The 141816-nt window shown below is 33.6% G+C and overlaps 15 protein-coding genes, 1 long non-coding RNA gene and 1 other non-coding gene across 30 annotated transcripts; 9 read left to right on the top strand and 8 right to left on the bottom strand.

Moving 5' to 3' along the window:
- The first annotated feature begins 4006 nt into the window (after nt 1-4006).
- LOC112533942 (MDIS1-interacting receptor like kinase 2-like) lies at nt 4007-7867 on the top strand. The gene is made up of 2 exons (XM_025156415.2): nt 4007-7375; nt 7493-7867. The coding sequence occupies exons 1-2, from the start codon at nt 4633-4635 to the stop codon at nt 7777-7779; spliced, it is 3030 nt and encodes a 1009-aa protein (XP_025012183.2). The 5' UTR covers nt 4007-4632; the 3' UTR covers nt 7780-7867.
- A 1368-nt stretch (nt 7868-9235) lies between these two features.
- LOC8263061 (annexin Gh1) lies at nt 9236-11329 on the top strand. Its single transcript, XM_002513864.4, has 5 exons — nt 9236-9394; nt 9847-9992; nt 10137-10355; nt 10448-10660; nt 10861-11329. The coding sequence occupies exons 1-5, from the start codon at nt 9319-9321 to the stop codon at nt 11152-11154; spliced, it is 948 nt and encodes a 315-aa protein (XP_002513910.1). The 5' UTR covers nt 9236-9318; the 3' UTR covers nt 11155-11329.
- A 193-nt stretch (nt 11330-11522) lies between these two features.
- Nucleotides 11523-16932, bottom strand: LOC8268440 (putative pumilio homolog 7, chloroplastic). Of its 2 annotated transcripts, XM_015716124.2 has the most exons (6): nt 14734-16932; nt 14480-14642; nt 13220-13383; nt 12132-12387; nt 11905-12026; nt 11523-11833 (listed from the first exon to the last, which is right to left on the bottom strand). In XM_015716124.2, the coding sequence occupies exons 1-5, from the start codon at nt 16425-16427 to the stop codon at nt 11922-11924; spliced, it is 2382 nt and encodes a 793-aa protein (XP_015571610.2). In that variant the 5' UTR covers nt 16428-16932; the 3' UTR covers nt 11523-11833; nt 11905-11921. The 2 variants fall into 2 exon arrangements, with proteins under 2 accessions (XP_015571610.2, XP_015571609.2); XM_015716123.2 differs by having other exon boundaries at nt 11523-12026.
- Nucleotides 16933-18216: 1284 nt separating this feature from the next.
- Nucleotides 18217-22430, bottom strand: LOC107260861. Of its 6 annotated transcripts, none has more exons than XM_048370728.1 (6): nt 22189-22429; nt 21869-22030; nt 21710-21783; nt 19905-20040; nt 19297-19614; nt 18217-18691 (listed from the first exon to the last, which is right to left on the bottom strand). In XM_048370728.1, the coding sequence occupies exons 2-6, from the start codon at nt 21995-21997 to the stop codon at nt 18443-18445; spliced, it is 906 nt and encodes a 301-aa protein (XP_048226685.1). In that variant the 5' UTR covers nt 21998-22030; nt 22189-22429; the 3' UTR covers nt 18217-18442. The 6 variants fall into 6 exon arrangements, with proteins under 6 accessions (XP_048226685.1, XP_015571554.1, XP_015571556.1 ...); XM_015716068.3 differs by having other exon boundaries at nt 18217-18706; XM_015716070.3 differs by having other exon boundaries at nt 18217-18706; nt 19324-19614; nt 22189-22419.
- Nucleotides 22431-28186: 5756 nt separating this feature from the next.
- On the bottom strand, nt 28187-28259 carry TRNAK-CUU. Its single transcript has one exon. It is a non-coding gene; the product is annotated as a tRNA-Lys (tRNA).
- Nucleotides 28260-28623: 364 nt separating this feature from the next.
- On the top strand, nt 28624-34863 carry LOC8263059 (uncharacterized methyltransferase At1g78140, chloroplastic). Of its 8 annotated transcripts, XR_007214782.1 has the most exons (11): nt 28625-28899; nt 29013-29122; nt 29235-29372; nt 29947-30028; nt 30513-30706; nt 30852-30963; nt 31776-31883; nt 32213-32349; nt 32885-33204; nt 33289-33541; nt 33803-34863. XR_007214782.1 is itself a non-coding variant. In XM_015716099.3 (9 exons), exons 1-9 carry the CDS (start codon nt 28729-28731, stop codon nt 32566-32568), a joined length of 1062 nt encoding a protein of 353 aa, XP_015571585.1. In that variant the 5' UTR covers nt 28625-28728; the 3' UTR covers nt 32569-32609. The 8 variants fall into 8 exon arrangements, 1 of the variants encoding a protein (XP_015571585.1); XR_007214784.1 differs by having other exon boundaries at nt 28624-28842; nt 32885-33541; XR_007214783.1 differs by having other exon boundaries at nt 32885-33541; nt 33785-34863.
- LOC8263058 (putative glycerol-3-phosphate transporter 3) lies at nt 32673-36847 on the bottom strand. Its single transcript, XM_002513861.4, has 3 exons — nt 35797-36847; nt 33855-34606; nt 32673-33564 (listed from the first exon to the last, which is right to left on the bottom strand). The coding sequence occupies exons 1-3, from the start codon at nt 36082-36084 to the stop codon at nt 33024-33026; spliced, it is 1581 nt and encodes a 526-aa protein (XP_002513907.2). The 5' UTR covers nt 36085-36847; the 3' UTR covers nt 32673-33023.
- A 1444-nt stretch (nt 36848-38291) lies between these two features.
- Nucleotides 38292-40883, top strand: LOC125369219. Its single transcript, XR_007214859.1, has 2 exons — nt 38292-40395; nt 40489-40883. It is a non-coding gene; the product is annotated as an uncharacterized LOC125369219 (long non-coding RNA).
- Nucleotides 40884-43545: 2662 nt separating this feature from the next.
- LOC8263057 (rho GTPase-activating protein gacF) lies at nt 43546-46249 on the bottom strand. The gene is made up of 2 exons (XM_002513860.4): nt 45721-46249; nt 43546-45609 (listed from the first exon to the last, which is right to left on the bottom strand). The coding sequence occupies exon 2, from the start codon at nt 45303-45305 to the stop codon at nt 43965-43967; it is 1341 nt and encodes a 446-aa protein (XP_002513906.1). The 5' UTR covers nt 45306-45609; nt 45721-46249; the 3' UTR covers nt 43546-43964.
- A 21651-nt stretch (nt 46250-67900) lies between these two features.
- LOC8263054 (TPR repeat-containing thioredoxin TTL1) lies at nt 67901-71954 on the top strand. The gene is made up of 7 exons (XM_002513857.4): nt 67901-69277; nt 69371-69566; nt 69650-69822; nt 70087-70420; nt 70514-70718; nt 70831-70931; nt 71285-71954. Exons 1-7 carry the CDS (start codon nt 68277-68279, stop codon nt 71435-71437), a joined length of 2163 nt encoding a protein of 720 aa, XP_002513903.1. The 5' UTR covers nt 67901-68276; the 3' UTR covers nt 71438-71954.
- Nucleotides 71955-75666: 3712 nt separating this feature from the next.
- Nucleotides 75667-77278, bottom strand: LOC8263053. The gene has a single exon (XM_015715941.3). The coding sequence runs from the start codon at nt 77058-77060 to the stop codon at nt 75999-76001; it is 1062 nt and encodes a 353-aa protein (XP_015571427.2). The 5' UTR covers nt 77061-77278; the 3' UTR covers nt 75667-75998.
- Nucleotides 77279-88240: 10962 nt separating this feature from the next.
- On the top strand, nt 88241-90141 carry LOC8263052. The gene has a single exon (XM_002513855.3). The coding sequence runs from the start codon at nt 88520-88522 to the stop codon at nt 89660-89662; it is 1143 nt and encodes a 380-aa protein (XP_002513901.1). The 5' UTR covers nt 88241-88519; the 3' UTR covers nt 89663-90141.
- A 6263-nt stretch (nt 90142-96404) lies between these two features.
- Nucleotides 96405-97579, bottom strand: LOC8263051 (F-box protein AUF1). Its single transcript, XM_002513854.4, has one exon. It carries the CDS (start codon nt 97463-97465, stop codon nt 96554-96556), a length of 912 nt encoding a protein of 303 aa, XP_002513900.1. The 5' UTR covers nt 97466-97579; the 3' UTR covers nt 96405-96553.
- Nucleotides 97580-103759: 6180 nt separating this feature from the next.
- LOC125369182 (uncharacterized mitochondrial protein AtMg00810-like) lies at nt 103760-104617 on the top strand. The gene is made up of 2 exons (XM_048370921.1): nt 103760-103859; nt 104043-104617. Exons 1-2 carry the CDS (start codon nt 103760-103762, stop codon nt 104615-104617), a joined length of 675 nt encoding a protein of 224 aa, XP_048226878.1.
- Nucleotides 104618-105677: 1060 nt separating this feature from the next.
- LOC8263049 (NDR1/HIN1-like protein 13) lies at nt 105678-107328 on the top strand. The gene has a single exon (XM_002513852.3). It carries the CDS (start codon nt 105704-105706, stop codon nt 106514-106516), a length of 813 nt encoding a protein of 270 aa, XP_002513898.2. The 5' UTR covers nt 105678-105703; the 3' UTR covers nt 106517-107328.
- A 5468-nt stretch (nt 107329-112796) lies between these two features.
- Nucleotides 112797-115585, bottom strand: LOC8263048 (probable trehalose-phosphate phosphatase D). Its single transcript, XM_015715963.3, has 12 exons — nt 115325-115585; nt 114891-115191; nt 114667-114807; nt 114502-114573; nt 114291-114383; nt 114140-114196; nt 113910-114011; nt 113704-113781; nt 113536-113605; nt 113366-113436; nt 113125-113217; nt 112797-113036 (listed from the first exon to the last, which is right to left on the bottom strand). The coding sequence occupies exons 2-12, from the start codon at nt 115152-115154 to the stop codon at nt 112968-112970; spliced, it is 1110 nt and encodes a 369-aa protein (XP_015571449.1). The 5' UTR covers nt 115155-115191; nt 115325-115585; the 3' UTR covers nt 112797-112967.
- Nucleotides 115586-130590: 15005 nt separating this feature from the next.
- LOC8263047 (endoplasmic reticulum-Golgi intermediate compartment protein 3) lies at nt 130591-136961 on the top strand. Its single transcript, XM_002513850.4, has 13 exons — nt 130591-131074; nt 131428-131501; nt 131780-131863; nt 131996-132076; nt 133039-133119; nt 133392-133484; nt 135441-135620; nt 135751-135818; nt 135936-135987; nt 136116-136169; nt 136254-136346; nt 136471-136537; nt 136632-136961. The coding sequence occupies exons 1-13, from the start codon at nt 130933-130935 to the stop codon at nt 136721-136723; spliced, it is 1161 nt and encodes a 386-aa protein (XP_002513896.1). The 5' UTR covers nt 130591-130932; the 3' UTR covers nt 136724-136961.
- Nucleotides 136962-141816: the final 4855 nt, after the last annotated feature.

Genomic DNA, 141816 nt, shown 5'->3' on the forward strand with positions numbered 1-141816 from the left:
AATAATGCTAACACTATTATTGGTTTCTCCGATGCAGATTGGGCAAGGAGTTGTGACAAGAAGTCGACTTCAGGATTCTGCACATTTGTAGGGGGAAACCTAGTAACTTGGAAAAGCAAAAAACAATCAGTAACCGCAAGGTCTAGTGCTGAAGCCGAGTATCGTGCCATGGCATCAACGGCTAGCGAGCTCATTTGGATCAAGCAAGTACTAACCGATATGGGGGTAAAATACGAAGGTCCGATGGAGATGTACTGTGATAACCAAGCAGCCAGACACATCGCATCGAACCCAGTCTTTTACGAAAGGACTAATGATAGGTCATAAATAGTTATATTTGTTGTGTTTAATTCCCTTGCGATTTGGTTGAATAATGTACTTAATTATGGAAATTCTGTTTATTCTGACTTAGATGATGAAATATCAAGGATGGAGCAAAATCCAGCCTGAAGACATGTTTTAAGTCATCATTTGTCAAAAACCAAGTCTTTTGGAGGAGGTGCAGAAATCTGCACAGAAGATCACTGTCGATAAGGCGTGACCACGCTTTACAGCCCATAAGCTTCGCAATCCACGCCTGGCCCCATGTGCTAAAAGATGTGAAAGAGAGCTTCGAAATTTTCAGAGATTAATTTATGGTGGACCTATCCCTAGTTAATTTCCTTTATTTTAGGAAGTGTTAGATTAATAGAACTTTCTTCCATGTATTTAGGGTTTTAATTTATTTAGATCACTCTTAATCTTATCCTTCCTTATAGGGATAAGATTAAATAGGAAGCATATTTCTTTTTTATAAGGATTCAACTATTAGGGTTTAGGGTTTTACTTCCTATATAAAGACGACTAGATACTTTGAGCTGAGAATTCATATTCTTATTCTTCTTCTACTATCTACAATTCTTGTGAATTCTTACTCCACCATGAGTGGCTAAGTTTTTAGTTTCTAATTCAAGAGTGAATAAATTCCAATTGTGATTTTGTGAGGCTTTGTGCTTAACAGAATTCTTCTTTTAATTCAAGTATTCTTTATTTCTTGTTCTTATTATTTATGAATTATTGATATTGATTGAACTAACGACTCAACTTTGATATTGATTTTTCTATTGCTAAACTTTGAGTTTGTGATCCGTAATTGTCATGAACGATTGACACAAGTAGCAAGGAGTTGGCTCATGTGTGTGTGATTACGGCTTATTTGAATTACATAGCTTGCATGATAGGCTCTAGGGAAATAAAGGAACAAGGTTATTTCAATTGCAGTTATCTCAATTAAATTAATGTTGGTTTAGTCATTCTCATTATTATTAATGCTATCATTAAGTTGATATGGAACGCTATCGTGCCCAATTGACTAATGATAAGTCTTGATTTGGATGTTGGGTTTGAGTCAAATGTATTAGGAGAATTACACTTATTACGGCTTTTTCGAATAAGTAGACTAAGTACTTGAATAGAAGAATTGATATTTTAGCCTATGATCATGATTACAATTAGATGGAATTAGCACTCTTGAATTGGAAAGTTGTTAAGATTGATTTTTATTTACTTTAATATTCAGCCTTCATTATTTTCTGCTTATTTATAATTTTGATTCAAACATTCAAAATCCCTCCTTTTATTTTACTTTGAGAAGCTATCCACATTGGTTCCCTTGGGATTCGACCTGGTTTCACTATTTCTACAAGTTAGTTTAGGAAAATCAGTAATTTATTTTGAAAGGCTTCGACAACCCGTTCAACTAAACATATTGAAGTTGACTGTCACTTCATAAGGGAAAAAGTCCAATCAGGAGAAATTGTAACTTCATTCGTCAGAAGCCATGAACAGCTAGCAGACATCTTCACAAAGGCCCTAGACAAAGCAGGTCACCAAAGGCTCCTTAGCAAGATGGGTTCTATCAATTTATTCAAACCCACATTGAGGGGAAGTGTTGAAGATGCACCAAAACCAGATCATGTCAGCAAGATTCAATAGTCAAAGACTGCTAGTAAGGACCAACAGTCAAAGATTGTTGGACATGGCCTCAGTCATTCTGATCATCACAAGCCAAAAGTTAGGAAAAAGGAGCAACACCTCTCCCCTAGGGGAAAAGGCTGATTCTACCTCTCCCTAAGCTAGAATTGAACGTTGGAATGTAACAAGAAATAGCAATAGGGCCGTTGCATCAAAACTTGTATATAACAAGATTCTAAATTCTCATGTAATCTCATAATATCAACAAATATTGTATATTCATCATTGATAATAAAACTCAAATTTTCACAATATTATCATTAATTAATATGTACATGAACAAAAGACAATGTTTATTTACAAAATTCTTATAGCTAGAAATCTACAATGTTTTAGCTTGTTCTTAAATAAATAAAGTTGAAATCATAAATTAAAAGAATTTAATTGAAGTTTGTAGATTTATAGCTATAAGAATTTTGTGGAACGACAAACACCATAACCATGGCTGCAAACATTGTGGCCTTTCTTCTTTAAAATGTCTAATATATATACATAGAGAGAGTTTTTGGCATTCCAGGAAAGTAATTTTCCAAGAAGCAAATAGAACTTAAAATAGACGTGGAAAGAGATGGGTCAGATATTGCCTCAGAAATCAGACAAGAAAGAGAAACTCAATTTTGGTGTCATGTATGCAGGTGGCTCGTGGCTCTTGACATCAACTGTGTTCCCATTTCCTTTTTGACATTTTCATTAAATTGAAGTACTAGAATCAAAGAGACCCTAACTTATGGAAGAAAAGATACATGATTATGCACAACGATGATAAAAAATATCACACAATAGAAGCTAAAACTCAAAGAAGACGAGAGAGAACAATATAAAATTAGAGGAAAAGGATGTAAAACGGTGCTTATTATGCATATTGATGAATCAATAAATATTACTATTTTTTTTTATTTAAAAAATTATTCAATCACCAAAAATCACAAATGATGTAGTCCGATTATATTCTATAATAAAGGATTTCTTTTTATGTTATACTAGATATTTCTAATATCAAAAATTATATTTTTTCATCATTCTATCTTGTAATTTTATACTAAAAGCTCATTTCGTCAAGATTTTCGTTAAATAATCGTTAATTAGATTTAAGTTTATATTAATTATCCTCTGATCTTTTGTGTAATATACAAATTGCACCTTATAGTTTATTTATTATACTAGAATTCTCTTGTCTAATTTTTATGTAAAAATTAATTTTAGTAACTGCACAAAAATAATTAATTAGTGTTCTTTAATTACTATACTTTCTAGCATAATTAAATTCTAACAAAATTTAAATATTTTAAAAGTACTTATATTTATAAAATATCAAAAATTCATATAATTTAAATTTTAAAATTATTAAAATAAAATATATATTATTCTTATTATTAATTTTGTTACATTAAAATTATAACTTTGATAAAAAGTTTGGAGCTCAAATTATATTCTTTTATCAATTTAATTTTTTTAATTACATTGACTTTCAAAATGTATGAATATTTTAGTGCAATAAATAAGATATAGAAGGAAATATTCACAAAAGATCATAGGATAAATAGTATAAAAGCAAACCTATTCAACATTATTTAACAAAAATTCTGAAAAAAAATAAATTTTTACTATAAAATTACGAAATAGAAGAATAAAAATATATATTTTAAATGTTAAAGGGTAATTAGTGTAAAAAAAAAACATAGGGATATAAAGTAATTACCCCTAAATAAAATTTATAGAATTTATTTGCAAATCTAAAGTTTATATATTTTAATTGAAATGAAAAGTTAATTCAGAATTTTACATAATTAAATTTATAGAATTAATTATAACTAAACTAAACTGTAGCAAAATAGATAAAATATTTAAAAAAATCATACATTAATAAATCATTATGTTTCATAATATCAAAATTATTTTTTAATTTTATCATATTTCTATTTTATTTTTTCTATTATGTCTTTTTTTTCAAATGAAATTAATTTTTTAATAGATTTGAACGAACAATGTAATTTCCAAATAATTTGAAATTTTTTTATTTTAACTATACTAGTGACTATTGATAGTAACAGATGGAACCAATAGATGGGGCATTCTTTTTTTTCTAACCCAAAAGACGAGCAATATTGAGTCTTTGTACAGGAAAGACATGCCAACTTTTTCAATGTTCATTCTTGTCCATCATTTTCTCTTACAAAAACAAATAATGAGAAGGTTCAATAATTTAAGAAGAGAGTTGCGGTTTGTTTGTGTTATAAATGTCCAAAACATAAAATGATAATTTATTGAATGCGCAGTTAAATCAAACTAAATCTTTAAAACTAGTACCTTTTTTCAGGGAAAATAAAAATTAGAGTATTTGGTTTGAGGTGTTCTAATTTAGGATTTTTTTTTTTTGTTTATTTGTTTATTATTCATTATAACATTTTTTTTTATATTTAATATTTAGCTTATTGAATTTTAGACTTGGAAAGTTTAGGACTGCACAGATATTCCATAAAGACTTGGAAATCTGGCAGTCATCTAGCAACTGCATGGAAATGTATTTGTCTTCCGGCAGGATAATATATCATATATAGCTAACATGTGTTTACATGGCGTTGTAAAATTTGCAGTGAAGCAAAGGAAAAAATAACCATTATGGCCACATCTATCTTGAAAAATAAAGCCCTGTTCCTTATTTCTCTTGTCCTGTTTATTCTGTTACATTCAGCGTTTAACATTGCTTCTGATTCTGCCGAACAAGCAAATTCTCTTCTGAAATGGGCCGCAACTCTTCATAACCAAAAATACTCCAACCGATCTCCATGGCCTCTCCTTCCTGAAAATTCCACCAATCCCAATGCAAAAACAAGCCCATGCACTTGGCTTGGACTTTCTTGCAACCGTGGAGGAAGTGTTGTTAGAATAAACCTTACTACTTCTGGTTTAAATGGTACGCTCCATGAACTGTCTTTCTCAGCTTTTCCTGATCTTGAATTTCTTGACCTCAGCTGTAACTCCCTCTCTAGCACAATCCCACTTGAAATCACTCAGCTGCCCAAACTCATTTTTCTTGATTTGTCCTCTAATCAGCTGTCTGGCGTTATTCCACCAGACATTGGCCTCTTAACAAATCTTAACACCTTACGCCTTAGTGCTAATCGTTTGGATGGCTCAATCCCTTCTTCTGTGGGTAATTTGACTGAGTTGGCATGGTTGCATCTCTATGACAATCGATTTTCTGGTTCCATTCCTTCAGAAATGGGAAACTTGAAAAACTTAGTTGAACTTTTCATGGATACGAACCTTCTTACAGGTTCCATCCCTTCTACATTTGGGAGCTTGACAAAGCTAGTTCAGTTGTTTCTTTACAACAATCAACTTTCTGGTCATATTCCTCAAGAACTCGGAGACTTAAAGTCTCTAACCAGCCTAAGCCTTTTCGGAAACAATCTTTCTGGCCCGATTCCAGCATCACTAAGCGGTCTAACAAGTCTTACCATTCTTCATCTCTATCAAAATCAACTCTCTGGCACCATTCCTGAGTTAGGAAACTTGAACTCTCTTTCTAATTTAGAGCTGAGTGAGAATAAACTTACTGGCTCTATTCCTGCTTCATTAGGTAATCTGAGCCGGTTAGAATTATTATTTCTCAAAAACAACCAACTCTCAGGTCCAATTCCTGAACAAATAGCAAACCTATCAAAGCTGTCTCTACTTCAACTACAAAGCAACCAGTTGACAGGTTATTTGCCCCAAAACATCTGTCAAAGCAAAGTGCTTCAGAATTTTAGTGTCAATGACAACCGTCTCGAAGGTCCGATTCCCAAAAGCATGAGAGATTGCAAAAGCCTTGTCAGACTCCACCTAGAAGGAAACCAATTCATTGGAAATATATCTGAAGATTTCGGTGTCTATCCATACCTTCAATTTGTTGATATAAGATACAATAAATTCCACGGGGAAATATCATCTAAATGGGGAATGTGTCCTCATTTGAGCACTCTATTGATTTCAGGAAACAATATTAGTGGTATCATACCACCAGAGATTGGAAATGCAGCTCGGCTACAAGGGCTTGATTTCTCCTCCAATCAACTAGTTGGTAGGATTCCTAAGGAGTTGGGAAAGTTGACTTCTTTGTTGCGAGTGAATTTAGAAGACAATCAGCTGTCTGATGGTGTACCTTTAGAATTCGGATCATTGACTGATCTTGAGTCTCTGGACCTGTCCGCCAATAGATTCAATCAATCAATTCCAGGAAACATTGAAAACTTAGTTAAACTAAACTATCTAAATTTGAGCAATAATCAGTTTAGCCAAGAAATTCCAATCCAGTTGGGGAAGTTAGTTCACTTGTCTAAGCTGGACTTGAGTCAGAACTTTCTCATAGGAGAGATACCATCAGAATTGAGCGGCATGCAAAGCCTGGAGGTGTTAAATCTCTCTCGCAATAATCTCTCTGGTTTTATACCAGGCGATTTAAAGGAAATGCACGGCTTGTCGTCAATCGACATATCGTACAACAAATTGGAAGGTCCCGTTCCTGACAATAAAGCATTTCAGAATTCTTCAATAGAAGCATTTCAAGGGAACAAAGGATTGTGTGGACATGTTCAAGGACTGCAACCTTGCAAACCTTCTTCGACAGAGCAAGGCAGCTCAATAAAATTCCATAAAAGGTTGTTTCTTGTCATTTCCCTTCCTCTTTTTGGAGCTTTCTTGATTCTCTCCTTCCTCGGAGTTCTTTTCTTTCAATCAAAGAGGTCAAAGGAAGCTCTTGAAGCAGAAAAAAGCAGCCAAGAGAGCGAGGAAATACTTTTAATAACAAGTTTTGATGGTAAAAGTATGCATGATGAGATCATAGAAGCTACCGATAGTTTAAATGATATATACTGCATTGGAAAGGGAGGATGCGGCAGCGTGTACAAAGCCAAATTGTCATCAGGAAGCACAGTGGCCGTAAAGAAACTTCACCAGTCTCATGATGCTTGGAAGCCATACCAAAAGGAGTTCTGGAGCGAGATAAGGGCATTAACTGAAATAAAGCATAGAAACATTGTAAAATTTTATGGTTTCTGTTCATATTCAGCGTACTCATTTTTGGTCTATGAGTGCATCGAAAAAGGGAGCTTGGCCACAATTTTGCGCGACAATGAAGCAGCTAAAGAATTGGAATGGTTTAAGAGGGCAAGCATAATCAAAGGTGTTGCTAATGCCCTATCATATATGCATCATGATTGCTCACCACCGATTGTTCATCGAGATATATCAAGCAAAAACATATTGCTAGATTCTGAGAACGAAGCCCGTGTATCTGATTTCGGAATTGCTAGAATTCTGAATCTTGATTCATCCCATCGTACTGCCCTGGCAGGCACATTCGGATATATGGCTCCAGGTAATTAATGCTAATTAGACTAGCAGCTCAATAGCCGAATATCAATTCAACAAAGAGTTGAAGTACTTGCCTAAGAATAATATTTAATTTGTTCATTCTTGTTTTTGTATGTGGCAGAGCTAGCTTACAGCATAGTCGTGACAGAGAAATGCGATGTATACAGCTTTGGGGTGCTAGCATTAGAAGTGATCAATGGAAAGCATCCAGGAGAAATCATATCTTCTATCTCCTCTTCCTCCTCAACCAGGAAGATGCTACTGGAAAATATTGTAGACCTGAGGCTTCCATTTCCTTCACCAGAAGTTCAAGTTGAATTGGTAAACATATTGAACCTTGCATTTACATGCCTGAACTCCAATCCACAAGTTCGACCGACCATGGAAATGATTTGTCATATGTTATAAGCTAAATAATAAGTGTTAGTTGTAGTTGAGTTTGCTCTGCTTGTATACATTGGAGTTTCATGTTAGGTTCAACTAAGCTCCATCTTTTCAGTAATCATTTTTGGATGTGTCATTGCTTTAGGATTGTTAACACATTTAATATTTCTGGTATTCTAAACACAAAAGATTATAATTGAAAAAATAAATTATATATGTTAAGCCCTAAGAAAAGTACAGACTTGTAATAAAAGAATTATATTTTAAATTACTGCTAGCTGGAATTTACATGTAATGCATATAATGTGCAGTCCATAATTGAATGAACCATACCTACAAGCTATCAATCACAAAGGCCAATCCACCCGTATTTTGTCACTTTAAATGATTAAAGTGATCATTTACTTTAGCTTTTCCAATTCACTTCACTAATGGTACAACTTAATTTAGTTTTATATAATAATTCTCTAAGCATATAAGAGCCTATACCGGTATCAAATAAAATCTAATTTAGCCCTTAAACTTATTGTTTCAGCTCAATTTTGCCCTTATTTGACCTTTTTACTCTCATTATACTAAAACTTAGCATTTCTAACTCATTTAAACCCATTTTTAGAGAAAGAAAAAAGGCGTCCATAAAAATCTTTAAGAGCCATTACGTGAATTAACAAAAGAAATAAATAAAGCAATAAAGTAATATGATTATTTCAGTTAAATAATTTCTTATTCATAACCATAATTTTTTTTTCTTTTTATGTATTTACTTATCTAACTAATATTTCTTATTCAAACCACTCACAACAAAATTAATTAACTAACTAATCTAATATATAACTATAAAAGCTTACGAATGGACATGTTTAATAAAATTATGAATACAATGAATATTTCAGAGTTTTTTTTAATCAATTACTATGGTTAGAGTGTTTGCACGTTTTTATATTAAAAAAGAATTATTTACACATTTAATTGTTGACTCTCCACTCCATTCCCTGTGTTACCCATCTTTCCTCTTTAATAATAACAACAAAGCAACCAACCGATTATAACTCTTTTTTAGTATACTTCAGATCTTCTATTTATCTGTTTTTTAGAAATTTAATAGTTATTTAACGACATCGAGTGATTTATTTACCCATCACCAAGCAAATTCAAGTATGCTTGTCTAATACCAAAAGCCAGGCCATAAAAGTTGAAGCCAATTGCAACCCTCCACATCAGTAAATGGGCCGACCTTCCCTAACGTGGCAGCTTATTATTGGTCTGAGACAAAAACAATAACTCTGTCAGCAATTATTGTTTTCGCCGTCCGATGTGCAATTGCCACGAATAGAAAATCGTACGCAATGGGTAGGAAGACGAAAGTGGGGCCCACTGGTCAATATACAATAATAATATGAGGTGGCCCCCACCTTGCATTTTGTAAATTAATAATAATAATCACGTTTTCGAGTCTGCATCTGTATTCTACGGACAGAAGGATCGCGTTACATTACATATATAGTCATCTTAGTAGATCGCTTGAGACACACAAAGAAAGAAAGAAAGAAAGAAAGAAAAACAATGTCGACTCTTACAATTCCTCAGCCACTTCCTCCTGTGTCCGACGACTGCGAGCAGCTTCGAAAGGCCTTCTCAGGTTCTCTCTCTATTCTTACATTACTCTTTTTCTTGCTTCTCTTTTTTATTTAAAGAAAAAAAAATTGGTCCTGTCATATGCTGCTAATCAGATCTTTGTTTTTATTCTTTTGATTTGATGTGGATGATCGGCTATTTATGTTGATCTTCGAGTTCGTTGATGATGCTAATATCTTTTGATCTGTATTCCTTGAAGAATGATGATTGTATAAGTTTAACTCTGAAATGTGTGTTTATGGATTTAATCGAACTCTAGATCTTTACCAACCAAGCTTATAGTTAATTGTTAAGATTGCTGCGATTAATTTTTTAGAAGCCCTTTTGAAAATTAAAGTCAAAGAACATGAAATCATTTAATTTCATCGGCAAACTCTGTGTGATGATATAAATGCGTCATTTAAATTTCATATTGCGTTCTGTCTGAGTAATTTAATTGAGCGATAAATCATGCAGGTTGGGGTACAAATGAGGGGCTGATCATATCCATACTGGGTCACAGGAATGCTGCTCAAAGAAAGCTGATCCGACAGACATATGCTGAGACCTATGGAGAAGATCTCCTCAAGGCATTGGACAAGGAGCTTTCTAATGATTTTGAGGTCTTACTTTTGATGCGCTTTTCTGTTTTAGCTTTAATGTTTCTGCAAGAGCATTTTTAGTCAACGGAAAGAGTGTTTCTTTTTTGGTATTCTGATTGTAATCTAGCTGACTGTTTATTCTGTTCCTGAATTTTTTTACGATAGAGAGTTGTGATGCTTTGGATACTTGATCCTCACGAACGTGATGCATTCTTAGCTAATGAGGCAACAAAGAGATGGACTTCAAACAATCAAGTCCTAATGGAGATTGCATGCACAAGGTCTTCAAATGAGCTGCTTCATATTAGGCAAGCTTATCATGCTCGTTATAAGAAGTCCCTTGAAGAGGATGTTGCCCATCACACAACTGGAGATTTCCGCAAGGTAAAGCTTTGAGGCTTGATATTGAATTTCAATGTAACCGTTTTTATCTGTTGCTATGGTTGTTAATGTGGGGTCGCACTTTTGCTTTCTAGCTTTTGTTTCCTCTCGTGTGTTCATACCGATACGAGGGAGATGAGGTTAACTTGACCCTAGCAAAGACCGAGGCTAAATTACTCCATGAGAAGATCTCAAACAAGGCTTACAGTGATGAAGATCTTATCAGGATTTTAGCCACTAGGAGCAAAGCACAGATCAATGCTACTCTTAATCACTACAAAAATGAATTTGGCAATGATATCAACAAGGTATGCGAGAACTTAATTTCATTACTTTGTCAGCTTAGTGAAATACTTTAGAGATTTAAATCATAATTATCCCCACCCAGTGCATACTCTCACCATTCGGTAACGGGGAATTTCGGCTTCTGGGGAACTAATTCTTCTATTTTATTATCTTTTAATTGATTTAACTATTGATATGCTTGAATTAATATTCGTGTTTGAAGGACTTGAAAACAGACCCCAAGGATGAATTCCTCGCATTGCTGAGGGCCACAGTGAAGTGCTTGACACGTTCAGAGAAATACTTTGAGAAGCTCCTTCGTCTGGCTATCAACAGAAGAGGAACAGATGAAGGAGCTTTGACTCGAATTATCGCGACAAGAGCAGAGGTAGATATGAAGATTATAAAGGATGTATTCCAGCAAAGAAACACTGTCCCTCTGGACCGCGCCATTGCCAAGGATACCCATGGAGACTATGAGAAGATGCTCCTGGCACTAGTGGGACACGAGGAGTGAGCTGCTGTTCTGTTTGAATTGTCATATATTTATGAAGATGCTTCCTGCCTCATGTTGTTATCCTCTCGTTAATTTGTGTGTTTTATGTTCAGACCTTGTGGCTTTGTTATCTGGCCATTAAAACGTCACTTATCATGGCTTAATAAAATATACAACTATGTTTGCTATGTTTAAAGAATCTCTTCATCACTGGTAATCGAAACTGAAGTGATAAGTAACCTAAAACGAAGCCATGGAATGTAGAAGAAAAATGACTTATATTTCTCTTCTAAAATTTACTCCACCTCTACTTTCTTTTCATCAATTGGCTAGAAAGAAATTGAGGGATATACTTTTCTTCTAAATGCTGCTACTAAGCAATCATCAAATGGACCAGAAAGGTATCTGTGCATTTCAACTCCAAAAAAAACAAGGAGATACGAATAAAGATATCCTGGGATCCCATATTACAAAACTTGGAGCAGATACTTAAGGTTCTGAGCAATGCAAAATATAATACATCTCAAGTCTAGATTGAACAAGACAACAACAAGACAACAGAATAATACAAGTTCATAAACAAGTGGAAGGAAATGCTTCATTTCTACACTTCAGACTCACGGAGACCATCCACATTTGCAAAAATTTTAACCAGGATATCAGCTGCGAATTCCAATGACAATCTACATCTACTGCCCCCCTGCTTGATAGACTATTTGTTAGTAGCAGCGAACAAGGTTGTAAATCTGATAGAACAACAACACTTCTTACCACAGAAAAGTATTACATCATTTCTTCAAGAGATTCCTAGAGAAAATCCTCTTACTGTATGGGTTGGTGCGTAAAATCACATGGGGTCGGACTGCAGCAACCAGTGAAGCACGAAGAGGACCCTGCTTTCAGGAAGAGATTCAGGAGGGAAAAGAAAGATTATATGTAACAAAAATATCAGAGTACCATTTATATTATTAAGAACTAAGCAATAGTAGTTTCCAGACCTTAGTGACTGCTAGGGCAGACTGAATAACATAGTTGGCAAATGGATCTTGCAGTAACTGTTCAAAGCGTGATACTGAGATCAATTCATGAACTATTTGTTCTCGGCTCTCTTCCAAATGCTTAAGGCACTTTTCAACCACATGGCTGCTAAATTTCTGCATGGATAGGTGTACATAGTGCCTCCTGAATTGAGAAAGCAAATTGACTGCAGCAGATGGGTTCTTTAGCTCTACAATATATTGAACAACGTAATTTCTGTGACATGAAAAGAAACAAGGTTCAGATAGCTAAACAAAGTTGTGTTGATGATAAAAAATGAAAGAGAATATTAAAAACAAAAGCACATTCAAAAGAAAATATTTCTAAAACTAAATTGTTGCTCAGCTAGAGGAATTAAGAAGTATAAAAAGAAAAGTGAATTACAAATTATAAGCCAATGACATCAAAAAAACCAAGTTATAGTCATCAGTAGAGTATGTATGTTCAAAGCTTCCATCATTGTCTTATAATTACAGTTTAGAAAAGTTTGGCTGGCTAAAATTGTAGATAACTGATAAGAGAAGAGAAATAAATGGTTACAGAAACAACTGAGAAGCACCAACACAAATGGGACAAATCAATAGAAAAAGGAAATAATCAACCAAAGGATAGAAACAAAAATTATCAACCGAAGAATAGGAAGCAACCACCAAGAAAATCATATGTTTCAAAATACTTTTGAGCCTCGACCCTGTTTAAGAAAATGAAAAAATTAGTTGAGACATCGAAAACGTGCTAGTCCTAGAGTAAGAATAAGAAGGGCAAATGAAAGAGCAAAAGAAGAGTTCCTAAAATAGATATTCGTTTAACCACAGGAGAACAATAGTTGAAGTTGTTTGAAACTCTAAAAAAACTAAAAAAGCTTCAGAACTTGGCCAACATATCAAACTAATCTTGTTCCAAGACAGAAAGAAAAGTAACAATTTCATGTGTAACAAAGAGGGGAAAACAACCATCTTGAAATACACTACTTTGAACTACATATTCTAGTTGATGTGCATATAAAAATAAATAAATAATACAACTAAAAACATTTATCATGATTTACCCAAAAGGATCTTGAGCAAGGAGAAGAGCGTTTTTGGAAATTTCTGTTATTAATTTCTCTCTATGTTTCCCAGTGGAATGTGTAATACATCGTTGCATTACACAGCATCCATGTCGATGAGTTGCAATCTGAACAGAGAACTTCGCAGCAGCATCAAATATAAACTGCAGACCATAGACAATAATAACAAAGACAAAGTCAAATCAACAAATATCTGCTAGAGAACTTTGTAAAGCACAGTCAATATAGGAGTCAACACCTCATTTATGGATCATGGAAGGATGTTTTAAATTTGGAAGGTATTTTGTAATTTCTGCCCCGTTTACATGTAAAACAGGTTACCTGTTGTCACATGTTGCTCGCCATAGTGATGCCTGCTGCTGCTGTTATCATTTGTTAGTTTATAGATTTGCTAACTGAATTGTTATTACGCCTCCAGTGACGGTAGTAAATTTAAGACAGTACTTTATTAAACCTCACTAACACTAAAGTTATTTCATCCTTTGCATTTCCTTCAGGATATTCATATATGTTTAGTACATTAACAAATTGATATATCAGGTTAATATGCAATTCTTTTTGTTGGCCTGAAGTTGTGAGAAACATTAGATGACTGTAGACCTTTATAGAAACGCCTGAGAATTTTCAAGTGTGGTAAAATTTTCAGCCAGCCAACATTGAGCACAGTCAACAATATATCTACTCATGTATACTTGTAGCTGAAACAGCAACCCAGATTAAAGCTAAGACTTCATTTCTTCTGTTGCATGAGTGTCTATCTGGTAGAGTTTTATCTTCCAATTTTGAAAGATTCATTTGGCTATTGCATCTTAAATCCACAAACACCAAAAGAGATACAAGAAGCGAAGGCAAAATAGATATTCTACAGATACCATATAAGAATTCAAGCACTTGTTAGGAGGTTAGCTCATAAAAGCATAATTTTTGTTGCTTGCCACTTAGGACTAATCACAGATTTTTCAGCTTCGCTGATTGTTCCAGAGCATGCCAATTGTAAGAACATGAGGTCAAAAGAAATGTCTTAAATTCTTAAGAAAAAATATTGATCTTAGTTCATGTGTAACATTAAAAGCTTTCAGCCTTAGAAATATGTATATTCTCAAATTCAACTAGCATCCGGGGGAAGCTGAAGACTTCAGAAACATAATTAGAAGTTAACAAGACACCCTTCATAACAACATAAATTCAAATATAATTCAAGAGCCTCATTTAACAAAAGAAAAGGTAGGAAAGTTGTACCTTATTGTCGTCATTGTGCAGGCATTGCAAGCAACGCTGAATCACATGATTTCCATTTTGGTCCTTGACAAGATCAAGAAAACCAGGTCTCAGTGCCATAACTACAAATGAAATCTGCTGCCTGGTTTTGAGAGTCTCGATCAACTTCTGTACCGCGCGTGTGCTGGTATCAAAGTACGAGAAATTTATTCAAGAACAATAAAAGTTTATTGCCAAAACAATTACAAGGGCAACAATAAGCATAAAGAAACTACCCATATGTGTTCAAGCAAATCCTAAGAAGCTGTCCTGGTTCTTCAGTCACCATGAAAACAATCTGCAATCTTTGTTCTTCATTGCACACGTCCAAGAACTTCTGAATGACATAATTTCCAAATGGCTTCAACATAAGTTCAACAACATGATCAATAATCTCATTAAATATTATTTGAATATCTTGGCTTGTTCCCTCGTCAAAAATCCTTTGCAACCACCTGCAACCATTCTGATCCTGTGCCATTAAGTATATTTTACCCTGGACCTCACTCAAGGAATTGATACTTGGAACCTCTGGCAATGGACTATAACTGCTTATCCTCGGATCATTTTCCCAACTTTCTCCATTGAGGATACAGTTATCTAGTCTAATGCTTTTTCCACGAAAGTTTTGAAATGGAATCTCATTTAAGGAATTCATATTGTCCCTACTAAGTGGTTCACATTCTTTGTTGCTAACATGATTCAAAACTTTTCCTTGTATGATATAACTATCCTCGCAGCTAAAGGCTTCCATAGCCTCTGTACCTTTCATAGACATAAGAGAATGCTCATTGTTTTTTATAGCTCTCATCATTTCTTTTAGCATCAAACTTCTATACACTGGATCACTGACATTCATATCCAATTTGTGGTGCAGAGACTGAAAAGCACCCATTGAATCAATAACACCCCTGCCTCCATTAGAATCCAATTTATAATGCTGTGGAAAAACAGAAGAATCATTTAAGCAAGTCCCAGTAAAATATGAGTTCTGTGATTGAATGCCTCTATCACTCCAATTTCCTCTTTGCTCCAATAGATAATCACTTTGGTTATTATACCAACAAGAACCAGAATATAAATCATTAGTCCTAGTCTGATTATGAGCAACAAGAGGAGACCCCATCGGAACAAAAGCATCCTTTTCAAATCCACCACTAAATGTATGGTTTCCATCATCATAAACTCCATGAGGAGAGGACTGAAAACCTTCAATATCAAAAGCCCCCTTGTTGTTAGAACCCCCATATGAGCCACCGTGTTTCTTAACATTGTATCCTAAGTGCCCGTCCAAAGAGAGATCATTAAAGCCACCAAACCCAAACTCCTTCATTTCAGTACTACCACTATTATGCTCTTCTTTAATACTCAATCCACAGAAACTCTGGGACAAGCCCATTTCATCAACTAATCTAGCATTCATCTTATAAGAGGCATCAGGTGATTTAGAATCAAAACAGAATCCATTCATATAATAGGAACCATTATCAGGTGAAGCCAGCCCATTTGGGAATATTAAGCTTGAAGAGGAAGAAGAAGAACACTCTGATGGAGATTGAAGAGAAACTCTGCTCACAGGAGAAGAACCACTACTCAAAAGAAACTTTTGTTGTTGTTGTCGTTGTTGTTGTTGTTGTTGAAGATTAAAATAAGGCACATTTGAGACATCATGAAAAAAGTCTCCGTCATCATGCTTCTTCATAAGAATATTAATCCTGTCATCTCTCTCAGTAGTAGCAAATAGTGAACCATCCTCTGGCAAACAACAAAACCCATTTGAAAATGAACCGCTCAAAGAAGAAGGCTTTTGTCGTTGTTGATGAGAAGGACCAAAATATTGCACATTTGGGACCTCATTAAACACTTCACCTTCTCCTCTTTTCATCTTCTCTACAATCCATTTATCTCTCTCAGCTAGTTTCCCCATCATCAAACTAAAATACTTTAGATAATACAGTGTTATATATAAAAATATATATACCAATCAGTGTACACAGATTTTGAAGAAAATAACCAGAACCCTTTTCGAAAACCCCAAAACCCACGTCAGAAATCAATATTGAGAAACGAAAAACGACATAAAAAATTTTTTCACTTTAACACAGCGATGATGGTGGTATAAAACAGAAATGAAGGTACCATTTGTTTAATCGTTCTGGAATTTGGGGTGTTATTGTTGTTGTTGTTGTTGTTGTTGTTGAGAGCGAGAGTGAGGGATTGGAATATTGTTTGTAGGTGAAGAGAGGATTTGATTTGTTTTTATTTTTGGAGTGAGGCGGTGGAGTGAGGCCGTACGGTCTGTTACTGAGACTGTTCACGCTCGAGCCATTGCAATGAAGAAGTTGAGTCGGCACTTTATACACACTCTCTATAAAAAAGACAAAGCCAAATCAGAGAGAGAGAGAGAGAGAGAGAGAGAGAGAGCCCCAGTCTCTTTAAAATATGTATATATATAATTGGTTATTAAATATATTTTTTATTTAAATTAATTAGTGATGATTTTGATGATTATTTTTACTTAAAACTTTGTTAGTCTATTCAGTTATTAGAATCTTTAAGTTGAACAGAATTGCTTGATTTTCTCTCATTGATTTTGACTTGTTCACAATTTGCCTTACCTTAGAAGTTGTCTTTCTATATATGTAATATCTTATTCGTGAAAAATTTAAACGAAAAAGAATAGGAAAATAAAAAAGAAATAATTTTGTAATTGTAGACTGTGCCTATCTGATTCTGATGTACACAGAACCAATGGAATGTCTTGCAATTGCTATGATTTTGATCAGATTCGAATTTAAGGTTTCAATTATAAAATATTTATGAATACAAATGAACAAAATAGCGACAACAGAGCATATGTTTCTTGTAGCCCAAGCTAGAGCCAGGATAACTTTCTGTTTTGTCATATTATAGCCGAGTCAGATGAGAGATATTTGAGCCCTTTTTCACTCGACGGATTTCTTTTTTTAATATCTTATCGCCCTTTCCGTTATATATATATATATATATATATATATATATATATATATATATATATATATATATATATATATATATTTTTTTTTTTTCTCTTTTTCAATTTGTGATGCCTTTTTTAATTGGCGAACTTGGAATCCTTCCTGCCTTGCTATGTAACCAAAAGTCGCATAGGAGAGATGGAATTGGCTACGAATTTGACAAGTCGTGCGCAGCTATTTGGCCCAGATTGAAAGAGCTGCAGTTGCTAATATCAATTTTTTGTTTTTGGAGTTTCTGAAGGAACAACCGCCACTCGGAGTCCATAGCTCAATTGCTCTCAGAACCAGAGACTAGACGCTGCCCCACACCACACACCAACCCCCTTGCCACGTTACCTTCACAACATTCTCTCATTACAACATTTCCAAATAAATCACCATGGCACCGGACCAAAACCGCAATTCTGTTACGATAACTCGTAACTATAAACTCAAATCTATAGTATGTTTTCGACTACATTCTGCCGTAATGCATTAATATAATTGTACAAGCAATGCGAAAATCAGGGAACTTGCTTCTTAAATGCAACAACAGCTGAGAAACACCAAAAGCATATTAATATCACAAGCAAAGCAGCCGATGCGTCTCTTCTAACTGAGTGCAAATATGCTAAAACTGAATCTTGAGCAAAACACAGGGCTAGCTTATGCAAGCAGCACAGCCAACAAACAGCATTCAAAAAAGCAATGTACTGACACCAATGACACAAAAATGCCCAATGTATTTTGCTAAAACAAACACTGAAAAGCACAAGAATATAGACATACAATCCAATTAGAATAGTCCAAAGTGCTGGATGACATGTTAAGGCCTAAACATAATTCCCGAAACCCATAATACCAGGTCAAATAATATAATAACAAATCCCCACTAGGAATAAAATAAAACCAGACACAGTGATAAGATAACAGAGTTAGACCTAGTAAGTTAAACCAAGGCAATGCTGCTCTCGCCACCTGGGGGCTTGCGTACACCACCTAGGTAGTCTCGATGCTCAGCCTTCCCATCAGCAAATATGTCATTGCCACTTATCTCTCGTAATTTTGCTACACTAAGAGATTTCTCGGCCGACGATGGAGGAACATCGCCCTTGAATATGTCATTTCCTGAAAGCTCGTTGAATTTTTTATCATAAATTTTCTTTGCTGTCTTCATCACCGGTTCACCAGTAGACAACTGACCTCCAGCAGGCTGATAATTTTTTAAGCAAATTAAAATTTTCAAGGCCATTTTAGAATTAAAAATACAACAATAGCCAACACATGATTCAGAAGAAAAAGCAGGCAGTTCTATTTAAGAAAATTATAAGCTTCTGCAGGTAGTCAGCAATAAGAGGGTAATTGATACTTGAGTAAAAGAAAGCCCAATGAATGCCTTCCTAAAATAAACCTGTAAACTAATTATATTCTATGAAACAAATTCCATAAAAAAATGCGCACTTGTTTATTGCATCATCCTTTAAACTAGCTTTTTTTATTCTTAGATTATAGCATCTTCTATCTGCTAACTATATTATATTTTAAGGGAAAAGGAAGCCCAGTTGTTCACAGAATCACCCTGTCTAGAAGTTGTAAGCTTAGGGTCTCATTACGTGCTAACCAATGGATAACCCATGAAGCATCAGCAAGCAAATGAATTTTTGCTATGAGAATGAGAACCACCACAACCTGTCCCAACTAGTGGATAAGAAGAATTAACCTCTTTTTGCAGGATTCTTATTTTGGATGAAGGTTGAGGGAGATGATGCAAAATGGTATGTTTATACACACACATAAACTCACACTAGAAAAATTGACAGATGTGCATACATCATGTGGAGCAGGTTCTCCCAATTCAATGCTTTCTTTCAATGCCAAAGCACGCACAGTTGTCGGCCGCGGCAAAATTTCTGGAGGGGGTGCAAAGATGTCATGTCCGCTGAGCTCCTTGCACTTGGCATCAGAAAGCTGCTTCTTCAACTTGGCTTCTCGTTCTGCCTCACTTTCTAATGTCCCACTTAGTTCTCGTTGCTTTGCCACCTCAGGCAAAGTAGTAGGTTTTTTGGGAGAAACACTCTCTTCTTCTGCAAATGAAATATGACTGATTCCTGCAAGTGCTTGCTGGAAAATTCCAAGAATATAATTTTAGAAAAATCATTTTACTTGATATAAACAATTATTCAACAAGCTTAATCATGTTAATATCACACTTAGTTCTCGTTGCTTTGCTGGAAAATTCCAAACATGTGATTTCAGAATAATCAGTTACTTCATATACACAGTTATTCTAATGTCCCACTTAGTTCTCGTTGCTTTGCCACCTCAGGCAAAGTAGTAGGTCTTTTGGGAGAAACACTCTCTTCACCTATAGCTATATAAGAAATTCAAATCTGAAACAACTCATCAGTTACCTGGTACATGCGTAATCCTGTTCTGCTATTTGGTGTGGCATTGGCACCACCGGATTCGGATGGGTCGTTCTCTCCATTGGCTACAAAAATACCACTACCAGTCATCTCCTTCATTTTGTACCCTGAACAAGGTTTCCTGATAATGCAAAGTTAACATTGATATGAACAAGAGGCCTCGAGAAAACTAGTATTTTCTGAATCATATGAAGCCAATAAGCTAACAGCATATCCGTGGGTATTCGGTAAAAGTAGAATATTTGAATTCAGAAACCTGGTGCTTGAAAAGCAAGATATATCAAACCTTGATCATCAAGAAGGTGCAAAATGGTATAACTAAGTTACCATAATAAATTTAATCAATCCATTTGAACAATATGAGTTTTCTGGTAGACTTGCTTTTTTAACCAGTTTCTTGCCTTTTTCTGTACTGAAAAGACAACAGCGAAAGGCAAAATTGATATAGGTTACCAACAAAGCCTTAGTTTCACCTTATTTGAGATTTTGCATCTTACTTTTCTTTTTTTTCTTTTGAACAAAGAGGCAAACGTATTAATACACACAAAAAATGCATTTTAACAATCCAACAGAATTAAATGGATCCATCCTGTTTTACATACTCTTTAGAAAGGGAGGGGTGAATAAGGACAATGCTGAAATCATTTAGCTCATAGTTCTCAAGGATGAATAAAAATATGAACCAGAATTATGTTCTACAAACTTATCAGATGGTGAAAAATGCTTTATGTAGTGTCAAACAAACTAGTAGGATCACATTCATATATGGTTGAAAGGCACCCTAAAAAGTTTTGCGCCTTAAAAAGGCTATAGGCACAAGTAATATAAAAAGTAGAAGTTTAGGAAAAAGGAAATATAGTTTTGCAATCATAAGCCAAATTTTGAACGGTTAAGTCACCTGCTCCAAAACTGATGATACAAAACCAAGAGTTTTCAAACTTAGTGCAAAAAAACTTAAGTATTATGTCAAGGAAATTCGTTTTAAATGAAAATTAATCAATTATCCCTTGTTTGGAAAGTCCAAAAATGCACGAATTCAATTTAATTGGATTCTATATAGTCAATTCTCATGTATGAAAACCTCATAGTTGCTAGAATCCAATTTTTCAAACTTCAAAAATAAAAAATTTGAAGAAAAAAAAATGCCTAGACATTTTAAAGAAATGAAGTTCATGCAAATTTGACAGGACTTGGATTAAATTCTTGGAAAGGATTTATTCCAAACAATGCCTTGCAAAATAAAGCAGCTATAAACCTCAAATTTTTAACATGAACTAAACTTCATTTTTCCTTAATCACTATGTTCTGTAATTGAATTTTTAAATTTCTCAAGGATTTCGCCAAATGTATAAGAGCCAACGTGAGATCCAAACAGATTTTTCAATTTTAAAACAAAAGAGTCAGGAGAAAAGACTAAATAAGTGAAATCAAAACAAAAGAAAAGAAAAATGAATTAACAATAAATGTCCGTGTGTAAGAAGATCCATTGAATGAAAAAGAATGAAGCTAAAAAGTATCTGCAGAACTGAAGATTTTTGTTTCTGAACTCAAAGTAAGTAAAGTAAAAGAGAAAAAGATCTGAAAACTGTAATAAATGAAAAAAGAAAAAACGTGAAGAAACGATAGAGACAAAAATTGTAATAATAAGAGTGAAAAGAAAAACCGCCATAAGAAAACAAAATCAGTTACCTTGTCAGCTTGTAATCGCATTTATTACCACAAACAAACGCACACCAAAAGAAGAAAAAAAATAAAAATAAAAATAAAAATAGCAGAAGCACAGATCTTACCTTTTATTTAAGTTCTCAGCTTCCTCATCTGTAACTTGACCTCCAAACACTACCTTACTGATCCCATCCGAAGGCTAAAGATTAAAAATTAACCAAACTAATCAGCTACTAATTAAGAAAGCTAAGATTGAGCAATTCAAAAGGAAGGCGAAACCAAACCTGGTGAGAACGAGCGGCGGAGCGAGGAGCGGACCCGACAGCGGGGGAATCAGCCGGCGGAATCTCAGACCACGTGAGTAGATCTGCTGTTGAAGTGTGTGGTTTCCTCACCGGAGTGGTCCTCTCCATAATTATACTTAATATTATAACTAATATATCCCTCTAATCAAGGAAAATGCAATTTAGTTCGAAAGTAAATTATTATAAACAGAAGAATTAAGAAGCTAAGAACACATAGAAAGAGAGATTAACAAGTGTAGTAGAAGTGAGTTAGCTTTCTTTGTGTTTCTCAGCTCAGGGACAGAGAGATAGGAAATGACCAGGATATCCTTGCAACAAGGCAGAGTCCTGATCTAGAAGTTTCTGTTTTTATAGCTGAGAAGGGGATGATTTCGGGAGAGAGAAAGTGTATGTTTGTATATGAGTAGTGGCTACTTCTTCACTTTCTCTTTGGTTGCTCTGTTTTAAAAGCAAAGAAAAGAAATGGAAAATGAGATGTTTATATATTAATAATAAATAGAAGAATATATTTTTACCCGCTTATACAGGGGTTTGTTTGGTTTTTCATTTTTTCCTCTCTCTTCCAGCTCTACTGTTATTTCTGAATTTGAATCTCGTACCGCCCAGCCCACTCTTCTTTTCGTTGCCTGGCATGTGCATGCGCTTGAGTTTAATTACTGGCAGGTGTCGGTTTTCTTTCGGAAGTATTGACCTGCTTAGCCGGTATTAAATTATACATGTTTATGAAAATATCCCTGGGGATTTTAAGTTGATAAAATCCAAATGCAGTAAAGAGATTTTATTATTAGTATTGCTCACTTTTAAAAAGAAGTTAAAAATAGATAATCTATTTTTGGTTTAAGGCATTCATTCTGATGAGAGAAAAATGCCATCACCCAATTGAAGTCTTTTCTTTTTTCTCTGATAAGTTTGGGTTTTTAATTTTCAAACTTTAAACCCATGAGATTTGAATTGAGGAAAAATTTTGAGATTCTATTTGCACAAGCAAATCATATCTTTCTTGATTTATTTATAAAGCAATAATATTACTTTATATATCAAAATCTAAATTCTTTAAATAAAGTGAAAAACAATCAGTTTAATTTGTATCGCAAAGTCGTATGCATTTTGGGAATTGTTTGTTTGATGTATCCAACGTTTTGGTGAAATGTGTGACATTTATGTTACTAGGCACATACGTTTACTAATCTGGGCAAATTATAATATAACTACCAGAAGAAGGGAGGTGGATATTGAGAAGATAAGGCATCTTAAGATCCTGAATAAATATTGTCTGATTTCATTATAGAGAGGGCAAGCATTTGTCATTTATGTGAACATGGAAATTGGTTGCTGGTGGTGGTGACCATGTTAGGAATCGGCAGCTTTTATATTCTTTCCCAATGCACCTCTTTTTTGTTGGTTTTTTTTTAAAAGAAAAAAAAAATAATTTTAAAATCAGGCTAAAACAAAAAGATTGAGCCCAACTGCCAATTCATGATCATATTTGAAGAAGAAGAGTGTAGCATTTTTATACCAAGAAATGCATCATTTTTTCACTTTCTTCCACACCACACTCCCATGTGACCAAATCAACCTTTGATGCTATCCCTATCCACCGCTAGAAAACTCAAATCATTTTTGTGGGGGCAAATGCCAAGCTTTCACGTGCGGCGAACTAGGCAAAGGCAATATTCCAATCCAATTGCGTGAGTAAATGGCCACTTACTACTTTATTCATTTATTTATTTTGCTCTTATGGTATGCTATGGTCATTGATCACATTAATCTCAAATTAACTTCTACTTTTCTCTTTTTCTTCTTCTTATCTCTTCCCTTACCTTTCCTCTTTAGGAAAAATTTATTGTAAGCAATAAAAAGTGCTCTAATAGAAAGGGAAGTTTCTCTTTCAGCAAGAAATGTGCACTAAAAGAAAGGGGCTCTTAGGCTGTTACTTTCACAATTGAGATGAACAACTATCATCAAACGTCTAAATATATTATATTAAATTACTTTTATAATTTAATCAAATTTTTATAATATAAATAAATATACTTATCAACTGATTTAGTTTTGAGGTTACAGAATTATTTATTTTATAAAATAATAATAATAATGCGGTGTGCATAATATTATAATCAGATAAATTCATTAAGATTACAAGCTCATGTGCAGCTTTTGCCAATTATGTTTTTATAGAGATTGGAAGTTTGTAATATTACGATGGGCAGTTTCGTCATTTGAAGTGTGAATTTGCTCGTTATTATTGTGTATCTTCTACTGTAGTTGACGTAATGATAAAGGTTTCCGTTGGGTTAGATAATAATAATAATAATAAATAAATAAATAAAATCAAAGATCCCTCCAATGGAGCCAAAGTTGCATCCAGCAACCCAATACGGGAATTTCAAAATTTAAATAATTGTAATTTCGTTTAATTGCAAAAAGGTCCTTTGAAATTAGAGGAACTACAAACAGGTGACAATTATTTCTTAAAAGATTTATTAATATCCAAATGGGAAAGAATGAAAGTGTTCAGCCTCTGGACCATGTGCCCAACTGAACTTCTTTTTCTTTTTCTTCGTGGAACCTTTCATTTCAGTCCAGTCAGTCTTTATTTTGTTAATAAAAGAAAATTGTTCCATGCTTGCTTTGCTGAGTTCTATTATGGCTAGGTTGGAATCTGCAAACTACAAAATCAAGAAGCCAGACAAAATCTGATTCTTATGCTCTTAGGTATAAGTGTGACGGGCTTTATGCTTATAAAAGATAACGGAGGTAGAAATTCAGTGCGGTTATTACATGTTCGGATTTTCATTTAAAATTTTCCTATCTTATAATTTTATTGAACAATTAAAATTTACAGTAACAATTCAATAATATATAGATAAAATAGTAAGATTTTCTTATAGTTTAACAAATGTCTCTAGTTCGAGCATTAGATATGTAACTGTATGAAAATTCTTATATTTTATCACTCATATGAGGATTATGTTTGACAAATTGTAGATTAACTTTAGATATATATATAAATTCACAATATAATCAAAATGCACTCTTATTTTTGTAATGAATAAAAGTTTTATAATTTTCTATAGAAAAGAGAAAAAAAAAGCTCTAATTATGCATCACCTAAACAGTTATACTCCTTAAGAAATATATTCAAATAAAGAAAAAACTCCAAGTCTTCTGCTTTTATTATTTATGACTTTCATCCTTGCACTTTTTAATGATAATATGGAATTCTACGAGTTAATTATTCTGTTAATATTAAAATTTTGCCACTTATATGCAAACCGTGTTAATTATATATATATATATATATTTATACCACACACATTATTTATATTTTCATCGATAATATCTATTTGAGATTCTAGTGAATTTTTTATTAATGTGGTACCTGACAATTTACCTAAGCATGATATTATTTAATACATCACCCAATAGGCATAGCCAAAAAAATAAGTCCTACCAATAAATGGTAGATTTTAGACTTATTTACTAGTGGTAGGATCCACTTTACTGATATGCTTAAAAAAAATTACTGAAATTTAATAGGCATTATTGACTGAGATAGAAATAATAAACACAGTGCTAAGAAAATAAGTTGAAAAATTAATATCATTCGAATATTAAGTATTATGACAATAATACTTATGAGCAATGGAGCATTACTCGAGTTCTACTTTTATTTTTTTTTTTAGTTAACATTTAACCATTTTCTAATAGAAGTTAAATGTATACACCAATCCCACTATTAATGAAAATAAACATTACTCTTCGAGGTTTTCTTGTACTTTTATGAAGACTTAACAGTTAAAATAAAAAAAAATAAAAAAAAAATCTAGGATTGAGTCATGTACGTACGTTTCAGATGGACTCTGAAAGATTTTAATGTTAACAAAAATATATAAAAGAAAAAGTGCAAAGAATGTGAGGGGCCAAATATGTAATTTTCCTTCAAATAATAAACTAAACCATAAGCATAGATGGCTGGGCAGCAATCTACCGTTTGCAATGAAATGGAATGAGTAGGGTGGAATTCGGTTAGTGAGAGAGAAGTATGGTTTCATCATTACCAATCTAGACGAGGCTGTAGATTGCAGAAACCAACACTTAAATTTACAAAAAGGAAGAATAGTAGAACGGAGTGTTGGAAAATCATAATTATGTTATGTCCCCCACATTGCTATGCAAACCTAACTTGGAGCACACCCAACAGCACACAATTGGATTGGAGATTCCTCAAACCATGTCTTTGAGTCTCTTTAAGGTTTTACTGCTCTTTGGATCTATGCTATGCTATGCTGCCCCATTTTATTTATTCATTGGACACACACTTTTATACATGTATTTGCTATAACTATACCATTGCCTTTTAAACCCGACGCCAATAAATTTAATCATTTGAGACATTATAATAAAGAGAGCTCAAAATTATAACGTTTTCCAGTTCCAGAGTGGTGTTAGTTTAATAAGTATTTGCATACATCGAGATAAATACGTATGATGGAAATTCTAATTGTAAATAAAATTAAAAGACAAATCTTCAAAGATTAGAGTTTACATATCATATTATACGCTTATAAAATAAAAATCACTCAATTCTGCAGTTAGAATTTCACTAAATAGCTCAATATATGATAATGAAAGCTTTATAAATCAAATTCCATGAATTCAAAATCAATTTCTAGTAGCTAAAAATATTAGTATATAGCATTGCCAGGGTTTCATAATCTATATATATATATCGTGAGTCTTGGGATTATTTTAAATAAATTAAATAATTGGATTATTAATATTAATAATTATAAATTATAAAATTAAAACCAACGATGTTAGAAATAAATTTTTTTAAGAGTATCTTTTGATTATATCAAATATGCCTATTAATATTTAACACATCAACACCTATAATTCTCTTAAAAAATATACAAACCATTAAAATTACAATAAGTGGCGAAATACATAGTAATTAATGTAAAAATATTTTATTTAATTAATTCAAATTACTTTTCTAATTATATCTAAATATATAAATTAAATTTATTATGTAATCATATTAAGGTCTTTTTAAAAAAACAAAACAAAAACACATAATTATTACTAGTTAAATGGCAGTATAAGTTGAAGAGATAGTGTCATTTGACTAAACATCAATGTCATCAACTAACATCAATGTGTTGGGCTTATAAAAAAATTTTCAAATTGGGTGTATGCGAAGCCTAAAAGCTGTGTGTCGGCAGGGAAACTAAAGATGACATTAAAAATGATTTAATAGCTTTATTTCATACGGGTAAACTTGCCAATCAATCCAGTTTTCCTCTGAATAAAGCAACACCATCCACAAAAAGAAAACATTATTTTTTCCCCCTGTGTTGTGTTATTGGCTTCCTCCACCCAATCATAGTAACACTGTATTTAAGGATTTCAGTCTCAACAATTGAATTGAGTATATAATTAATTTTACGTGATGAATTATTAAGCTGGATTTTGCTTAGGAAGTTCAAATTGGACCCTTTTCCGTCATACAATAAGCAACTGCTCAGATTCATTGGTGGTGATAGTCCATTGCCAAAAAGCTACTTGGTAGTAATAATTTAATATTTTCTTAACCACCCATCAATACCGTTGATTGAAGATTTATTATTAGTTAATTTAAAATATACACGCTGTCAATTTTATAAAATAAATATTTTAAATTTGAAATTTAAATAAAATTATACGATAAAAAAATAAATCAATAAAGAAATGACTATAATTATATTTTTGCATCGCTACTCAAACGGCCGGTTTGACGGTACATTTTCTTTTAAGTGTTTGTTTTTTAGAACCAGCAAATGTTGGGTTTATAGAAAGTGAAAAAGATGAACGTATTAATATATAGAGGGAAGTTAAAAGGTTGTTCTTGTTAAGGATATATTGTTAGGAGAATGATAGTGACGGGAAGAGGCCGAGATTACTAATTCTGCTGCAGAGGTTTTGCATTGCAGCAATAGTGCCCACCTAACATAATGCATCAATAAAGAGATGAAGACTGCAGACTGCTTTAAAAGAAACGAAAGCCAACAAAAATATATATGTATTTGATTGTGTAAAGAAAGGAATTATGTTGACACGAATTGGGGTTGGAATTGGACCGGAGTCTGTCATTGAAGCAATCGAATTTAATTAATGGAGTGGATGGATAATGTTAAATTTCCAAAAGTGAGGGAAACAAACAAACTACCCTGTTTGGCCGAATCCTTCCTAACCTGAAAAATACTTAGAATAGGAGCAGACCGTTTAAAAGGAAAAATAAAATAAAAAAAGCAACGCCCACCGTGGGGCTCGAACCCACGACCACAAGGTTAAGAGCCTTGCGCTCTACCAACTGAGCTAGACGGGCTATTTGTAGTGTTTAGGACTTATAATACTAATATATTTACTATTTTTGTTTAAGCAAAGCAATTTCGTGGATGATGGGAAAAGTCTTGTAAGTACCCCTAGTTGAGTGGCCATTCAAGAAGAAATATACTGCTAATTATGTTTCTCCTACAATGGTTTTTTCCTTTTAATCTATGGATAGAATTTTTAAAGAAATAAATGACCTGCCAAATTTGGGAAAAAACACATCGTTTGTGTATCTAGAATACTCAAGTCCAGCCCTAACTCCAATATCCGTTACCCGACAAACTAATACAGGGCCCAACTCATTTGCAACATCACAGTCACAAGAAACAAAACATAAGGCAAAATAAAAACCACGTTGAGCCTTTGTTTTTATTTTCTTTTCCTCTGAAGACTTGCTCGCAAAAAATAAACAAAAACATTCTTTACTCAGTCGCCCATAGGGAGAGGCAGCAGCAGCAGCAGCTATGGCCGCAGCAACCATTAGCTATTATCTACCGAATCAATTCGGAAACTCAAGGCAATTCTTATTCAATCCTTACACTAGACCCATCTTCAAACGCAGCAATTTCGCGGCAAAAGTTCGCGCTTCTTCTTCCACTTCTACTTCTACTGCCCTGCTCGAATCAAAACCAGCGGTTTTATTCCGCTCAATCATAATTTCTCTTTCTAGTTTCTACCAAAAAAAGCTTAAAGAAACCAATCCCTGAAAATGAATTTTTCTTTTGTTTTTGTTTTTGGTATTGTATAGGATGCTGTCGTGGTCGAAAAAGAGGAGGTCAGTAGAAGCAGTACGAACATAATCGCTTGTCCTATATGTTACGAGCCATTGTCTTTGATAGGTGATCGTCTCTTGTCTGTGTAAGTTACATATTATATTATACAGTTAGTTATGGATTTAAATGAATAATTCTTTTATATATATATATATATATATATATATATTAAAATAAATGTTTGGATTTGTTTGCAGGGATATTGGTGAGTGTAGTTTGCGATGTGGCAGTTGTAAAAAGATTTACTATGGTAAAGAAACACATATTGAATTAACTGTGGCTAGTGGAGCCAGTAAATATGACGATGCTATGCCCTTGGCTACTGAATTTTTCAGGTGCGTTTGGATAATACTATCCATTCTGATTCTATTTTCTTGTGGACTAAGATTGAAATTATTACTTTCTTCTTGTTCCTATACTATAATTTTGACACCAATGGCTGCTGCAGAGTCTATTTCAATTGTATTATCAGTCAAGTTTCAAGTAGAAGAGAAGGGTGAACCGGTTGTTTAGTAATTTAATCCCTGAGCTCGATATAGCAGCCAAATGGGGTTTCTGCAACTTTGATTTTCAGAGATTGGATATGCAGTTAGTTAATTGAATTACTACAAGGTCATTTTTATTGCAGCTTGATTAGTTTTCTTGGGTTCAAGTAGTGCACACAATTGTAGTTAGCTTACATGTGGATGTGAGTAAATGGCTTTTAAATCTAATTGGTCTCCTGTGTCATAAGCTTTGCTTTTGCAGCATTTATACAGCATGGTGAAACTTGGACTCTAAAATATTCTTGGATCTATATTGTATTAACTTATTATGACTGTGATGTGATCTTTGATGGTATCATGTCCAATTAATGTGAAACTATCTACTTCCAGTTCGAAGTTCAAATTTTTTTTTTTTTGGAATCAGGCTTTCACTGATATCATTTCTCTATGAGAGGGGTTGGCGTCAAAATTTCATTTGGGGTGGTTTCCCTGGCCCAGAAAAAGAGGTGATAGGACATTTTATTGATCACAAGTTTATAGAGCAATTCATTTTCGTCAAGTTTACAGTTGTTTCAATGGCTACAACTTTTGTGTGTCTAAGCAAAAACATAACCTGCATACTGATTCTGCAGCATATTATCATATCCTCATAATGTACATAACCATGTGTAAATTTACATGATGTTCTCTATCAACAAAGTAGTCCTCATTTTGTATTCATATCAAGGAAATTTCATCTTTACAATAGCATCATGATGCTACCTTTAGTGTATAGAAAAGTAAACAAACTCCTTTTGTGTGGAAAAATAAACAAACTTGACTAATACAGAATGAGCCTGTCTGAAAAGCTAACATATAAAAGATTTACAGATATATTTTTGCTTAATAAGTTGATTTGATATTTACTAGTTTTTCTAATCTGTGCCCTTACCTTTTGCTATTATTCCCTTTATATGGTAAAGCTGATAAAGACCTGGCCATTCACTGCAGTTTGAATTGATAAAGGATTACCTCAAGCCAGTTTTAGGTGGAAATATTATTGATGCTAGTTGCGGTAGTGGGTTATTTTCAAGACTTTTTGCCAAGAGTGGGTTGTTTTCTCTTGTTGTTGCATTGGACTACTCAGAAAACATGCTGCAGCAGTGTTATGATTTCATCAAGCAGGAGGAAAACTTTCCCACAGAGTACAGATCAGATATTTTAGTTTGAACTCATCTCAATAAGTGGCAAGACTTTTAAATGATATTACTTACAATTTCTGCAGGAATATCTCTTGAGTTTTTCTAATCTATAATTTAAAACTATTTCTAATTGATTTAATTTCTTCAGGAACTTAATATCGGTCAGAGCCGATATCTCAAGACTTCCATTTCTTTTTGGTTCTGTTGATGCTGTCCATGCTGGTGCTGCCATACACTGTTGGCCTTCACCATCAGCAGCTGTAAGTTTTTCTCTTAACTTTTGGTGTTTTACATTAATTGTCTAGTTGCTTGTGATTCCTTCAATTCTGGAATATGGCATGCGAAAACATATTGGTGGACATTTCTTTGAAAAGCGTGTAAGGTTCACCCCTTAAGGAGAGATAGCTTGAGTTAGGGAAACTGGAAAGCAAAAGGCTTACACTGCAAATTTTACTTCTTGGTCTTATTTCAGGACAATATTCCACTTTGCTGTGCTCCAGGGGCCTTGATAGATAGATCTCTTTTGAATTTTCTTACACTCTACTGTCCGTATTACTTGTGTTCTATGAGTTTGTAGGGGGTGAACATTTTAGAGAACTGGATTTAGAGAATCTTGGTTATAGTGTTGTGATCTAAAATCCATACCATCTTCATTATGTTTGTTATCTAAAAATCGCATCATCTTTCTTTCACAAATACAAGGTATTTTGATTGGTAAGCACCTTACAGAAATGAAATCCTAACTCACATGGCAAGTTGCGATTTATAAGCTAGGGAATATCAAAAGGTAAAGCACTTAGGGGAATAAGAAAAGATTTGACTTGCCAAAATGGTAAAGTTTAAGGTTTGGTTTCAGTATTCATGTGAAGATAAACCTTTTAACTCATGTATTATATTTTTAATTTGATTTAGCCTTGATAAGAGCTCAACTTTTAGTTTGTAGTCTCTGGTTGATGCATGTCTAACAGTAAGGTTTCATGTTCTGCTTTATCTGTCACTAGCTTTTTCCAAGATCCCAATTCCTTGCTTTGCCAGCATTTTGTCTCTTGACTAATAGGTAATATTTCTATAGGTAGCTGAAATAAGTCGGGTTCTGAGACCTGGGGGTGTTTTTGTTGCTTCCACTTTCATACTCGATGGGCCCTTCAGTTTTGTCCCACTGATGGGGCCTCTGCGCCAGGTATGTAGCTATTCTATTGGAACTTGATTGCCTGTACTTCAATAATTCCATTTAGTTTTTCTGTTTGGAACTTGAATGCCTGTACTTCAACACTTCCACTTAGCACCTACGCCCTTAGCTTGCACCCAAGTTCAAGTCCTCATTACTAAGCGTCTGTTTTTAAGGACCTATACTCAATTTTCCTTACAACTTGGAAGATTGCATTTCAACAGATTTATTCTCAGGCTTTCAAGTTTATTCAACAAGCCTTTCAATTGAAACAATTTCACTAATCATCACTCATTTACTCATGTATGATCGACGATGACCGATTTCTTTTGTCTCTGTAGAATATTGCGCAAATATCAGGCAGTCAAATATTTCTGCGTGAATATGAACTAGAAGATATCTGCAGGGCCTGTGGGCTAGTTGGATTTACAGCTATAAGAGATAGGCAATTCGTGATGTTTTCTGCTAGAAAACCCAGGTAGGAATTCGGTTCCCAGATGTTCTGGTTCATCCAATCTTCTCAAATTGCATCAGTGTACAGAGGCACATTTTCATTTCATACCTATTTGGGTGTTCTTTTTTCTTTTTGTATAATGTCATTACTTAATTTGTTGAGGGGATGATGTCATCTGTAACCATGAAGAAACCATTTAATGAGCTCTGCTATTGCATCTTACGCTATTGTAGGTTTCTATGATCAATGGGAATGTAGAAAGAGCCGATCAAATTGGAGTTTAACTTTGAATTTGTTATATGTATAGTAATACCATATGCCCATTCTGACCCCAAGAAAATAGTGAATAATGATGAAATGTGTTTGCTCTTTACTGATATCGTCCTCACAAAGGATCTTTCAACAAATCTAAACACAATTTTGTTTAGTCCCCCCAAAGAAAAAAAGAAGAGAGAAAGAGAGAGACCTGTACAATTAGCCTAATACCTTCACTTGTTTATACTCCTATGAATATGAATAATTTTTGGATGGCTGCACTGATGTGCTTCATTTATCATAGTCCTCAAAAGAAAAATTTCCACGAGCTGTCTCGGAATGCTTTAAAGGGAGCAGTCATTGTAGATAAAGCCAGCCGCAGCTTCTTTTAACGTTCACCAAGAGAAGTGAATGCTAACTAGTTTCTCATCATTGTATCATTATCAAAATTCAAAATCCATGTTCTTCTGCGATTCACTGAGGTTGGAAAATGTCAACTGGCGATAGGGCATCATCTTCTCTTCATCGTCATCAAGATCAGGACAATCCTCCCCTTCATAAACCATTTCAATAACAGATGCCTCTTCAGCTTCAACCAACTCAACTTGACAATTTCCTCTGCTTGTAGGTGAATCATCTAAAATCAACTGTTCCATCTCTAATTCTATCAGCGCTTCCATATGAGCTCGCTCTCTATCTCTTGGGTAGGTACGATAGAGGAATGAGTAGATGAAACAGCACAGGGCCATTGGAATTCCTATTGCTGTATACAGAGCTTTGGCCAATGATGCAGCATTTCTTCTATCTGTAGCAATCTCTTCAGATTCACTGGATCCTTTAGGAAGGGGTTTATAACCATAAACATATTGAGCAAGCAGTCCAACTATTGGGGGAGCAAATGATGAGAGTATGGACTCGAAAGATCTATCCAAAGCGTAGACGCTTGTCCGGGATTTTTCAGGTACTATTTCCGCAAAAATTGGACTGCATGGACCATAATAATTGCCATAAGAATTCATAATCCTGATAATAGGCTATAGCTATGCAAGTATAAATTCAGACTTGGCTCTTCCACACACATAACCTGTTCTCATCTTTTATGCTCCATTTACACTATGAACTTCTTTACCTGTTCAACTGCTTTGGCTATTCGTTTTAAGTGCTTTCATATTTACGAAGTGCCTAGTATCTTATCACCTTATAGTTCTCTTCTCAATGGAAGGCTTATGAAATTATTGGAAGGAATAAAGAGAAAGCAAGGTTGAGAGACTTACTTATTTGTAGCTGGAGCGTTCCAAGTAATGAACAGACCCATGACGACCAAGACTAATCCGTGCATAAATGCTGTGGATGGATCATCAGGTAAACCCAGCAGAAGAATTGCTGCTAGAGGGATAGCTGATGCAGAGCTTATCTGTGCCAGAATTATTCTTCCAGCATTTGGGAAACGTGTGGAAAGTATATCCCCCATTTTGCCTCCAAACAAGCCCCCAAATGAACCAGCAATTACAAATAATGCTACGAGGAGTGCTGTCTTTTCATGGGAAAACCCAATAAGCTCTAACCACATTGCTGAAAATGTCAAAGCTGACCAAGGGAATGAACCAGTGATGCCCTGAGCCACTATTATCTGGAAAGATGGAATTTTTATGACTGACTTGGCTTCTCGGACTAGATCCTTCACTTCTGAAAAAAAGGATTTACTTACATCTTGATTCCTATTTTTCATACTAGCATCTGAAAAGTGTGGATCATTGGCAAAAAGGTAGACTAGCACACCCACCATGACACTTATTATTCCAACAAGATGGAATGAAAGCCTCCATCCAGGAATTCCCATGAATGTTATGGGAGCTATCAGTACTGAACATAGTCCCCCAACAATTGAACCAATGTTGGCTGTTAGTTGTAGCCAACCAAAAGCTGTACCACGGTTACTATCATCAGTTGAATCAGCAACCAGGGACTGGATTGCAGGTGCAACTATAGCAAGCCCAATGCCATTCAGAGCTCTGGATACAGCCACCTGTTTAAGAAAAGCTGAAGGACTTGAAATAAATAAAATCAGTCGACAAACCTACTGTGGTACTTAGCTCTCTATCGCGTGCATGATGATTGCCTATCATATGTAACTAAATCTCATATTAATATACATATCTTTAGGTACTACATTTTAATTTTTTCCTTTCATGTAGGATTTGAGCCACTTCAAAGTTTAAAAAAAAACAACTCAGGTTGATATAAAACACTTGGAAAATAGATAACAGTGAATTATTCGAGCTAGTTGTGCACCACATTGAGGTGAGCCTGATAATCTAGAACGTAATGGATTGATCCCCTCCGCAAGAAATGGCTTGCTCTAACATATGCAAATATGCAATGGCATCTAAGTTGACCCGTATCATTTTAGCCTGTTCAAACCCCTTGAAGAACTTTGCAATTCACAGAAACGAGGGCTATGATTACATTATGCAGGTCTCCTGGTTTCTCTAAGTCCAGGCATTTTAGCCATAAACTTAATAAGTTGAGGTTTCCTCAAGTTCCTCTTTAGGTTATATATTAGTGGAAAAAGAAAGTTGTTCAATCAATTAGATACAGCTTGAGATTGAACAGACAAGAATTTTGAATGCTATGTATTACAGCAACTCATTCACAAGGAAGTAATTAAATTAGTGGGATTAATGTTACCCTTCTTTCATTATTTTCACAAGCAACCAAAAGTTATCAAATATTTTACCCTCATTTAGATTTCCATGTGAGCAATTCATACCACACTTGTCCTAAAAGCCTTTCTTTTGAGCCCAAGCATTAGAGCCTGAACGCTGCCAAGTTATTGTCAAATGGAGCTCAGTCCCCAGTAAAGAATAAACCAAACTTAGAAGGAATATCCTCGTATTCTTCTACTATTCTATGTGCGATTTGTGACAGCTGACCAGTTAAATTTTAATAATTTAATGTAAAATTACCAAAATAGTGAACCGTACTCGCAGACAGTCCAATCAGTAAATCATCATCCAATTCAAATTTTACGAGTAAGATAAATTAAATTGTTGTGATCATATGACTCAGTTGATTTTCCTCTTTCATTGATGTCAAGTTGTTTAACCAAACAATTCATCGACAATCCTTTTCCTCATTTTTCTTAGCAATCAAACACAAAACAAAACAATCAAGAAGCTCAAAAGAAGCAAAAGAAAATATTTTATAATTTATTACCTCAAAATAAGTAGAGGAGAAGGCAACAAGAAAAGTAGCAGCAGCCCAAAGAAGTGCACCGAAAGCAATAACATGAGCTCGGTTGTGCTTAACAGCTAAATATGCAGCTAGGGGATAACAAGAAGACTGAACTATAGACCTAAACAAAGTCAAGGAGCCAAGTCCAGTCGGGTCTGTATGCAAGGCAGCACCCACTTCTTTATATACTCCAGGGAGTAAAGATTCGTCTGCTCTCTCCATGATCCCAGCAAGATTCACCAGTAGCAAAGTGAGTGTCTCTTGCTTCATTTCTTGAACTTCTTTTCTTTCTCTAACACACTTGGAAATTGATGCTGTTATGTTTCCTTTTTGGATCTGGTTGACTAGTGGGCTTGAATTTAGGGATAAGACTAGGAAGAAGAAGAGAGAAACTTGTCTATGGGTAGTTGTGGAATGGGCTTGACTAGCTCTTAGGTAATTGGTAGATCAGATATGCCTTTACTTTATTGTCAAGCTTCCTTATCATGTACCCTTAATTCTTTATAGTGATGCATACACGAAGTTAAAAATTATTGATTAAATTAGCGTTTGATTTTAGTGATAATAGTGAATGGAACATGTATTTAGAATGACCAACTAACTGAAATCTATTGTTCCTTTAAAAACAAACAAACAAGCTCAATGGGTATTGGATGCCAGCATCATTTATAGTTCTGGAAGTGTGTGAACCCAAAAGAGAAAAAGTTCTATGGGAGAAGTAATTGGACCTCTGGGTATGGCATGAGGTTTAGATCTTTCTTGCTGGAAGAATGGTCTTTCTACTGCAGGCCCAGCTAGTGGAACCACTGAACTAGCAGAGCATGTAAGCATAGTCTTGCAAACCCATAGACTGGAGGAACACTACTCTGTGAAATTGAAATTTGCCGTCTCCTCCTCCATCTTATCAGCTCTGACCATTTCAAGCTAAAAACTTAATTAAAAATTTAAAAAGAATTAAAGAAGAAAAATAGAAAGTGTGTTTCTGTAGTCCATGATGTTAAAAATATGAGTGCACCCCTACTTCCTGTATTCCACCCGGCATTTGGCAATGTTAAACACCTTCTTATTTAATGCCAACCAAACTTATTTTCTACTCCAAGATAGAAAATTAGTTAAAAATGAAGTTTCTTTAACTGAAATGTCTTTAAATTTTTATTTTCATCTTTGTCATCAGAGACCTATCTATTAATACACCAGAGGCGCCATGGTCAAAGAAAAACTTTTTATTTAATAGCTCCTTTTTTATGTATATATTCATATTTATATGAATTATGATCGACACTTTTAAAAATTCTGACAACCCCCCAATACATACATCTATAATATATAATCCTTAGTTTTAAAACCTAGCTACACTCTAGTTGCAGTATAGATGCGTGTAGAATAAAATTGCTCCGATGACTTTATCATATGATATCTCCGCCTTTCTGGTGGCTTTCCCATCTCATCCTACACGTGTCTTCTTCCTCCTCCGCCCTCTTTTCTTTCCCCGACTCGTGTCCTTTCCCATTTGGAAGCATGACGTCTTTTCTTGCGTCATTTCGCCGTGAGGAATCTTGCTGTTGCTCTATCCTTTGCACCCACCCTTGCGACTGTATCTTTATTTATATTTGCTGATTATCCGTCTCCAATTATTACTAAGCAAGTACTTTAATATAAAATATAAAACCCTTGTTATAAATTATATTTGATTTTTCTTTTTGGTCTGTTTTATATTACAATCTACTTTTCTAATTATTAATTTAGTAAGTGATTATTAAAAATACATTTCATTATTTAATATTAGATATTGAGAAATATAGTCAATTTTAAATTTTTTATAGAAATTTTAACAAAAAAAACAGTAAAAATGATATTTTTTAATCTTCCTGAGATGACTAGAGTAATTAGTTTTAATAATATAGTCCCTTCCCTGTTTATTTTAATAAAAAAAAAAATTTAGATTCAAAGCTTTTAGGAAGCACTTGCATCAATATGATATCCAGAAAAAGCAAAGTTCAAAAAGTAGGAGAAGTGCCGTTGATTTAACTAAACAACTAACAAACAGCACCTTGCACAAGACTAATACTAGACAAATCATCTAATAATCAATTACCCCATCTCATAATGTAAGCAATTAACGTTTCAAAAAACTTTCCAAATCTTTTTCCTTTTTGCCTTTCTCAAAAATTTCATTATAAATGATAAGTTATACAATAGAATAGTCATCTTTTTCCTTTCACGAGAAGCTCTTACCAATACCATTAATTAATAGATGGATAAATTTGAGTTTATTTTTTTTTTTTTAAATTTTAATAAACAAAAATACCTACTAAATTTTTATTTTATGTTACTCCCACATAAAGAAATGTTATCTTGAAATTTGCTAAAGTTGCAAGTGTTCTTATTATTTATTACTTATTAAGAAAATAGATATTTTTATTATAAAAAATTAGAATTTAAAATTTCGCTTAATTTAAAATATGGGCAAATGTCGATTTAAATGCATGTATTAACAAATTTGGAATAAATAAGTATAAAGTAGATCCAAATAGACCGTTATGATACTAGTTAAAATTGGTTAAATCCATGTACATTAGATATATGATCACTTTGTCTTAGTAATTCTAAAGCGTACCCTTAAAAGCTCTGAGTAAATGCAATCAATTTCTGAATCATATAATGTCATGTTATATAATGATTTTATTCCATGTGACACAAATCCTTGTGATACATGCAATGTATAATTGACAAGAAATGTGATTTTGCAAAGGAACATGATTCTATTCCTGTCGTATAATTTCTGTCCTGAGTAGTGTGAGAAGAGAAGAAAAAGAAAAAAAAAAGAAATCTTTGACACAGGAAAATAATTAAAGAACCCCACAGGCCACAGGCCACAGCTAGCTACCACAATTTGCACAGCCAAAATTGTATTCCCTTCATCAATTAGTACAAATATTCGTGCAATATTCTTAATTTATTCGTATACTAGATTTATAGCTAAAATAGGTAGACTTAATCATTTATACGTATCTGTTTATCATGAAAGAAGCATAATATATATTAATTTTTTAACATTACTATAGTTTTTCAGTGGCATGTATACATACATATAATATCTTAACATCATCATAAATTATAAAGAAAAGAAAAACAGTATGAGTGGGGGACATGTGGGGATCATGAAAATAACATAAGACCCGATGAGGCAGACAATTGTAATGTTTCCATGTCTCCATTAATTTCTGTGAAATTTTAAGCATCCATAGGGAATTCAATATCAGACATATATGAAAGACAAAATCTTTCAAGTGCAATTTGTAAAATTCCATCATAATCTCCCTGTCGAAAACATCACACTTCAGGCTGAGAATAGAGAGTATAATAATTTATAAAATGGGAGAATAATATCCATTAATAACTTGATTCAATTAGCAGTAACCTGAGTTTCGAGCCTTATTTTATTTTAACTTAAATATTAGCTGCCATATATTTACACCTCGTGATTGTGTGATCCTATCCATTCAAATCCCAACATGAAGACAGTAGAAATGTGAGTCACTGTTTGACAATTGACATAGCCTATCCACCTTTCTTTTTATGTGTTTTTTCTTCTTCTTTAAATTTATGTATGATAACAGCAAAAAATAATTAGGAAAGACTTGCTTATTAAGAAATTAAAATTGAACTTGGGAAATTTACAGAACCTTTTTATCTTTTTTTTTTTCTTTTTTTCTGGATAACTCAAGATTGAAATTTGAATTTTGTGATATATAATTCTAATAAATAGTTCTGGATAACATCTTCTTTTTTTTTATAGAAAGGATAATATATTGAAATTCTTAAGGACAAGGTTGAAAACTTATATGGTCTCAAAACTTGAGAATCTTAAAAACTCAAAGCCCTAACAAATTAAAGAATATATTTTTTTTTTTCTTTTTGACATTAGTGAGGTTTGAATCCTAAAAATTTATTTTCTGAGTGGTCTAACCTTACCATTAGACAAATTAAAACAACAAAATCATGAGTTTATATACATAGAATGAATTTGATACATTGTAATTATAATAATAATTGTAATCCTGAAAAACGTTATGTTATATCTGGCTGTCTACAGTCTACAGGAATGGAGAATTATAATCATGAGTTTCCATGAATTGGCAGTGGGGTCAAGTACCTATATGCATGGAACTTGGAAGGGATGAAAATAGGGGAAAATTTGGCGAAGAATTTCTGGAATCGGAAAATGGAAACAAGAATAGTACAAAGATTAGGCACAAGACTGACCATATCAACCCTTTTAGAGATCAACAAGGGAAGTTTTATATATATATATATATATATATATATATATATATATAGAGAGAGAGAGAGAGAGAAGAAAATTGGGGATTCAACTTGACATGATTTAACAAACTTGCAATATTACATTTTATTTTTTCTTTTCCTTGCAATTTATATATGTATGTATGTATGCAGTATAGTTTGTGCGGGGCGTTCCCTTCCAAGGAAGGACTTTTCTCTCTAGTGGGCTACCTAACTAGCACTTGAGGAACAGACATGACTAGCACGCCATACTTCTTCTCTTCTTCACTATATATGGTATGTAAATTAACGCAACCCATTCGTTTTGAGCTCGTGAATACACATACACATTTATATATATATTTACTGCATAGTTATTGGTGGCAACAGTACGTTCGTAATTTCACATGCTGGATCAAGTCCCATGTATGTGGTCTATCTCATAATTGATATCCACACCAGATTACAAGCTAAAGCTGATTAAAAGAAATTGTCAAAGGAACCAAAGGCTCCGTGATTTTGGAAGCCAAAGGCAAATGGTCTAGAATGGCAGCACAGGTCTAAGGCAAGACTTGAAGGGGTTAATTAGAGTTTTGAAAAATGAAAGACCCTCTTGCGTCACATTGCTGTCCACATTCATCATTGCTTACGTGTATAAATAAGATTTTTCAAGAATAAAATAAAGAAGTGGCACCAACAGCATGATCAGTTGAAAAGGGGATTTGCTATATATTAATAATAATAATAATAATAATAATAATGATAATTATATGTTTATGGGGATATTTGATGTCTCTCTCTCTCTTATTATGTATGCTTTCAATCTTGGGTTGGAGTACTAATAAAATAAGGACATTATAAGTTTTCCAACTTCCTAATTCAGAATGTTGCAATCAAAGATTGGTTAGAGGTCAGAATCTATAATATTGTTAATATTATATGAAAAATGCCTAACATTGATATATCCCATATAAAATAGACATGCTTTTCTTGAAGGGAGTGAATTAATAGAGAATGAAAAGGTATAGAACTTTTGGAATTAGATAATGAGAGAGAGAGAGAGAGAGAGAGAGAGAGAGAGAGGGGGAGGGGGTGAACTTGCACTATCTTTTTCAGTTCAAAACATAGGGTGCAGTCAGTCTCACATGACCGAAGATGGAGGTGGGAGGACAAGAAGTGAAGTGAATGAGAAAGAAAGAGAGGTAGATGGATAGAAAGATATAAAACAATCATCATTGCTAAAAACCAGATTATTCTCTGGCATGGGCCACCATGATTCCAAAAGAGAAAGTGTCACATGTCACCACATACTCTTCTTCTTCTTCTTCTTCTTCTTCTTCTTCTTCTTTTTTTCTCTCTCTCTCTCTCTCTCCCTCCCTCCCAATATATATATATTCCTATTTGCTATATGCTTAATTATCTCTCTAACAAAGTTCCCCAAAAATTATATCATTATACATTATGTTTTCTGCATTGAGTTTTATATTTATTTTTCCCTTTTGATGATGATACCAATTTCTCTAATTCTTATGCTTAATCATGCCCTTTAGATATAGCTATATCAAAATCATTCATAAAGATCATGATATCGAAATATCTTTTCTTTTCCTATCAACTGCTACTGCTATTATATTCATCTTCATAATTATATGATCATACCTTTTATATATTATTTCAACTGTATATTCCTTTTTATCACCTCTTCTTTAGCCTCAGAGATCTACCATGTGAAGGAAATCTAGGACTACCAATCAAAAATTCCATATAATAATCATCATTGACTTTCCTTTTTCTTTTTCTTTTTTTTTTCTTTTTTTCCTTTTTGTGAATATCATACCTATTATTTTGTCATCAATTAGTGTCAATAGTCCCATTTAAATATATTTGTGCAAATCCCCCAAAAATAGTTAACAATTAATCACATGTATTATTCGGTACACTTTGAAAAAGAGATATATAATTCTTCCCACTCAGTACTCCATTATTAATTTGGATTTGTTTGACAGTATTAGATTATCCAAATTCAGCCATCTAATATACCAATTCACGAGCTTTAAATAAAAATTCAATTCTTGAACCGTAAGAAAATCAAAATTGATGTCTGATTATCCTTCCTGCCATGATTAGAGTAATATCCTATTTCTTCTTCTTTTAACAGGATATTGGTGGGGTAGCATTTCCTTATACTTTCTACATTATAAATGTGTGTCGTTAACACATGATAATATTGATATCATCGTAGTTTAACAAACCATGTCTTGTGTGGATCACGAGCTCATCATAATTTAATACACTCCATTAAACGAACCCCATCTATTGCACATTGTTTTTCTTTCTTTTTAAAAAGAAAGGATTTTTTGTGTTCTTGGGATTGCCTAGTTATAGCTGTTGTTATTTTATGTTAAGCTAAAGACACATTTTGGATTATTAAATTGCAGAAAAATTATACAATTGAGAGTAGCGTGGAACATAATTTAGTTTGGATTGTGAAATCACCTTAGGAAAATGAGGTTTTGTCTTAGAGTGATATAATAATAATGAGACGGTCTCAAGCTAGGTGAGCAAGAAAAGACCCTTCTACACATATGTGTAGTGGGTTGGATTCCTAAATTTCTAATTATTTATCTATTCTTTTTCAAGATAATCCTAGTTTAAAATTCTCTTTAAAGAGAACACCTTTGTCTCTCGTCCTCCAATTCAACGAATTTGATACATACATATATATAATCACACCTTGCACTCTTAGTGGGCATCTCTTAGATATATATGTATATATATATAAAAGAGTAAAAGAAATCATAATCAAAGATAAGGAAATAATGGGCTCGCTTCTAACTCCTAGTTTATGATTGCGGCAGGTAAGGATTCCCTTAATCTTTGCCACTAATCACTCTAATTATATCGTCTTATACAAAATCAAGATGAAAGAGTTCCTATGCGACATGCAATTGCCATAAGGATCAAGAACCGCGACATTGAGATTGATATATAGAACCAGAATAATATTCCCATAATTCTAAAAAAAAAAGAAAAAATTCAGATATAAATCAAGTAAAGAAAAATAAAATTTAAATTAATGAATGGCCTATAATTAACATATAAAAAGTTAAGAATAATGAATAAGCTTGTGGTCACACACAAGAAATATTGTTTCATTTGTATTATAACTCCTATACATCGATCTATTATGATAAGAGAAAAAAAAAGAACAGGATTTGGACCACCCTTTTAATAAGCAGAAAATCTTTCATAGTAGACAAGATCTTTTGTTACAATGTCAACAGCACCGACTTCTTTCTGGTTTCTTTTTTTCTTTTCTTTTTCTCTCCCGCTAGATAAGGTACGAGAAAGAAAACTTTGCATAGTGAGGTTTGCATTAATGACCTATATAAGCTATGTGGAGCAATACTTAGGCAGTAACTAGAAGAATTGAAAACCCACAAACAGTTGCAAGTACAAGAGAGAAATGGAAAACTGAATAATACAGTAATGATGTCTAACGAGAATTATGACAAAAAGCTGGAAAAGAGATGTATATCTACAAATAATTGTAAACAGTGTGATACTAGAAATATTCTTGTTTATTTCCTTAAAAAAAAAAAAGAAAGAAAGAAAGAAAGAGAGAGATGATTTGATGCTGTAATATTCTAGCCAAAGGAAGTGGTGAGACTGAGCTTAAAAACACAATCTTAGCCTCATCATCATTAATATATATCAAGATCATCATGACCATAATCTCCACCAAACAATACTACCTTTGATCATGGGTTAATTAGTTATAGCAGCAGGCAAATACCCTCCTCTTGTTAGCTACTTCCTTGTCTCCAGTACACCATGAACTACTATATAACCATTTAAATCTGTTCCTATTCTGAAGGACAAATCCATGAATCAACAGCACCTTCACCTCTTGGAGGAACAATCTCTAAACCCTTATCATGATGATGAAAATCTGATGACGAAGCTGAGTAGTTAAACTTACAGCTATTATTGTGATCATTATTCCTCAATCGCATCCCTTCTGCAGTTGTTACATTATGACTTGGTATTCCACTCAGGTTTGCATTATGACTCATACCCAAGTCATCCAGAGAAGGTAATGGCATGCTTGCTTGAGACTTCGCACCTAACCCATGAACATTAAGTGAAGAGTGATGGAGAGGAGGAGGTTGTAAAAGGGACTGAAATGAGAGCATTTGGTTTTGCATGTTTAACATATTCTGAGGTTGTTTGGACAGTTGGCCTAGATCAGAAGGCAGTTGGTAGTTGTTAATAGAACTAGGATTAAAAGTACTAGTTGTCCCAGCGGGAATAGAAGATGAGGTAATAGTATTATTGTCATTAGTAGTTGTTGTAGTACTAGCAATATTAGTAGCATCTACCATAGTATTAGTGTTCAACAAAGAAGAAGAAGAAGAGAATGAAAATGGGGATTGTTGATGTTGAACCTTTTGAGCCGACGGATGTAAAGGGTAAAGTGAACCCATTTGTTCCAAATGGCTAGACCTCATACCTGACCCAACTGAACCAAAAAGATCAAGCCTGCAGCGTGAATATGGTGACCCTGAAAATGGTGGTGCTGGGATCCCAGTAAACTCTTGCACCATTGCTCGAAAATTTGACGTGTCCGTAGTGAGAACCGTAGTGGGTGCTCTTCTTGATGCTCTTGTTCGCTTCTTGGGATTTCTTGTTACTACATGTGTTTGATCAGAAGGAGAAGAACATCGCCCTCCATTATCTTGTACAGATCGCAATTGCATAGATGGAAGTGGAGCACCTTGACCTGATCCTTGAGCACCTAGGACTGATGATTGACCAGATGGCGCTGCAGCTGGTGCTGTTGCCGACGATGATGATGATCCTGGAAGGTTGCTTCTGAGGTCAGTGCAATCCGGGTCAGATCGTAGACCTCGTGGCCGAACCACGTCAAGATTTAGCAGGGAAGAGTTGAGATTTGGGTTTGGTGAAGATTGAGAAAAAGCATGGAAAAGATTTGGTGAAGGATCAAATGGAGTGGGATGTTGATGTTGTTGTTGTTGTTGGTGGTGGTGGTGGTGGTGTGAAAGAAAAGATTGTGGGTTTAATGATAAAGGAAGGCCAAAGTGGCTAGAATGATTCAAGAAAGCAGGAAGTGATGACTCTGGTCTTGAATCATACTCTTCATCACCACTTGAAGATTGCATACTACCACTATTACCAGAATCCATAGCTAATAAAGAAAAAGAGAAAACAAACAAAGATTTTGATGAGTGAAACCTGAAAAAGGAGATGGCGGTGATAGTTGCCAAGTTGCAGAGTTTGATCAAAAGAGCAATTATGGAAGTGCTGATGCAGCAAAAGAACCACCCATCAAACCAAATGAATACTATTGATGATCAAGAAACTAGCTAGCGGCATATATCTTCTAAATCAGCTTTAAAGAAAAGTCCTCATATCTTTTAAAGCCTGATCTGAAATGGAAGGCAATAATAATATATGTATCTCCTTTTTGCACTAAATCAACAAAAGTTTCTGCGAAAAGAAAAGAATTGCCCTCAGATCTTGATTATGATGGCTACAAAGAAAAGCAGCAAAGAGAAACAAAACAAAAGAGAGGTTGAAGTGTAAAGGCTAAGAGGATACGTGAGCTTTCCATCTCTTTCTTGCTGCTGCTTCTTCTTCTTTCTCCTTTTTCAGTGTAAAGATTAGGGTTTTCGGAGAAGAAACAAAAAAAAGAAAAGAAAAAAAGAGAGAAAGAGAAAGAAGAAAGAGAAGGGGCAGGTTATTTAAGGCTGCTTTTTGGCTCTAAGAGAAAAAAGAGGACCTAAAACTCAACAAACAAATGTTTCCCACTAAGAAGATCCTCTCTAGAGAGAGAGTATGCAGAGTGGGGTCTCCATTGGAGTAGAGAAAGTTGCCGGTGGCTGGCAACGGGTCAAACTCAAAGTGAATGAGATGGAGCGACAGGGAAAGAAAAGGGTTGGCTAATAGGTTCTTGAATGTGAAATGGAGAAAATGATGTTAAAATTAAAAAGCTTGGAAATACCAAAAGAAAAAACAATTTATAAATTTCCTCAAAGAAGAAAACAATTTGTAAAAGAGCATAAAAAAAAAAAATGAACAGTTCATTAATTTCCACCGCTATATTTCACTGTTACAAATTCTTTCTCTGTTTTTTCCTTTTTCCGGATGCTTTCACACTATGTGCATATTAGGCACTGCCATCCCACCTATCCTAAACCTTCTCATTTTCGCTAATATATTCTATGCCTTACAATTTAGTATATCAACTTTATGAATTTCATCAATTTTATCCACATCTCCATCTCACTTTGTATGTTTAATTAGCAAAACATTATTCTCCATGAATTTAACTCGCATTGGCAATAATATTTTCCAGTTTTATTTTATTAAATTTTTAGTTTTTTTTTTTTACTCTTTATAATTTTTTAATTATATTATTATTTTTATTTAAACTTCCGGAAATTCTTATTTAGTCTATTGAATTATAGTATTTTTTTCTTTTTACTTTGATTGAGTTAATAAGAGTAAAATAAAATTACAAAAAACTGAATAAAATAATATAAAGATTAAAAGATTTTAATAAAATAAAACTAAAAAAATATCAGAAAATAGGCATTAAGAGGTAAGAATTGTAGGAAAGAAAACCCAAATCGAAATGACAATGGGCCATAATTCTCATAGTGCCTTTTCTTCCTCCTCCTTTATAATAATTTACTCAACTATACATTACTAATTTCTCATCCCAACCTTCAAATTCATCATCAATGACCATCGTCATCGCAGCTCTCAAATGGTCCTCCTGTACTAATTCATTGTCAAAATATCCGTACATTAAGCCAAAAGAAAGATATCACAAAGCTCATCCAATCCAATAATTATGCATATCTCGTAAACTATAAAAAGTTGCAATTATTAAATAAAAACTAAGAGCAAAAGAACAACTCAAAAACAGATTGGGCTCTGTAATCATCTAGCACAACTTAGTGGCCGTGGTGGAGCTTCAGAGTATCAAGCAGCGTTTGCTGCTATAAATTGGAGGAAATTGAATTGGATCCCAATATACTACTAGTAATAATGGGATTGCTGTGGTGAAAGCAATATGTTTGGATGATGAGAAAAAAGCGACGAGAAATGATGGAAAACTTGGAAAGTGCTTGATGATTTTGTGTTTAGTTTTGGAAATCGTCGTAAGAAATTCCTCAAACAGAATTGAATTGAGCAAATGATTGATGCAATTTTTTATCTTTTATTTTTAGAGAAAAAAAAAGGTTGAAATTAGGAAAGAGTGATAATTAAAACTCATCATTTTATCTCTTAGAAAACAATGGATTCTGAAATTTTTCAATCCCTTCTTAATCTGAATATAAAGCCGAAGATTGAATAAAATTGTAATCGCTAATCAAATTTATGTACTAAATTGGTATAAATCTTAGAATAGAATATTATTTTGCAAAACTGAATAAATATTTAGTATTGAAATAATAAGCAACTCTGCATACAGCGAATACCAAGAAAGAACCACCGGTCAATTACATGAAACCACCATTTTACACACACATATGGATTCTTGCAGGAGGAGAATACAATTTTGTCATCTAACAATATTTTGCTTCTCAAAAGAAAATAAATAAATAAATCCAGAACATATTATGATTGGTGATAATGTTTCTGTTTTCTTCAAGAAATTTAAGTAGGCGTGGCATGATGATGATACATATCAGCAACCCTAAACCCCCCAAAAAAACTCTCAGCCTTTGACCAAGTCAGAACTGAGAAACAAGGAAGCAAAATCCAAGTTATAATTGAGCAAATATCAGAGAATCTTTTACCATCTTCATCATTCCAACTGATATTCAAAGAACACCGTCCTCCATCTATATAATATTATTATTATTATTTCTTTTTGCCTATTAATGTCATATATTGATTCTCTTGTATTTAAACCTATAAAAGAAAGAAAAAATAATAATAATAATTATTTGCCTGGTTCATGTTTGATTCTTGAAAATAAAAGAAAGTACCCATTAATGTTGTTGTAATCTTTACACGATCTTTGATACCCTAGTACATTTATTGGCTTTTGGTTGTTGATTGATGCAATTTGTTTATTCTTTCTCTTTCAAGCCCCCAGAAAAAAGAAAACAAAAAAACAAAAACTTGGTTTGGCATTGTACAATTGTGATAAATGGGTCGGTTCACCCACATCTACTGCTGGGTACAACCATCCAAAATTGAAAAGAAAAAGAAGATAATTAACATTTTCTATGTGCGACATTATACAAATCCCAATTTACACACATGATATGTATGTATATTGTTACACTAAGTATGCAATTATATATGTAAGAGCAGTGATGAGAGGCCAAAATGTCAGTGTCAAAGTAGGTGTTATTTATATTCTCTAAAAATGGGAAACTGGGACTGCCCTATATATGTAATATAATCCTCAACATCCCAATTCAATTCTCTTCATGTCTTTTATCCCTACACGGAACTTATTTATAGACTAATTTTAACAAATTTTATATATGAGGTCTCAATTTTATCAATCTTACTGCTCCCATTCACATCTCTTCTTCTTCTTCTTCTTCTTTATGTGCAGCTTGTTGGGAGACGAGGGTTTCAAGTCACTCGGTTGTTGAGCTGATTGTTATTGTACCGCCAATTCTTTTCTTTTCTTTTTTTCTTTTGCCTTTTAGAAGACGAGATTTTTTTCTTAATAAAATAATAAGAAGAAGAATTTTTCTCTTTCCAATTAGTGAATGAGTATGCACTTTTCTCAATATACTCAGAACAATAACTTGAATTTTTATAGCTATTCTAATTAATTTTTTTAGACTATATAAATCTCATATTTGATATTATTAGAAATGCACTAAAATGAAATAGACTTGGACAACTGCTAAAAGAATATTAGAAAATAAGCTAGAAAAGTAAAATGATGTGACTTGGAACTCTAAGGGTGTGTCTAATTAAGGAGAACTATGTCAATTTAAAAAAAAAACATTAAATAGAAAAATAAAATTTTATGTTTATTTATACTATTTTCTAAAATGAAAGTATAAAATATTTTTCATGCCTTTATCAGTAAATTTACAAATTTATTTTCATCTTTAATAAACCAATATTAAATCCCCAAATATATATCAATACACTGCGTACTAAATACCCAAACCTTTTGCACATAAAAGCGGGTTAAATTAATCCAGTCTTTATAATTGATTGCCATACATTGAGTCTGAGTTTGTTAAAGCAACTGGAAGTGGGAAGAGAATAAGTATAATATCTTATAAAATGTTGTTTCCATTTTTAATATAACCCAATAATCATAGACATTCAAAGTTATGATATTTCTTTTGAGAAATCTTATTAAATAGAATTCATCTATCACATAATCATCCATATTTTAATTATATATCAATCAAAGTTGATGACGCAAAGAGATCTGATTCAAACTCAATATCAAATGCTTGTTGAAGAAATTGTTTACCCGACTGAAGATCCAACAGTACATGCTTTATTGCATAAAGGAAAGTAGAGCTGCTTGGTTTGGCATGAGCTTTCACGTGGAAGAGAAAGCTTGAAGAGACTTGATTGAGTCGGCACTGTGAGTCAAGTCGGTAATGAAAGAGTTATAAGAGAAGAAATTGGTGTTCCAAAGTATTCGTTGAACCAGGTTCTAAAGGTTAGAGGTAATGGTTGCTCTAGATATTGTTATTGCAGATGTTTAGTGGTGATTATGGATTATAAGATAGAGAGTCCACAAGCGAGGAACTCTACATTGACTCTTTTTATGGAGTTTTCAGAATTTCTTTTCTCTTTATTTGATTTTTGTTTCAAAGAACAAGTCTTTCAATATTATTCTGTTCAAGTTTTAAAGAAAAATGTTTTTATTTCTAATAATATATATATTTATAATTAACACTTGAATGGGCACGTTTTATTGAATATTTACGGTATTATCTTTATATAAAATTTCTTTATTAAATATTTATAATAGATTAATTTACTTTTATTTTTCCAAAAATACATGTGCATGTATTAATTAGTAAAACATAATTTATATACCAAAAAAAATCACTTAGATGGGCTATAAAAATTAAAAAAAAAAATTAAATGATCAAATCACTAAAGTTCAAGAAGCAACATACGCATTTGCCTTTCTTCAATACATTGCCAATTTATTAGTGGCTATGCAAAATTTTCCTTTCATCATTAATACTCTGTCTACTGCCTACAAAGAATATTCTTTTTTAGGTTTTTCTTGAGAAATACATTTTAGATTTTAATAAATTGTTTTTCACATATGATGTATTGAGAGCCATTCGATCGTGCAGTGGAGTCGAAGTCTTTTACAGCTTAAAGATGTAAATGCTATAATAATTGAAACTTTAATAATCAAATTAAGCTGTTTAAAGGAAATTATTTTTAATCAAATTTCAGTATGGATAAAAAAAGTGTGCATAATATTTACTGTTTTGTTGACATGTTATATAATTTTAATTATAAATATTTTCGATTTATAAATTTAAATTATATTTTTATTTTAAAAAATTTATAGATATAAATTTAAGTAATACTAAACTAAAAATATACTAACGACTCAATAAAATGTATAATTATAACATGTGAAATAAAATAAGAAAATTTTATTAATTATTAATTATTTTTATATCCAACAAAGAATAATTTAAAATGTTTTGATTAGTTAATAAAAATATAATACTTTAAGATTTATTAATGTGATAAAAATAAAAATTATTTCAAAAACTATTATTATTTAATTTTTTTATCACAGATATAATTGATATGTTTATTATAAAATAAAATTAATATATAACTAAAATATGTATTTATTAATTAACATAATATTGTTAATATAATTAAAATGTTATTCTTTAAAAATAAAAATTATTATTTAACTAAAATAATTTATTAGTTAATAAATTAATTATTTATAAATATAAAAAATTACGTGTTATTTTTTTTCAAAAATATTCGACGAAATGGAATATGTCAAAATTATTACATGTTAATGGAATATATTCTTTTTTTTTTTTTTTTTTTGCTATATTAGGAGAAGAGCCAATAGAGGTACTGATAATGAATCTTGCTTCAAGTGTCGTCTTCCCAATTATATGTGTATGTAATCCCTCTCTACCTTCAATGGTATTTATTGTGTATTCTCGTGCTTTGACTTTTGAGTAAAAACAAATCTTGTTAAAGGAAAAAAAGAACAAGAAGAAGAAGAATTAGCTAGACGGTGGCACTTGGATTTAACACATGCATGATTAACAATATGTACCAATTACTTTGGAGAAATACAAAAATAAAAAATAAAAAATAAAAAATAAAAAAGAATAACTTTTAAAGATCAATGCGCCCTTGATAAAAGAGGTACAATTTAGCTGCAAAAAAAAAAAAAAGAAATTAAATTTCAACTTCAATTATACAATGAGGTATTGGTAAGTGGCAAAAATTATCAGACTTTTTGTTATGTTTTTTTTCAAATTTTAATTTAATGGATATGATTGGAAGGGTGCGCTATGTCATATGTCCAGTTTTCAACTCCCATCAAAATGTATGCCACCTCAATTTCTTTTCCTACTTTATGAGATACGGACATTACAATTAATGTATCCACTCTTCTATACCATGTTTTGACAATTCCGTTAACCGAGTTTTTCATGGTCTGCAGTATTTGTAAGGGAATTATGTGTTAGGTCAAATCTTTGACAAATTTCAATATTGTTTGAAAGTCTTTCATGTAATTAAAGAAAGAAAAATAGATGGACCTGTGCATATAATTCAGATAATATAGCAATAAAAAATTGCTGCCCGGCGGCCTCTATGTTCGGGCCTATAAATATTTTTGTTTCTGCCGGCCCTATTTCTTACACTGAAGCCCAGAACTTTTACAGTAATTGAAGTTCCTTTTAAAAAACATACACAAATTATTTTAATTTATATTTTAATTATTTCAAAATAATTTTAAATTTTTATTTTCTCAAAGTCGTGAATGCAGCTTTATCTTCTCATCTTTCTAATTCCTGAAAAAAGGAAAGAAGAAATTTGTCTTTCAATTAAATTCACCATAAGAAGCTTCAACAGAATATATATATATATACGGCTATTTTATTTATTTATTTTCTTAAAATTTAATGCCTAAATTGACAAAACGTGCTTTTATATCATTATCTCACGACCGTATATACGCCTTTTAATTGAAAAGAATAAAGAAAAAAAAAAAAAGGAACAAAATTACCTGAGTGTTTTAAAGTGAAGTAGATGAGCAAGATACTGAGCTCATTCTATACATTTATTATTTCCAGTTCCAGCAGTTGTTTAAGGGTGTGATGGGTGCAATGTAATTAGTCGACCAGCCATACATATCTATATAGGTTAAATTATATAAATTAACTTTCTGAAATTTTTATTATCACATGAATTATTTTTTTTTAGGAGAGATATAATTAGTATATGTTAATAATTAGTGTCAGAAAAATTAATAATATTTTTAAATTCGTTATTTAAAATCTCATATTTTTAAAAAAAAATTTGTTGCATGAGAAATTAACTCTATAAAAAAAATTCATTATAATAATACATCATTTCTCATTAGCTTTTATAATACACTTTACATTATACTAGACACTAGTCCTTAAAATAAAATAAAAAGAAGCTTCATCTCCACACTTCTCTCCTTCTTCATAAGGCCTTTAAAAAGGCTCTGGAGTTTCTGCTCTGCCAATACAACAAGTCTGCCACACTTCTCTCCTTTTCACAGAAATGTTTGTCTCTACATTGCAATTGATCGCTCAGCTTGCTTCCAACCCTCTTTACATCTTCTGTTTTTGCAATTTGATGATCATAGTCATCATCCTCATTGGTTCGAGTTCTGGCTCCATTTATGATGAAGAAAGTCAAGTTCCTCTTTCAAGAGTTAGCAATGCATGTAGTAATGCAAAACATTCAACACCCATTATGCATCAGCTTGATGTAAATGAAATGGTAAGTGTTGATTTAAGCAAACAATCAAATCCCGCAGAAACACAAGCACCCATTTGCCAAGAGAAACGAAGTTACGAGAATAAAGAGAAGAATTATAACAATGAAGAAGATGATGTTGAATTTAGGAGGAGAGTCGAAGAATTCATTGATAAAGTTAATAGGGGGTGGAGGGCTGAACTACAGAGAGCACTTTGAGTATGCGACTTTGCTATGTATCATGGCTTTGCACTCTCAATTTCCTTTTATTTTTTTAATTACTAAATTTTGATTCTGCTAATCTGACAAAAGTATTTTTAGAACACTTGCCATATCAGATGCTATCTCAAATTTTGAAATAATACCGATGAAATATTTATTTTCAAAAATTTGATAATTATTTACTTAAATTTACCAATTCCAGAGAAATGGGTGAAGGATATCGATTGTCATGGAGATGCAACCGCGTCACCTTAGGGAATTTAGCTTAAGAAGCGGGGATTGAGCCATCCAAATATGATTATCAGCAATACATAAGGCTAAGTTGGACGAAAACATAACACAACACAATATCATATGGGAATATAATATTCTTTTAAAAAAATTAATAAATGAATTGCTAGGAATATATATAAATATATATTAAAAATTTAATATCAATATTTTATTAAAATAAAAGAAAATATCTAATAAGTCAGATACTCATAAGCATATTAATTTTTAAAATAAAATTTAAATAAATAATAACTATTTAAAAAATGCTAAAATATTAAAATTTAAGAATAATCTATAAATACAAAAAATTAAAATTTTAAAGTAGGAAATCTAATTAAATATAAAAGATTTATTACTAAATTGGAAGACATATAAATAAGACAAGATTGAAAATTTTCTCTAAATAGAAAAAGAATTCTTTAAAAAAATTTCTCAAATATTTAACAATTAATAAAAAATTATTCTTTGAAGTTTCAGAAACTTGTCCGAAAGTTTTTTAAAAGTTTTGTTATGAGAAATGTATCCGGTGCGGAAGCATAGTACATTTGAAGTAAAATATGCATACATCCTACGCTGGAGGTGTTAAGATTTGTTAGGAGGCCAATCTCCAAAGAGAAAATGGCAGATAGCAGATTAGAGGACCAAATCAAGAAAAATGAGTTCGAAAAGCTGAGTGATTTCAACTAGGATTGTGTCATCGATTGAATCACCGTTGAGGTCAAGGAATTGAATAAATTCTTCTTTTGAAATTTTGATTTAGTCTAGGTATACCACTTGCCGAAAATATAGTAGTGAAAGGAAGACTTAGAATAAATTTCCAGGAAGTTGCTATGTGATTGGCAGGATTTCCAAGTCTATGTGGAATACTTTGTGGTATAAATAAAGCTAAATGTTAGTTATGTAAACAACGTATTGAGCTTTATGTGAAAATTATTGTTGCTTATCTGTGATGAATTGTGGATATTGTAAATTCTTAGATTACAAGGAATGTATGACTATGATATATACATATTGAGTTTAACGGTCTTATTGTTATGCTATTGACCCCTAAGCTCTATGTCAACGTTCTTCTTCCTATATGAGATTGGTAGAAGTGACATTTCTTCCTTAGGGAAGAAAGGTTGCTCCTAATCTCTGATTTTCTGGCCAGTGATGTTGACTAGTCCTGAGGCCTTGACTGCTGGTCCATAACTGTTGGTTATGAACTGTTTGACTTTGAGATCGCTCTTCAACACTCCCCCTCAAATTGGGTTCAAATAGGTTGATCGATCCCATCTTGATAAGAATATGTTGATGATGAGTTTTATTTAGGGCCTTTGTGAGAATGTCTACTAGCTGTTCATGGCTTCTGATGAATGGAGTTTCGATTTCACTAGATTGGACTTTTTCCTTTATGAAATGGCAGTCTACTTCGATGTGCTTGGTACGTTCATGGAAAACTAGGTTTGAAGCAATATGTCTTGCTGCTTGATTGTCACAGTGCATTTTCATTGGTCCTTTGCATTCAATTCCCATGTCTCCGAGAACTTGTTTGATCCATATTAGCTCGCTGGCAGTAGACGCTATTGCTCTGTACTCTGCTTCTGCGCTGGATTAGGTAACCTCCTATAAAGGTACAGAATCCAGAGGTTGATTTTCTGTCACAGCTTTCAGCCCAATCTGCATCAGAAAAACCAACAATATTATTTGCATTATTGTTTTTCATTAAAATACCTTGACCAGGGGAGCCTTTGAGATACCTAAGAATCCTATTGATAGCATCCAAATGACTAGTGCGAGGAGCATGCATGAACTGACTTATCATGCTCGCTGCATAGGTGATATCAGGTCTTGTGACAGTAAGATAAATTAGTTTTCCTACTAAACGCTGATAGTGCCCTATATTATCTAAAGGCTCACCATCTTCTAGGTTAAGTTTGGTTTTAGTTTCCATTGGAGAATCTATAGGTTTAGCTCCTATTTTTCCTGTTTTCTTTAAAAGGTCCACAACATATTTTCTTTGGGATAGAAACAGACCTTTATGAGATTTGGCTATTTCTGTTCCAAGGAAGTAAGATAGCTGACCGAGATCTTTAATATCAAATTCCCTTTTTAGTTTTTGTTTGACTCATTCAATTTCTTTATTATTGTTACCTGTTATGATGATGTCATCAACATATACAAGGACAATGACAGTGCATGTGTGATTGCGTTTGACAAACATAGAGGAATGGAAAGCACATTTAACATAATTAATTCTTAAGAGGAAGTGGCTTAGCTTGGCATACCATGCTCTCGGGGATTGCTTCAATCCGTAGATAGCCTTTTCTAATTTACATACCAAGGATTAGTCAGCTGAGGGCTTGTACCCTGGAGGCAAAGTCATGTAGACTTCTTCTTCGAGGGATCCTTGGAGAAAGGCGTTTTTGACGTCCATTTGAAATAAGTTCCATCCCGAGTTAACAGCAATAGATAATAAAATGGGAACAGTGCTCATTTTGGCTACTAGGGCAAAGGTTTCCTGATAGTCCATCCTATATGTTTAGGTGAACCCTTTTACTACTAATCTAGCCTTATATCGTTCACTCGTTCCATCATGCTTATATTTAATTTTGTACACCCATTTACACCCAACAAGTTTCTTATTTTGCGGACGAGATACTAATTCCCAGGTGGCATTTTTTTCAAGAGCCTGAAGTTCTTCCTCCATAGCCTTACACCAGTTATAATTGGTGTTAGCTTCATAGAAGGAAGATGGCTCAGTGTGAGTGGCGAGATTGCTTAGATAGGTTTTATATGAATGGGATACAGTGTGATAACTAACAAAATGTTGAATGGGATACAATACCTGGTAGGACACATAGTCCTTTAGTCTGACAGGGGGACGAGTAAGTCAGGATGATCTTCTCGTGGCAATTGCTTCAACCTGGGACTCATCGTCTCCCCCTAAAGGAGTTGCCTCGGGAAGGATATTGACTCCCCCAAGAAGTTAGCGGTGCGAGGCGGCTCTTTGTCCAAGAAAGAGGGAAGTGTTATTAGGAAATAACAAAGTGGATGACTCAGAAGCAGATGGGGAGGTATTCGTAAATAAGGGGTACATTCATCAAAGGACACATCCCTAGAAAGATAGGTATTGTGCGAGGAAGGGTCGTAGCATTTATATCCATTTTTTTCAGAGGAATACCCAAGAAGAATAGTTTTTACATAACTCTGGTCAAGTTTATGAGCACTTCTAACGTGGACAAAGCCCATGCACCCAAAGACTCGAATGTGTCCTAATTCTATTTTTCTGCCTTTGAGAATTTCGAAAGGACTAAGGTTTTTTAACTTGGAGCTAGGCAGACGATTGATGAGGTACACAGCAGTCAGAAGGGCATCCCAAAACATATGAGGGACATTATTTTGAAAAAGAATGGATCTGGTGACTTCAAGAAGATGACAGTTTTTCCGTTTAGAGACTCCATTTTGTTCGAGAGTATAAATGCATGTAATTTGACGCAAAATTCCTGTGGAGGAGAAAAATTCGGAAAATTTTTTATTTATGTATTCAGTTCTATTGTCTGACCGAAAAATTTTAATTTTGGCATTATACTGATTTTGAATAAAATGGAAGAAATTTTGAAAGCATGAAAAAACTTCATTTTTGCCTTTTAACAAATAGACCTAGGTGGTGCGAGAGTAGTCATCAATAAATATGACAAAATAACGAAAGTGATTATAGGATAGAACGGGGGCAGGTCCCCAAATGTCAGAATGAATTAAATCAAACATATTTTCTGATGTTGTAGAAGACACAGAGAAAGGCAATCTAGTATGTTTAGCAAGTTTGCAAATTTCATAAGAGTGAGTGTTCATATTGAGACAAAAAAGCTAGTTTAGGACTCTATCGGACGGATACCCAAACCGCTGGTGGAGCAAAATGTCTTGGCGGACAGAATTGTTGGATACTAAACACTTGGTTTGAGAGTTATTGAGATAATATAGGCCATTCTCAAGGCGGCCTTTACCAATCGTCGTCCCTGTGACTCGATCCTGAAACACGACTACAAATGGTGAGAAAATATCATTGCAATTCAAAGTGCTAGTAATCTTACCAACAGATAAAAGATTGGATTGAAACTCCGGTAGGTGAAGAACATTGTGGATATCAGTATGTAATAATTTTAATGAGCCAAAACCAGAGATTTTAGCTTGATGCCCATTGGCAACGGTCACATAACTGGAAGGAGTGGTCATAAAATTATGTAATTTGGTGACATCCCACGTCATGTGATCCGTGGCTCCGAAATCAACTATCCAATTAGATGCGTTATTGAAAGAATTTATAAGAGGTTGAGATACCAAACCTGACCCTCGAGCTGGCTGAATAATGGACTGAAGCTGAGATATAAGCTCGGAGATTTGGAATTTTTCTGTTGGATTCAGATCAGTCCAATTAATGGAGTCAAACCGGGTCGGGTTGTTTAGACCGGGTCGGGCCGGGTTGGTCCAAATAGGCTGGGCCGGGTCGGTGCTGCTGGGTTGAGCCAGGTTGGTCTAAATGGGTTGGGCTGGGTATGTGCTGCCGAGTCGGGTAGTTCCATACTAGCCGGGTTGGGTTGGTAACTTCAGGTCGGGTCGATTTAAACACATCCGACCCGACAAACACATCCCTACCCGACTCACCACCCACACTATAACCATTAGCGTTATATGTGTTTAGGATTCACAAGCCGCCGAACCGCTTTCTCCCTTCCCTTTCTCGCTCTTGCCTTCCTCCGCTTCTCCTTCGTTCAGCTCTGTTGAGGGTCGGCCGAAGGTGAGGGTGAAGATGCCAGTCGAGGTGCTCCCCTCTCTCGGACCGACTCTCGTGAGTGCGAGAAGAGCGAGGCAAAGGCTCGGTTGTCGACTTCTTGGCTGCTTACTGTCCCCATGGTGATGCGTTTAGTTTCCTCTTGTTGTATGAGGGCTCTGATGGCATCGAGTCTGGGTAAGTTGCTGGACAATAGGATTTGAGACCGTAATGCTTCGTAGCTCGAATCAAGCCCGCCCAGGTAAGTAAAAACTAAATCTTGCTCTGTTCATTTTCTTGTTTCTTCTGGATCAGTTGTAGGCGGGATGAAGTTCCTCCCATCGAGTTAGCACTTCGGTTGCATAACTTGTGCTGGACTTAGTTCCTTGTTTGATCTGTGCTAGCTCTTGCTTTAAATTGAAAATATGGGCGAAGTTTTGCTCCTGTCCGTAGAGATTTCTCATTTTCTCCCATACTGCCTGTGATGATGCTAGTAACATGCACAATCTGGCAATCTGAGGCTCCATCGTGTTGGTTAGAAGGGACATGACCAAGTGGTCAGTCGTCTGCCAATCTTCGATTGCTTCAATTTCCTCCTTTGATGGTTGATTTGGGTTGATTATTTGAGGTTTGCTTCGGGTTCCCATGATGAACTCGAGCTTTTTTCTGCCACTGAGGCTGATATAGATAGCCCTCGACCATTCGAAGTAATTTTGGTTGCCCTTTAACACAATATTGGTTAATTTTATGAGGTCGTTGGAAGCCATGATGAAAGAGTGGTTGATTGTTTTGTTGGGTAAATGATGACAGGATTATTCCTGCTCTGATACCATGTGAAAATTATTATTGCTTATCTGTGATAAATTGTGTATATTGTAAATTCTTAGATTACAAGGAATGTATGACTGATATATATATATATATATATATATATATATATTGAGTTTAACTGTCTTATTGCTATGCTATTGACCCCTAAGCTCTATGTCAACGTTCTTCTTCCTATATGAGATTGGTAGAAGTGACATTTCTTCCTTAGGGAAGAAAGGTTGCTCCTAATCTCTGATTTTCTGGCCAGTGATGTTGACTAGTCCTGAAGCCTTGACTGCTGGTCCATAACTGTTGGTTATGAACTGTTCGACTTTGAGATCGCTCTTCAACACTTTATAACTTAGCATGCATGTGGTCTTGTTTAGATGTCCTGGAAAATGTAATGTCTCTAATGCCAGTGGTTTTCTAGGTTCTTTTTAGCATAGAATGGAAAAGCTACAATCAAGATGTTGTAATTACTATTCTAACTAAATGGCTGCCAAATCCTTTTGCATATTCGGATATTTATCGGTTTTGCTCGTATTTCACTCTTGGCTACGGTTTCTAGGATGAGGGAATTTAGAAAATAGTTTATGAAATTTGAATGCATCTTGGTGATATGTAATGCGATGTTTATCAAGGCAAACGGAGTTTATTTAGTTAAATTTCGTAAAACAAGATATGTTGCAGATATTTGATATTATTAGTATTGTCAAAATCTAGGAGAAATCCACCATATTGTGAGAGCTTACATTTGATTTTAATCCACTAACCGAATTAATTACCTTAATAAGAGAAAGGAAAAGTTTAGGTAATTCCTGAACCTGGGAAAATAGTCTAGTGAGTCACGTCAGTCTTGGCTCAGCTCAGCCTCCTTGACAAAGCAATTCGAACATGAAAATAGTCTTTCAATAACTTTAGGAAGTAAAAATTCCCAATTGTTAATTAAAAGATGAAGTGGAGTAAAGGGAGTTCTAAATATCCCTTTTCAGGCCAAAATTTTGACCCTGTGTTTATGAGTTCATCCCTGAAGTCCTTGAAAACGAATTTGGAGTGTAAATGTAGTTCAGATTACTGGGTTCCTTTTCTTCCTTAGCAGGCAATGTCTAGGTACAAAAGGGGCTTTGAAGCATTACGCACACATTCACCACTATTACAGGGGCGGCTGTTAGTCCAGAAGTGACTCAAACTTAATGTTTGAAACTTCTTTTCTTCTTTTTCTCTTGTGAAACTGGTTAGAGGAATGAAGGCTTTACCCTTAATGTACTGAGATATAATCGCTGTACTTGAACTGTAAAGCTCCTTGATATTCTTGCTCATGTCTTCTCAAAATTTTATGGATGCTACCAAATAGAACTATGAGTTCATTTTTCAGCTTGCGGAAGCTGGTTCTGCTAGTTACCCACGAAAGCTTTATTCTGATCCTTGATTTCTGTATGGTTTTGCCGAATCTTCTCTTGGTTTTTAGCATCTTTAACAGGTTTGCTAATCTTAATCAGCTTGTTGTATTCTAGATACATTTCTGAATTAGCTTACAAGCGTACATTACTGCAACCTTAGTTTTTGCATTCAGGTCTAAGAGGCCCATGAGCTGGTCTTCGTAAGAATCAGCACAACAAAATTTCAATTTGTTGCTTTCGGTTAGTGATCATCACCCCTGCTTCTGATTCCCATCGCTTGAAGCAAAATAGATGTTCCATTTTGTCTGCTACGTTTTGTTGGTTGTTAGTGTCAGAATGAACCTGAACAGCATGTTTGCCTCTAAGGTAGAGCTAAATACTTTGCATGTTGCAAGCACTTGGGTATTATTCCTGCGAAGTTTCTTTTGGAAGCAATACTGCATCCTTTTACCAAGATGTAGTGTATTCGACAAAATCTTCATGGACCTGTTTTCTGAAATCTCAAATAAAATGTGTTTCCTGAAATCTGAAAATCCTTCATAAGGCTATTTTTCCACTTTGTTATTGAATCTATCAGTAGTCTCGTTGTAAAAATAATGAATTGCCCATTCCATCTTGTATAGCATATTATAGTATCAAGTATGTGACTGCTTCGTCTGAAAGTATAATAGTGACACTGAGTCATTATAACTACACAATCTGTCTGTTGCATGTATCTTTAATGTTTGTCACTTTCGATAATGGGACTGTAGGACAATTCTGAAACTAACAATTGCCTAATTCCGTATTAGCACAAGAATCAGCGGTAGGCCTTGTGTATCATGCTAGTTAAAATATAATGCAAATCTCTTCAATCCACAAGGTAAAAATCTGTTCCAAAGAGAAAGAGGAAAGTATAGTGCTTCCCTTGCTGAAGATTCTGTTTCAGCCAAATGACAGAATTTATTTAACATTTGGAATAATTGCGTCATAATCTGCACCTAATTATCCGTATTTTTACTTTTTAATAAAATGTGCTATTTTAGAGGCTAACTCCAATTATTCCTTTCTTTCTAAGCGATATTGATCATCAGTTGGTTAGTGGAAGTTTTATTAAAAATGTATAGAGTTGCTTCTCTGCTTGGACCATCTTACCACTGTAGATTGATCCCAAAAGTTGTGAATTGAATACATGTTTGGGTTCGTCCTGATTTATGAAGTTCCTTGTCCCACAGTGTCCTTTTTGTGGAGTTCATTAGTGGACAGGCCAAGCATGGAATATCTATAGAATTTTCGTTGTATGAGAAGTAGGCAAAACAGAATGGAATAAGGGACTACAGGTTACAGCACTACCCTTCATTATCTAATCAATCTCTCCTTGAACACATGAGACAGGTACAACATGGTAAAGTAGCCACATCACACGAGTGGATTATATCATATGTGTCGGAAACTTTTTATCCAGTAGTCATTTCCTTCATTGTGCTTTCGCCTTTCGTATGAATACTACTGCATGCAAGTATTGGCTCTATTTTGTGAATTATGAAATCTGCACATTCATTCACAAGTTACTTGGCCTTGTTCCAAGAGTTTGTTGTAAGATTTTGCTTATATCTTACTATCCCTGCGTAGTCTAGTATCAGACAAGTAAATAATTAAAGATTCTGCAGAATTATTGATCAATTTAGACACTTCTTTTATAAGTTATCCTTTCAGGGTCGAGCTGTTTGAGTACGATGCTCAAGTCACATGCAGAAACATCAGAATGTGATTAAGAGGATAACGACCTCCCTGGTTAGATGAGCAAAGCTTTGTCCTGGGATCGCAGCAAGTGGACCATGTGCTGGCAAAGTTATTATAGTTCACCTATCCTGATTCTGATGCTAGCAGATTCATTTTCTGTAAGAGGTCGCAAAGGATAATGTTAACTGATTACTGGTTTAATTGTCCAGATAAGTTATGATTAACCAGAATTTAAGGAATTATATATGCATGGAGGGAAGTGAGAGTAAGTCAGAATGTCTTGTTGAGGCAGATCCCGAAGTGAAGCAAAAAACCAATGCGTACTCCTGAAGGTTGGGTAGGTTTCAAGGTCGTTGGATCACGTGACCACATGTTTTCCTTTACGTAAAATGCACGTGCAGTGCAGCCCTTTCCATTCCCTCTACGCATCCATTTCCTTTCGTTTCCTTCCTCCTCTCTTTAAGCCTTGAACTTGAATCCCAAGCCTTTTTGCGATGAAATCTAAGCTCATGTCATGTGCTGCTACACTTTCCAGACCCTCTTTCAACCCTTGTATCCCAATCCTACTGTTACCTCCTTTCGGGATTTTCAACGTGCAAAGGAAGCACTCCTTCCTTCCATTACAAAACTACTAGCAGTTATTATTACCGATTCAACTTCTAAATAACATACAAATTAAAGGATTTGATGTATAACTGTTGTGGATTATGATTGCTACATGGAAATTACCAATACTACATTTACTCGAAGCACACACATGCAGAAAAATAATTGACACCAAGTCCCATGCAATCACATAGTATTTTTGCTATGCCCATGTGCATGTACCTGTTGGGTTTACATGTATTTGCTTCTTTATTATTATTGTTTTTCTTTTCTTTTCTTTTCCTCTTTCTTGATTACGAACCATTTGCCTTGTAGCCACAATTTTACTTCTCAATTTAGCACTTGTGCTTGACTTAATTTTCAAAAGAAATCCACATAGCAACCCTATTTATTTTAGTTGTATGTTGTAACTTTTATTTTCAAATAATTTTCAGTTACCAATATTTTAATTTTAGTTGTATAAAATACTCGGTTGAGCCAGAGATAAATAACAAATTGAAAATGGTAATAAAGTTACTGATTAAGCAATATAAATAAAACACCTTGTTTAACTGATCCTTTATTTTACTTTGAATTAATAAAATGAGGTTGTATGGGAGAAAAAGGTAAAAAAAAGTAGGATAAGAATGATACAACTTATCGTATTTTATTTGAATTACTTAACCAGAAATTTTACAATTATTTCTCAATTTATTATTTATTTTAAACACCAATTTAGTATTTTATAGTGTTAAATTGAAATATTGGTCATTGGTAACTGAAAATTATATTTAAAATAAATAAAATTTATTTAATTCAAGAAAAGATGAAAACAATGGAATTTTTTATAATTAAGTTAATTTAAATGCATAAAATAAACATAAAGTGAGCTTAATAAGGTTTGTTTATTTAGGTAAACAAATTGACAGATAGATACGTAAAATAAAGCTAATGTTCTCTTATATTTAGGTTAAAAATCGAAAACGAGAAAGCCATGTATCATTGCTTAAATTTTCCTTTTCATCCATAAGTGAGAAATTGTAGTGAGTTTTTTTATTTAAAATATTACAAGATTGAGTGTCTATAATAATTCTTGAAAACTAAGACTAAATCCCTATCAACAGATTAGTGTTGCTAACCAGACGGTGTATTCTACATGGTGGGGTTACAAGACTGCACATTTTAGAGCAATTATTATAAGAAGTGGACGATTTAGCACTTTTTCATGACAAGATTTTGTTTGTCTGTATATATCTTTGATGCTGTAATATTATTTATATTGCCGACTAGAGATGCAAAAAACCTTTAACTAAGTATCCGCCGGCACTGCAAATCTGCAATTAATATACCATCTGATATATATGCTAATGGCTTAAAATTGATGGAAAAGGCCATCCTTGCAAGGGGAAAAAAGGAAAGTTGAAAGGCATCCCAGCAAAGTTGGGTCCTCACTCATCCCTTAATTTACTTACATTATCTTCTCTCAGATTTTAGTATGTCTTGTCATGATTACTTTTCTCAAGTGTAATGCCCCACTCTTGTCATTACTGGCTTGCATTATCGCATTTACTTGGATACTGTTCTTTTTATTCCCCTCTTTTTTCTATTCTAATTTTCCCTAAGGAGAAATTCTGCACCCCAGTTAGCTAGTGGACCTTACTGTACTTATATATCCACCTTAATTTCACACATGGAGAAGCTTCCGGCAGACGGAGGAACTCATTAATTAACATTTCTGATGCATGAAAAAGTAAACAATTAAACGATCTACTGGCCTTTGATTTCGGTTATCTCAACAAGAATGATTGCAGTATGGGATTTTATATTTCTCTCGGAGAGTCTAAAATCTCATATCTATAGCTGCATCCTAGCTTTAAAAAAAAAAGAAAAAAAAGAAAAAGAAAGAAAGTGATATTGTAGAATAGGATTAAAAAAATAAACACTTTCTTTTTATTAAAAAAAATATACATGCCCACTTTTTACCTTAAATTACTCCTCAGGGCTTGCAGCTCGATTGACCCTCAGATTAAATAAATCGTCAGATATGGAAATTGTCATGTATATGTTGGTTTATAAGGACTATTCGAATTCTTCCTATGAGTTCTGATGATACCAATGGATGCTTATAAGGAAACATAAATCAGTTGAATTTGAAGAAAATGATGTAAACAATGATTTAATAGCTCCATTAAGGGATGCTTAAGTACTACGATTCACTAATTGAATTGAAATGAATCACTTGGTTTTTTTTAATTTCTTGCAGTAGGCAACAAGATTGGGTCTTAAACACATTAGATATATCTACAATCTATAGGGGTGGGCAAAGAATTTATTTGCTCAAATTGTAGAAAGGGACCACCAACCCAAGTGGCAGCAAAAAGCCCCCATCTTTATAATGGGTGTAAAGAGGAAATACCCAAGTTTAAATCTCTTTATCTGTATTTGGTAAATGTAATTAGCATAGCAGGTTTTACATATGGGACTCAAATATTAACGACAACAGTTGTGATCTACCAACGCGACACCAGCTAAAAAATTATAAGTAATGATAACGAAAAATGGATTTTACCGAGATCTTTCTTATTTTTGTGTAATATGGTGACCTATTTGCAGTTCAAAATGTTAAATATGTAGAGACAATGGAGGGTACGTACAAAAGAATTTATCATCTTTTAATAGGAGTGGTCTATTTCCCTTCTGAGTTGTGAACTTTGACTATCTAGTGTAAGATCATGGGCAGGACATAAAATTTTGGATTTGAGATTTTGTACAATCTTTTTGCCACTGTCACTTGGGTTTCCATCCCTTTCTATCTCTACCTTCATCAGCAGCTAAAAAAGCAGAATGAGGGAATCAAGGAAATTTCCCTTTTTGTCGGCGAGTATGAATTGAATTCACCAATGTAAATGGAAGGGCAGAACACATGGTGAGTGGGGTTTAGTACCTTCTGCATGAAATTCTTTGCAGGGTAAACGAACCGGCTAGCGATGTCCAATACCCATAATGAGATGTTCAAGAATTGGATTATGAATTCTGATAGTTTTGTGATTTAGTTGACCTTTTTAACTTGCTCCAATCAAGGGTTTGTGATCGCTTTTTCAAATCGATCTAATCAAGGTTAAGTGATTAAGTTTCAAATTAATCGCATGATTGGATTATAACATATAAGTTGACATGCCATAAACTATAATAATTCTGTGATTTCACTTTGTCAACTCTTTTACTATGCATTTAAGAAAAAGAACTGCAGCATTAAACTCTTCTTCATAAGTCATAACATCAGGTGACATTCATTTATTTATTCTTGCTTCTTTGCTGACCTATTTATTAGATAGTCATTCATTTTTACCTTTTTCTTTACAGTATTTCTTTCCCTTTATAATTTCAAAATTTCAACTCTTTCATACGTAAAATTGAACATAAATTCTTGTTTATACAGTGCCCTCCAATGCCGTCAAGTATGACTTATTAGCCGGCACCGACTGGACTGGTGGCAGTGGCGATGTTTTTGGTCAAGCAGGAGACACATGGTCTCCTCCTTTCTTCGAGTTTTGTTTTCTTTTGTGCAGAACTATATAGTTCTAGTGACTATCATTAGTACATAAAGAAAACAACTAAAAACAGCGACCAACTCCAAAATCGAAAAGACTAAAAAAGGGAAATAAGAGAGGATTAGAGGAAAGAAAAAAGAGAAGTATACTTTGCTGCCATCTCTCCAGATCACTATTGAAAACCAAAATTTAATCTTTAGAAATTTCCTTTGTTTTTATGCTTCACAAATATTTTGAAAGGACGCAAAATTGTCAAGAATTAAACTCCTGATATTCAACTAATAGACTAACGAATATTATATATTTTTTAGATATTGTAATTAATTTTTTAGTTGGATAAGAAATAAAGATTAGACACCAATCAAATGTACCCAAGTTTTTGATTCTGTTCAGGTAAGGTAATGCATGCCAGGAAAAGCAGTTGTTACCAGCTACTATATTAATCGGATTTCTGGTCCTCTTATAGGGAATTGGAATGAATATAATTGTGGCCAATTGGACCATCATGAATTGATTTGCCGTTTCTGAAAGTAATGAAAACTTGAAATCAAGACCAAAACGTGTGGGATTCTCAACCATGAATGAGAAGGGACAGCTAATATGCAACTTAATCAACCAGGAATGATGCGCGCAAAGACAAATCTTTTGTTATTGATCTTCTTTTATTATTAGGCCTCTTTACAATGTTTTATATTTTAGTCAAAAGAGTCCTACTTTTGTAAGTTACTAACCAATCAACCTTCTACCCATTGTTATGTTTTGAAACTGAAGACGTTATCTCAAGCCAGATTGAATAAAATAAGCCCCAGTGTCCATGGAGAGAGACTTAACATGAAATTGGAAGAAACTTGATGAAATAATCTTTCTTTTCATTTAATATCAATGGTTAGGTGATCTTAATTATAGCCCTTTTTCTTTTATGTAAGTGCATTTGTCTAGAGAATTTTATTTGTATTTATATGTATAGGCAGCGTACCAGAATAATATAAATATGTATTTATATGGCTTAAGAATCAAATCTTGATTAACAAAAGAATATCTTTTTATTTGAGTTCATGCATGTGGTAATATATGTGAAGAAGAAAGTCCAATAATTGCAACAAATAAATAAGGGGCTAAGATAATAAGTCTTTGAAAAGAAGGCACTAGCATGTTATGTATAAGGAAATTAATCATATGTGTTTAACGAACAAAAGGGAAAAGAAATTGCCATATATCACATTGGCCATGATAATTTCATGGTACACACAGCCTATGTGTCCTATTCGACATGCATGGGACCAAGAGGATGCGTAGAGAGGTCTAATATATTCATAACCATTAAAGCACTTTCTTGAATATTTAAGCTGAAATTTTTGAATGTGTCAATTATCAACAGTTCCCTTTTTGTTTTTGTATATGTCATGTGGCTATTAATTAATGAGAATGAGCAGTCATTTTTTAAAACAAAAAAGAAAAACTTGTATTTTTGTGAACAGAATGTTCCCTTTTTCTGTACACTAAATTTTCTTCTTTTGAAGACCCCCAACCCAATTCTCAATACTCAAAAAGATGATAAAGCCAGTTTCTTGGAAGCCACTCTTGGAGCTTAGGGCTTTATTTATATATATATATATATACAATCTTCTATAAGGTTGCCCTATTGCATTGAACCCTTCATGTTCAAGCCATTCATTTTTTTCTCTTTTCTACAGTTCCTTCCACATTCCTCAATTCTTTGTATTATATTTAATGCGTTTTTGTTTGTTTGTTTGTTTGTTTTTTTAAAGTTTTTCATGCATCATGCTTAGACTGGTAGCATTCTTTGTTTAAGGTTTTTAATTAATTCCTGTGTTTTATAAAGCATCATCTAAACAGAGAGGACCGTACTGAAAAATGGCAGAAATGGCTAATTATCCCATGGATCACCACCAACTGGGTTGTGGTCTAATGGGAGGAATTTTCCATCGCTGGAGCACTAGGCAACGAAAAACATCGGTATATTCATTGCCTACAGATAATAGCATCGATAGCTTGAAGGGTTTTGACAATTCAAAAAAGACTACTGTCTATAAAAGCAAATCTGAAGCTGCAATTCTTGACACTAACAGTCCTGCTAAACCATTACCTGAAGAAGGCCAAAAACACATCAGAAGACATAGTTTGGCAGTTCTTACAAGGCCTCATCACCATCAGAAGAATGAAGGTAGAAAATCTGTTGATGCTGCTGCAAGGTGCTCAATATCATCCTCTAGTTCGAGCAGAGTAAAAAAGTCACAGTCCAATGAGGCTAAGCTAAGAAGAGCCTCCACAAGTGATTCCAGAGAGCTAAGTATGATTGTTGCAACTAATCATCATCATCCTCAGTCCAAGGATGTTAAAGCTCTCGTTGGAGCTACTTCGAGTAATGTGATGCTATTAGGTGAATTGGGCAACTTAAGGCAGCTTGGAAATGGCAATTTATCAGGTAATAATAGTCCTCATGCTACTGCAAAGACTCTAGATTACCTTAACAAGAATGGTCAAGAAGCAAACTCTACTCCTAGAACCATTAATAGCCATAGTAAACTTGGTGGTAATGGTGTTATGGGCAACATTGTGAGGCAATCTAGCTGTGAGTTTCGACAAAGTCAAAGTCCGACGAGTAAAATGGATTCTGAGGTTTTGAAAAATATGGGAAATGAGAAGTACAGGAAGGGAAGGTTTGAAGAGGCCTTAGCTTTTTATGATCGAGCTATCGCTCTCAATTCGAGTAAGGCAACATATCGGAGCAATAGGGGTGCTGCTTTGATAGGATTAGGCCGTCTAATGGAAGCTGTTGCTGAGTGCAAAGAAGCTATTAGGCTTGATCCTTCTTATCAAAGAGCACATCACCGTTTGGCAACACTTTATGTCAGGTACTTTACACAACAGAGGAGAAGTATTTTCCATAATTATTTAAATGCTGAGAAGGTCTGGATATTGAACAGAAAATGATTCTATTTCAACAGATTAGGAGAAGCAGAGAAAGCATTGTATCACTACAAGCAATCAGGTTTCCATGCCGACTCTGAAGACATTGCTCAAGCTCAAGCCTCTCAAAAGCACTTGAACCGGTGTATCGTAGCTCGAAAATCAAAGGAATGGAATTTTCTGCTAAAGGAGACTGACCGTGCAATTTCCTCAGGTGGTGATGCATCTCCACAGGTTAGCACTTTTGGCCTAGTTGTTATATATTTAGTGAATCCTTAAGCTCCTGCTTAGTTACTTCCTGTTCATTGAATTTATAGGTCTATGCCATGCAAGCTGAGGCCTTACTGAGATTGCACAGACATGATGAGGCCTACAGAGCTTACCGGAGGGGGCCAACTTTTAGTATTGAATCTTGCACTAAGTGCTTTGGCCTGGCTACTACTACTCATCTCTTAATGATTGGGGCACAGGTCTACATGGCTGCAGGCAGGTTGGTAAAAGTATTTTGTTTGGTTTAATTTCAATTGATTCTGATACATAGATGTTGAATTTGAATGTCTTCGTTGCAATTGCAATCATTAGAGAGAACAGTACTTTTGATTCTCGTAATTTTTACTGTTTGATGTTGGCAAAGGAAATTGTTTGTTCTTGTGGACCTTATTCTTTTTCATCATGATACTAACAGTGAAATGAGAAGTCAAAGGATTTTCGTTTTTCTTTTGCTGAAATTAGATAACCAATTGTTGGTTGACAGGTTTGAAGATGCTATAGCTGCAGCTCAGCAAGCAGCTAGTCTCGACCCAAGCAACAGAGAGGTCAGCACAGTGGTCAAAGCTGCCAGAGCAGTAGCATCAGCAAGATTGAGTGGGAACCTGCTATACAAGGCAGCAAAATTCTCTGAGGCTTGTATTGCATACAGTGAAGGGCTAGAACATGACCCTTATAACTCAATCTTACTATGTAATCGAGCAGCTTGTCGATCCAAGCTTGACCAATTCGAAAAGGCTGTGGAAGACTGCACCGAAGCTCTTAGGTTGCAGCCTAACTATAGCAAAGCCAGGCTAAGAAGGGCTCATTGCAATGCCAGGGTAAGCCTTTGATAGTCTTTAAAAGTAGTTGCTGTCCGTTTTGTTGCTTCACCAATCGTTTATTTGACTTCATTTTTGTATTTTGTATAATAGCTTGAAAGATGGGAAGCTTCAATTCAAGATTATGAGATGCTGCTAAGAGAAAGTCCAGCAGATGAGGAGGTGGGTAGAGCCTTATTTGAGGCCAAGATTCAGCTAATGAAACAACGCGGTGAAGACATCAAGGACATGAAATTTGGTTCTAATTTAGTGTTCATATCAAGCAATGAACGTTTTAGATACTTTATAACTTCGCCTGGTAAGTCTAGTAATTTGTTTTTACGTTACTGTGTTATGGATGTAGAGAGCTTTTCTCATATTTGAAAGCAGAAAAATTAACCTTGTTTTATGTGTAATTGAACATTTGACAGGAATGTCTGTGGTGCTTTTTTGTAAGAAAGAGAATCATGAGCAAGTTTTGCAGCTAATGGAACAAGTCTGCAAGAGATTCCCATCTGTCAACTTTCTCAAGGTTTGTTTGCCAGCAAAGATTAAATGCTAATCTCCTACTAACGATCTTTGCTAGAGACTGAACTGTTTTAAATTTAAATCTTTTTAAAACTTTCCCTCTAGAGTCTAGACAATTATGTACAAGAATTAGCATATCATTATTAATCACAATGATTCTCTATGATAAAAAGTAAAAAAGAAAAAAAAAAACAAACTAAAAAGCAAGAGTCTGTGATAAGGAATATGGTTATTAACCGCTAATTATGGCCTTAAATATCCCGAAAGTTCAGCATTTTTGGTCTTTCCATTGCTAATAATCATTACGAAACTGTTAATTTGATGACAATTTATGTGGTTTGTCCTGAATGATTTCAGGTTGAGGTAGAAGACCATCCTTACTTAACAAAATCAGAAAGTGTAACATCTCTTCCATCTTTCAAGATATACAAGAATGGATCAAGGGTTAAGGAAATTCCAGGCAACAACCGCGAATTATTGGAAAAATCAGTCAAGTTGTACAGCAGCTGAAAGATAATTAGCCTACAGTGTATACATGAAACAGAGAGATCCATAATCACATTGTTAAAAAGAGAAAGCATTGACAAAATTTAATATGGGTAAAGCAGCATCTGGCCTACAACTTTGCCAGCATCCAACATAAAGCAGCATAAAAAGATTAAAGATTAAAGATTAAAGAAGGAATCAAAGTGGTTGCATCACAGATTAAACAAATGAGGAGATATATTTGGAGAGTTCTTTTGTATTCCCTGGTGATAATTATCAGTGTTTTTCCCTAATTTTTTTTATTATTTTATTTCTGTTTTATGGTTACTTTGAATAGGATGCTTAATGAACTGTTGCTGCAGTTCTTTATTCTGCGCTTGCCCCAGATCTCTTTAATCAGTTTGCTAATGACCTCTTTATTCATTTAGTGTGGAAAAGAAAAAAAAAATCAAAAGATAAAGGATGTTTGTTGGTGTGTGGAAAGATCATGATTAGTGTTTGATTAATGGAAGAATCAATATTGGTGTTGATATTTTGAAAATTCTCTCTATTTAATTCAAATAGGCTGATGTGATATTCCAACTATAAGATCAATATATGCTCATGAAATCAATGTTCTTTCACACCTTAGTAAAAGGAATTATTTTAATTCTCTTCTAAAGGAATTCATATTTAAATATTTTAATTTTTTAATATTTCATAATATTTTAAAAAGAAAAATTGAAGAAGCTACTCAGGATTTTTGACTTCTCGTACTAATAGATAGACCCTTCAACTACCATCTCAAATGAGTGAATAATACACATCTCAAGTGAAAATAAAATAAAATTGGATAGTGAAATTAACTGGAAAAGTAAATTAATGAGTTACTCGTTTTCTTTTCTTTCTTGCATTTTTCTTCCTCTTCCAAACAAGGCCTTGCTAATAAATCTGTACAGGATATTAATACTTCGAAAAACTCAACATAAAAATCCATATATATATTATAATATTTTTCGGGGCATGCCCTTCTCTCCGGTCACTCTCAATTCAATCCTTTCTCTCTTTTTCTCTTTCAAACAACACCAGTAATAATAGATTGAAGGAGAGAAAATTATTAAAGCCAGACAGTTCCTACAAAGCCCACCACTGTTCTATTTACAGATCTATTATATTTTTCCATTTTCTATGGACATATTTGTGTATTCAGTTGAGCAACACAGCACGAGAGAAGCCTAATTGGACTCGTAATTCAGGATTTAGAGACTCTGTGCTTCTGTTTCTAGTATAGAAGAATGCTACGAGTTTTAACTCCTCGCAGCTATTTTTCCGTTTAAATTTTCTTAACTAAATTATTCATATTTATTGAACCGAGGGAAATGTCATAATATTACATTTCAGACCTGTCTGGATCAGGCTCAAAGTTTTTCTAGTCTACATCTGATTTGGGCTTAGCACGATTCGTTGATTACAAGAATATTTTCGACTGAATTAATTAGAAAAGCAAAAATATTTTTCAATTTCGTCTAAAATAATCACATATTCTTAAGTTCAAATTCCAGTGGACCTGAATGTAAAGATAAATACCAAAACTGGAAATGTTTCAACCAGGTTTGGCCAGGCCCCAAGAGTGTTGAGCTCTTAAACAAGGTTAATTACGAGCCAAAGTTGGATGAAATTACACATTTCACTTTTTCCATTACATTTAATAATTAAATATAAAATTTAAGAGTGGCCATAAAACTTTCATATAAAACCTAATTAATATAATAATTCTAGTTGTTATCTTTTAATAATTTATTTGAATTAATAAAATATTTAATAAATTCAAGTATGAGGAAAAACTAGTTAAATTAGATTAAATTTACTTTTTTATTATATATATTATAAAGTTTATTACACCCATTTTAACATTTAAAAAATTAATGCTACATTAAATATTTAAAAGTAATAAATAATTAAAAAATATATTTTAGAAAAGAGCAAAGAGAAAATATTAATTAGTTAAATTTGGGAATTCTCAACAGCTAGTAGAATGAAGTCAAACTTTTAGTGCCAGATAAATTCATCTATATATGTTGCAAGTAATGGGTATACAACACCGTACTGGGGGATGATCAAATCAACTTCTTTTTAAGCAAAGAAGATACAGACCATAAATTTGGCGACCATAGAGGGCATACCCAGATAATTAGTCTCTGCCGGGCAGGAGACATAATCATACATAGTCCATGGACCACACACATTACGAAGTTTAGATCTCAGTATATTTCTCAATTTGATTCTGGTAAAAATAAAAGTTTTGCATTGCTAATGCCATGTGAATTGCTGTGCACATCCATTTTGGTTTTCTTTACCCTTCGTTTTTTGAGGCTGCAGAATGAGTAATTTTCTATTATTCAAATACTATTTCACCATCTCATTTTCAGGACTATGATTGGCCTGAAGCCGAGAGAAAATTATAAAATCTCATTAGATTATAATGTGGATTGTCAATATCCACGGAATGTCTATGCTTTGAACTCCTTCTCCGATTGGTATCATAGAAAACAATTCTGATCGGTGATATTAATTAATTAGCTACTATGCAATACCAAATATTGAAATTGAAAAGGCAAGGGCTACTAACAGTCTTGAGCTTCTGCAAGGGGATTCTTGGATTTCTGCGAAAACCAGGGATGAACAAAGAACTATTCCCACTGACTTGGAGCAATTTATGAAACGATCCAGCCCAATCCAAAATTAGAGATTTTCCCAAAAGTGCAGGTTAGTTATTGTTTAAGTGATAACACTTAGTTTGTAGTTGTAAAATTAAAAAATGAGGTGAAACCAACTCAAACTAACTGCATTTATACTTATTTTATTGTTATTTACTAAATATATATATAAGTAATGTTTTAACATTGTTTCTTCTCTTCTAAACAGCATATTATATGAATCCTAAGTTTTTTTTTAAATAATTATTTTAATATGATTCAATTTCAAATAAAAAATTCAGTTAATTAAAAATTAATTATTAGGTTAGATTTTTTATAATTCAGTAAATTAAAAATATAATAATTTTTTTTTATTTTTATATAGCTAAAGTAAGAAAATATTACTGAACTATATATTTAAAATATATAAAATACTAAATCAACAAAAAGATGTTAACAGATAAATAAAATAATTTAATATTAAATCAAGTTATAACATTGTTTAATTTGATTCGATTTATATTTATAACATATTTATTTCATTTAATTTTATGAGATATATTTATTTATTTTCATATAAATATCATGAATATAGTAAAAGAAAATTACAGAGTTCAAACAATAAAAAATTATTAAATCATGTAAAAAGAAAGAATAAATTTTTCTTAGTGATGAATTTATTATTACTAAAATTAATAATATATAAAAAAAATTTAGAAAATATAACATATTTATATATCGAAAAAAAAAACTCAACAATAATATATATATATATATATAGTTAATTAATTAGTTAGTCAATTAATTTATTTTTAGTATTTTATTAAATTTTTATAATATGGTATTATTTAATTTTCATATTAATAATTTTATAATTTTTATTGATATTAAAATTAAATCGCCCACACAATTATCTAGCTTATTGTTTATTTTGTCAAAGCTGAACTAAAAACAGAAATTATTTGCTTGGATTTTTAAATATCAATTAAAATATATGCAAATGGATTTATCATTATTCACAGTTTTTCTCCAAATTTAAGTTTACTTGTTTTGAAAAAATTAAATTAACAAATGTTTTAGCGTAATGATAAGATAAGACTACTTAATTGAATCTAAAATCTTTTGAAAAATATATATTTGCAATAAAATATGCCATCAGTTTAAAATCCAACCTAATAAAAATTAAATTAAAACAATTGATATAATCTCAACACATATATAAAAAAGAAAAGAAAAGTTGATTTGGTGAAAGCAATATATGTATTCGGTTTAGTTAAGCATATTGCGTTTTACCAATCCAATCTGAGTCATGGAAGCTCAAGCTGTAACTTGAAAAGATTCTAATTCTCTTTCAAAATGGGGAACAGAAGAAGGGGATATCCAACATTTTACGGGGGAGGAATTAGTGACATATGAAATCAACAAACATGCCTTAGCAGATGCTCAGGGAAGCAAAAGGCAGCATATATCAGTCTCCCCACGCGCGCATACACACACACGTGCAAGCACAATGAATAACCTTAATTATGTAAATTACCAGAAAGATGTACATTATTATAGCTAACATATGAGATGAGATTATCAATTTTAGTAATGTAATTAGGTAGTTAAGCAAGTACAACACAAAAGATATACATATACATGGCATGGCAGCAAAATCCTTTCCAGGGAAAAAGGAAAGAAGAGCTGTACAAAAACGTAGTACAATTTCAAAAGTTTTATGATCGAGAATTAAAAACCAACAAGAGTAAAAGCTATAATCAAAGCCTGTTTAAGATTGGTTTTTCTGGTTTTCTCCCAATTCCCACGCAAGAACCAAGAAAGAAAAATTCTTTTTAGAAAGAGGTGCACAAAAAGATTTTTTGAACAGTATGAAATTTACTTTGAATTCCATACATTGTTGAAGATGATCATCTCTTCCAGCTTCGACTTCTTGATAGTGGATCTCTCATTCCACCAACAACCCATGTTTCTTTCGCTATATCAGTTGAACATTTGTAGAAATCAGTATCATATCTCATCACTACCAGGCTCTCTTTCTTCATATTTCTTTTCTCTTCTTCTATTAAAGCCTTTAAATTCTTTCCTTTAATTTCTTCTGTTTCCATATCCTCATCCTCTTCTTCTTCTTCCTCCTCCTCCTCCTCCTCTTCTTCTTCTTCTTGCTTCTTTTCTAGCCAGCTCTTTGCAGGAGCAGAACGACATCGCATAAGCAAAAGAGCATTAGGAGGAGGGACAGAAGGTGCGGCAATAGACTTATCATTATCAATACACGACTTCTCTTTATAATTCCCTTTTTTCTTTTCTTTGCAAGAATCGTTGTTTTGATTCTCTTGTAACACCATGAACCATTTCGAGAATATGGTTCTTGAATCCTCGTTACCATGATCACTACTTCTCTCAACTCCACCGCGATTATTTTCTTGACATTCTTCTTCCTCACCATCATCATTCTCTTCATCATCATCGGAAGTGATCACGTCTGATTGAGGAATAGAACCAAAGCACCGAAAATCGAATCTTATATTTCTCAAACATGTCAAGAATTGCATTACGTCCTTTTTAAATCCAAAAGAATCAATCCATGTAGACTTCTTCTTTTGTTTCCTGTTGTTGTGAATTCTTTCGATCTCTTCCATGACTGATTGCCAGCTTTTGCATGCAGTGGCTTTGTGCCTCACTTTGATCTGTCCAGCACATGTGACCTTGGGTGAAGTTGGTTCTGCAATTTCTGTGCCCATTTGCTTGTTCTTGGCCCATAAGAGAGGACTAGCTTGACCCCCAGCAGCACCACCTCTATTTGCTTTCTTTAGGTGGTGGCGGTGATGGTGGCTGTGGTGGTGCCGTTTGCTAGACTCTGCTGGTCTTGCAGGACTACAAATGGGTTTAGGAAGCAAAGCTAGATGTGCTCTAGAAGGAAAACACACCAATAAATCTGCTGACGGAGCTCCCTTGGTTTCTCTTTTTTTCATTCTGTTCTGTCTGTTTTTTGAAGCCAAACTCGCTTTCTTCTCTTCTTGGCTACAGTTCTTTCTTTTTAGATCTAGAGGTTGATGAACTGCGTATTGGTCTTTGGATTTTTGATTTTGAGGTATGTTTAGTTTAGAGGGATAGTTTTTCTTTTCCTAAAGACAGGAGGGAATTAAAGAGAGAAAAATTGACAGCTTTCATTTGCTTTTCTATTCCTTTCTTTTTTGTTAAATACTATTTACTCCCTAAAATTTTGGTATAATACACAAATTCATTCTTATCATTAAAGAAAAGCTTCTTCAACTTTTACAAAACTAACCATCACCTCGTCTTGTAAAGTCAACATAACCACATAATTAAAATAATAATTTAATTCATAAATTTAATAGAAAATTTAGCCGAATAATTAAAATTATAATTTAATCTATGAGTTTAATATTAATAAAAATATATTTTAAAATTATTTATTTTATTAAGTTAGAATAAAATTTTACTTTTGGTATAAATTAATTTGAATGTCTGACAAAAATAATTAATTCATATTCTTTATTTGCTGTATTTTTTATGTTTAGTATAATTTAATCTAAGCAAAGCTTTAACATTGCAAAACCATTTACAATAATATTATCAAATTGTTATATCATTTAATTTTAAATTGATTTAAAATAAAAATATTCTTACTTAAAAATATAATTTCTATTATTATTATAAAGTAAAATTAAATTATATTAAAATTAAATTTTTTAATCCAATTTGATAAAATACTTAAACAATTGTATCATAATTTAACCAAAGTATCAATTAACTTCCTAAAAGGAATGTTAAATTGATAAGTATAAAAAAAAATCATGATAGTCTTGTAGTTTAAGAATGACATTTTATTCCAACAATTTGAATGAGACTATTATAACTAAATTTTTATTTTTAATATAATTTAATTTTAATATTTAATAAAATAATAATCATTAGCTATTTATTTTATTTATAATTTAAATTTAAATTATATAATTTATTTAAAAAACAAATGGTTTAACACGTTTAAATTTTTCTTGGATTTAATTATACTAAAAATAAAAAATTAAAACAAGTAAAAAGATAATAATTATTTATTTTTATTATACACTATAATTAACTTGTCTTGCAAATAAGATTTTTAGCCTAAATAAAAAAAATTAATCTTAAACAAATTTAATGGTAACTAAATTATCAATTTAGTATTTTATCTACACTAATTTTATTTTGAAAATTTAATTAGTAATTTTATAAAAATTAAAAAAGGTTTTAATATAATAAAGAAAATAGAGAAACAAATTTATATATTAAATGAAACAATAAAAAATAAATAGGATTTAACCGTTTCTTTTTCTATTGGCCTCACCCCCTTGCCATCTGTTTCTTCATTTTTTAAGACTCCCCTTTGCTGGCTTCTTTGAAATGGGGTCACAATTCACAAGTGAACCTCTCCGTTGGCCATTGCTTTTGTAATGCTCGCGAAACAGAAAATAAAAAGGAAATATAAATAATTAAAGCAAAGACGAGAGTTGAGTAGGAAAGTTGAAAACCCACGAGCCTTGTTTCCTGATCCAATCATACCCTCAACTTGTTATACTTTGTGACTTCTGAGCCCTTTTTCTGTTATCACTCCTCATGCCCAATTAATTTCTTCTTCCTCCAACTAATCTTACACATAATTGGTATTGGCGTTGAACTCTAAGAAAGCACGTTTCTAATTTTATTTTATTTTTTAAAAATTATGAAATTAGTTTTTAAGATTTTTATATTTTTGTTTAAAAGAACCCCTCAAATAGAGCCTAAAGCACTGGTCCATAAACTAATGTTATTTTAAATTTTTATAAATGAAAAAAGACCATGAGTGTCTGATATTCCAAGGTAAGTAAGTACTCGACCACTAAACAAATGGGTTTAGAACTATAATAAGCTTGAAATTGTTTTCACTGGTGAGAAAAGCTGGAAAAGATATATATATACTATGCTAAGCCCTAATAAATTCATATAGTACTGTTAAAACAAGTAAAAGCAGGAGAGTGATCACTGTTAACTTTGGAGGCAAAAGAACGTTAAAAATTTCTTAATTATTAGGACAAGAATACAAAAGGGTACACCGAAAGTTTGAAGTGTGTGAAAAATGGGATTGTGCAAGTAAAGTGAGTATGCCATAATGAAGGGTGTAATGCACTTGAGAACATGAGGGGATAAATGGGACACCTTGCGTTAGGATTAGCTTTTTTTGCTCTTTTCTTTTAATTTCTTTGCTTTGGGACCTTCCACGAAGGAGAGGGTCTCTTTTATATATATTTATATAAACATATACATGTGTATATCTTCCTCTTTATGATTTCTGTAGTTATCATTGTAATGATATGAAATGAGAGAGATGGTTAGTGGGGACTAGACCTTTAATCCAAAGTTGCTGCTGCTTCTCAACTATATATGTTGTTTAGTGCTGTACTGTTACAATTGGTATTCTTAAAAAAGCACCGTTTCTTGTGTACAATTAATTCTGAATCATCAACTAATGCAATTGACATTGGTGGGAATTAAAGAACAGGAAGAAGAAAAAGGATTGGTGTCTGTTTGTTCATATCTTGTAATATGATCAACTCGAGCTGATAAAACTGTTCTGAATATTAAAGATAACGTTGGTATGCATTGCTTCTCTGAAACAATGGACATGAGAAAGTCCATAACACTTTTCTTAGCTTTTGGGGGAAGCATAGATAGGACCACTGCTAAGCTCCTATAAACATGCTATAAAATCCACTGTTAATTTCTGTACAATTTTTTGTATTTCACAATGTTAAATTTGTATTTTCTTTAGCATTATTCTATCGACATATAAAAGATCATTTACTTCAATAATATCTCTGATTGAGAAATTATTAAGAAAATAAACAAAGCAGCTGGACAAAGGTAGATGAGTAGTAACTAAAAAGACTTGAATGACAGATAGAAAGAACGAGAAAGCAACCTTCCTAATCAAGAGTCCCTTAATTGTTCAAAAAAAAAAAAAAATTAAAATCAAGGGTTCCTTGCCCAATATTTCCTCCAATATAATTAATAGCACTATAATCTGCAATAAAAACAACAATATACACTTAAAATCAATCAACAGCTCGAGTCTGTTCAAATAGAGATATTTTAAATTTTTTTTTAGGATTTTAAAAAAGTTTAGTAATCTCAACTCTTGTTTAGATAAATAGAGTAAAATTTAAAAGGTAAAATTTTTTAAAAGTTTTTTAAAAAATTTAAACCAACTAAATTGATTAAAAAAATTAAAAAATTAAAATCTTTGACAAGTCAATTTTGTAATTTAATATTAAATCCCCTTTTCTAGTACTTCAAGTTACCTCTTAAAATTGTCATTTGTTATTCGTTTTTTTGAAATAAAATAAGAATGAGAATTATAGTTTACCTTTCAAAAACACTTTATTTCTATCCATTTTATAAAATTGGGAGCAATACTTAGTTTAATGGACTTAACTTTCCTGTTAGAACTTTTATTAAAAAAAGACTAAAAAGCATGCCGGCGGAGAAAGCTAAACCTAATTGTGGAGCAAATACATTAATATATAATAATAATAATGTTAAATCTTTTCATCTTCTAGACATGGTTGGGCACATCAGATGGGTAGGAAGTGGAGAAGCTAATTTTTCTTTGTTTAAAAAAAGACATATACAATGTTCTTGCTGAAGCATAAAAAGTAACCATTCCTGTATAATTGGCAGCATCTCTATCTTCTTAGCTTGTTTGTTATGATCTTTTCTCTTTATAGGTTAATTTGATAGCACCAGTTTGTCAAAAGTGAGTTTGGTTTAAATACTCAAATGCTGTTAATAATTAGCCCTTACCAAATGGTCTAATTACGTTGAATTTCACTAATCACTTTTAGAGGGAACAAACAATTGATGGTGCCTTTGAATTTGAAACATTGAGAAGAAAGCAGATGCTTTCTACTTTCTATATAATACAGGTAAAAAAAAAATATTTTCAAATTTACTCCTTTTTCATTTCTTTCCTTTTTTTAAACTTTTCTTTTGTTGGTAGTGGTAGGTATTGATTTTTACATGATATTTCTTATTAAGAGAGTTCGGAACGGTAATAAAGTTGTACTTAACACACAAATTATTCCTCAAAAGTGAAACAGTACATCCTGGAATTTTCCTGCTTCTTCCATTGTTATTATGCATATTAAAATCTAATTAAACTGCAACTGAACCAGTAAATCAGTTCAAGTCTTGATCTTGAAGTGGAACAAAATGTTTTGAGATACTGTACCAGATAATTTTCACATAGTACCATAAACTATCTTGTGCGCTCACATGATTACATGATATGTATATAATATTGCATGAATTTCTATGTTTTTTATTAATGCAGTAGAAGGTTCTTTGTCAGGTAGCTATATTAATTTGAGAATCATTAACTGGTGATGATTCGGTTGATAAATTAATAGAACTGGTGAAATCTCTCATAATAATAATAAGCTGTGCCTTCAATGACAAGGTTCCATAATCCATTTCTGATGACCCAATTAATCGTTAGTTGTAAGTGAGAGCGCTGGCGGAAAGGTGAGGGATAAACAAAAAGTGGCCCCTTCATAATGCAACCCATTGTTAACGCATGATTAACAAGAAGAGTTGCTAAATCTCGTCAATCATTTTCCATCTTTTTATTATTCTTCAACAAATCTTGATTCTTGTTTTGATTCTAATGCTTATCATCTCAAAACACAGACTAAAATCATGAAGATGATCTCTTTTGTTTTTTCTTTTTTCTTTCATTTCTTCTTTAAAGATGATGATGTGCATATTTTCTACGAACCCTTCTCTGATACAGTATATAACTCGGACACTGATGAAAAAATGAGATATACATTCCTAATATAGTTTTTATTCTTCAAAGAAGATTGTAAAAATCGAGGATTGTAGGAAAAATATCTCATTAAATACATTCTTGTTTGCATCATGCAAGAAAAAACCCAATTTATGCTTTTATCATAACTCTCTTTATGTTTCAATCCCTTTCTTGCTTTCTCCACCCTTTTATCTAATTTCAAGTTTGAAATTGTTGACTTGGAAGTTGGCAGGTGATGTCTCAAATTTAGTTCTTGTAAGTGTACGAACCGAATGATAGTACGGGCAAGTTCACTACGAGGTCGATCTTATAAAAAATTGTACAACATATACTATAAAGACCAATTATCACACAAAAATACCTAAAAATAAATATAAACACTCTAACCTAATGTTTTGAGAATGATTTTAATGTCTATGAAAGAAATTAAATAAACTAGAAAATAAATATGCAAATGAAATGTTTAATGTAAATTATATGATAAAATAACATTTAGTCTAGCTTATATTTAGTAATTTTCTTATTTTTTTTTAAGTCCAAATTTAATGAATTAAACGGTGATATGTTTCTTTGTATTGAAAAACTAGGACTTAGCGGTTCTTGTAAATCTAATTCATTGAGATTTCGTCTAGTAAAACGGAAGAATTATAAATCTCCAAAATAATAGATAGGAATACCGCAAATAGAACCATTGCGACACCCATCAAAGGAGTAGTTCCCCATCCAGGAGCTATTTACCATATTCTAAATTCAATGGTTTCAATAAATCTCCTACAACAGTTCGTCTTGGACCAAATCTAGAATTGCCATCTACACTTTATGTAGCCATAAATCCTATTTCTATTAATTGAGATCTATTGACTTTGTATACAATTACGTTGTAAATAAATGATCTTATCGTATATCCATTGTGGTCTTGAAATTAAATTATATAATAATGGAAACAGCAACCCTAGTCGCCATCATGTCTCTTTTTTCTAAGTCACTCAAGCTAATTATGCAATCTAGGTCTTTAATATCAATATAGATTAAAGTAAAGATGATGTTTCTAATATTTTTAATCTAAAGATTTTCATAATAAATATTACTATTAAATTAATATGATGGTCAATCAATAATAATAGACAAAATTGATACAAGTATGAAAGTAAAGAAATCATTCATTAAACTTATAATATATAAGATTCATACATAAGTAAAAAGTCAAACTAAACACTTATGGAACTTAATCTGACATATTTAATCCAATAGTCATTGTAATTAAATAGAAAGACATAATAAATATAAAACGGAAAATTAAAACTCTCTCAAAATTTAGAAATTCTTCAAGGGATGAAGAAGATTGATGCTCACTCTCCACGCCCAAAGTACACGCCCAAAGATTGATGCTCACTCTCCACGCCCTTACTACTACTGACAAGCATAAATCCTCGACGCGGAAAATAATCCCAAAGTACTCCAAAGACTCAAATATAGTAAATAAAGAAGGCGCAAGCGCTAAGTAAGCTAGCACCTTATGTAATTTAATGTAAAAAAACCGAGAAAAATAACGTCAAGTAGAAACGAACAAGGTTAAACTTAGATAATGGGTCCTTACAGTCCGGATGAAAACATATCGTCGGAGGATCTAAGAAATTTTATAAGGGGACAGAATAGTCCAACGGCATCTCAGTCTCACCCCGGTCCTTAGTAGCGTTGACAAAGTAAACTCCTTGCTTGTGTCGTTGACAAAGGAGAACAGCCCCCCGCCGAATGCGAAGAGGCGACATCCGCTAGCTGTTAGAATGGGCGTACGAAGAGTTTGATCCTGGCTTAGAAGGAACGCTAGCTATATGCTTAACACATGCAAGTCGAACGCTATTTTGGGGAGGTCCTGATTCCGGGGCGGAGCCGTATGACGCGAGAGTATAAAAAGCTTGTATGATCTTTGAAAGCATAATGTAAAAACTAACTAAATGTTGTAGAAGACGAATTATAGGGAACTTCAGAGAGAAGAATAATAGAACATGCTCTCTCTTGTTTAACTGATCTCTACTTCTTGTAGAGATTCCTTTTTCAGAGTTCTTTTCTTAGCATAACACCGCTATAGATATTGTAACACCCTTAGTTGTAATAATAATAATTCTATATATATATATATATATATATATATATATATATATATATATATATATATATATATATATATTTAAAAAAAAAATCTCTCTTTTTTCTCCTCCCTCTCTCTTTCCTTCCTCCTCTTCCTCTCCCTTTCCCCATTTTCTTCTTCTCTGCCTTCCTCCCTTCCCGCTCTGCCTCCCTTCCCTTTCCTCCTTCCGTCCTTGTTTCGGCGATCGACATCGGAAGCGAGTTCCTCACCCTCGAAAACCCCGGAAGCAACCCTCCTCCGTCGGAAAATCCTCGCCGGCCTTGGGAAGTGTCGCGTGAGCAGCGACTTTCCGGCCCCGATCCGCCGCCGCCACTTTCCGCCAAAAACTACTTGGGACCTTCGTAGCGCCTTCGGACCCGGTGTTTTCTAGAGCGAAATATTTTAATTTTTAACTCGGTATAATTTTATTTTAGACTCTGAATATTTTGTTTTAATATTAGAAAGTTATTGTGGCTATTAATTGCTTGTGTTGGGTAGTTTAAAAATAAATCAAATTAAATTGTTTGGGTTGTGGTGTTTTGGAGTCGGGAAAATATTAGTGCAGTTCTTGTGGCCTCCTGTTATTAAATTCCAGCATGTCCGATATATTTTTGGCAGTCCTGGACCCGTTTTACGGGGGGTAAATATTCGTAATTTAGGGAGGTTCACATCAAATTTTAATCCTCGAGTCCAATTTGATTCTAGGCAGTCGACCTTAGGGTCTAAGTTTAGGAAAAACTTTCGAATGTCTATTAATTGTATGTCTTTTGTTATTAGATAACTCGGCCTTGACTCCACGCGTTAGATCTGTGAGTTAAAGTCATTTAATCTTTGCGCTATTGCTAGTCTGATTTTAATATGCTATTTAGAATTTGTGCTTAATATGATTATTAGTATCGCAAGATAAATGATTTCACTTGATTATTAATATTTGAAATAATATAAATATTATTATTAGTATGTTATAATAAGATAAGCGTTATTATTTTTCCCCTCACAAATTGCACGTTGTTTTACCTTAAATCTTTAATCTTTATTTCGATATGTGTTGGTTGAGTTCATCAGATAATAATATTTATTATATGTGATGATTGCGAATTGGGAATTGTGGCTTGTAGAACATGCCTTTGATGGGTTACATCGACGTAATGATCCTGGATATAAGGTTATTATGGATTTGTTTGCCCCGATCGAGCATTGCTCTGCAGGGCCGAGTTCGATTGATTCTGGGAGTTAAGGTCCCCGATCGAGCGATGCTCTGGCCGGCTTATTTGGAATTCAAGTGTTCACGGAGGTAAGGACCTGATCGAGCTTGCTCTCGGGCGCCCGGACACTGTTGGATTAAGAGAGCCGAAAGGCTACTAGAATTTTGGGTTTAGGGTTCTACCGAGCCACTCGTCCCGAAAAGAAAAGAAACAAAGATATTTTTATTTATTTATTTATTTATTTATTTCATTATGGTATGATGACATCATGATTTCACATTTATGTTCGGGGGTTTGATTTATGGATTCGAATAATTAATATTTCATGTGAAGACCGCAATAGTCTCTAGATTATTTGATTCTTGTAAATTTTTTCAGGTGATAGTTAAAGACCTTCGCCATCGCACATTCGACAGTCCGGACTTCTTCTTCTTGGACTTTTGTAATTATCTTGTACTTATATACTTGTCATTTTTACTCTAGAGTATCCGTGAGTGAAAATTTTAAAATTTATATAACTATTCCGACTCACATTGGTAGTATGATGATGTATTATGCAAGACAATTATGACTACTTTATATTTGGTTAATTGTATATATGGATTTGCGGGTTGGTAAGGCTTACTACGGGTTTCGGTGGCCTTAAGCCTACCCATTCTCACGGGCCCCCATAGTGGGTCGTGACAAAGTTGGTATCAGAGCTTCTGATTTAGTTTTTCCTTCGACCTAGGTTAGCTTTCTAAAATACTGCGGAAACTAGGAAACATTGAGTCTGTCCTTGCATGTTTCCGTTGATTCTAGTATTTGCGCTATCGTTAGAGAGTCATTGGGTTAATAGCTTGTTGTTCATTTTCGAGCTCTTGCCAATCGCCGAGAACCCGCATCGGCCGGAAGGCGAAGATGAGTTTTCTCGGGACGGCTCCTCCGGACCCGACCCATGGTACCAAAAGGCGAGGTAGGCCTCGAGCGTGACCAGTCAGGCGAGGCTCGGGAGGTACATGGTCTTTGGTGAGATCCCAGTGGAGGCTTTTGTGTCCGGTATGACTAGGATGCGGAAGCCGTGCTAGTGGGTCCGGTATTAGGAATCCAGACGATGTCCCTATGTCTGAGTATACCAAGTTAAGACTTGTGGAGTTTGATAGGACAGCTGGAGACCTTCTGGACTTTTTGGATGAGGTTGAAAAGAGGGCGTCTGATTTGCACTGTTCTGACAGGAGGACCATCGAGATGGCCGGGTTTTCCTTGAAGGGAATAGCATCCCAGTGGTTCAGAGATTATATCCGCCCCCTTTCCGGATGGGTTGTCGTGGAGGCAATTCGGAGATGATTCGAAGAGTACTTCATCCCTTCGGGGAGTACAAGGAGAGGTTTGAAAGGTTAGTCAAGGGAGAATCATCTGTGGCTTTGTACACCAGACAATTTGTTCAGCTGAGTAGGTATGCACCATATGCTGTGGGGACTGAGGAGCAAAAGAACAGCAAATACATTTCAGGGCTCGGCCCAGAGTTTGTTTCCTTGGTTCAATCTAGGAGGAGCAGCTTCCTAGAAGTTACTGACATGGCGAGGCAAATGGAGATGACGCTACGAGGGTTTAGTCAAGGGACTGACGATTGTAGGAAGAAGAAAACCAGGGTTGAGGGTCAGTCTAGTGCGCAGCCTGTCGTGCCGTACTAAGGTAGTGGAAGTTACTCTGCGGTACCGACCAGCAGACCAGACAGAGAGGTCACCGTGTCCAAAGAAAGGGTAGGCATAATCGGAGGAGTAATCGAGTATTTCGACTTAGTCAGGGCTTCAATGGTAGTGGGAGTTGGGGCCGACTTGTCGGATGTGTGGTAGGTCACACAACGTCCGATGGAGCTGTTTTAGGTATGGTGAGATGGGACATATGGCTCGAGAGTGTCCTTGCTATTTCAGTCGACCAGCTTTTCCACAAGGCTCGTCCGCTAGTGCCGGTCACGGGCCCCCATAGTGGGTCGTGACAGATATCATCTTAACTACCCTAAATAAAATAAACAACTTAAAAGATAATTATCTTTAATTACATCATAACTAATTAATTTCTCTTTCATGGGCCTGATAAATTTGGCTAGGCCTGCAATTTTGGTAATCCACGTGTCTTTATTCCGAGTCTTTTATAGCCGCAACCTAATTAAAACTCATTTATGCATTTTTAGCTCACATTCTTCCTCTTTGGCTATTTTTACTTGAAATTAGACAACAAAAATAAAGTAAGGTAATAACACATATTTCTACTTATGTATATAAAATATACTAATAAATTACTAAAATATTTTAATTATATATATACAATATGAACCTACCAACAAATTATTGGTTTTCAAAAAATAAATTTTAGAATACAAAGATGTGCTACGAGTCATAGTTTGAATTCAAACATGTGCATCATCATCTTAATTGTGACGATGATGCCAAACAAGCGATTGCTATAGGAAATAAAAAAAGAAAGTATGAGAATTATAAATTATGAAATTATATTTTTTTAATTTAATTAAAGTCTCGAATTTAAATTTTAAATATATAGCTGTGTTAAATTCTTGTGAAAGTGATCTGTCATTCATAAGAGTTCTATCCAACACACTGTAGATTAACTCTAAATATATATAATAAAATTATATTTTTTTAATTTATATTTCGTTAATTCCCACATCTTTCATTTTCACTACTTATTATTGCAGCAAATATATACTTAGTTATCATTTTGTTTATTAGTAAATTCCACATTGATGATCTAAAAGAGTTGAGATCTATCTCGAGTAACAAAATCATTTACATTTAAAAATGAGAAATATTGGGTTTATTATTATTTCTTTATTTTCATATTAAGTGAGTGAGTTTTTGTATACATAGCGATTATGAAAATAAGAAATCCATAATTCTGCAGAGAAGACTAATGAAAAGATCAAAGTGACAGAGAGACTTGTGCTTTAATAATAGCAAGTGGATCTAATTTGCACCATATCTACTATGGGCCGAATCCCATTATATCCAGAAACTATTGGGCTTAAGTTCAGCTATGTGTGCCCAATCCATTTACATCCCCAACTCCCTCTTCTTTTAAGTTGCAAATCAAAATCACTAAACCCTACTGAGCAGGTTTTAGGATATTTGCTTTAGTTTTTGGAGAAATGAAACTCTAGGTGATTATCAACGACGGATTTAGCAATTGAAATCTGAGAGAAATACAAGGTGCGTACTCCTGTCTCCTCTTCCTATTTAAAGCCCCTCACCAGTGATGGCTCCTTGGCTGTTCAAAACTGTTAATTCACTCTCTAGCAAGAACTATCAACAGCTCCATAAATCCCCAATTCATAACTCTATATCCCTCATTTTCTTTTCCACTTCAAGACCCTCAGAAATTAAACCTAAAGTTACAATCTTTGATTACTTAATAAATCATCAGCAATTCTCTCCTGAATCTGCTTCTAACGTATTATCTTCAACTACTAAGTATGTCAAGAAACCTCAAAATGCTGATTTAGTGTTAAGTTTCCTTACTGAAAGTGGTTTTTCAAAAATCCATATAGAAAATGTTGTCCAAAAAGTGCCACAGGTTCTCTCTTCTAAATTTGAGACAAGTATCAAACCTAAAATCAAGATTTTTCAAGATTTGGGCTTTGAATCTATTGATATTGCTGATATAGTATCTGCTGATCCTTGGGTTTTAACTAGAAGTGCTGATAATAGGCTTGGACCATCTCTTTTAGTGTTGAAGAATGTGCTGGGAACTAATGCTGGTGTTGTTACATTATTAAAGCTTTCTGGATGGTTTCTGAAACATGATTTGGAAAGAGTCATGATGCCTAATATAGATTATTTGAAGAGTTGTGGGATTAGTTCGTCGCAGATTGTTAAATATGTGTATAACTTTCCCAGGTTTTTTCTTATGAAACCAGAGAGTATTAAAGGTTTTGTTAAAAGAGTTGATGAGATGGGTTTCGATCGAAAATCTAAGATGTTTCTTCCTGCTATTAGGACAATGAGTTCCATGACTGTAGAGAATTGGGAGCTCAAGTTGAAGCTTTTGAGGGATCTGGGGTTATCAGAGGAAAATATTTTGTCTGTTTTCAAAAGGGTACCTCAAGCATTCGCAATATCAGAAAGGAAGATTAAGGATGTGACGAAGTTGTTGCTAAATGTTGGGAACTTGGACATCTCTTATATTGTTCGCCACCCAGACTTGCTTATTTGCAGTGTCAACCAGAGACTAAAACCTCGACTAGCAGTGCTTCAGGTCCTGGAGAATAAGAAATTGCTCCAGAAAAAGCCTAGTTTTACTTCCTTTTTTAAGATCTCTGGTTCACAGTTCTTGCACAAGTATGTAATTCCTTATTCAGATGAACTTGGGGACTTGTCGTTGGGTAGATACAGCCAATAGCAAACAGAATTGCTATACTATGGTTCAACAAAATGATTCTAAGGAACATGTTATTACATCTCAATGTATGTTTTTCAGTAGCTGCAATTGATAAAGTTCCTTTTTGGGAAGGCCATGAGCAGGAATTGCAGGTTATTGCTGGTATTTACATTGCAGGTCATTGCTGGTATTTACATACACTTTTTTACTGTATATTCAAATCGTTTATTGTATGTTAGAGCTCTCCCTAAAAATCAAGAGGGTACTTTCAAATTCTGCTTTCTGATTGTTTTATGGACAGATTCTTCCTTTCTGGTATAATGTCTTTATCCTTTTGAGCAATATACTTGGGTGGCAGCATTCAAGCATCCAATACCAGCACATAATTACAACCATTGTTGTATTTGCAAGTTTGTGAAATAGTAGGCCTAGATGTTCGAAAATTATCTGGCATTCTGTGATACAGTGCTTCTATGCTTATAAAGTATTATATGCATGCAGAAATAGGGATTCTCTTCATTGAGATTCTACGCTGATACATACTCTTGTTGCTTTGATTAAGACGTATAGGTTGTAATTCTAATACTTTATTGTGTCCGTCTACTAGTAGTCCAATAACAAATAGTATCATGTTCAAAGTGTAATGGTTCGTTGAGGTTAACATTTGCAACAGAGGCATAGAAAGCAATATGGCAGAAGAATCAAATCTGGGGCAGTTGTGAATAAACAAGACATGAGAAAGTGTTCTGTAATGGTAGGAAAAATCTGTGAAACTGTCAAAAATAAGCATTGTGAAAGAAAAGAATATGGCAAGGTCTCATTTTCAATTTATTTATTTTTTGGGTTTGACATGTCGACTGAAATAGTGTGACTGCAATAATGTTTGTACATAAAAAGTCGGTAGGAGATAGATTTCGTCAGCTGCATTACTTTGACAATGCATGCAAGTTGATATTTTTTGAGGAATAGTAACGTGTGGAATCCGCTGCTTCTGGAGTCGCATATTTGAACTCGTATTCTGACAGTAAATGAGCTTAAATTACTGTTCCACTAACGTGATTGGTTTACCTCACATAGATGTACTTCAGGTTGCTACTATACAGGATTTCTGGCAAGTAATATTTATCTTAGCTTACTTCACTGGCAATATATTTCTGACAGTATGATTATTATTATTAATTCTCCTACCCAGTGGCTGAGTTAATGACCCATTGAAATCTACCCTCAGGTTGCCAAACGGACAGAGACATAAATTGGATGCAAAATTAATAGGCAAGAAAATGAAAGTTGGCAGCATTTCCACCATTAACTCATACTGATTCCTACAAAAATGACTAATTTGATATGTGGCAGGAGTGGAGTGGTTTATCTTACGCTATCCCCAATTTCCTGGTCTATTGTTTAAAAATGGTCTCTTGAGTTGCAGGTTTCAATGTTCAGAGCGTTATCCCATGGCCTTAAAAGCGAGTAGTTCTCCTGAACAATCAACTTAGAATTTATTAGATAGTGGGTCTATAAAACCATAATGCTGGATAACGAACGATCTTTTTCATTTGCGAGATGACAATTAAGGTAATGCGCACCAAGAATGTGAAGATGCCCGATAAAAATAGAACAATGAAGAATGTTGTGTAGTTTGTATATCTGAAAAATTCTGAATTCTTTACAGAAAGCTATTTGATATATATACATGATTTGTTGTATTGAGAAAACTATTCTAACGGTTGCTTAACAGCTCTTTCTGTTATGGGTATGGGTTGAAGTGATCTTTCCTGCAAAATAGGAAATGTTGCTCTTTTTTATCCTGAGGTCTGTGATGACAGATCTGCACAAGCAATCTAGCTTGTGCAACCTCTGAGACCTTTTGTGTTTCTTACTTTCTTCCTTTTCCAATACTCCCCCTCAAGGTAGGTTCGAATAAGTTGATTGAACCCATCTTGTTGAGGATTGAATGGTGATTTTGCTTGTCCAGAGCCTTTGTGAATATGTCTGCCAGTTGATCTTTACTTCTGACATAAGGAGTCTCAATTTCTCCTTTTTGAACCTTTTCCCTGATGAAGTGACAATCAACTTCAATATGTTTGGTACGTTCGTGGAATACTGGATTTGATGCTATGTGTCGAGCAGCTTGGTTATCGCAGTGCATTTGCATTGGTTCTTTACTTTCAATTTTCATATCTCTGAGGACTTGTTTGATCCAAATAAGTTCGCTTGCAGTGGATGCCATTGCACGATATTCAGCTTCAGCGCTTGATCTGGCCACTACGCTTTATTTTTTTTACTTTTCCAAGTTACCAAGTTACCTCCTACAAAGACACAGTACCCTGTTGTAGACTTCCTGTCACAGCTTCCAGCCCAATCTGCATCAGAGAAACCAACTATATTAGAAGTATTGTTCTTCTTCATCCAGATTCCTTGCCCGGGAGTTCCTTTGAGATATCTGAGAATTCGGTCTATAGCTTCTAGGTGGCTGGTGCGAGGAGCATGCATGAATTGGCTCACCATACTAACTGAAAAATAAATGTCAGGCCTAGTGACAGTAAGATAAATCAGTTTTCCTACTAAGCGCTGATAATGCCCTATGTTTGTTAAGGGTTCTCCATCTTCTAGGTTAAGTTTAATTTTGGTTTTCATAGGAGTGGTAGCAGGTTTAGCACCTATTTTTCCAGTTTTTTTTCAAAAGATCAAGGGTATATTTCCTATGAGATAGGAATAAGCCTTTGCTAGATTTTGCCATTTCTATGCCTAAGAAGTATGACAGCTGACCAAGATCTTCGATGTCGAACTCTCTGTTTAGACTTTGTTTGACATTTTCATTTCCTGTTATTATGATATCATCAACATACACCAAAATAACAATAATGTGATTGTGAGTGTTTTTCACGAACATAGAAGAATCAGATTCACACTTACTGAAGTTTATGCTTAATAGAAAACGACTGAGTTTGGCATACCATGCTCTTGGGGACTGTTTTAATCCATAGATAGCCTTCTTTAGCTTACATACTCGGGTAGTGTCTGAGGTTGACTTGTGTCCACGAGGAAGACTCATGTAAACTTCCTCGTCTAAGTTGCCTTGTAGGAAGGCGTTCTTGACATCCATTTGGAATAAATTCCATCCATGATTGATTGCTATTGAGAGAAGGATTCTGACTGTATTCATTTTGGCCACTGGAGCAAATGTCTCTTGATAGTCAACTCCATAGGTTTGAGTGAAGCCTCGGGCTACGAGTCTGGTCTTGTATCTCTCAATTGTGTCATCACTATTGTACTTGATCTTGTATATCCATTTGCATCCCACGGGTTTTTAATTGTGAGAAAGAGGAACAATACTCTATGTATAATTTTTTTCTAGGGCAAGGAGTTCTTCTTCCATAGCCTTACACCATTTAGGGTCGATGTTAGCTTCATAGAAATTTGTGGGTTCAGTGTGGTTTGAGATCTGGCAAAGATAGTTGCAATATTGATTAGATAAGACATTATAGGAGATGAACTTCTGAATTGGATATGTTACCGTATGAGACACATAGTCTCTAAATTTTATAGACGGTCTGGATTGACGAGCGGATCTTCTCAAGGCAATTTCTTTGTCTTCTTGAGGTTGAGTTTCTCCCCCTGAAGAAAGTAGCCTTGAGACAGGAGGGGACTCCCCCTGAAACTGATGATCTTGATCAGAGCTGCTAAGAGGTAAATCAGAGTTAAGCGGAAATAAAGACTGACAGGGTTCGAGAGTGAAGTCAACACTGATAGGATTGGTGAAGTAGGGATTAGTCTCGACAAAAGTGACGTCACGAGAAACATAGTTTTGTGAGTCAAGGGATCATAACATTTGTATCCTTTTTGAGTGGAGGAATATCCTAGAAATATGGTTTTGACAGAACTTTTGTCGAGTTTGTGTGAGCGCTTGATATGAACATAGCAAACACATCCAAAAACCTGGAGGTGGCCGACTTCTATTTTGCGGCCTTTGAGAACTTATAGAGGGCTGAGATTATTTAAGGTGGCGGTAGGCAACCGATTTATGAGATAGACTGCAGTTAACAAGGCATCTGACCAAAATATAGAAGGAACATGACTTTGAAAAAGGAGTGTGCGAGCGACATTGAGAAGATGTCAATTTTTGCATTTTGACACTCCATTTTGCTCGGGGGTATTAACACAAGTGGTTTGATGTATGATGCCATGATGCTTAAAAAGGTGAAAAAATTTTGATTTACGTACTCCGTACCATTATTGGAGCGGAAAATTTTTAATTGTACATTATACTAATTTTTAATGAAATTGAAAAAATCTTGAAAACGAGAGAAAACTTCATTTTTGCCTCTTAATAAATATATCCAGGTAGTACGAGAGTAATCATCAATAAAGGTGACAAAATAGCGAAAATGATTATAGGCAGTAACGGGGCAAGTCCTCAAACATCCGAATGAATTAAATCAAATGTGTTTTCAGACACACTCGATGACAAGGAAAAAGGTAGTCGCGTGTGTTTTGAAATGCAATTGCTAGAATTTAAATTTGAACAAAGTAATTTATTTAAAACAATGTCAGAAGGATGTCCAAATCTTTGGTGCATTAACATAGCTTGGGAAGAATTAGCGAACACAAAATAGGCCTTAGGGGGTTATGCAGATAATAAAGACCATTGGCTAATTGACCTTCACCAATTGTCTTCCCGGAGATTCGATCCTGAAAAATGACCAAAGATGGTGAGAAAATAACATTACAGTTTAAGTCACGAGTGATTTTGCCAACAGATAAGATATTAGATTTAAAATCAGGCAAAAATAAAATATCATGAATATTGGATTGAAATAAATTTGTGGTGCCATATCCGTGGATTTTGACTTTATTTCCATTGGCAACTGTCACATGCTGGGGATTCCTTAGAGAATTAGTTTTGTGTAATTTTGTGGGATCCCAAGTCATATGATCTGTTGCTCCAGAGTTAATAATCCAGGCTTGATGACAAGAATTAATATTTTTTTGAACTGAATTTAACATGGTTTGAACCGAATTTGTCCCATCAGGCTGGGAGGACCCAAACCCATAGGGTTGCTGAACCAAGGCCTGAAGCTGGGCTAGAATTTTTGTTAGGTGGGCCTGGTTGAACTGCAGACTGCTGGCACGTTGGGTGGCTTTGTGGGCTGCAGGGCTCGTTGGATGAGCCTGTTGGCCCATTTGTTGTCCCAACTGAGTGGGCTGAGGTTGAGATGGACCGGACCTAGTGGAGTGGGCTTGGAAGCCAGTCGGGCCGGTCTCCATCTGGGTCGGGTCATCATACCGCCGGGTCAACAGTTCAGGTTGGATGTCGGGTCGGGTGGAGAGCCATTCGGACCCAGTATAAATTTCTTCTTTTCTTAACCCTAGCCCCTCATTTGCTATATGGGATTTTCGGCTCCCTAAACCCTCACTCTCAGCATGAAGGCTTCGGGTTCCTCTGTTTTCTTCTCTTCCCCCTCGCCTTAAGTTGCCAACGCCGACGCCTTCTCCTCCCCTTCGAGATGGTCTCATGTGCGGGTAGAGAAACCAGCATCCATCGCGGAAGTGACCCTACCTTTGGCAGTGGTCACACCGGACGATGATGCCAGGTCCTCCTTGCTGTCGGGACATGTTTCTTCGGGAGGCATAGGTGTGGTTGTCACTGAGATTCGGAGGAGGGTTCATGGTATTTCTCTGTGTTTCTTCACGTTGGACACTAGCAATTACCTCATCGATCTTCGGAAGGTCAGTTGCAAGGAGGATCTGTGATCTCAAGCTTTCATAGCTTGAGTCCAGACCTCCAAGGTGAGTGTACACAAGATCTTGTTCTGATCTTTTTTGTATTTCATATGGGTCGTTTGAAGGCGGAAGATAATTCTGCAACTCTTCCCACCTTGTAAGTATCTCTGTTGCGTATTGAGTTGAGCTTTTTGTCCCTTGATTGATTCGGGATAACTCTTGTTTTAATCTGAATATGTGAGCAAAATTGTATTGATGACCATAAAGGCTCTGCATTTTCCCAAATTATTTTTGATGATTCCATTAAGATGCAGAGACGAGAAATTTGAGGCTCCATAGTGTTTGTGAGCATTGACATGACCAAATGGTCTGTTGTCTGCCACTCCTCTAATTTTTCGATCTCTTCTTCTGTTGGTGCTTCTGATCTTTGAGGCTTCGACCTTTGCTTTGTCCCTGTGATATACCCCAGTTTTTTTCTGCCACTGAGGGCAATAAATACTGTTTTTTACCATTCGAAATAATTTGAGTTTCCCTTGAGTATGATGTTGGTTAACCTGTCATTTTGAGACATGGCTGACTGAGAAGGGATGTTTAGGTAAGTGATGAGCACAGGTTAAACCTGCTCTGATACCATATGAAAAATAGAACAATGAAGAATGTCGTGTAGTTTGTATATCTGAAAAATTCTGAATTCTTTACAGGAAGCTATTTGATATATATACATGATTTGTTATATTGAGAAAATTATTCTAACGGTTGCCTAACAGTTCTTTCTGTTATAGGTATGGATTGAAGTGACCTTTCCTGCAAAGCAGGAAAGGTTGCTCCTTTTTATCTTGAGGTCTGTGATGACAGGTATGCACAAGCAACCTAGCTTGTGCAGCCTCTGAGACCTCCTGTGTTTCTGCCTTTCTTCGTTTTTCAATATATTCATGCCAAGAATCAAACAAATATAGCAACTATCCTATTCTTCTTTTGCTTGTAAGAATTTTAAATATGATTTTGTTCCATTTCCATGCAGAAGAAACTTGTAGACAGACTGTATTCCCCAAGTATTAACACATTAAATAAACAGTTCGATAATCAAAAGTGGATTGCTAATCACTACTTTCTTTCTTTCTTAAATACAAAGAAAATAGAACACTATTTACGAGAAGGGAGAAGAGCATATGCAGAGAGTTACAAGCTCGATCAAAACGAGTTCATTTCCAGAACGTAACTCTTAGTCTTCAGGAGTAACTTGACAGCCTCTCCATAAACCTCACCACCAAAGGCATCCATTGCCAACTCAGCGTCCTCCACGTCGGCATCAGCCACACAAGGTCTAACGACGACCAGCGTGGCGCCCTCCAGCCAAGTCCCATCACTCAACCTCACCCTAGTCTCATGCCTCACCCTCATCCTGACGCTAGGCACCACCGTCCTCCTGGCCTGCCACTCCCACTCGTCCTTACCACGTGCCGCCATGTCAATTCTACACTCTCTCAAATCATCTTTCTCCATCACCACCGTCCCTTCCTCATCTTTATCCTTCAACACCAATCTCTCCATCTCCTCGTGCTCTCTCACTACATCTTTTAATAAATAATGCCTCGCTGATGCCGCGATTAATGCACTTATTGTCCACACTACTCTCGCTTTTAGATCAAAATCGTCCGAATTTCTCGTGCGGAATCCCATAATCACGCAACTCTTTAAAGTTTTGCCGTACTCTGCTCTCCATTTTATCACTACGCCTTTCTCTAATTTCAGGTCTCCGGCTGGTAACTCGATTTCCAGGTCACGGATCCGCTCGAACCGGGATAAGATTTGAGCCGGAGTGTTTTGTGTTAGGTTTACATTTTGTATCGGCTTTTCCTCGTCAGGCTTGAAGAGGTCGTGGATGGATTTGAGGAGAGATTTCAGGAAGGCGAGGAGGAGAATTTCGGTGTCGGATTCCGTCGATATAACGCGGTCGACGGTGAGAAGGAGAGATTCTGTTTGAGGCACAAGGGAATTGAAGCGTTTCGAGACGGAACGACATCGTATTAGGGTTTTAATATGGGAGACAGAATTGAAGATCAGGACGATTAGAGAATCCGGTAGCCGATCAAAGCCGTCCATTATTCTTTAGCGTTTTTGTTTTGTGGAAATGAATTGGGACTTCAGATATTTTTCAAAAGAGAGAGATATAGGGCATCCAGAAATAGCAGAGCTATTGACCGTTGACCTCAGTAATAGTGGGACCTACAAGGGGGCTTTTCAGCATTTTGATTGGACGTTAGAGTTGATTAAGTTTAAGGCTTAATATATCCATCCATCTCCCTTAAACTTGGCACAATGTGCTAATTGACCCCTAAACTTCTACGGAGACCATTTAAACACCGGAAAATGCGTACACTAATATGACTGTAGAACCTTTTCTCCATATTTTTTATGCTAACTTTTGTTTATTCAAATTAAGTTTAAAATAATCCTCAACGTAGCCTTTATGATGCTATGGAATTTGAAAATAAAAAATGCTAAACATGTAGTATTACAATGCAATTGAAGTTAAATTGAGAATTTCAAATTTGAACTAATTATTCGGCCATCACCTTACCAGATTTGATATAAGCTAAATAAACTGAAAGTAAAAGACTAAATCAATTAAATTAAAATTAAAATAAATAGCAAATATTTAATTTAGAATAATCCTTTTATATATATTATTCATCGAAATACTTGAAAATTATAAATATAATAATTTTTATTTTATAATTTTGGATATATGATTATAATAAGAAAAAATACATATTGGTCAATAAATCGTATTATAGCGTTTGTTTTTCTAGTGGCATATAGTTTTTATTCAAAACTAAGATTTAATTATTAAAATTATCCATTGAAATTGTTTAAAGAAGGTGGGTGCACTGCTTCATATATATATATATATATAAATCAATATTCTACATGGATGATTCTGCATGTGATCTTCCCTGCCAATAGTTTTTATGGTTGTTTTCATTTTTAATTTCCTTGGGGATTACAAATAAAAGAAAATAATTTGGGCATACAAGCTATAATTCGGTTGTTCTGAAGTAAACTAACCAAATACATTATTCAAATGAATAAAAGTGACCAAACAAGTAAAAAGGATGGAAACTGATGCATTTCTTCGATTTATTTTGTTTTCTTATTACTTCCCTTTTTGCATAATTCTGGATTTCTAATATGCTACAGAGATGTATCTTTTTTCAATCTTATGATCAAGTGAAGGATTTAGGGTTGAGTCTCTAGAAATCAAAGATCTCCTGTTATATTTCTACTAATTTATATATATATAATTGAGGTTAATTAATTAATGAAACAACCAACGAATTATAAAATAGATATGGTCAAATGCATAAGTCACATGTGATGAATATTATATTAAAGGAATGTCTAATATATTATTATATGGCAATACACTGGACTGTCTTATTTTGGATTGTGACATCGCCTTCGTTATTTGGCTTCGTTCAATTATAAGCTAAACGTCAACTTGATCATAAAGTTATCTATAGATTGATATAAGGTCATTTATAATTAATAAATAATATTTTCAAAGTAAACATTTTCTTTTCTTTTTTTATAAGGGAAAATACGGGCTTCATTAAGAAAAAAACACAAATCTTTATCTCAAAATTGCCTCATTAAAAAGAATTTTGCAAAAAAAAAAAAAAAAACTAATGCAATAAAGGTTTTAGAAAAAAGATTGCAATCAAAATAAGGTAAAATTCAATTAGCATGCTTCAAAATTAAAAAATTTATATCAATTCAAAAACAATAAAGTCGTGAAGCTATAACTTATATTTTCTCCAATTACCGTCAACATAAAATCCGAATTTAATTAGAGCATGAGTTACCGAATTAACATTTCTCGTAGTACCATCAAAATCAATCCCATTAATTTCCATAGCAAAAAAGCGAAAAATCCCAAGTTTTGAAGTTTCATTTTCGGACATAGAAATTTAATTAACCCACTGTAATTATAAATTTAATATGTTTGTACCAATATAAATGAATTACTACTACTTATATTTAGGAGTAGATTTTTGGGTAACTTGGACAAGATTTGTCTGCCTTTAATTATTGAGTCAGCGTCGGGTGTTGCAGATGATATTAAATTAATCGACCAATTCAAATATAAAATAAAATGCTGTGCTGATATATGGTAAAAAATGGATATACAGAATTAAGTAGGACATCATGAAAAGTCGGAATGACTGGTACTTTAGATGAGCAGTAGTTCAATAGCTTCTATGTTGTCACACTCCAACAACAAACCAGGCACATCAGAATCCCTTGCCAAAATAAGTTCATCACGAATAGCATAGAGTTCATTCAGAAAGAGAGATGAGCTCCTGTATGAAGCATGAGCAGCTGCCACCACACTGCTACCGTTAGCATCTCGAGTAATTCCACTTTCTTGATTGTAGCTAGCGTCAACATTTAACTTGTTCAAATCCACGGGAGGCTTAAATGCCATAAGATCCCACTTTGCTCAGCACTATTAGACCCATGAAACTCGTATAAATAAATTTCGACAGTTTCAAGAATAAACCCTGCACCATTGAGTTCATCCTAAAGAGACTGGCGAGCAATGCAAGAGCTTCTCTAATTCATCCTTGGACAGTTTAGAATGTAAAGAAATAATAAGGGCATTCACAGATCGAGTAAATGACAGAGATGTACCGCTCTCCTCCTAAACTGACACCGAAAATGGACAGTCAAATAAGGCATGCGTTGAGAGCATTTTACAAAATAAACGTTGCCTATATGGAATTGGGATTTATGTTTTGATGCCTTAAAGTTCAAAATTTCCAAGCTCCAAACAAGCAGAAAGTTGAATTTTAGGGTCTTGGATAACTGTTGAAGAAGTCTTAATATCTGTTGAAGAAGCACCAAAACCAGGCAGCAACAATGTTCAACAGTCAAAGACTGGCAGTAAGGACCAACAGTCTTTGACTGTTGGATATGGCCTCAGAACTCTAGATCATCACAGGCCTATTAGGGAAAGGGAGCAACACCTCTCCCCTAAAGGGAAAAAGGCTGCTTCAACCTATCCCTAAGCTAGATTTAAACGTTGGAGTGCAACAAACAACAACAAGGAGCAATAGGACCGTTGCAAACATACTTGTATATAACAGAACATTCTTGTACTCAATAATCTCAGAATTCACATTTGAGTAAATATTCATCAAAGATCATAATATAAACACAATTTTTTACATGGTATCAGAGCAGGTTTAACCTCTCATCATCTACCCCAACCACAGAAACTCAAAATGTCTCACAATGATGTTTCAAAACTAACAAACATTGTACTCAAAGGCAACCAGAACTACTTTGAGTGGTCTAGATCAGTATACATCAGTTTGAGCGGCAGGAAAAAGTTGGGATTCATCACAGGAATTAAAAGGAGACCAACTCCTATCAACCAAGCACAACCAACTAAAGAAGAAACAGAAGAGATTGAGGAATGGCAGACAACCGACCACATGGTCATGTCCCTCCTCACAAATACAATGGAACCACAGATCTCACGACTATGCATATTGCTCGAATCCTCACAAGAAATTTGGAGGAAAATGAAAGGCTTATACGGACACGAGCAAAATTTTGCTCATATTTTTAATTTGAAGCAGGAGCTCTCTCAAATCAAACAGGGGACAAAATCAAGCACAAACTACGCTACAGAAGTCTTAACCAGGTGGGAGGAGTTGCAAAACTACCTCCCACCCACCACAGATCCAGAGGAGATCAGAAAGAGAGTCGAACAAGATTTAGTTTATACCACCGGGGCCTGGACTCAGCGTTATGAAGCTCTGCGCTCGCAAATCTTGTTGTCCAACTCCCTCCCGAAGATTGATGCCGTCATACCCATCTTCCAACAGGAAGAGACTCGACGAAGCACGATGAACGCCTCCAGCCCCTCCAACCCAGAAAACCGAGCGTTTTTCTCACGCCATATCAACCTCCACGGGTTGCGCGAAGGGCGCTGCGTCGTCGGCAGTGCGACCGCTGCGGCGAGGCACACCCACGACAGATCGGCACCTTCACCCTCATTCGGCCTCTCCATGGTCGGGGTGAAGGGAGAAGGGGACGCGCAAGGCGGCGGAGGAGAAGGAGAAGGAGGCGGTTTGGAGGCTGCGTAAGGGAAGAAGAAGAAAGAAAACCTAAAGGAGAAGTGGGCAACATGGGCAACATATGCCCCCTAAATGGGTCGGGTTATTTCGGGTCGGGTCCGACAAGTCGATCCGAGCCCACCAACAGCCCGGGCCAACTCCTCCCGGCCCGGGCGGCCCAAACCCGAGCCCAGTAACCTTGTCCGACCAGGCCCGAAATCGCCCACCAAGAATCCGGCCCCCGGAAAGGCCCACCAGATCCAACCCGGTTTGCAGCCTCCGACCCGCCCATGCAGGAAAATTTGCATCTTTCCCGAGCTCATTTCTCGGCTCCAATCTCTTGTAAATCAAATAGCCCTCATGGGTCAGTTCGGTTTAACTCTCAAAATTATTCTAATTTGTTTCACTCTAAAGATTGGATTATTGATTCAGGTGCTACCGACCATATGACATGGGACGCAACCAAACTACACAATTTTGTTCCCCTTGAATCTCAACATGTGACCACCGCAAATGGTGCCCAAGCCAAAATCTCTGGCTGTGGCACCTCCACCATCTTCCGCCAAAATATTCATGATATATTATTTTTACCTAATTTTCAATCAAACTTATTATCTGTTGGCAAAATTACTAGTCATTTAAATTGTAATGCTATTTTCTCACCAACTTCAGTACTGTTTCAGGATCGCATCACCGGGAAGATGATTGGTGAGGGATATTTTAAAAATGGCCTTTACTACCTTAGAGACTCCACTACCCGTTGTCTTGCGTCAACAAGTTCGGTCAATAAAGGGATGTTGATGCATCGGCGACTTGGGCACCCCTCCGATCACATCCTAAACAAACTTTTTTCTTGTCATTTAAATTCTGTTTGTTGTGATATTTGCAAATTTTCTAAACATACCAGGTTACCGTTTCCTGTGTCCTCCACTACTTCCATAAAAATGTTTGATTTAATTTATTCTGATGTTTGGGGACCTGCCCCCTGTACTTCTTACAACCATTTTCGTTATTTTGTCACCTTTATTGATGATTTCTCCCGTCTCACTTGGGTATACTTACTAAAAGGAAAAAATGAAGTTTTTTTCCTGTTTTCAGAATTTCTTTCATTTCGTTCAAACTCAATATGATGCCAAAATTAAAATTTTTCGATCCGATAATGGCATTGAATATATTAATAAAAACTTTTCTGACTTCTTCTCTGCACAAGGCATTTTACACCAAACCACCTGTATTTATACTCCTGAACAGAATGGCGTTTCTGAACGAAAAAACCGCCATCTTCTTGAAGTCACTAGATCACTTCTTTTTCAACACAATGTTCCTCATATTTTTTGGTCTGATGCCCTCCTCACCGCTGTCTACCTTATTAACAGATTACCTACTCCCACTCTTAAAAACCACAGTCCTTTGGAAATCCTTAAGGGTCGAAAAATAGATTTGGGCCACCTTCGAGTTTTTGGTTGCATTACTTTTGTTCATATTAGACGATCCCATAAACTTGACTCCAGTTCCGTTAAAACTGTTTTCCTAGGGTACTCATCTGGAAAAAAGGGGTACAAGTGTTATGACCCCTCCACACACAAGTCCTATATTTCTAGAGATGTGTCTTTCGATGAAAGTACAGCCTACTTCTCCACTACTACGTCCCCCATCCCCTTATTTCCGATAACTCTTTCTTACTTGACAGATCGGATCTCTCTCCCTCGGCCCGATGTGGACGCCAGGCGTCTGCTCCCCCGCCATAACCGCCTGTGGGAGAAAATGAATCACAAGTAGAAGAAGCAATTACTATGGAGATCATCTCGACCATCTAGACCTTCCGTTAAACTAAGGGACTATGTGTCCGACTCGGTATTGTATCCTATCCATCGCTTTATTAATTATAATTCAGTCTCGAAATCTTATAAGACATATCTCAACGCTCTTTCTTCTCACACTGAGCCAAGTTCTTTCTATGAGGCTAACACCGACCCTAATTGGTGTAAAGCCATGAAAGAAGAACTCCAGGCCTTGGAGAAAAATGAAACTTGGAAGCTTGTCCCCCTACCACCAAACAAAAAACAGGTGGGCTGTAAATGGGTGTATAAAATCAAATACAAGCATGATGGTTCAATTGAGAGGTATAAAGCTAGGCTAGTAGCGAAAGGCTTCACTCAGACCTATGGTGTGGATTACCAGGAAACCTTTGCTCCGGTGAGGCAAAAATGAGCACTGCTCAGTATTTTACTATCCCATTGCTACTAACTCGGGTTGGGGATTATTTCGGATGGACGTTAAGAACGCATTTCGCAAGGATCATTTGGAAGAAGAGGTGTACATATCTCTACCTCCAGGTCATAATTTTGCCTCTGACTCCTCCCTGGTATGTAAGTTACAAAAGGCAATCTACGGGTTGAAACAATCCCCTAGAGCATGGTATGCCAAGCTAAGTCATTTTCTATTAAAAATTAATTTCAGCAAATGTACCTCTGATTCATCCATGTTCGTTAAACACACTCTCACATACACGATCATTATCTTGATTTATGTAGATGACATTATTGTAACAGGGAACAATAATGAGGAAATTGAGAAAGTAAAGCAAAAATTAAAAAGGGAATTTGACATTAAGGATCTTGGTCAATTAACCTACTTTCTCGGAATAGAAATGGCAAAATCTCATAAAGGTCTATTTCTGTCTCAGAGAAAGTATGTTCTAGATCTTTTAAATGAAACAGGGAAAATAGGAGCTAAGCCTATAGATACCCCTATGGAGACCAAGACTAGACTTAACTTAGAGGATGGTGACCCTCTAGATAACATAGGTCATTACCAGCGCCTGGTGGGGAAATTGATTTACTTAACCGTCACCAGACCTGACATTAGTTATGCTGTGAGTATGATTAGCCAGTTTATGCATGCTCCACGTACTCCTCATTTAGATGCAGTTGATAGGATCCTAAGATACCTCAAAGGTACTCCAGGACATGGTATCTGGATGAGAAATAATAATAATGCTATCACTATTACTGGTTTCTCTGATGCAGATTGGGCAGGTAGTTGTGACAGAAAATCGACTTCAGGATTCTGCACATTTGTAGGAGGAAACCTAGTGACATGGAAGAGCAAAAACAATCAAGAATGAAGGTCCAAAGGTCAAGCCGAGTATCGTGCCATGGCATCGACAGCTAGTGAACTCATATGGATAAAGCAAGTTCTGGTTGATATGGGAGTAGAGCATAAAGGCCCGATGGAGATGTACTGTGATAACCAAGCAGCCAAACACATCGCATCGAACCCAGTCTTTCATGAAAGGACTAAACATATTGAAATTGATTGTCACTTCATAAGAGAGAAAGTCCAATCAGGAGAAATCACAACTCCGTTCATCCGAAGCCATGAACAACTGGCAGATATCTTCACCAAAGCCCTAGACAAAGCAAGTCATCGAAGGCTTCTCAGCAAGATGGGTTCTATCAACTTATTCGAACCCACCTTGAGGGGGAGTGTTGAAGAAGTCTCAATATCTGTTGAAGAAGCACCAAAACCAGGCAGCAACAATGTTCAAGCGGTCAAAGATCGCGAAGAAGGACCAAACAGTCTTTGATCGTTGGATATGGCCTCGAACTCTAGATCATCACAGGCCTATTAGGGAAAGGGAGCAACACCTCTCCCCTAAAGGGAAAAAGGCTGCTTCAACCTATCCCTAAGCTAGATTTAAACGTTGGAGTGCAACAAACAACAACAAGGAGCAATAGGACCGTTGCAAACATACTTGTATATAACAGAACATTCTTGTACTCAATAATCTCAGAATTCACATTTGAGTAAATATTCATCAAAGATCATAATATAAACACAATTTTTTACAATAACACATTGGATATGGGCCAATGGATATGCATTGTGTTGTGGGCAATTTCGGCCTTAGCTCAAGCCATTCACTGCAAGTAATCACATAAATTATGTTACTAGTTTTCCTTTAATGAGCTGTGATCATATATAATATTAGAACCATGTTTAAAAACTACACCTTAATTTTGGTATTTTACTTCCAAATTAATTATCAAGCATTTATGTTCCATTCATTATTATGCTTCCCTTTCTATTAAAATATTGACCCAGTAAAACAATCTCTAATAATAGTTAACTTATGGTCCCTCTGAAATCAAATCAAAACAAATTAAAATTGACCAATCAAACTCAGACTCTCTCTACCTTCCATTCACACATGCCACTTCCACTTACACGCGATCCTTCAATTTCTCTCCTTCTCCTTCTTCCTCTTCTTTTCACCGCTCCCCATTGTTCCATGGCGGAGCGGGCTACATCACCGCCGCCACCACCACCACAACCTACCCTTATCCTTCATGACCCTGTTATTTCTCAATCTCCACCCATTTTTGAGTCTGGCACATACGTTGTTCAAGTCCCTAAAGATCAAATCTATCGTGTTCCTCCGCCAGAAAATGCCTTAATTGTTGAACGCCACCGTAATCCTCAGCAAAAGAAACGAACGCGTTACTGTTCCTTTTTCTGCTGTTGTTTTTTAATTGTAGCCACTGCTGTTATCGCCATCGCCCTTGGCATAGGCCTTTCTTTTGCTTTCTTTAAGTCCAAGAATCCTGAATTTAGAGTTCAACGTTTTATTGTCAAGAATAACACATCTCATCATTATCCCGATTATGACATTACGTTAAAAGTGAGAAACCCCAATGACAAATCAGACATTTTGTATATGCAAGGTGGGGTTGCTTCACTTTTGTATAAGGATCAAAAAATGGCAGCAGGAAAGTTTCCAACCTTTCATCAGGACAACAAGAATTCAACCTACATTGGTATAGTACTTAAAGGGCAAAGCATTAAGGGTGCAAAACCAAAAATGCATGTCTCATTCTCTCTAAAGATTGGCATTCCGGCGAAAATGAAGACGAGTAGCTTCATATCTGGGGAAGTAAAAATTGTTGTTAAATGTGAGTTTATGGTAGATACTTTGGCAAAAGGAACGAGAATACTTTCTCAGCAATGTCAAACCAATCGCTAGCATATATATGCAAACAAGCAAGAGAATTAAATCTTTTAGCAAGTAATACATTTCTATCAGCCAGCTAGCTAGGTGGATTGATTTCCGTTATTATTTTTCTGATGATGATGATGTGAGGAAACTGGAACAAGCGATATTTGCTAGTCAGAATCTGGAGTCCTAGAATTATAATCTTCTTGTACAATTTATGCTGCGATTTTCTTATTCAGCTGGCCCTTATTTTCTGATCCAGGTGCTTGTAGGATTTTATTTTTATGAGTTAACTAGTGTCCCATTTTTTACAAACCAGACTTCTTTCGTTCTCTAATCTTAATTGCTTCCACTCTCATTCCTTTAACCAAAAAATGATGAATCGGCTACGCCAACATAAATCCGGGCTTGAATTTAACAATGTTGGTTGGTGATACAACCATATATTTCATATCATGTGCAATTCATGTGCCCTTCACAAATCTCTTCTCCATCCTTTAGATAAACCACCGGACTCTTACTGCTGGTGCTTGGTTCTCGGAGTGAAGAGGGTAGCCATCATCTTTCTTTTCTTCGGTGATACTCTTATGAGCGATTCAGACCGCATTTTCTGGACAGAGAGACGGCTAGTCTGATTCAGATGAATTTGTTGACAATTTTATTTCCATTTGTCTTCCATATGAATCATATTGGAAATAGATATGGAGACTTCAAATTTCTGAAACTTTTAAATATTTCATTTGGTTAGCTCTTCGGAAGTAAGGAAGTTATCATGAATTGTGGATGATATTTGGCATATGTGATTATAGTATGGAATCAATATCAAACTTTTGGATTTAATATTCAATTGGTACTAATACTTTAGTTTTTTTATTTTGAAACTAATATGTGAGTCCTGTATTTATATTTTTTAAAACTATATTTGAAGCGGGCTTTATGTGCTTAGTTTGATAAATTATTAATACTATAGGATTACTTATATAGCGAATTAATTAAAAATATTATATTTATCATAATCACATCAGCAAAATAAATAAATAAAAATTACAGCAGAAATAAAAGTATTAGCATCAAAAAGAAAAAAAAAGTTTACAATATTAGTATCAATGGATATTAAGATTCAAAAGTTTAGTAACAACTAAGCAATATATGCTGGAAGCTGATTGTTAAGAAGTCCCTGGAGTTATGATGGAGTCTAATAAGAAATTGCTCATCAAAACCTGGTTGATGATATAGGACACTTGTTGAATAATTAAGAATGCAGTATTAACTAGACATTGTTCGTGAAGGAAATGCTCTCTCGAATCATAGGTTAGAATTGGTGCTAATAAAATAAAATTTTACAAGCTTCTAGCAGATTTTCTAGTCGTTTTTGTTAGGTATTAGCTTAGTGTACCCAAAACTTAAAAAAAAAATAAAATAAAATAAAAGAAAAGAAAAGAAAGAAGAAAACTTCATATGTATGCCTCTTTATGTTACATCAAACGACATGTAATGTCTGGTATAACAAACACCACAACGCGCAGTTGAAAGCTCAGATACATTTTCAGGTGAATCTGAATAAGACCCAAAAACAATGTTATCTAAAATCTGCTTGGTCGTGATTTTATTTTAGTTTCTTCCTTCAATTTCAAGTTAAGTACGTGTGATTTTTGTTATTAAATCAATATATGCTGTTTATTCCTTTAATAAAATTAACTATATTGTTAAAATATTATCAACTTTACCAATGTCACACATTTTTTTTTTTATTGAGATAGGACAAATTTAATTTATATGATACAACTTTTATTTTATCATGTAAGAGCCACATTATAAAATAATGGTATTATGTACGACATATATCAAAATTTGCTAAGAGAGTAAAACTAAAAGAAATATTGAGATCATAAACTGTTTTTTGTATTTTATTGCATTCAAGTAATAAATAACTTTTAATATCAATTTGTAAATTAATTAAACTAAAATCTACCACGAGTAATTTTGAGAGTGCAACGGAAATATATGTATTTTATCATATTGTCGGTTCTCTGAATTACTTTAATAAAAGTTGAAATATATAATTTATTGAAGGGAAAGTAATCAGATTTTTTGATATATATTGAAATAATCAAATCAAAAAATAAATATATGATATAATATAATATATATATATATATATATATATATATATAAAGTATCATGGTTACAAATTTTAAGCTCTGTAGAGGAACAAAATGTAGCAAAATTGATTATGATTAGCTCCGTCGCCAGAAAAGAAAAAAAGAAAAAGATTACTTGGGCCTAATTATAATCTTTGAAATACAGCCACCCTTTCCCAATAATTTAAGTTCAAAACCTAAGTCTAATGCCAACCCATAATATTTATTTTCTTATATAATTGGAACTCTACTAAAAAAACATATTGTATTGGACTTTTTGTGAAATGACTGATCAACATTCATAATGAACCCAAATATGGTACGCATTCTCTACATGTATGTTAACCCTGCTGCTGCCGTCTTTCACATTGCTACTCAATGTGTGGTTGTTAAGTTCAGAGTTAGCTGGCTAACCATTTGTCATATGCTGTATACTTTCTTCTTTTCATTTTTTATTTTTTGGCAGAGGAGAGAGGATCTTTTGCACCAATAATAAAGAGTAGGAATCAAGAAGCAACCCTAATATACAAACACAACATTAATTTGTTCCCTATTTCAAGATCAAATGGGTCACATGCCAGAAGAAATTATAATTATACAATGTTACTCTCACCCTATACCAAGCAAAGACAAGTTACCGTACATGCAGAAATTTTTCATTATTCTTACAAGAAAAGCAGAAAGAATTGCACTTAAGCTGTTGCTCGACCCTCTAAGCGGGGACCAATAGTCCTATAATGACACGTCTCTAAATCAAGATCAGGTATTTAGAATCTCCATGGCGAAAAAGATAGACAGATGTATTGTATATAGGACCATCAAACAAAAGCAAATATATACATATATACTTAACCAGAATATTTCTATACTTTTGTATATTTAAGTACATAAAGTTTATGTTAATAGTATTGTTATATATAATAATGAAAGTAGCGTGTTTAATGGTTGTGCATCATGTGTTTAGGGTGTAACTTTTTGGAATGTAAAGGCATTATAATGCTTAAGAATCATAGTTGCTTTACTAATTATATATGCATACATGGTTTGTTGGGAGCAGGATCAATAGATCGTTTAAAAGAGATCTAATAGGGTTTCTTTTTTCTTTAAAGAAAATTTTAAGGCGAACATAATTAAGTCATGAATAATCTGAGTAAAATCTGTTAAAGGTAAGTGAGTGAAGTTTGTTTGTTGGTTGTTTCAAGGAAGTGGCCTTCTCCACCAATAATTGGAGCTTCTAATAACATAGTTTATTTGAGTTTAGGGCACCAATGATGGGTTGAATCTAGTGGGGAGCCTTTTCTTCTTTTTTCTTTTCTTTCTAAATTTAATTCTTTTATAGAAAAAAAAAATTTTTTGGAAGCATGTTGGATGTCCCCGTATAAAAATTTATGTCCTCTTCAAATCAAGCACTTTAAGTGGATTCCAACTCCTCTTCAACCATGGATGCCCCCCTTCACTCAATTAGTGGGTTTCCCTTTCACCACCTAATCCTTGAAAATAACAATTAAACTATAAATTTGATCCATTAAAAAACCACATTGAGATTCCTTTGATCTACTAAGGTGGGCTCTCTCAAATCCTAGTGCCCAATGGTTTAATTAGGTCTATATTTCTATTTGTGATCATTTGGCTTATTTCCACTCCTCCATTTCTATGTGTTAAAACTTTCCACACTTCCTTGTCTATTTTTCCTTTATTTTTAAAGGGTTAAACTAATTACTAAGATCGCACACATCACCCATTCAGCATGGATTAAAAAAATACAACATAATAATTAAAATAGAAATTTTCTTTTGCTTTTGGCTATCTTAAAGATCTACAAGATTTAAGAGATATGTGTTATATATTCATGTTTCTTGTACCCTGTGTGGATGCCAACTCTTTCTTGCTTTCTTTTAAGCTTTATTAAGTACATGTTTTTGTCCTCCAGTAATACAGATATTATTTCAATCCTTTGCGGATGGGCACATTATAATAAGAGGACAGGATTAATTAGCAGATATGATCACTTTGGAGATAGAATTTTGACCTTGAAATAACCACATCAAACATATGTATAGTTGTAATCGGATAAGACATTTATCATATGTATCCAAGTTTGTTGCATCCGTTCCTCATATTAAGTTAAGCTAAAAGACATGATTATCGACATGTATATCTTAACCAATCTATCTTGAACTATTAATTTTCTATTCAATAATTGGTAGATGATTATGAGAATGGCCAGTTCTGTTTTAGTTGGATGTCAATTTGCAAATTCGATAATGGATTGATGAATCAAAAGGAATACTCGAAAATGAAAATTCAAGCAAATAGGCATGAATTCGAACAAGCTACAAAACTTTCTCTGAGTTAATTTCCAAATAGGTGCCCCATCTAAAATTTGTTCTTAATAATACATATATAATAACTTGTACAGCCTTCATTTTACATCCTAGCTGCCCTAGTCCATATATATGAAGTAAACAAGTGATGTGCTTGTCATTATAATTTATAAATATAGTGAGCGAAAGATTGTACAATTAATTTGCTTTGGCTATATGCACGATGCAAAGCTTGCCAAAAATTGCAATATAGACTTTCAGTTTTTAGATTTGATAATTGGACAAAGTACAATACACTAATTGATGCATATAGTTACTAAACATAGAAAAAAGATAAGAGCATAATGATTTCAGTAACAAGTGTAGCTAAGTAGCATGTGTATTTAAGTTGAGAGAGAGAGAGAGAAGAGTCTTCAGTCAAAAAAAAAAAAACAAAAAAAGAAGAAGAAGAAGAAGAGTAAGAGTGTGATCCTCAACTTGCATATATATTATACACATAAAAGGAATAGTTGTTATTGGTCATCGATTTCCTAGGGTTCCTCGTTTTCTACACCCGATACATACATACATACAATAATAATAATAATAATGATAATAATAAAACTAGACACATCAAAAACATGACACATGTTATATAACAATCTTAGTTTCAATAGTAATGATATAAACAACTACAAGAATTCTTATATTTTTAATAATATCCCAATAAGAGACTGAGCTCTGACTCATATTGGTATCTTTACAACTGTTGCACGAAGATGCTTTCTCCATTATTGATGAGTTTTTAACAGTGTGTACTGCATGCTGGTGTGTTAAGACTTCAGACACTAAGTTCAAGAATTCCACATCTTTATATATTTGACTGCCCACAATTCCATTTGCATATTTCTTGGTGTCAAAGGATTTGAAAAAGACTAAATATCAGACCACAGATCTCAAAGACAAACATGGTTAACTGTTCAGCTCTTTTCATATTTATCCACAAAAGGAAGAAGGAAGGAGGCTAGTAGACGAGACACCTTATACACCCACACGAGGGAATGCCCAAAAAATATATATATGTACTGGTAATAACTACTCCTAAATAACAACAGAGAACGAGGAAGCATGCCATGCGCCGAGTGACATCATGTGACATAAAATTAACTTTTAGATTTTAACACCACCTTAGCAAGTATTGCGTTTCTTATATATATTAAGTCTCGAGAACTGCACTACTCAGTTAATAACCATCACCTGAGCGAGTCCTTGGCCTATGCAGTTTTAGTTCTTCGATTGCTCAATGCGAGAGGAGCTCCTCTAAAGTGGCACTTAAGCATATGTCCACATTGAATTACTAACACTCTACTGAAATTTTTATTACAAACCAACCTTAAACTGTACATTTACTTGTAACTATACTTGCAGTTAAAGTTATATAAGGTGAAAGTCCAGTAATCATCAAAATCATGACAACCTTTATATGTTTTCTAGCAATGGCCGATTCGCCATATTCCTTCGGTTTTGATTGTTTCTTGCAGGAAATAGAACAAGAAGAAAAGAAAAGATAATTCCTTGTTTGGAATTGGAAGATCGTACATGCAATACGAGAAACCATTAATTATTTACTTTAAATTGTACCTTCTTTTTTAAACGTTGGCTTTATATGTTGGATGTACAATATTGTCTTGTCTAAGAATAATAGAAAATCATATAATTTGCATTATTTTAAAATACTATAAGCTTTATCTTTCTCTGGATTTCTTTCCTTTTTTCTTTTAAGGAAAAAAAGAAAGATTTCTTGTTATATGCAATATAAAACATCTCATCATACCAACAATAAACATAAAAGTCGAGAGAAAGTGATTATCCAAAATTATGGAATTCTTGTATTCCATTTCTTTTGTTTCAGCTTTACAATGTCTAAACAAGAAAAAGAAAAAAGCTCCATAATTTGATTAATCCACCCTTGAACGATAATAACTATTATAGGGTGGAAATCAATTTTTTTGTTTTTTTTTTCTTCTTTTATTACTTTTACTCCCAACAAAGTCCCCGCAAAGACTTCTGCTTCCACTCTACCAAACGCCGCAAGAAGTCTTTAACCTGCATAAGAAAACACACACACACATATATATTACAAGAACACCCCCAAATATAACAAAGTTGCTTGTTGTACGGTTCAAGAACTTACCTCAGCTGGATCTTGCAACGAATAAGAGGCATTTGTTTCCTTTGGAAATTTAGAAACCAGTATCCCAAGCCCTTGTCCCCTGTTCCGTAAAACCTGTTTATCATTCATCATAAGTTAATTAGTCCATGAAATAAAATAAAAAAACCACACACATGATACTGAAAGGAATAATATATAGTTCGAAGCGGTTTGAACTCCAGCTGGAGTCTGATTAATATAAAAAGAGAAATTGCAGATATACCTTGAATGCGTCCTCATCGCTTCGGTCATCACCGATATAGACAGGTAAAACATCAGTGGAATTAGCATACCCTGAAAAGGAAACAGTCAGCAAAATTAATATCATCTTTAGTACAACATTGCTGACAGGTGCCGTCAATCTTTATAAATAAATAACCGAGTTGCTTATACCTAGTGATTCTAACAAGAATTCAAGAGCTTTGCCCTTGTCCCATTTAATGGTCGGTCGGATCTCTAAAACCTGTTTGAAACAAAGTAAGGTTAATTTTAGTGAGGCACATTATCGAAGACACTATTCTTATTATTTTTGCTTAGTTTGATTGATGTCAAAGTAATGACCTTCCTCCCTTGAGTTAGTCTAAGCTTTGGATAATCGTTAAGTACTGATCTAACTTCTTCTGCTAATGCAGCCCACATCTGCCAAAAGGAAAAGAAAAAAAAAATGATCCCTCTCATTAGCGGTCGAAGCAGACATTCAAAGACAAAAATTATTAGCGGACTTTTTAAAAGAATAAAAGAAAAGGAAAGCTTTCTTGTTTTGGTACCTGTTCCTCAACACATCGGAAGTGTACGGATAAACAAAATTTGTTGTTTTCGACTTTAGCTCCAGGGATGGATTTTGTTTTCTCCATCAAAACTTTGTACACCTGAAAATCATGAATAGCAAAAACGTTTTACATATTTTTTCATGCATGCAGTTTTCTATTAATGTTTTACTTTTTCTTCGGCGATTGACGAGAGGGTAAAAGAAAAAAAAGAAAAAAGAAAAACAAACCTCATCAATCATAGGCAAAAATTTGCTAGCAGGTTGAAAGAGTACAGATTGATGGTCCTGAAAGAAAAATTCCAAATTTTATAATGAGTGATTAAAATGGAAAGTTACAAAAAATGTATATAAATCAAGAAAGAAGTACTGTGGTGCTAACTTTTCTGTATTTGTGACTTTTTGATGGTCCCTTTATGTCCATGCCATGGCTACCAGCATAGTAAAGCCCTGCCAATTTTACAAAGCTGTAGACCTGCAAAGATTTACATAAAAAAAATGGAAAGGAGAAACAACATTAGTTACCCAATACGGTCTTCAAAAATCATAACTAATACAAATAGGGAAAAAAAAAGTGGGTTAACTTTAATCACCTTGTCCCTGCACCTTCCAGTGACTATTGCTGTAGGGAAATATCTTGCAACATCTCTAACTGCATCTCTCATCTAATTATATACAAAGAAAAAGAAGAAATGGTTAGTATTAGTGACAAAAACTTTAAGCAAATCAGAAGTACGTGTATAAGCGTAGAATCTAACTTCATTAGTCATGAATGCTCGATCAGGGTCTTCAACAATGGGTGAAAGTGTACCATCGTAATCAAGAAACATCACAATCTGCTTTCCTTTTGATGCATTCACTATTTGCTCAAACACGCTTAATGCTGAAGGATGATTGACCTGGTTTCATTACAAGTGAATGTTAATGCATAGACATAAGAATAACATAGCTGAATCATTTGTGTGTAAGATTAAAGACGTACAATCCATGAGCTTTTCTCTTCAATTTCAGATAAAGAAGCCGTGGATTTGACACGGGTAGGAGAGGAGTCTCTCATAGAATCAACCCAAGTGCTAGTTCTAACTCCTGTTACTCGTGTTTCCATCTTGTTTGCAAGTTTAGGAGCAGGCAATAACAATGGCTTCGGAACAACAGCCGGTGAAAATAAAGATTTGGGCAAGAGCACCCTGATCCTGATATCAATACGCAATTTCGCTTCGGTTGATACCACATTCTGGTTTGTCATTTCTTTCTTCCTTTCTTTTTCTTTTAAATGAACTGGACTGGGGCAAAAAGAAACACACTCGATCAATACAATAACCTCAAGAAAAGCAAGACAAAAAGAAAGGGCCAATCGAGAAAACACATGAAAGAACATTAAAAGAATGTGTATGCAATAAATAAATTTATATAAACCTGAAAGAAGTGGAAAAGAAACAGAGAGAAAAGCAGAGTAGAAAAACAGAGAGAGAGAGAGAGAGGGGATTGGTATGTGTGTTGGGAGTATGTGAAGAGAGGGTATGCAACAGAGAATGAAGAGAAATGGGTGTTAATAAAGGCCTAAAAAGGTGAAAATCACACGCGCATTACACACAAGTAGAGGGTCCGTGTAGTCAATTTTCCAAAAACTTAGTTTTCACGGCCACTAACTCACTAAACAACTCTATTATTATACACTTATGAATATCATACTGCTACACCCCTCTTCTTCTTTTCTTTCTTTTTCTTTTTCTTTTTCCTTCTCCAAATACTATTTTTAAAGCCACAAAATTCTTATTTAAAAAATAAAAAATCAGTCTCATACATATATCTAGGACCATTATAATATGATCCCACTTCAAAGAATATTTTATGTCTTTTTCTTGTTTCTTACTTCCTTTGAAAACGAAATGCCAATGTTAAATTGAATCCAAATATTAAATTTTAAAAAATAAAAATGTTGCAATTATATTAATTCCATTGTGGTCCTTGCATTTTGGTTTTTGGCTTAGAGTGAAATGGCCAATTTTATTCAATTAAAAGTTCATCAAAAATATTATTATTTTTTTACTAGGTCAAAAGTCCCATTGCAATTGAGTATTGACTATAATTGATTTTAGTATTTGGACAAGTATAATTGATTAGTGGACATTGTAATTTTGATAAGTTTATTTTCCAAGAAAATGCAATTTTTTTAGGAACTTTCGTCATTTGTAAAAAGTGTAATCACATCATTGTACGAAAAGCACAGAAATCACATCAAAGTATGTTAAAGAGAGGTTATGAGTCTATTCTTAATATTGTGTTGAAGGGGTATTAACAATTAAAGAAAGCTTGTCATGGGAGCATTTTAAGTAAAGGATTAAAAGAAAAAGTTAAGAGTAGATAAAAATTTCAGTCAATGCAAGTGAAATGAAAATGACTTCCCCAATCATCATCCTTAAGTACTATAGATATGACAAAAGAAATTAGACTTAATTGTAAAAATTATTATATTTTATATTTATTATTAAATTCAGCATTCAATACTAATATTATATTTTAATATTGATTATAATTTTAATTTTGATAAAATTATCAATTAAATTTATTGATAATTTTAATAATAAAAAAAAAAGACTAAATCAACTTCCTATTACTAAAATGTTATTGTTTAAGTACATAACATAATAAAACTCTAAAATTTTTTCAAAAAAAAAATAGTTTTATATACTTAAACAATAATGTTTTAGTAATACAATAATTTAAAAATTCTAATATTAATTGAACTCTTTTTTATTGCCTTATAAGTTCACATTACATCAATATCTTACAAATAATTTTACTGCATATTTTAGTATCAAAATACGGTGCTGAAATAATAAAAAATTAAAAACTATTAACAAGTTGAAATTACATCTTCTTTTGCAATTAAGTCAATAAATTATTATTTTAAATTATTATAATGTCCACTGAATGTGTAACACATCTCAATTTACTGTAATCTTTTTAAAATATTTATTAATCCTAAATTACTTGACCGATTGGTTTTGTGTATTACACCCGTACAGAAAAGTCATTCCAGAAGAAGTGACGAGGCCATGATTGGTTTAAGGCTTGTGTAAAAATAATTGTAATGATGATATTAGTAAGGGATAACAAAAAGAATTTCTTTTTCCTTTTTCCTTTTCTAATAGTCAGATAGATAGATGGTGATGCTGTCATATTAGCATGGGCGCCTTGTATTGAATTTACCTTCTTAATTTGATAAATTATGCATCATTTTTCAGTCCAACCAAAGGCATAATAATGTTCACACCATTATAATTGATATCCCTCTAATTCTATTGAAAGTGGTAACCTTTTTTTCTTTTTTCTTTCTTTCTTTCTTTTGCCTCTTGTTGCAAGTGGCAACCTAATTTTATTGAAAGTGCTCCTCATGCTTCATAAATTAGAATTCATCTTGATTAAAATCCTCTTGTTGGTAAGGCAGTTGTCATCATTTACAAGGTTAGACCCATTTCACACCAAGAGCAAGAACATGAAGCAAAGTGAAAAGTCTTTTATGAGCCAGTTTGTGGGGAAATGTCTGGAATTTTCTTTGTATTGTTTTTCTTAATTTTGTTTTCCTGTAGCAACAGCAGTAGTTTTCAATTTTCTGTACAATTGGGTTTTGGGTAGGTAAAACTCTTAGATTTTAGATTCCTATATGTATTTATATTCTCAACAATAATTAAAGGATTCTGGTAGACTATTGTGGCACATTGAACACTGGGATGACATTTGGTAAACGCTTGGTGGGGGCTTCAGATTTTAGAGTTCAATGGTCAAAGAAGATTGTGAAATTATGTCGATTTGGTCAAATTTAGAATTAGATACCCTAAAATTAAATATATGAGCATACTATTGACCCCATATATTTTTTGCGTAAATCTTTAAGAAAAAGAAAAATCAAAGTTGGAATCATTGAATTTCAAATTTGAGAGGTAACTTCGATAAATTCAAATAATTTTAATGTATTAATAGTTGAATGCTCATTGATAAGACAATAGCAATTATGAATTGAATTACTGTCAGTCCTTTTAAAAGAAAAAAATTAATTTGTTTTGATTAAATACTATTTTTATGAGGGGAACTTTATTTTTTAAAAGAAAACACTCGTTGGTTAAATATGAAATAATAAAATGCCTTAAGTAAAGTAAAATTTATAACATAACAGTTCTTAAATTAGAATTGAAATATTTTCTTTTTTCTGAAAATCATTTAGAATTGAAATGTTGATCTCAATTAATTAAGCTGTTTTTTTATGCGAAAGAAGACTTCTAAATTCAACTCCTAAATTAGCTTGAGATACAATTTTTTAAATTAATTCCTTATTTGGGCTATTGGAATTACAATTATTTTTAGTGTTAACTTAATTCTTATTATATATGAGATACTAATTTCTCTTAGTTTAACTATGAAATTATTATTTCCGATTCCAATTTCTTATGTAATCCAAACCAAAATGGTAATTTTGGCCCAATTGAAATTGCAAATTCCAATTCTACAATCTAAGCAAAGTATAAGTCTAGTTTAAAGTTTAAATTCAATTAAGATCAATTTTAATGGAAAAAGGGATAGGAAAAATTCGTTTTGATGATCATCAATTGCAATAAACACAAATGTCCGCACAACACTACTTTGAGAAAATTATAAACCGAATTTACTTTTCTCTGGAACAGAAAGAAAGAATAATGGCAAAGGAAAAGCAAAAAAAAAAAAAAAGAAAAAAAGACCTTGTCATAAACTTATTAATGGCACCAACTTTTCCTTTGGTAGAAAGAGTACAATTATTGCTGGTACCAACTGTATTCTAGCACCAGGGAAACAAATAGCACATAATTCAGCCGAAGCTTCAAATCGCCCCTTGTAAGGCCAACGAAACCAACAGCTATACATTAACCCAACATAGCTAGTTTATGATTTTTGCCCATCAAAAACCAGCAGCCATTTTTGGTTTTTCTCTTTGGGAATCATAGCTTTCTTTGTCAGTATTACGTATGTAAATTCAGCCTATTCTGCATGGCATTAATTTCTTTGTGTATACATACGTGACTTCGGCCAAACAAATCTTTGTACTTCTATAATGATTTATTAATTATTTGATTGACGATCGTATAAATTTCATTACACAGACAAAGACTGCTTAATTTTACAAAAAGGTTAAGAAAGAGAAGGATGAATTAATGTCACGGGTGGACAATGTTGAATTTTGTTGTCTTTCTTGTTTGGAAGATTTAATATATTAGCCTTTTCTCTTCCTTTCTTTATTTCTTTTTCTTTCATATGTATAACTTTCTCTTAACCCATGATCTTGTTTGCTTTCTAGACAAAAACATAATGGAACCTTCGTAGCTATTTGTTCTGCATGTTCCATCGATCTCTGCGTTTCACTTGGGGTCAATTTGAAACTTTCAAGAATTAGAAAAGTTTTTCTTTTTATTTTTTGATGCTTTTCATAGGTTGATTTATGGGGGTTAAATAGAAATTGATGCAATCACCTTTAAGAAGATTAATAGTCTTAATCTCTACTTGCTATCAGAAAATATTATATTCGGATCCATCTGTCAAATGTCAATCTGAACATCAAAATATAATGTTAAATGGCATTGAAAAAAAAAAAATTGAGAGAAAGAATTATTGAATCTAGATTAAGAAAGAAGCGGAGCATTAGAATGAGATTCTTTTGAAACTAGTAATTGCATGATATCAGACACACATAATTAGAAATTTAAACCACATGCTAGCTTTACTTATAGAATTCGCTTTTGTGTAGCATCAAAAGAAATTCCATAGTTCATTTCATCTTTACCAACTTTTTAAAGAACCTAATAAATAGTCAAAACCGGTGGCCATGGAGATGCTCTGATGCTACTTACAGCTTTACCCCATGTGACAGTATTACGGAGATGGATTTCAAAGTATAAGAGATTGTCAAAAGAGGATGAAAGTTAGGCAAGCTAAAAGAGGAGACTAATTAATAAAGAGATGAAATCTTTGATTTCAGGCATGCAAGAACAAAACAAAAGAAAGAGCTAACCATAACAATAATAAAGAAGAAAGAATGGAATAACTTTCTGCTTAAGCAAGTTATTAAATATTGCCTACTTCTCATTTTCTGAAACAGTATATTTTGCCAACTAGCTAGTTTCTTACTCTTTCAAAATATAATTATTCTAACGAATCTCATTTTATAAAAATATAAATATTTTTTAAAATTCTATAAAAATTAAAATTTTGAAGTCGTTAATAAATGACATGAACCAAAAAACACTATATTCTGCCATACTATTTAAAGGTCCAAAAAAAAGTTATGCCAATTTTATTTTATTTTTGTTTTTGATTCATTGTATAAAATTGTGCAAAATGACAAGTTCTCAGGCATAATTCCTGTTCAATTTTGAAATGGAGCAATTAAGACCCAACTAGAGCTAGCTAGCTCTTGCATTCCAGCTCAAATGAATTCTCAAGACAATGTAAAATATACCATCACTAACTAATTATGAATATCTTGTTGGATCTATGCTGTTACTTCATTCATATATATAATGAGCCTAGTTTCCAACCTCATAATTGAGAATACCTTCACAATAATCTTTATAAATGTATATATACCTATACAAATAATAGAAGAGACTTTACGTGAATTTCTAATTATTAATTCAATTAAGGGTCTCACATTCTAAACTCCGTTAGTATGAGCAACAAGTTTAACGTTTTAGTTGCAATTATTTTTGTCCTTTTTTTTTTCTTTTAAGAAATAGAAAAGGGCAAAAAGTAATAATTAAAATATAAGTTAGTCATTATTGGCTGAGTAGTCAAATTGTCAAAATTAGAGAGCTTTCACCAAGGCAGTGACATATGCATATTGTATACCACCACGCAAGCATGCACCAATAATGTCACGCAACTTCCGTACCTTCTGTTTTTCTACTTCCTTTCCTTTCTTTTTTGCCTTTTTCAAATTAGGCTTCGATTGTTTTCAAATTTATAATTTCATTAAAGACCCAATCGATATATAAATAAAATTCCAAATTCAATCAAATAATTTTAATTTTTTTTTTTCCTGTTATTAGTATTGCTACGATGCAATTTGTGTATAGGTCTTCAAACAAATATTGGATAATAAAAGCTACTCTGTCTAACTTTTTACTTTTATTTTGATTCCCACCCCTTTCTAGAAGCTCTGTATAAGGATCTTTGCAATAGAAGTTTAATTGTTAATTAAAGAATTCATTTAGCTTCAATTATTTTGAATTTTTGTTTCTTTATTACGTAGAATTTTTAGAATATCATTATCGGAAAATTTTAACTAGTAATCTTGTTGATCTCTCCATATTTTTTGAGTTGAAATTTCTGCACCTTTCCTCTCCTACCAAAGGTGCTTATTCCGAGTATATGGGTTTTAGATAAATCAATCGGAGGCTTGGCTTATCTTTTATGGCTGCTCCTGGCGGATGTTTCAAGGGAAATAGATCCAAATGCGAGACTCCTTTCAATCGGAGGAAGCTTAGACCTTGCGTATATTGCTTCTCAGGCAAGTTAGAGAATCCCTTTCGTTGGATTGGGCTTGTCCTGTTATTCAGTATTTCTGACTGAATTTAGTTAGTCTGATAAGGAGGTTCAGTGGAAAAGATAATACATTTTTAAATGTACCAGGAGTATATTAATTCTCAAAAATTGTTAAAAATAAAATAAGTTTCTCACAATGCATATTATCATCATGAAGTAAGGAGTCCTTTTAAAATATGGGGAAAAAATTCAGTCAATAAATTCTAATTGAGTTGAATTTATTTATTTATATTTATATTGTGCTATACCCTATTATTAGGTGAGCGAATAAATATGAATTGGTTCTAAAATTGAGAAATTTGTGGGATTGATTTTACTATTGGAAAGTGTAATAATAAGATTAAAAGTTGCTCATTTTAACTAGTAGACCAATACATCCAAAATAAACCAAGAATCTTTTAGTTAAACGGGCGGGTAGGCCTAAAGAAAAGGTACATGGAGCTGAGATGGCCACGTAACTAATTTTTGATTAAAAAGAAACAAATGATATGATCTCAAAACCACCACCAGGAGTCGGCTGATTCCTTCTTGGGTCGCAAAGGTTAGGAATTTAAGGAACTTTATACCAAATCTGATATCTTTTTATGTTTTTATTATATTTCCTTGCCTTTTTCACATTCATATTTCATGCCAGTTCCCCACGTGGGACTCTTTAGTCTAAATCTTTCTTTCAATTTCCATAACAGAATTTTCCAGAGCTCTTTTTTCTTTTTAGAAGAAAAGAAAAATAACTATTTACAGATACTCTTGTGTATATACTAGCAATACATTTTTTTTTTTTTTTGTGGGCTATAAATATTATTTTAAATTTTTTAATACCATTTGATATTTAAAATTTTATATTATGATATTGGGTAAAGACAATTAAAATTAAAATGATAAAGGGTCTAACTTTAAGAGTTGTGTGGCTCAACGTACGTGGATACAAAATCAAATATATTGACAAGGTATTAGGTCAAGATGCAGCTTTCGGTTTTACTTTTCTTTGCACTTTCTCTTCTTTTCTTTGAACGAACTTTCTTTCTGCCTTCAGAGCGAATGCAGACATAATTAATGATTCTGAGATGTTGAAACAATTTTCAACCCAAGTACAAGAACCTGTTTCTCTCTAGTTCAATTCAAAACTTTCGACTTCACACTTTTCTAATTGCTCTAAATCTATGTATGCTGTAGATTGATGCGTTCAATTCAAAATTATAAAGTTAGAACCGGTCATTTACTGACATTTTTATTCTTTTAATAATATTTTATTTTATTAATACAGAAAAAAGAAAAAATCAACTTATACGAGATGTAGAAGAATAAAGAATAATAGAGCAAAAAGAACATCAGTTGTGCATACAAATAAATAAACAAACAAATAAAGCCAATAACTAATCAATTAGCTTTATCTTAGTTGTAACTGAAAATGTCTGTCTATTGAATCCTTGGCTAATCTCTTACACTTCTCTGGAAAATTAAGAAAGTAACAAGGCTTCATAGAATGAAAGAAAGCTGCATTAAATCAAAATCATATGCTTGGAGGATATTAGGCAGTTTATCACCTCATTTACAACCGGATTTAATAAAAATAAAATAAATATTTATAATATCATTAACTAATATAACTTATTTTTATTGTATATATCTATGAATTACATGATAATCTATCTAAAAAATAAATATTAAAATAGATTTCAGTCTGCCAAGCTTGAAATATTTTATGTAGCTGCTTTTTTTTTTTTTTTTTTTAAATAAAACGTTTTCATTATGCTTGGGCTGATAATATCTCGCACTTTAACTGATGAAACCTTAAATTTTAACTACTTGGGAAGGCATCAAGAATCATATCTATATATAATCCATATTAATCCCAGATGCCAAAGCAGACATCTGTTGGTCAAAAGATGGTACGTATCTGTTATATATGCTCCAAAATCTTCTAGATGGTAAAATCAACTCAGTAACATTTAAAAAAAAAAAAAAAAGAATAAACAGTAATAATAATAATAACTTAAAAAGAAAAGAGGTATGGGAAAGATTACACATGTACAAAAGAAGATTCGATATATAGGCTAATGATTCAGCTACGTGGATCTCTCGTATTTTTACGAACCTCATTTAATACTTCCGAATGGAGAGCTTAAACTTTTAAAATTAAGATAATAAAATAAAGGAATGTTCTATACTAGGGCTAGAGTAGTCCTTTTTACAAACCAAATGTATAACACACTAAAGAAATCCAAAGAACAGCTAGCTGCTCCTCCCACCCAATGAAGTTAAGAATTAAGATTTGATTTGATGGCATATTCTTGTTTATGATAATTCTAAGACAATTTTATCAAGTTATAGAATGATCGCCAGGCATATTTTCTATTCTTCAGAAAAGCTAATAAGTTGCATAACATGAATAGTTTAAGGGTTTAATTTGTTTTGTAATAATTCAATATTTTGAGATTTTTTCGATGGCACAATTTAATTACTGCATTACATTTATATGCTTTCAAAAGTGACTCACTATAAAATTAAAAGATTTTTGCTAAAAGTGTTATTACTTTCTTTAATCTTTTATCAACTATTACTATATTTCAAATAAATAGTTCTACCATAAGATTATTTTTAACAACTGGGCGTTCTTGTTAATATCAATTCTATGTATTTTTGTAATTAAAATTGTCAATTGCAAAATGAATTTTGAATTATATTGTACTACATTGCGAAACTACAGCCTTGGAATTGTTAAATTCCTCAAGTACGACGTATTAATGTAAATTTTTCCTTTTGTTTTTTAACATGTGAAGAAGTAGTTCTGGAAAGCATATATATATATATATAGCATGAACAGTCCCTTGAGCCGAAACCAGTCACGCAGAATCCCCACAACCGACTCTTTTATTCTCTTCCTTTTCCCCTAGAGATGAATTGATGCCAATGATTAATCATGAACTAGAAATCAGGCATCAAATTGCAATGATTGATTCCCACATAGGACATTTATAGGGAGAGAGTGAAGTCGTGCATGATTCTCGCCAACAAAATAAATTAAAAAGAAAAAGTACTGAATGTCGGTTATGAAAGAATGAGAATGATTTGCAACTACTGGCTATATTTATGTATATATAAGGTTTTCTGATCTTCCATTTATCTATTCTTTCTGTAGCTTATGTCCTTTTATCCGTATCCATGGCTTCGATATGGAATCAAAGAATGAGAAAAATATCATTCCTTTTTATTTTTATCCTTGCTTAGATTTATATCCTTACCAATTGCAAGAAAAGAAAAGAAAATCTGGACCAACTTTTTTAGCTGAGTTGATAGAGAACCCACTATCATACGTACAGATACATTCAATCTAGATACATGTATGTCAAGCTAGTTTACTTTGTTCTTAGTGGTGTCGATTTGCTTATGGCTTATAAGTAAAACATGAAATCAGTTGAGTTTTATTTTTCCTTCAGTTGCTTCAGAAATCTTGTATGAAATAATGCTGTCGTGGCCCTAACACACATTCTCAACCATAATTATACAATTGAATTGTGCATTCCCAATAGTAATGAAATATCATTATTAATTCTTGAGTGAGTGCCCTTTGCATTAAGATTTAAAAGGAAAAGAAAAGGAAGACGACACCACGCAACACTCAACAAGCTGTCTTTATAATAATGTTTAGCTCTCCCAAAAACCCAGCTTTCTGTTCACTAAGAAAATCTTGACCCAAAATAGAAAGTTATGGTCTTCCCAACAACAGAAATCAAAAAATGGGTAAACGGAAAGAAGGAAAACCCAACAGAAATAACTGCCATTTGATGTCTTTTGGTTAAGAGGAAAAAGAAAAGAAAAAAAGGGGGCCCCCAATCAAAGGTAGGGAAGAAAAACCAGACGCTGCAAGAGATGGGACCCTATTCTTCTGTGCTTTTTCTTGATGGGACAAGTCATGTTGCCTTGGCAATGATTCACCAGAAGGGTCCACAAATCTCAGCATTAGTGCTTAACCCACTCAATCAAGCCCGCCACCATCTATCTCTCCCCCCCACTTAACACACTCCTCTATTATCAACTCATCAAGTTTCTAGTCCCCCACCACCACAAGCACCTTCCTCTTCTCTCTCTCTCTCTCTCTCTCTCTCTCTCTCTCTCTCTCTCCTTCTTTGCTTCTTTCCAAGATTTTTATTACATCCTTTTATTTGGTTTAATCTTTTCTTGAGTGGGTGCACTGGGGAACTTGTTAGATTCAAAAGTGGAATGGTGTGTGTGTCTGCTATTGTTTGCTTTAGATCAGCATCTACGATGTACCTCTACATTGACAAATTATAAAAGTTTTAAGATTTTTAATTTAAACCCCAACAGAAGGAAAAGTTCACCACTAATAGTAACTATTATCAAATATCAGTCTTTTATTTCAATTTTTAACATAATAAAATTAGTATCATTAGTGTTCAAATAAAAAAAAATAACTCAAAAAATAAAATAAAAACTGATATAAAAATTTATATGCAATAGTATATGTCTAAGAGATAATAATAAAATTTTAATGTCAAAAAACCCTTATTATATTCAAAGAAAAAAAATCTTAAAAATAGTTATGTATGTAAAAGAAGAGGTACTATATAATAACATCCACCTTCTCACAGGTACTATATAATAACATCCACCTTCTCACTTAAACATATTACGAACAAATCATAAGTAACTTAATTCTCAATATAACTTTCCATTTTTAAATCGAGTTAATACTTTATATTATAATATTTAAGATCAAAACTCATATGATTTTTTTTTTTTACTTCAAAAATTAAAAGATAAAAGAATAAAAGCTCATTAATTACCTCCACTTTTATAGATGATACGAACTCTTTTGGTTCACTCATTTTCCAAAGAATTTTCTTGGCGAATTAGTTTCTATTGGAAGGATTGATATAAAAACAAAAAGTGGATTAGAAGATTCACACAATCTTCATGATTCCATATTCTCTATAAAAACCCTAAGAACTGACTGTGGTACCCATAGGGGAATCCCACACCTCACTTTCCATTCGATACTCTCAAGTAATAGATTGGATGCAAAGTAGATTGTCATGGCGGTCTAGATTGAGATAGTTTCATCTTTAATCATGGCTCTAAGTACTAGAACCCTCTATTTTATGTGAAATCATCTATCGTGGGTTTTTTCCTCTTGTTTTTTCTGTACTTTCATATTAGAGAAAGATCAATTAGTTTAATTTTGTTCTGAGAATTGAATGAATGGGAACATACTTAGGACATAATAATTGCCAAATTCTTATGTTATCTAATGCAGTTAGGCAAAATTAAATCATTGATTCCACTGATCATTTGTCAGTATCTCAAAAAGGTTACTTTAATTTCTATTTTCTTTGTTTCTTCTTTTTCTTTCAAAAGAAAATAAAATAAAATAAAAAAATCATTCTAGTGCCTCTGCCACCAACTAGCTAGATGGTCCAAACTGGAATTGATTGTCTTGAAGTATTATCTAGGCACGTAACCTCCTGCAACATGAACTCCTTCTGATCGTACGTTTTTCTTTTATCATGAGATATCTTTTTTCCTTAAAAGAAAGGAAAAAAAGAAAAATAAACAGTCATCTATATCATCATTAATAACGACATATAGACGTGTAATCTCCTAAGCACATTGCATATTATAATTTTCCAATGTCGATGTTGTTTTAAATTAGGATTGGAATGTATCCTTTTATTTGTCTATTCCTGCTATAACTTCAAATTTTTGCCCTTTTTATCCTATTGCCCTTATAACTATGCCAATCACATTAGAACAAATAAATCTTGAACCACACAATTTTTCAATTAAGCAAAGTAGCTTTATTTTATTAATTTAATCTCATACTCTACTCGAGCTGAAATAGAAATAAAAATTTCAGCTGATTCCGAATCAAATTTCATTATTTTTTTTACAAAAGCAGTTACTTTTACTCTTTTTATAAAGAAAATTTAAATTTGAAATGCCTGAATTAGTACTTATTTACTGCTTTTTAAACAATTGTTAATTTTCAATTCATGGTTTCTAAAGAGAAGGAATACGATTGAGAATACAAAAGAAACCAAATAATTTATTTTAGGAAAGAATATTATCAAATGGTGTTCACTGTTATACTTTATCAATATAGTATCTAATTATATCTAGATAAACATATGATCTATTATTATTATTATGATAAACAATAGTGGGGTTTTCTTAAAGCCAAAAATGTTTAAAATTAATTGATTTACATATCAAGCAATAAAGTAGAGTGAGATACATGGGAAAGGGCAGAAGGACCCTTTGAGAGCATGAAAGTTCCACAACTTTTTCCAACAAAATGAGCTTTGTCTGGCTTGTCTTTTTAAGAGATGTTTTTGTTTTGTTAAATGTTTTTCCTTCCTTTCTTGCATATATTTTGCCTCTTTATCCCAGTATAACACAGACAGAAATGATTGATATCATATCTTAAGAAAAATAGGTAGTAATAACGGACCATTAATTTGTCTTGTAAGATTATAGTAATTATTTAATTCATGATATTCATTTCTCTTTCTTTTGTAAAAAAACTTGAAGAGTGGTAAGAGTTGAGTACATCATAGATATTATCCCTTCTTTTTAAATTATACAACTAAAATTAATGGAAATGTTTGATTTGTTCTTGGAACCCTAGTCTGGAATAACATCATAAGCAGCAATTCATATTTCGACTTTTAAACAGTAGAATAATGCAAGAACTCTGGTGGCGTGAGGACAAGTCAATATCACAGCAAGACACAACTGTAGAAATGTGAAAAAAGAAAGGCCAATTTCACAATCATCTTCGGATTGAACACTTTGAAATATTCGTCTCAAGTCCAACTGAAGTAAGGAAAAGGAAATTTGTGCGAGTTCATAAAGCACAAAATTTATAAATAAAATAAAAATAAAATGATTTGATTTGATTGATATACTATGCCAATGATTTGATTGGATATTTGTGCGCCCATGCGGTGATATATGATCATGATGAGACTGCTGGTGGCGGTAACAGAAAACAAATTATTAACTTTAAAAATTTAAAGAAAAAAAAGACATAAACAAAAGATAGACAAAAGTTGAAATGTGACTTCCAATTTGAAGCCTCTTATCAAATTTGGATTTCACGTGTCTTAAATGGCAAAAACAAAAGGAACCTTCTTTCGTGGAAAATTTCATGTTTTTCATTTTAGGATTAATTCCAGCTGTAAAACTACCTTTTCCTTTTCCTTCCAAGTGTATGGTTGTGGAGTATTTCCACACCAATGAAGCTTTGCAAGATCCTCTTCCTCCTAATACCACATCAGTACTATATTTTTCTAAATCAAAATTTGATCTTCTTTTTCTTAATTCCTTACAATTATGTCCGTTGGGAGCATTTTCCTCTCTAAATTATTCTTTATGCAATAGTATGGAAGTATCATTAGAAAGAATCATGCAAATTTCTCAATTTTCTAAAACTCTTGCACTCTCTCTTTATTGTTTTCAACAGAATAATTCCATCCTTTTGAATGGGTTCTTATGAAGTTTCCTAGTTCCCTCAGCTGGACCAGATAACCAATAATAGTTCCTTCTTTTTTTGGCTGGCATTGCAACTTAAAGGTCCTGAATTAAAGAGACAATAAAAAGACTCGACCCATTTTATATATAATTCCTTTTTCAATGTCACGGAAGGGGTTTCTTTATAAAATAGAGAATATTATTACATGCAAAGAAATTTCCCATAAAATGTTTGGCCACCAAATTAGATCCTGATGTTTCAATTTTTTTGTATACTCTAAGACTATAATCATAATTTGTTATACATGAAATATGGTACTTTTTAGAAAAAATAAAGAGAAACTGCCATTAGGAATTGACTTGCAAACAGATAGGTCGATGTCGGCTATCATATGTTTGAGCTCGTTTGGTATCTCAAGTCATGACTCCATATAAATATTCATCTAATTGATTCAGGCTTTTAGGCCCAAATCCTCTATTAAAGCCCGGATACTATTCTTTATAGCAGAGCTTGACCCGACAGATATTGGGCCCTCTGCAGGCAGGTGTTTCTTCTTCTCTTTTTCTATTAGATGGCCTTCCTGGTCATTGTGAGTTGCCATTTATGTGCAAATAGACCAATCTGTTATTTAAACTTGCTTGTCCATGGGTTTCGCCCTGGACCTCTTCACGGGCTTCATACCTTGCCTATTCTATCTAAAGGAAACTCAGGTTTGGACATAATTTTTCCTTTAGGCCCGTCTTTGGTAAATTCAATAAAAAATTTGTTTAGATTTTAGTGGATTTATTAATTTTTATTGATTAAAAATGTTGTCTTTTAAAGACTCATCCCAACTTAAAACAAAAAAATTACATGTGAAATTTATTTATATATTCTAGTTAAGGTAAATTTGGTTAAAATATGAATCTTAAATTAACAAAAACAGCCAAAATCAGCATAAATTAGGAAACTCCAAGTACCATCAAGTCTAATTTTGTGTTTCTTTTAAATATGTTTTTATTATTTAGTTTTTATAATGATTTTATATTGTAATTAAATTTAATTTATTTCTCAAATATCATATACAAATGTTGTAGAGTTTTAAAATTCGTGGGATAAACGAGTTGTGTTTGAAGTATATTAATATATATATAAATGTAAATATAAGAGCAAGTAAATTCACTAGAAGCTTGTATTTAATTATTGTAAGATGTGTTTATAATATGAAATTAAATAAAGTGTCATTGTATTATTTTAAACATAAAATTAATTGATAAATTACTTTTTATTTATATGTAAATGTACATAAATTACCAAAAATGATTGATTTGTATTTTTGAAAATAAGAATTATAGTATCAAATTAATTCTAAATTTGAGTAAAAAAAATAAAGATCAAATATTTTGTTAAATCTTGTCAAGAATGATACAAAACAATGTTTTTATTTCTATTTTAATTTTAATATTACTTTTATAAAAATGATAATTGTATAACTAATTATTATTTTATGATATTATAAAGTAAATATTTTGGCGAGTTTTATATAATGAAGAGCTTTAAAAATACAGTAAAAACAGCGAGTTTGAGAATTACCATCTAATAAAACACAAAAGAAAGGAGAGAGATATTTTATCTGAGCAGCGTAATTACCGCGGGAAGAGAGGCCATTCTTCTCCGGCGACGCATCTAATTGGCAGGAAACAAATTATAATAAAACAAAAAGCAAAAAAGAAGGAAGTCAGCTAATTAAAAAGAAAACGAAAATAAAATCTTAAACGCCTCGTTGAAACAAGGAACAGAGAAAAAAAAAGAATACCACAGATCGATTTCTCGGTTTATTTCTTTCAAATTCAACGAGGCGTCTAAGATATTAAATCGAATTAGATACTATAGTTTTCCAATTAATTTATTCATGTATTGACAATAACGTCGGTTTGATCGATCGATTTTGTTTTCTTAACAAAAAAAAGAGAGTGACGAAATGGAAGGGATAATGAATAAGTTAAGAAATTTAGACGCATATCCAAAAATCAATGAAGATTTCTATAGCCGTACGCTCTCCGGTGGCGTTATCACTCTCGCCTCCTCTATTCTTATGCTTCTCCTTTTCATTTCTGAGCTCCGTACGTTCTTTTCATTAACCTTTCTCTAGGGTTTTTGTTTTATTTTTTTTTTTACTCTGTTGTTTTTGTTGTTATGGTAAAATTAAACTCTATTTGTTTTCATTGTTATTTTGTGTATTTTGCTCTTAATTGGATCTGAATACGTGTTCCTTCAAATTGATATCACAGTTTAAAATCTTTGAGCTCCAGTTCTTTTGCTTCTGAAGTTTTACTTCTTCCATTTTAGTTTAGACATTATTATTTTTGGAATCAAGTTTTTATATGCATTACTTATGAGGAACAGAAAAAAGGGAATTTATTTTCTTGATCTTAACTTTGATAACAATATAAATTTATTTTTTTCTGGTTTGCAGGATTATATATACATGCTGTAACTGAAACAAAGCTTGCAGTGGATACTTCGAGAGGGGAAACTTTACGCATCAATGTAATGCCTTACTTTTACCAAAAAAATAAAAATAAAATTACATGTATCAGTTAGCTTATAAGTTTACTGTTATAACCTTCATTTAGACTTTTAGGGTTTTGCATCAGATTTCCTACATAATTTGTTACATTTATCATTATTAAGATCATGAAGTTTGCAACTTTCTCTTATCGGCACAATTATGATACTCTTGAGAGCGTCAGTTTTATAATTCTATAATGCTGTATGATGGGCTTCTATGTAATAGATATGTCTTCATTTGATGTCTGAAAGTGCAGTTTGACGTCACTTTTCCAGCCCTTCCATGTTCTATTCTCAGCCTTGATGCTATGGATATTAGTGGAGAGCAACATCTTGATGTGGTATGTTTAACAGGACATATTAATCTCTCTTACCGGATTGTATAAAGTTATTAATTAGGCATTTCTCTCACTTGTCCTAGTTTTTATATAATTTCCAAGAGCTGTTTCTGAGATGTCTTGTAACCCCTACAGAAACACGATATCATCAAGAAAAGACTGGATTCTCATGGCAATGTAATAGAAGCACGCCAAGATGGTATTGGTGCTCCCAAGGTTGGTAAATAAAATATTGCATGTTGGAATAAGATTGCTTATTCATATATCGAATTAAGTTCCTGGTTGCATTTTACCTTCAAATGTTTTATTGATGCTTATGGTGGCGTGGATAGCATGCCCTCAATGATTGACTCATTTTTATTGCTAGAGTTTTAACTTGTCTTTAGATGGTTGTTAAGAGTTAGAGAGAATCAAGCCTCCTCAAGGCTTGAGTCTTGTCTACTCGACCATAACATGAGGGTATATCCACTGATGTGAGAAGCACGTTGAAGTTGCAGGAGATATGAAATCGAGGTGTACCTTTGCTGACAGGAGAAGTAGAGAATTACAAATAGGATTAAGTAGCTGTCTTCTAAAACTTGTAGCCTAAACTGGAGAAGCTGATCCCCACTAGTTTGCTATTTAAGTTTGGTTGAGTTTCAATCGAGTGCGTTAGACTAAATGAGAGAATAATAATTTCACATAGAAAAACCAATTGTGTTTAGCCGTGTTAATACATCATTTTACCAAATGGAAGTTTAGAGCCGGTTCTATGACAAGTGTTTAATTGTAATTAATTAGTCTAATGTTTTCTCAAGACCAGTCTAGTTGATTCTATGCTAGATTAAAAGAAATAACTGATTGGTTTCACTAGTAGGTGTCAAAATACAGCTGGTTTAATCAATTTTCTGCTCCATGCATCATCTTCATATTTATTTTGATTTTGGGTGCTGCAGATGTAAAGTTACTATTTAAAATTTAGCAAGTCTTTCTTTTGTAAGGAGCATCTCTATTTAAGATCTTCAGGCAATGTTTGTGACTTCACTCCTTTTTACTGATTACAAGATTTCTTGTCTATTCTTTCTTTGCTGGGACTATTATGCTTGATCTATTTTAGCATACTGATTTGAAGAAATGCATCTATTCTTTTCTTTTCTTTCTTTCCCTATGTGGCTCATTGCTGTTTCTACATGGTGCAGATTGAAAACCCTTTGCAGAGACATGGTGGCAGGCTTGAGCATAATGAGACATATTGTGGCTCCTGTTATGGTGCTGAAGCAGTAAGCTTATCTGTCTGATTGCTATTAAAAGAAATGTTCAGTGCAATTTTGAAGTGCTACACTGTATACTTGTCAACCAATCCACTTAGCATTCTAAAAGCTTTTTAGGAAAAGAAAATCATCAATCTTTTTTAATTGCAATTTATCATTCTAGCTTTCAGGAACCTTCATGGAATGTCTTAATTATTCTTCCTACCGTCATAGATATCATATGAAATGATACTCTTTATATTGTCTATGGTTTCTTTGTAATATTTCCTTGTATATTGCAGTCAGATGAGGATTGTTGTAATTCCTGTGAGGATGTCCGGGAAGCATATCGGAAGAAAGGTTGGGCGTTGTCAAATCCAGATTTGATTGACCAGGTCTGTTAGCATGTCATTTAAATTTTTTTCCTGGAGCTAAGCAACGTGTAGATATATTTTGGTGCATAAATTCTGGATTATGGGAGAACATGAGCAGATGAATGTGATAAATATCAAATTTTGTGCCAATTCTCTGAGTGTTCAATTTCATTAGAGATTGATAACATGGTGGTAATATCTTCCCCTTCCCCACCTGTGCCAGTCTTGCTCATAATGATATATTCATAGTTAATAAAGGCGCAAGCGCATCAGTGCCAGGGTGTCCTGGAGCCTGGGCACAAGGTGCATGTAAGCACCCAAGTGAGCCTAAAAAAAAGACTTCTATGAAACAACTATATTCTTAAAACATCTTGCACAAAACAACTACTCATCATCATTAATAAGCTCAATATAATCATCTTCTTCATCAAATTCTTCATTGTCACTTTTTATTTTCTCTTCTCATCTTCAAAACATCTCCAAGCAATGAGCTGAAAAATTTAAAGGAAAGAAATGTATTAAAAGTCTAGAACTATTACCATAATAGATGATTGTGAATTATGATATACAAACCGTGTATGATGCAAATAAGAAACAAAAAGACAAGTACAACATCTAATTATGCAAAAAAAAAAAAAAAAGACAGGACAATAATAGCAAAAGAAAACTATCATGAACAGCACAACTATAAGCATGCATATCATGTTCACATAGTAGAAAAAGGAAAAGAAAAAAATCACTGGCTAAAAAACTTACAGCATAGCAGCTGTAATAGAGATGAAGAGTAGAAGAATGAGGTATAGAAAGGGAGAAAAAAGTGGAGAGGAGAAAAAATATATATATATTAGAATGCCATAAGATCAGAATGAGAGATGAAGAGAAAAATAGAAAGAGAAAGAAAGTGAGAGATGGACTTTGTTATGCTGTGCCGTTTTGGAGAGGAAGAGACTCAAGACAGCTGTTTTTTTTTCTCTCTTTGGAGAGGCAAAGAGGGCTGCTGTTGGAAACCCATGTTTCTTCCCTTCTTTTGGCTTGTAGAAAGTGATTCTCGAATCTTTTTGCTGTCTCTCTGTTTCTTGAAGTGATCAGGTGTGGATGGACTTATGGTACATCTTATTGTTATTTAGCATCAATAGTCCAATTTAATTCAGAAGACAAAAACAAGTATCTGAGTCAAATATTTGCAAGGTACACGTTTTTTTGCACCTCACCAATGCACTAAGGCACACGCCTTACTAAAGTTGCCGCGTGAAACGGTTTGAGGCACAGAGGCTTGAACCCCATGCACCTTGCACCCGATGTACGCCATTAACAACTGTGGATATAATCATCTTATTTTGAAGAACATTAAAAAAGCATAAATGTATGTGAAGTGGAAATTTTTAAGTAAATTAATGCAGGATTTTTACCATCTCAAGTGAATGTAGTTGTGAGGATTTCTCTTTTATTCCTCTACTTGGCTGTTGGAACTTGGAGGGTTAGAAATTAGGATATATCATTGTTCTATTCGATAGGAACCAATTATCTCAGGGAACAGGTAAGGGTTTCCCCTTTCCATCATAGTGGAGAACATTTGGTAAGTAGAGATATTAATAATGGATTGCCTTCTCTGAATTGTAATAGGTAACATATCCAGCATAAAATGCATCTTGGTATGTTTAAGTTGACTGCTTGGAGCTGGCATTCAGCATAGGATGCATCCCATTCTTGATCACCTATCCAGAATAGGTCGAAAAAGGGTTTCCACTTTCCATCTATGTAGCAACAAGGCTTACCCTCCACTGGTATCCTGACATAGTATTTTTACATATAGATCATTCTTTGAGATCTTTTGTGTTCTTATGTATAGATCATTCTTTGAGATTTTTGCCATATATAAGTGAATAAATCAGATCGTCTCATTTTTTTTTCATGTTATGATAAGTTTGATTTATTCTTATCCTGATTTTCTGTTTCTATTTCACAAATGATGTTCAGTGCAAGAGAGAAGGTTTCCTACAGAGGATTAAAGATGAAGAAGGTGAAGGGTGCAACATTTATGGATTCTTGGAAGTTAATAAGGTGGCTGGTAATTTTCACTTCGCACCTGGAAAGAGTTTTCAACAATCAAATGTTCATGTGCATGATCTACTGGCATTCCAAAAGGATAGTTTTAATGTAAGAGATGTTCTATTTTTTTGGCCTTCCGGGAGATTAAGCATCTTTATTTGATAATTGCTCCTTCAAAGAAACAAATTATCATGCTTAATTTCAAAAGCCATTCAAGAATTTGTAAAATGTGGTGCAGATAAGTCACAAGATTAATCGGCTAGCTTTTGGGGATTATTTTCCTGGTGTTGTGAACCCTCTTGATGGGTAATTGTCTGTTCTTGCTTCATGTTTTCATTTACATATTTATTGTGCTTGAAGCTTGAAATGATTTTCTCCTTAACCCATATCACATTTTATGTTTAAAATTCTTTTAACTCTCAGTGTGCACTGGACACAAGAAACTCCAAGTGGGATGTACCAGTATTTTATCAAGGTTATTGTCCTAGACAAGTGCATCAGCTGTTACTTTTTATCAGTTCTCCTTTTAATATAAAGAAGTATTAAGGAACTCTAATTTTTTTTTCCATGGGATTTCACTGAATTGGATCTTTAATTTTACAGGTTGTACCTACTGTTTACACAGATGTTAGCGGATACACGATTCAGTCGAACCAGGTTTGGAGCAATTCATAAATTTTAGTTTGACATTCTTTTATATGTTACTGAACCTAAAGTGATCTCAGCAACTTTCTTTTCCAGTTTTCAGTGACTGAACATTTTAGGAGTGCAGAAGCAGGTCGCCTTCAATCCCTCCCAGGAGTATTCTTCTTTTATGATCTTTCTCCCATTAAGGTGGGTTTCTGTCACAATTTTAGCATCTAAGCAAGTTCAAAGTTTTAGAGCATCGAGGCTTGGTTACTGTTGAAGCTTTCCAGTCATCTGTCTGATTTTTCTGTATCTGCTTTGTACTGTGCAGGTGACTTTCACAGAGGAGCACGTGTCATTCTTGCACTTCCTAACGAATGTGTGCGCTATAGTTGGAGGTAAAAAACCTCCCAATTCCCATGAACGTAAATTTTTTTCATAATATGTATTTATAGGATGTCAATTATGTGTAATATTATTTGCTTTTCATAGGTGTTTTCACTGTTTCGGGAATACTGGATTCGTTTATATATCATGGTCAAAAGGCAATCAAGAAGAAGATGGAAATTGGTAAATTTAGTTGATGGCGTTCTAATTGGCCTGGGTTGCTGCTGTATCTGGTTGGTTAGACAGTTAGTAGCTTCTCAAATAGAAATGAATTGGGCTGGACAAAGTCTATTTTGGATTGGATAGGGGGGAGCTTCTTTGGATCACAACTAAGAATTTGTCGTGAATCGTGATGTATGATACAATGAATTAGAGTTATTTGGTAGTTCATTTTATACATGCAATGAAATATGCCTCTCAGCTCATTTTTTTCCAGGTTAATGTAATGAAACTGTTGATATATAATGGTGTGTGTGAAAGGGGCTTTTTCATTGTTCTCTTAGCTGATAACTCGTAGGAATGCGTAGAGAGAATGAAGAAACAATCGCGCCTAAATTATAGTTCATATGTTTGCCGATTTGGACAAATAGAGGCTCCCTCATGTATTCCTTCTATTGTTAACAATTTAGTTTGCAATGATATAAGAAACAACCCCAAGCTATAACAATCTCCATTGGGAGAATGGATGTTTGTCTATTGGTGCACCAGTGGAAATGGATATGGAAATAATTGCTTGGGCTTTGAGGTCAGAGTTGGAAAGTGCGTGGGCATAGGCTTAGATTGTGAATTTTCCATTGAGGACAGGACGACGAGGTGGATGGTTTTTGTCTTTCTAGAATTTTATCTACTCTAATACATGTTCCACTATCTTTTTTTATGTACTTTTCTCTTATTACAATCATTGTATTTTATTACTTCTTTATACATATATATATATATATATATATATATATATATATATATATATATATATTGGATATTTTTGTTTGTAGAAGTCCTTTAAGGGTTAAAGATTATTTAGAGCCCCCACTTGGATTATCATGATATATATGGTCCATGCATTTTGCTGCAGCCTTATTTCTATTTTATTTATTCAGTTTCGTTTTTATATTTTTATTTATATATTACTTGATAAAATTATACTTTAAATATCAATTAAATCCATATTAATTGCTTTACATATTATGAAATTTGTTATTAAACAGTTATATAAATCAGCTATGACTGAATGGGTATTCTTTTAGAAAGTTAAGAGGGAATATAATCAAGTTGGTCATTGGGTATATAAAAATGACTGTTTTAGCCAACCCTAATTGGTATTTGGATCCCACCCCCCACTTGAGCTTTGTAATATGTATGTACAAGACCGTTTCTCCTTTGTTTCAATGCTGAAGCGAAGAGATCTTAGTCGCTTACTCTTTAAAATTTAGCCCATTATTATGTTCTAAGTCCGTCGGTAGGAACAGACAAAGACATGTTCCTCGTAGCTGTATCAAGTCCAAGTACTCTCTGGAAGTTTAGCCATTTAGGTTGCCTTTGGTTGGATAGCACAGCACAAACAAGATATGAAAATTTAAATTTTCCTTTTCTTAAAAAAGGCAAATACTTTTATCTTGTTTGATGCGTAGAGAGACAAAAAAAATGATATATTAATTTTTAGTTCTTTCCAGAAAATGGGGAATAAACTTATCTTACTTCTGGAATAAAATTTACTCTGTACTTTTATCAAAGCACTTTTAAATACTTGTTTCAAGTTTTTTATTTAATTTTTTTTTTTTTTATAAAAGATAGATAAATAGCGTATTATAATTAATAAAAGAGTAAAGTAAAAGTAATCAAATAAATTTAAGATATTTAAAAAGTTTTTAAGAATCAAAATTTCTTAAATATTTATCACTTTTTAAGTATGAAATTGTAAGGATTAATTATTAACATATGTTTATATGCTAAGTACAATTAATTTTATTTTATCTAGCGTCTGATTTTACCAATTTTGTATCGAATATTCAACTGGATAATAATTTATCTTTATCCTTTTTTATTATAATTATTATATCTTATCTCCACATGCAAAACCCAGTCTTGAATAAATAAATCCCAAGTAATCTTATGGACGGGAGTTTGAGCAGAGCATGACAGGAAACCCAAGGTTAGCGAACATAGAATTAAGACTGTCTTAATATCCAACAATTAGCAAAAGCAAAACTAGTAGCCGAAGTAGATCAGAACTGTTTTTGCAACTTTCTCAAATAACAATGTTCATTTACACATCTTATCCCAATCTTATCAAAGTGGTTTCACATAAATTATAAGATTATTAAATACCCAGAAAAGAAAAGGGTATCAAATCATTAGATTGATTAATTGAATAAGCTTTGGGAAAATTAAGATTCTTGACAGGCACCTGGACCTTTCAGGGATCTCCTCACTTTCTTCCTTGTTGGTGTGAACGCACCTTTTTTTTTTTTTCTTTTTTAATTATGTGAAGAAAGAATAAGCATAAAGGAAGGCTGCTGCTGATCTCTTAAGATCGTCACTTCTGTATTTTTTCCTTTTGGTTCTATTATTTATGCTTATTGAAGTGATGAAAAGAGATAAGATATACCCACCACTTATTAAATATTCTTCCTTTTTATCTGAGAATTTTAATTTTTGGCAGCAGCTTCCTTATTTTTCACCCCTCCTTCTCTCTATAAGAGGTTACTATTACACAACAACTAATCATCATCTATAGTTAGTTGCTTGTTTGGTCAGACTATAACAGACAAGTAATTAGTGATTGGTAATTGTTATTTGATAGCTGATTGATTATAGTGAATGTTACTAATAGTATGTTCAATGGCTAAAACCTCTATTAATTTAAATATCAATGTATTTGTTGTTATATTGGATGAGTTATGATAATAATAATAATAATAATAATAATAAGTCTTGTTTATATGTATATTTTTAGTTATAGTATAAAAATAAATAGAAGGGAGGTCTTATTTTATAATTTGAAAACTTTAATTACATTAAAGTTGTTAACTAAATTACTTTTTCAAAAGTTGATTTACTATGTTAATTTTTTAGATAATGTTACTTGATATAATATTTTAGAAGGATAATCGAGTTAATTTATTTTTTAAAAATGTAAATATTGATGAAAAGCTTCAAAATAGAATTGTTTCAAAATATATGATGTCAAAATCTTATTAGCTATTAGCAACCTTTTTAAATATCTTTACATATTATATATTTAAAAAAGAAAACTAAATAGCTATCCACTACTCTTCTAGAGCTTTCCCAAACATCTATTTTTGATATACTTAATCTTATGATTAACACGATCATATCATTGTTTTTCCTTAATTATTAATGATAAGCTGGACCGGGGATTCACAAGCTCTATTCATAAGTTGCTTGTTGTAGTAATAAATACTAATTAGGCCTTCTCTGGGTAGGTGTGTGTACATAATCAAGTTGCAAGTTCTTGGTAGAATTTCCAACTAGCTAGCCATTAAGGGCTATTGCTTCCCATCAATGGCAAAGTCATTATCTAAAATTAACATTCATTTTATATGCAAGTAAAATTAAGATGAAAAGGAGGGAGGATTAATAGGATAGGACTATTATGAAAATTTCCACGTATTGCCCCACTGTCTTAAATTCCAATTGACCACTAATATTATTCTTGATCATCATGGTTGTCAAAGTCTTGCCTGAATTAGGTATGCCACTTTCATAAATTAGAAGGGTATACTTGCCATGGAATATGTAACATGTAAATTTAGGTATATAATGCATACTTATATTCCGTTAAATTAACTTGGGCCCGGATTTGAACCTGTAATTTTACGATCTCGAGACAACAACTTGTAACGTGGAATCATACACCAGCTATACATGCAAGAATTTCTTCATATCCAAACCTCAATCTTCAGTATAATTCATTGCACTTGGAAACTTCGGAAGTGAAGACATTTGCTCTTTTTTCTTTATCCCTTAATCTCAGCCGGCAGCGTAAACGAGACATCGGTTTAAGGTTAAAAGGAAGAAGACAACATTTCCATTCTTGGGGCAAGTTTATCTGAGGAAAAATTCTGTAACTTTCGGGTTAAAAAAACAAGAGCAAAATCATGTGGTTACTGGTTAAATTTCGAAAAGAAAAATCATGTGATTACACTGTTGTTGTTGTATATACAATTAGTTGATGACATTAAAAAAGGGTTTTCAAAAGCTTGGCTATGGAGATGTGAGCCTGGTTCACGCGTGCCATAATTGTTAGTACTAGCATCATCATCAAATGGCAAATCGACAAAGTTATATTTGGATGTTCTGCTTTTTAGAAAGGAAAAGCCTTAACCCAAGGGTTAATTATTTTTTGAAATCTTGTGACCAACCCATGTGCATCTTCGTTCAACAACTTTATATTAGATTAAAACATAATCCCGTTTCTAATTTAACTTCTGTAAAGATTTGATGGTATTGAGGTGCTAAAACAAACAAAACCATGTATTATTTGTCTTTGCTTTCTGCTGTGTCTATGTGCAGATTCTGTTCTTTGTATAAAAGAAAAGAAATATGGGATAATAAACCTTGTTCACCGTCACCATGTTTGTGTTCACACAGGGAATTGGCTAAAGAATCATGTTAGCCACCAAAAAAGGACCTGAATTTGGGAAATGATTTTAAGCTGTGTCCATTCCCTTTTGTACATAAAACACTAACCATAGACTCTTTTGCACTTATTGGGAAGAAGCAGCTGATGGTCCAGATTTAATTTCCATGGGTTAGATGATCAGAAAAATCATGCAACACTCATTAATAATCTAAAAACAGTAGCTATGTTATCAATCTAGATCACATGGAATCTTTCCTTGTTGAAAAAACAGGAAACACAGCCACATGCCACCGTCCATGTCCATGCCATGCACTCAAATTGGCCAAACCGTAGATCCATAGCTCTCAGGTGGTCACTGCAAAAATATCTCTTTTCCATTTGTCCATTGATGTTCAATTAATTCACAACTTTAGAGCTTATCCAGATGTTCATGATTTTTCCTATACTTTTTATTAATCTGGCTCTAAAAGAAATTCCAACTAAGACCTTCATAATAATTTCAATACTAATTGGAGTGAGCAATTTAAAATACCAATTAAGCTTTAACTCAAAAGCTTAAAGCACGGTTGCAGCACCAGTTGAAGTTGAATTTAAAATCTTGAAGCCTGCAGCAACAAATCTTAAAAGCCTAAAGGACAACTTCCATGCCAATTTCTTGTAAACAAGTCCAATACCAATTGGGCAGTA

The sequence above is a fragment of the Ricinus communis genome, chromosome 2 (assembly GCF_019578655.1).
Source record: "Ricinus communis isolate WT05 ecotype wild-type chromosome 2, ASM1957865v1, whole genome shotgun sequence".
NCBI classification, from domain to species: Eukaryota; Viridiplantae; Streptophyta; class Magnoliopsida; order Malpighiales; family Euphorbiaceae; genus Ricinus; species Ricinus communis.

Coding starts and splice junctions, on each gene's coding strand:
- LOC112533942 (XM_025156415.2), top strand. CDS start 4,633: ATGGCCACATCTATCTTGAAAAATAAAGCCCTGTTCCTTATTTCTCTT. Junction 7,376..7,492: donor ATTCGGATATATGGCTCCAG/GTAATTAATGCT, acceptor TGTATGTGGCAG/AGCTAGCTTACAGCATAGTC.
- LOC8263061 (XM_002513864.4), top strand. CDS start 9,319: ATGTCGACTCTTACAATTCCTCAGCCACTTCCTCCTGTGTCCGACGAC. Junction 10,356..10,447: donor CAACTGGAGATTTCCGCAAG/GTAAAGCTTTGA, acceptor TTTGCTTTCTAG/CTTTTGTTTCCTCTCGTGTG. Junction 10,661..10,860: donor TTGGCAATGATATCAACAAG/GTATGCGAGAAC, acceptor TCGTGTTTGAAG/GACTTGAAAACAGACCCCAA.
- LOC8268440 (XM_015716124.2), bottom strand. CDS start 16,427: ATGATGGGGAAACTAGCTGAGAGAGATAAATGGATTGTAGAGAAGATG. Junction 12,388..13,219: donor CTTGCTCAAGATCCTTTTGG/GTAAATCATGAT, acceptor TTCATGTCACAG/AAATTACGTTGTTCAATATA. Junction 12,027..12,131: donor CTGCCCTAGCAGTCACTAAG/GTCTGGAAACTA, acceptor TCCTGAAAGCAG/GGTCCTCTTCGTGCTTCACT.
- LOC107260861 (XM_048370727.1), bottom strand. CDS start 21,997: ATGGAGAGGACCACTCCGGTGAGGAAACCACACACTTCAACAGCAGAT. Junction 21,784..21,868: donor CCGCCGCTCGTTCTCACCAG/GTTTGGTTTCGC, acceptor TTTAATCTTTAG/CCTTCGGATGGGATCAGTAA. Junction 18,707..19,296: donor CATCTGTCAATTTTTCTAGT/GTGAGTTTATGT, acceptor AAAAATTATCAG/CCTGCTGGAGGTCAGTTGTC.
- LOC8263059 (XM_015716099.3), top strand. CDS start 28,729: ATGGCCGCAGCAACCATTAGCTATTATCTACCGAATCAATTCGGAAAC. Junction 29,373..29,946: donor TTGGCTACTGAATTTTTCAG/GTGCGTTTGGAT, acceptor TTTTGGAATCAG/GCTTTCACTGATATCATTTC. Junction 31,884..32,212: donor TGATGGGGCCTCTGCGCCAG/GTATGTAGCTAT, acceptor TTGTCTCTGTAG/AATATTGCGCAAATATCAGG.
- LOC8263058 (XM_002513861.4), bottom strand. CDS start 36,084: ATGAAGCAAGAGACACTCACTTTGCTACTGGTGAATCTTGCTGGGATC. Junction 34,607..35,796: donor TCTCCTCTACTTATTTTGAG/GTAATAAATTAT, acceptor TTTCTTAAACAG/GTGGCTGTATCCAGAGCTCT. Junction 33,565..33,854: donor AACGCTCCAGCTACAAATAA/GTAAGTCTCTCA, acceptor TGGTCCATGCAG/TCCAATTTTTGCGGAAATAG.
- LOC8263057 (XM_002513860.4), bottom strand. CDS start 45,305: ATGGATTCTGGTAATAGTGGTAGTATGCAATCTTCAAGTGGTGATGAA.
- LOC8263054 (XM_002513857.4), top strand. CDS start 68,277: ATGGCAGAAATGGCTAATTATCCCATGGATCACCACCAACTGGGTTGT. Junction 70,719..70,830: donor ATACTTTATAACTTCGCCTG/GTAAGTCTAGTA, acceptor AACATTTGACAG/GAATGTCTGTGGTGCTTTTT. Junction 70,932..71,284: donor CATCTGTCAACTTTCTCAAG/GTTTGTTTGCCA, acceptor GAATGATTTCAG/GTTGAGGTAGAAGACCATCC.
- LOC8263053 (XM_015715941.3), bottom strand. CDS start 77,060: ATGAAAAAAAGAGAAACCAAGGGAGCTCCGTCAGCAGATTTATTGGTG.
- LOC8263052 (XM_002513855.3), top strand. CDS start 88,520: ATGGCTCCTTGGCTGTTCAAAACTGTTAATTCACTCTCTAGCAAGAAC.
- LOC8263051 (XM_002513854.4), bottom strand. CDS start 97,465: ATGGACGGCTTTGATCGGCTACCGGATTCTCTAATCGTCCTGATCTTC.
- LOC125369182 (XM_048370921.1), top strand. CDS start 103,760: ATGGACGTTAAGAACGCATTTCGCAAGGATCATTTGGAAGAAGAGGTG. Junction 103,860..104,042: donor CTCTGACTCCTCCCTGGTAT/GTAAGTTACAAA, acceptor TTATTGTAACAG/GGAACAATAATGAGGAAATT.
- LOC8263049 (XM_002513852.3), top strand. CDS start 105,704: ATGCCACTTCCACTTACACGCGATCCTTCAATTTCTCTCCTTCTCCTT.
- LOC8263048 (XM_015715963.3), bottom strand. CDS start 115,154: ATGACAAACCAGAATGTGGTATCAACCGAAGCGAAATTGCGTATTGAT. Junction 114,197..114,290: donor AAAGTCACAAATACAGAAAA/GTTAGCACCACA, acceptor TTTTTCTTTCAG/GACCATCAATCTGTACTCTT. Junction 113,037..113,124: donor CGTTGCAAGATCCAGCTGAG/GTAAGTTCTTGA, acceptor TTTCTTATGCAG/GTTAAAGACTTCTTGCGGCG.
- LOC8263047 (XM_002513850.4), top strand. CDS start 130,933: ATGGAAGGGATAATGAATAAGTTAAGAAATTTAGACGCATATCCAAAA. Junction 135,819..135,935: donor GTTGTGAACCCTCTTGATGG/GTAATTGTCTGT, acceptor TTTAACTCTCAG/TGTGCACTGGACACAAGAAA. Junction 136,170..136,253: donor ACACGATTCAGTCGAACCAG/GTTTGGAGCAAT, acceptor TTTCTTTTCCAG/TTTTCAGTGACTGAACATTT.